Genomic DNA, 144179 nt, shown 5'->3' with positions numbered 1-144179 from the left:
TCAACAAAAATCACATAATACCTGTGTTTTGCTGTCGAAGCTACTGAGAAAGGTCCACACATGTCTGTGTGAATTCTCTCAAGGATCGTCGTGGCGCGACTATCCTTCTCGTGAAAGGTGGCTTTCACAAACTTTCCCAAAGTACACCCCTTGCACTGATCTGACTGTGCAAGAGTGCCTTTAGGAAGCCCTGTAGTGATCTGCTGCAGTATCTTCAAGGCTCCATGGTGAAGGTGACCCAATCTCCTGTGCCACAGCTCGCCATCATCCCGACTCACCAATCCTTCTGCCTTGCTGCCATTACTGTGCAACCGTCTACATGTAATTGATAAAGGTTCCTCACTCGAAGCCCTATCTTCCGGGTTTCTCCAGATGTCTTACTGCGCAGGAAAGCCTTTCCCTCGCTGAAAACAACATCATATCCCTTGTCTTCTAACATCGCCACAAAGATAAGATTCTTCTTCAATCCTGGAACATGCATCACTTCCTTCAATACGAAGGGTTTACTAGACTCCCTCTAAAAGGAAATGGTACCGATACCGGTCGCACTGTATCTACCATCATCGCCCATCTCGATGTGCACTCCAAGATCTTTGTCCTCCAGATCCGAAAAAAAATCTCGATCTCATGTCATGTGAAAAGACGCACCACTATCCAAGAACCACACTGATCCCATCACACTTGAAACCAAGCATGCGATCAATGAAAAATCAAGCTCAAACGACGAGGCTAGAGCCTCTCCTGTTGCAGATCCAGCAGCTTGCTTGTTCTTCTTCTTCTGCGGACAATTAGTGGCATCGTTTCCGTGCTGGTGATAGTGAAAGCACTTCACCTTAGACATGTCCTACTTCTTGCCTTTCGCACCAGACTGAGAAGCTTTCTTGTTCTTCCCCTCCTTTGCTTTGGCAGCCAAAGCACAATTTTCTTCATCAGTTCCCTTTGATGAAGATCCGTCCTTGATATTCTGCCTGATCTCCTCCTGCACAAGATCTGACCAAAGTCTCTCCCATCCTGGCAATTTCTCCCGACCATTGATAGAGTCCTGATAGGAATGCCAACTCTTCAGAAGACCAAGGAGAGCCAAGCTCACCAAGTCCTCATCATCGACAGTCACCCCCACACTTCCCAGCTCATCCCGACACTGAGTGAACTTCGTGAGATACTTGGGCATACTGTCTCCCTTCTCACATTTGATGTTTCTGAGTTTATCCTTGAGCGCCAACTTCCTCTGATCGCTCTTGCTTTGGAATAGATCTGTCAACGCTTTCCACATCAAGTATGGAGAAGCCTTTCCATGCAGGTTGGACACAATGTGATCCTTCACGCCCTCCAACGGAATCCTTCGACACTTTGCTGTCTTCTTTTGCCAAGCATCAACCTGCGCAGTATCAGTAGGCTTTGGGGCCATCGCCTCTGTCCTGTCCTTCCATGCAATATAGTTTGAGCTGCCCTCAAGAGCATACTCCAATCGCAATCCGTTGAAAGACATTGCCACGTAGATACCAAGAAAACACTATTGCAAATTCGAATTCCACCAGCTCCAAACTCAACCGCCTCTGATTTAGAATTCATGAGAACAAAGTATTTCTCGTACAGAGATTGACTGTATGGGCTTTTACCGGATATCTCACCTTCCAAAGGAAGGATGAATCCAGAGGCTACCTGGCCCGATTACAGACTCTGCCTGAAGAAATAGAATGTAAACACTTTCTGAATAATAGATCTGATGATCAATAGCTCTGATACCATGTAGAAATTTTGAATCATATGACACTTATTCACATAGATTATCCTGATTATACACTATTGCGGAATACATGCATAATACATAACCTCCTCTACTTTGATCATCAATTTAGTAGCATCAAAAACAATGAAACATCAATCGCATGCACACATTAACACAGTATGTAACCCGGGCAAAGCTTACAGCTGAAAACCCCACACTATCTGTATATTAATGATTGAGAACATGTAACAATACATAGTACCATACTCCTCACAAGTACTCAGTACTATCTCTACCTGTTACATACAAAACTAGCTCAGATCCGAACAAGTCACAGGTTCAAATCTCCTCTGCTCCTTTGCCTGCCTCCACTGCACAATGCTTCAAGAGAATCACCCACACTGAAAATCATGTGAGCACAGGCTATATTTCCTTGGTATTGGCCCACACTGCGCAGTCCTCATTGGCACAACTCAATCCCTTTGATTGTGCAAGATCTCATGCACAACTATAGTCACAACTGATAGCAATCTCAACCTCTAACACCTGTCTCCACTGAACTGTACATGCACTGACATGCAACTGAGTTAACTGATGTATTCTTTTGTTGCTTTATGAGTTAATAATTAGTGAATTAGTTTAACAGTTAATTCACACAACTCATCACTAGTCTATTTGCAATTAGACTAAGTACAACTAGTTCAACCAAGTCAAATGAACACAACTCCATCAACTCCACATCCAACTCCACCAAACTCAACTGCTTGAGTTCTAACTGAAGTCCTGCATGCAATAGCTCAACTGACCCACAAAGAAATCGTATTTCCTTATGACAGTTGCATGTGCCACATCTGTAGCTCAAACTGAAGTGCTCCAAGAGGATAAGATAATGTTTATAGTCCAAATATTATTATGAGACAATAATATTTGACTGTTCTATTTTTAGCCTGATAGTCTAAAAATAGAAACCTACCTATATGTCTAAAAATAGAAGTCCATCTATTTTTACCAACATGACCAATCATCCACAAATAACATACTGCAACTCATAGACCATGATCCATATGTCTAAAAATAGATTTTGCGCCAAAAATAGCCTGCGGGCCCACTTAGTGAAAGCGACTTCTTTTCACTAAGCTCCATCATCTTGTTGCATTCTCAACATATTCTAAACTTTTAAATTAGTATTAATCATTTTCTATAATATCTTAAATTTCTTTTATCTTATAATTCGTCATCACACCATATATTCTCTTTTAGAAATCTAAACAAATTAGATAGGAAGGAATGCTATGAACAAATAAGATTACATGATTAAAAAATAGAAAACATAAAATATAATAAATTATTTATAACATTGAACTTTTATAATAATTTTTTGAAATTATTTATTCACAAAGGCTTAAATTTGTATTTTTTTTTTTTAAATTTCTAACTTAACTATAATTTTAAAATCAAATTATTATTAATATAAAAATAAATATAATCTTTAACTCAATTCATTATAATGAAATATCAATTATATGCATTTAATCATACTTTTTAAATCTTCTTTTCGATAGCAAATAACCTTATGTAATTGGAAATGATCATGGGTGTTATAAGTATATGATGGAGAGACATTTGGTTCAATATTTTACCACTTAAATAAAGTTTAATCCTTAAGGATTGAAACAATATGTACTCCCCATGGTTGCTACAATGGTGGGCTAGCATTTAGTTGTTAACTTGTACCTTTTTTCTATCTTGAGTTGGTGGAGGGATTGTATTTTGTGATTGATATTTTCCACTTAGACAATGTGGGCTACACATGACTTTGACAAGAGAAATGAGTGGAAGATGCTCTAATTTAACTGTTTTAAAAAGCACAATGGGAGATAGAATAACAACTATTTGTAGGGACCATGATATGACAACTTAGGAACACGGAGGAGAGGTTAAGAATTTGTCAGTGCCCACCAAGATTTAGCGCATTGAAGTATCCAAACAAACAATACAAAACTTCAAAAGAGCATTGAAATGAGTAGGTCCTGATCATATGATAAAACACATTAACATTAATAAATTATCACATTGTATTTTATATTATCTTGATGATAAGTAACATGAGTATCCAAAATTTCAGAACATAGCAACAAAATGAATAGGTCGTCATCCTTGATAATATACATTAATAAATTACCACATTGTATTATCTTCAACAAGATTGACTCGTTGAAGTATTATTCTCATGATTTATTTATAAACAAAGATGTCACGGGGACAAATGATCTACTTTGGTTGTTTTGTTTGTTGTGTATAGAGTAGTCAGAATAATAACGTAAATAGACTTGTAAAATATGCATGGCATGAAAAAGCAAATAATTTTTTTATTATTAAAAAAATCAAATCAATTTTTTAATAAATTTTAATAAATTAAAATTAATAATTATAATTATTTAAAAATATTTATATAATAAAAAATTGTTAACCTATTTTAAAGTTTATCAAAATTATGATTAATATTATAATATTAATGTTTATTATCTTAATCCTTAAATTCAATATAGAGCTTTGCAATCAAAACCCATTAACATATAATGAAAATATAACTTGCATTTTATTAATATGGCCATAAGGCTTCTAACTCTCTAAGTATAATAAATGGAGTAAGGTAAATTGTTTACCCCATTAATTTTATTTTTTTTCATTTTATATATATGTTTATATTTAACGGGTTTAATTAAAAAGTAAGTGATTTTATTCAAAATTCTAATTCTACTTTTAGGGAAATGAAATATGTATATTCATCTAATTAATGACACATTTTTATGGTGTAAGTCATTTCACTGGTTTGAAATACTACCATGTCTAAATCAAGAATATGAAATACTATCTTAAGAGAGGTGGTTTTATGTCAAGAAAAAGGTAAGGAGAATATCAATATATTATTTTCATGTGGAAACTCTATATTATAGGTTCATAGATGTATTGATAATGAAACAGTAATTGTTTCTATTAAACTTTATTTTTAAGCATAATTTTCAATGTTCAATTGGTTAACAAATTACAAGTTCCTACAAAACATATCCACAACACACAAGTTGAGGGTGAGACAAGGATAAGTATGTTTCACATTATGATTTCCATGGTAAAAATACATATGCTACGAATGTTATTCTTAGAAGGTGCCCCATATTAACACCCTAAGTATACTACAAAAACGACTAGAATGGAGCACAAATATACTTCACCACATCATCAAACAAATATCTAATTCCAAACTCATTCTATCTATAATTGCTTCACAATTTAGTAAACTAGATATTTTTCTATAGAGTTCTCTCCAAAAATTTGTTTTGTTTATAGGCAAAATTCATTTGTGAAAATTGCATTGATTTATGAGAAGTTATATTTTCAGATATGTTTGATGGATCACTATTTTCATGTAGGTTCTATGCATATGTTTTTTGAACGAGATTATTGAGTATGCTAAATATATTATTTTCACAACTAGCACCATTCATTGTGCGTTGTATTGGGCACAACGAGGTGTTTGCAAGGTGGTAAAAGCACCCCTTACTTGTGGGGTTCAAGGGAAGCACCCATTTAAAAACAAATGAGCAACTTTTTGTGTTAGGTTTTGGCTATTTTCAATAAATGGATTTCAGCTTTAGCGATTTTGGTGGTGCATGGTGATAAAAATACACAGGAGAATATATTAAAAAATTAGTCTCGTTTTGTGAGTTTTAGGTTTCCAGGATAAAATATCAACATTTTTTGTGTGTGTTTATCATTGCATCTTTTCTAGTTTATTAATAATCTGTTTGCAACAATTAATTGTACATGGCTAAAACATACATTTGGTATCAGAGAAATTTTGGATTTAAGGGTTACTTTTGTGGCTAAGGTGTTTTTCTTATGCCTGTGATAGACCCTGTTAAAATGGGATATTTGTGGCATCAACATTTTTGGTGAAAGGAAATTGTGAACAGTTCAAATATAGAGATGAAGAAATTCAATGGGAAAAGTTTTGAGTTATGGAAGCTCAAAATGGAATATCTTTTGGATTGGACAAAGATTTTTGGATCATCGTGGATCTAAGTACTGCAACGACCTGGATGTGGAGAGAAGGTTGGACCAAATTGGATCAGAAGGAAAAGAGCACAATGCAATGTTGTCTCCTAAATTCAATATTATTGAATTTTTTAGGAGAATCTAGAACAAAGGCATTGTGGGATAAGTTAGGGACTTTATATTTGTCTAACTCATTGGTGAACAAATAGTTCCTATAGAAAAAATTGTATAACTTGAGGATGAAGGATGGAGACTTAGTGAAAAAGCATCTGAACACCTTTAACAATGTGGTAAGCCAACTATTATTTATTGATATTAATATTTCAAATTAGGATAAGTGTTCTTGTTTGTTTTATTCTCTAGTAGACTCATGGGATAGTTTGGTTGTTTCCATAGGTAGTAATGCAACTACTTTAAGTTTTGATGAAACAGGCTCATCCTTGTTGTCAGAGGAGATGAGATGGAGAAACATAGAAAGTAAGAATGGAGATGTCTTGTTTGTAAAAGAATGCTCTCAAAATAGAAATAAAAATAAGTCCTTGAGTGGGAGATCTAAATCTCTTTGAAAGTTCATAAAAGAATGTTGGATATGTGGAAAAGAAAGGCATTATAGAAAGAATGTAGATCCAAAATTGTTGGGAAAGGGAAGGGATCTTATCACGCTCCTTCTACAAAAGAAAAAACCTCCTCAAATGAAGGAGGGGATGTGTATTTAGCTTCTTCAAGTACACATTTAGATCATGAGGCAAGGCTTGTTGACTTAGGAACATCTTTTCATATGACTCCTCATAAGGAGTGGTTCTATGAGTATGAAATATATGATGGTGGTGATTTTTTCTTAGGAGATGACTCAATATCCAGAATTATAGGACATGGAAAAGTCAAGTTCAAGCTCATAGGTGGAAGGATTGTAATACTCCCTAATGTTCTGCAAATCCCAATATTGGCTAGAAATTTGACTTCTATAGGAAAGATGAGTGATTTAAGTGTAAAAACAATGTTTGAAAAGGATACTTGCAAGATGGTTTGAGGAGCACTTGTATTATTGAGGGGAGTTCAGATTAGAACTCTATATAAGCTCATAGGAGGCATTGTTTTTTTTTGTAAGCTTAGGTAGGTCCTCTTTTTCTATTTATATAACAACAAAATGAAACCACATACTGCCAATAGGTGGCCTCAACTTGCCCATTGGGAAACCAAGTCTGTTGGCCACCTATGCACATTATAAGCCATCCAAAAATGGTAGGTTTTCAGTCTTTCTGCCCAAGAAATATATACACAACTATTTAAAAACCAGTCTTTAATCTTAGGTCTCATAAGTATGCATATAAAATAAAACCTATCCGCTAAAAATAGAAACTTGAGGTCACTAAGCTCGAGCTATACTTTGGGGTCTTCCGAATCCGACTCTACGTTCGCTGGATCTTCAGCTAAATCTCCAGGTGCTGGTGTCATTTCAATGATGCATGGAATGTGTCTTTGTATCCGGTCTAATCTTATGTCCTGCTTACAAAGCTGGAATTGGATAGTTTGCAGATCTTTTTTATAGTCTGGCATGTCTTTGATTATCAGAGCCATTCCCATGGACACTTGTTCCATCACTTTTCCCACCAGTCTCTTCATGAGCCAGTACAGATGTAGGGTCTGTTTAAATTGGGAGAGCCTCCCTCTGGTATTTCCTGGATCGGGAATGAGATCTTTCCATTCCTCCATTTCTTCCTCCGAGTCCTCTTCCATAATCCTTTCCTCCATTTCCTCTATAATTTTTCGTATCCCTTCATCCGTGCCTTGCTTATAAGCTTTGGCTGCTTCCCTTACAGTTTCATCCAAGGGTCATCTTCCTGTCCTTTTTCCGGAGGTTCCCATATCTTGATATCAAGGACCATTATTTCCCCTTCCTCTTTGACCTCTTCCTCTGGCTGCCCATGCCATGTCTCCTGTATTTGCTGCCTGTTCACAATGGTCACACTTTAAAGTCAGGATAAAAAATCCATTACCCATCCAAATTCCACTTGTTTCATGGGGTTGCTGTTTGCCGGAACTATCTCCCCTTTGTCTACACTTCACTGATCCTAGGAAATCAGGTAAGCCAGGGATGGTCTACATCTTCTCCCTGCTCCCTTCTTCCTGCCTCTCATTCGGACCCCTAGTTACTGTCTCTCCCCCTTTTTCATAGCCTCCCCCTGGGTTCCCTCAGGCTAACCCCCTCCCTATCCAGCCCCAGTATAGTGAACAAGGGGCACTTCCCACTAGGATTCTCCTCTCCCTCCCTGCCTTGCTTACTGACACAACTCCCTCTCCTCTCAGCACTACCTTTTCTATGGGCACCCCTTCCTTTCTTAGCTTCCTTCCTAACTTCCCCTCCCATACTCGTTTTTCTCTCCTGCCCAAACTCCCCCTATAATTTCTTTCTAAGGAAATTTTCTGGACTCTTAGACCTCCCTGCCATCCGAATACGGTCCTCTCTAGCTTCCCTATCCTTAGCCCTAAGCAAAATATGCCACTCCCTATGGTCTGCTATGCCCATCAACCTTTCTAGTCTCAAAGCAAAGCTACTAGGCCTCTCTCTCTCTCTACTTTTGCACTGTCTACGCAACATAACCTCTCTACGAGGTCTCTCCTTCCCATCCTGGCCTGAGTTCCTTTCCCCTCCCAACATACTGAATTTTCCTTTGCAAATTACAAAGAAAAGATAGTAAACATACCCGAGGTTACTCTTCCTGCTTGCTGGATGCGTGTTTGGCTTGTCCTTCACTCTCCTTCTCCTTCTCCCTTGCAATCTAACCATCCTCCTTTCCTTATGTCCGCTTTCATACTCTGTCTTACCTACCTGCCATCCCATCCTCCTTCCACCGTCGTCCTTACCACCTCTCCTCTTCCCAACATTCCTAACGCCACTTCTCCCTTTTGACATCAATCTTGGCAGGTAGTACTCCTCCACGTCCTGCGATATAATCATGTGAGCTGCAATAGGTAGTCCTTTTACCTCTTGGCATCTGACATTGCCATTACTTTTGATCACCCACTCCGTCACCTCGATCGAGGGTTTGTTATGAACCTTATCACTTCATTTTATTCATGGGAGTCATCATGGGCTAATATTTCTCTTAGCGGGTCCATTCTTGTATCCCTTGGTTGTATAGGCCAAGTTCTCTCCATGTGTCCTTCTTGCTGATTGCATCCCCAGTTGGCCAGGAAATCGACCGCTTTATTCCCTTCTCTTTTTATGTGCTTGATTATCATATAATCAAATCTTTTCATTAGTTCTCCCAACTCTTGAATGAGGCTTGCTGTTCTCCAACTATGGCTGAGCTTGTCCCATGCCTTTCCATTGTAAAGTTTCCTCATCATGTTGATTATCGACAATGAGTCCCCCTCAACTTCCAGTTGTTTGTACCCTAGCCTTACTGCTATTCTCATACCTTGTCGTACTGCCATGAGTTCTGATTCATTGTTGCTCATCATGCCGCCATATGCAGAATACAATAGTCAGACCCTGCCATGGCAGTCTCTAAGGATGCGACCTATTCCTGCAATACCCGGGTTCCCTTTGGAGTCTCCGTCAAAGTTCAATTTAATGAATCCTTCTACTGGTCTGCTAAATTTCTGGCATGATACCTAATAGGAGACATTGTTAATGATTGCTGAAAATTTGTTTTTGTCCTAAGAGTGGATTAGAATAAGGAAAATATCCTATGGCCTCTAGAGAAAAGACTATGTTATAGCATCAATGACTAAGACATATTGGAGAGAAGGGACTTTGTGCGCTACATTGAAATTGTATGGTAGAAGATATTTTGATTGTTCTTTGTATTTTGATTTCTTTGAACATTGTTTATATGGGAAGTCAAATAAAGTAAGATTCTCTTTTGTTTCTACGAGGTTAGAGGGAATATTATATTTGGTTCACAATGATGTGTTTAAACGTGTGTCGGTTACATCATTGGGTAAACTTATGTACTATGTCTCATTTATAGATGAATTCCGAAGGAATACATGGATTTATTTCCTCAAGAAGAAACCTTATGTCTTTGAAATATTCAAAGAGTTTAAGGCTCTTGTGGAAAACCAGATAGAGGAAAAGTAAGGTGATGAGGAAAGATAATGGTGGAGTATTAAGTGGTAATGAATTTGAAGATTTCTATAAGAAGTGTTGTATAGCAATGAAAAATAATATTCCATACACATCTCAATGGAATGGAGTTGCAAAAGGCATGAACAAGACATTGATGGAGAAATATAGGAGCACGCTCAATGGTGTGGGGTTAGGACATGAATTTTAGGCAGAGGTAGTGGAAAATGAATATTATCTAGTAAATAAATCACCCTCACTAGTGTTCGATGACAAGATACCACATGAGGTGTGGATTGGTAAGAAAACCTCTCTTAAACATCTCAGGGTATTTGGTTGTTATGCTTATGTACATGTTCCAAAGGAGAATACAAAAACCCAAGATAAGAGAATTGAAAAAGTTTATCTTTACTGGATATAAAGATGGTTTGAAAGGTTTTAAGCTTTGGAAACAAGAGACTAAGATGGTAATGCATAATAGAGATGTAATATTTAGTTAAATCAAATATGTTGTCAAATAGGAAGTCCTACCAAGGGAGAAAGAACCAGAAAAGTTATAGTTTGAATTGAAGCATGATGAATTAAACTCTACAGAAGAAAAAAATAAGAAGAAGAAGAACCACATACTCCTGTATTGAGGAGATCAGTTTGGGAAAGAATTCAACTAGAAATGTATACTCCACTTGATTTCCACTCAATTTTTTCTTTGTTTGCCACTTATGATGATCTTAGAACTATTAGGGAGGTAGTGGATTGAGAAGATGGAAAACTTTTGGAAAAGGCCATGGTTGAAGAAATAGTAGCCTTGGACAAGAATGAGGCTTGGGATCTAGTGGAGTTGCTAGCTAGAAGAAATCCCATGTTAGAAAAGGGGTGTTTAGGAAGAAGTAAATTGTAAAAGATAGAGTGGAGAAATAAAAAACTCGATTAGTAGAAAATGGTTATTCCCGGGTAGAGGGAATTAAATTTCATGAATTTTCTCCCCTGTTTCCAAGTTAACTTCTATTAGAGTTATTTTATCTATTGATATTTCTTTTAATGAAAGGAAAGAATGAGTTCGTATGTAGGTTGAAAATGTCCACGTATGGGTTAAAGAAATCATCAAGGATGTGGTATAAAAAATTTGATACTTATATATCGGTGCTTGGCTTCACAAGAAAAAAAGTGTATCATTATGTATATTTCAAATTAGTTGGTGATCATCTTATTTATTTGGTCTTACATGTGTATTATATGTTGCAAATTAGGAATGACAAAGAAATCATCAAGGTAATTAAAACTCTTTTTTCCTCTAAATTTTACATGAAGGATCTTGGTGTTTTAAATTTCATCTTGGGCATGGAAATTAGAAGAGATCGAACACACAAGAAACTCTAGTTAGGTCAGGAAATAGTCTGATATAGTATTTTAGAGGTTTAATATGCATGAATGTAAATCGAGAAAGGTGCCTATTCATGTAGGTGTAAAATTATATGTAGATCAGTGTCCCAAGACACAAGAACAGGAAGAGGATGTATCGTGTTCCATATGCCAGTGCAATTGGAAGAGTGATGTATGAAATGATCTATACTAGACCGAACATTGCACTTGAAGTGGGGGTATCAAGTAGGTATATATCAAAACCAAGGAAGGAGAATTAGATAAAATTAAAGAGAATTTTCAAGTACTTGCATGACACTAATACCTATGGATTGTGCTACCTAGGAAGACTAGGATTGTATAGACTGTTGGAGATGCATGACTTTTTCGATTGAAACTAGTATAGATATTTGGATCTTAGAAGATCTAAAAGTGGGTATGTGTTTAACCTATTTGGAGGAGTAATTATTTGGATGAGCAAGAGAGAGTCTATAGTGGTACTCTCAAGTAAAAAAGTTGAATACATGGTAGCCACTCATGCAAGAAGAGAAGTGATATGGTTACAAATACTATGTTTAGGATTTTGATTAATATAAAGAATTTCAAGGATAAATTGTGATAGACCGAGTGCAATCTTCCTAGTGAAGAACCCAACTTATCATTGAAGGGAAATAATATTGGTGTTTAGTGTCACTTCCTAAGAGATATGATTGAAGACAAGAAGTTGCTACAACAAAAGGCGAACACTTTGAAGAATATGGTAGATTCAGTGACAAAATATGTGAGCACTAAGAAGTTCTCTTGGTGTAGAGAAACAATGCACATTATTGCCTTGGATTGTTGATCATGTACTCCTATGACCCATTGCATGCAAAGTAAACAAGTGGGGGAATATTGGATATGTGTTATCTTCTTTGCATGACTAGCCCCACATGTTGTAATTTATGCTAGGTGTTGTGTGGGGGGTCATTGGGAGGCGAAATAACATCCCCATGGGGGTTTTGGGGAAACATCCCTCCAAAAAATTTGGTTAGTTTTTTTGTGTTTGTTTTGGTGATTTTTAGCACACATATTTCCCCTTTAGTGATTTTGTCGTGCATGCTGGTTTTTCCCATGGTTTGTAGTTTCAGTTAAGGAACTACAATTGTATTCTAATCCATGCTAAATGCATTTGTTGTTTTTTTATGTCGTGGTGTACATACATACATACATACATATATACAATGTACAAGATAATATATTGAAAAATTAGTCTAATTTTCCCATTTTTGGGTTTCCAGAATAAAATCTTAGTTTTTATGTGTGTGTTTACCATTTCATATTTTCTAATTTATTTAAAATCCATTTGCAACAATTAATTATACAAGGTTAAAACATAAAGGGATATGATATATATGTATCTATGACACTTTGGCTTTCTGTTATATATGTTTCGTTAGGGTTTTCATGCATGTGTTTGCAACCATATAAAACATGGTCAAGAGAGAAGTGAATAGATGAAAACAAAAAAGTATTCACTTAACACAAATATTACATAACAAATCTTTCAATATCGTGACATATATTTATTTTCCAAAGGAAAAATATGAGATTTCATTGATTTGAAAAATGATTGAACATTATATTATGCAAATACACGCCCTATGTGTATTCAGGCTGGGTTTTTTTTTGGTACAAACTCATAAAACATCTCTTTTAGCAAGATATCCTTCTAATTGACTAGACTAATTAACCAAAATAGAAGTGTTATTAATTACATCAAGGATGGAGTGAAAATTATCCACCCTGTAAGCAAAAAGATAAATTGTTTAGTTGAAAAAATAAAACGGAAAAACCATATAATTTGGATTCTAGAGATTTTATAATATGTTTGTCCCAAATAGATTGTCCTTGTAAGGCATGTGAAAGAACTCGTGAGCATATCCATCTCATTGCCCCATTGTCCCCCATAGTCCTTGATCCATCTCTATACCCACTCTTGAGAGACAATTTTTTGCCCTATTTTGTTCCTTGTAAATACGAGAACATGAGAATAGGTTAAACGAGACATTAAGCGGTGCATAGTTTCCTCCAGAATATGCATCAGTAAGATATTTATGCATACTTGTGTTTTGTTGATCTAGTTGATTATGCACTTTGAGTTCCCATAAAAACGAATCAGAGTGCATCCATTTTCTACAGAAAGGGAAGAATGTTTTTACATGCAAAATGTTTAGCTTGGTTGTTAGTCCCAGGACCAAAACCCAATTATACTTGAAAAGAGTGAGATTCTGAGAGAAAGAGGACGAATCCTCCTCCACTCCACTTCCTATAGTTACTTAAATCACCATCAAAGTAGGCCCATGGCCTATATCGGTTAATAATTTCTTAATTAAGTGCTCTGTGGGGTGGGGGGGTTCCTTTTCTATGTGGGAAGTGGCTTAAATGACCAACACTTCAGTGGCTATGCACTCAAGGACTGAAGGGTAGTCCTGAAAAATGGCTTTGTTCCTAGTCATCCACATTCCCCAACATATGATCATGGGGAGGGATTTGTAGGTGTGACACCTTAAACTTGTGAGCCATGCCTTCCATGTCCCTTCCAAGTGCTCCCATTCCCATGTAACTGTGTGTCCCAAAGAATTTATGCACACATTCCACACCTATTGAAAAAATGGGAATGTCATAAAACCATGTTTTTCTATTTAATAATTGTTCTTGCACAAGGAACACCATCATGACCCAGTCATATATATTCTTTGCAAAACTTCCCAAGTGGGGACCTTTTTCTCCACCAGGCACAACATAAGAAGTTTTGATTTTGTAGGACACCTATATTTCCAAACCACTTTCCACCACCATTTAAAGTATTCTTAAACTCTAACCACCATTAGAGAGATATATCCTAGCTTGGGGGTGCATATGACTGTAGGAGAAATACTCCATATTAGTTCATCTTATCTTTCTAGCATTCTTATATGGCTGTCAGTCAGAGCCTTCAAGTATCCATTCCATACTTCTCTATATTCCTCCTCTAATCCCAACTCTTTTGAAGAGATCCATCCTGCCTCCAAATTGAAGAGTTTGCAAGGCTAGCAATATGAGCAACCTTAGAGAATCCTCTATCTCTTAGATGTTTGATAAGTGGAAGGGGCAGTAAATTCCATTGTCCACTTCTAGGCCATGGGTCAAAGCCTAGTCTCACCCTATCACCTCTGTGAACCCTCCATGCCAACCCATTGCCAATGATATTAAAAGAGTTTAGGATATCCCTCCATATTACTTAAATATCAATCTACCATGTGTCCACACTTCTTATCCAATCTTCCAATGAGATTGAAGCAATGTACAACTGAGGTCCATTGGATTTGTGTACAAAGAAATATCCATCAACACTTGGCTACCAATGCTTTTGAGAATAGCAAAATATTCTTCATGCACCAACCACCCAAGAGATTTGTCATAGCTTTTTTAACCCATTTAAACCAGGGTAGAACACTATGTTCCTGCATCCCAACTCAAGCAAAATTTGAGCATATTCTTCTGGTTTTTTCCAAGAAACACTTAGGGATCCATGTAAGAGACATCCAATATATTGAAATGGCTTCTAATATTGATTTTATTAGAACTAGTCGTCTTATCCTTGATAGGCACCAAAGACACCAAATTTTCATTCTTTCCCCACCTTGGAAATGAACTAATGCCAATCTTCGTTGCTATAGCAGTTAGGTTTGTGGTAAAACCCCAAATACTTCAGGATCACATCCAGTGGCTTAGATTCAAATGGGAGGAGGTGGGTAATGTGACAGATCTCCCCCTCATCTAAATTGTGAAAGGATATAGTATAATTTTTTATTGTTTATGACCATACTTGTGGATTTTCGATAAAGAGAAAGAGTCTTCAACAACATGCTCATTTAGCTTAGATTCCCATTACAGAATATGAAAATATCACTGATGAACAAGATATGTGTGATGGCCTAAGCCCAGATAATGAGAGTTCCTTGAAAATCCCCTTGTATATTCACCTTTTCTAGGAGATGACTTAGCTCATCTGCTACAAGCATGAACAAAAGAGGGGAAGGGGGAATCCCTAACGCAAACCTATTTGGGCATGAAAGAAAGAGGACAATGATCCTTTGATCTACATAGAAAAATGATTTGTCTAAACACAACTCATAACCCACACAATAAAACCTAGGCTAAAACCCACATGAGTCAGAAGAAGCTTGATATAAGTCTAGTTAACTCTGTCGTAGGCTTTTGATAGGTCAATTTTGATGAAAACCCTTTTAAGTTCAGATTTTTAACACCGTGTATTCCATCTTAGGCCACATTCCGTCTTGGGCCACTCTAATTGCTTCATGGATTTGCCTCCCCTCTGAAAAGAAAAATTGTTATTTGGAAATTGATTTAGAAAGCATAGGCTTGAGTATATAAGCTATAATTTTGGATATAACCTTGTATACGACATTGCAAAGTAAGATAGGGTGAAAATATTCGAAGTTTATAGGATGGTCCACCTTAGGGATGAGGGCGATAAAGGTCAAGTTGAAGGCATATGCATTTTCCCTTCCCTCCTCGATTCTTCAATTACTGCTAGGAGGTTGTTCCCCATAATGTCATCTAGTCCCAAAAAGAATTTGATAGCCCATCCATTTGAAACTAGGTTCTTATCTCTCTAAATTTGTGCAAAACCATTTTGAGTTCTTCCTTAGATACTTCTTCTAGGATGGCCCTGCTCTCCTCTTATTCAACCTGTTTAGGAAAGAGTTGTACGATTTTGATTAATTCTACAATTAAGGCTTTCTCCAAGACTCAGAAAATATTTTAAGGTGTTTCTTCCCCACAAAAGCAAGGCCTTCAAAATTTGACACTTCTGTGCCAATAGGATCTTGTAAACCCCACATGGTGTTACACATTTTCCTTCCCTTTGTGTATGCCTAGAAAATCTTAGTATGTTCATCATCGCTTTCCAACCAAATGACCCTAATTTTTAGTCACCATTCTTCCACTCTGATGGTTAGGAGTTAATTTTCCCATTTATCAAAATTTATGATAGCCTCTCTTGTGTTAAGAGTGTTGAATCCTTCCAATTCTTGAATTACAAATTCCTAAAGCTACTTTTCAATCTCCACCAATTCTTAAACTTCAACCAACTTCTTATTCTTTTCTGATTCTTGTGTTTTTAGTTTGATGAAATTTTAAATTTTCTTCAAATTGGGAAGTAACTTAGGATCCTAAGAGGGGATCAAAGGATTTCCAGTGAGATTTTAAAAGGGATAAGAAGTCCTCCTGTTTTATCCATAAGGAGTTCATTTTTAAGGGGATGGTCAGCTTCTGAGGAACCCCTTTAATTTCCAAAAATATAATGGAGTGCTATGTTTCTCCCCCTACACCTGTCCATTATTTGATTAGGGGGAATCTATCCACCAAGGCCTCTGGAAAAGGAATTGAGCAATTCTCTTAGCCACCTTTCCATCCCTTGTTTGTCAGTTCAACCAAGTGGGAGCTATTTTAGCTAGTTCCACATCCACCACAATGTGATAGTGTGGTCACATGTTGTGGCTAATGAAAGTTTGGAGGAAGAATTGGTTGTTTAATTTTATTAATTATAAAGTATGTAAGTAGTTAATTGTTGCCTAATTCTGAACAGAATTGGGAATAAGTGGCAAGTGATCCTCCCAGCGTGGAGATCAAGCCAATTAGTTATATTGATTAGTTAGGGTAGGATATGAATTCTAAGTATATAGTGAATTCCTACATATGTGGAAGGAGATTGTTAGATAGGACATATATGTATTTCCCTGTCTTTTCTAAAACAAGGGGACAGAGAGATAGGACTCACGATGGAATTGTAAGCCTACAGGCAAACTAGGAACAAAGGCCACTAATTTGAAGAACCAGGCCAGAGAGGAAGGACTTAGGAGAGGAAGTGAGTTAGCGAGAGCAAGGATAGTGTGTAGATTGTATTTTGAAATAGAGATCTTTCATGTCTGTAATCGGGCCAAGGCAAGACTCTGTAATTATTTTATTGTGAATGAATGATGCTGTGTGTATGATTGATTATCGAGCTTGCGAAAACCCTTGTATGCTTTTAGATTCTTTGTATTCGGGCAGAGTGATTGTCCCTTTGTTTTGTTATGTTTAACGCCTAAATCATATGATTGATAGAAGTTAGGGCTTTATTTTAAATATCCTTGTTTTATGCCGGGTCAGTGAAGTCTATTACATAGTTTTGGTCCCGCAAGCGGAAAACCCATTTACACTATGAATCAGCGCAAAACACAGTCAGATCTGAAACCCGGACTTGAAAATTTATAGACAAGAACCTATACCCTTATTGGGTCCAAATGACTAATTGGATCAACACATTGGAGTGAAAGGAGCCTGGCAAGTGGACATTGCGATTTGCAATTGTGCGATTAAATCGTGGCTGTTAGATCGTGAATAAATCACAATCGTTGGATCGCGAAAGTGGTTTCGCAACAGTGGAAGTGGTTTTTTGGTGAGTGGTTGTAAGATGTATTGAAGGATAGTCGGTCGATCCCATTAAACCTTCGACACGTAGCAAGGAAGAGAGAGAGAAAACTGTTTATCGAGTGGTTAAACCCCGTGTTAATTGTTCGCCTGAAATAGATGTGGACCGTCGGATCCACTACATGCATATCGATGGTGGAGGATTAATGCGCCAGTTGGATAGTTGGAGTAAATGTGGACCGTTGGATCGGAGGATGTATTGAACGGTGGAGATCAACCGATCGGGGATAGGTGATCGGAGAGCGTAGAGGTAGCTTGGAGTAGGCGGACCCAACAATTTAATAGATGTGGGTGAATAAGTTTTGAAATTTGGCTATAAGTTCGGAGCGGGGTTTTCCCTTTGCCCCTGTTTATTTCGATACAAAGTGTTGCCCGGGGTTTTATAACTAGAGCACATATTAACGCTCCCGACAGTGTTATGGAGTCCCGATAGTTTAAGTGGACCTGGTTATTAAAGAAACATTTGATAACGTGTTGTGGTCCGTCTTTAAAGACTAAAGCCTAAATTAACGCTTCCGACATATATATGTGGCCATGGAGCTTTAAAGGTTTATAAGGGTGAAATAGTCCCGAAAAGTTGTTAGGGTGTGGCAGCCATATCATTTTTGGTATAAAAGCAGGGAAAAGGAAGAAACTTTCTTGCGAGAAGGATGTCTTGCTTATGAAGGTTATGATTACAAAGGTATGAAAATTGCGGCAGTTGAATGAATGGAAACGTTGGGCACAGGACTACAATAGTAAGACTGTACAAGGACTTTTGGAAGTTCTTAGAGATTGTAGCAGGACCTCATTCTAGCTAAGGCTTGGAATAGATAGGGAGAGAGGAGTCCTTAAGAGAAGTGAGTGGAGAAACCAGAGAGAGAGAGCAAGATTGCTCAGTGCCAGTTCTAAAGAAAGAGGACTTGGAGACCAGGCAAAGGAGAAGCTTGGTTGGAAGATCAACTTAGAAGGAAGTTGATTGGTTGCAGGTGTAGAGCTCACACAAAAGAGAAGATGGTTATGGAAAGTCACATGGAAGGTTCAAAAGAAGGTTACAAGATGAATGAGAAGGGTGCTCAAACAATCCATAGGAAATAAATGAGTCAAGCAGAGATTGACAAGGAAATAGTTGAGAAAAGAGAAGAACTCGATGTGTTAGTAATGCTGCTGAAGGAGAACCAAAGACAAGGTTGGGTCTTGAAAAGGAAGCTAGTAAAGTGGCCTAAGTTGCAGAGAAGGCTACAACAAAGACATGTAAAGTGGTTGATGGAAAACCTCAGAGAAGTAGAGGCAGAAATGGAAGTTTCCATTTGTAGACCAGAACAGGGTGAAATGTTGGGTGAAGAGGATAATGAGAGCTTAGCTAAAGATCTCATGAACTATTGGCATAGTTCATAACAATTAGAAGATATGATGACAAAGGAACTAGATGAGGCAATGAAGCCTTGTGATTTTAATTCTTATAGTTTGTGTATGTTTGCAAGATATGCAGAGGATGATGGATAGTCTGGTGAAACTGTCACAAACAGGAATGAAACTCTTGAGGTGAAGTATGATGGAGAATGCCTTTTAGAGGAAGAAGGTGCTGATTTATTGCAGCAGAAAGAGTTCATAGATGAAATTCTGTTTGGTGTAAGACAGTCAGATGAAGTTGATATGGACCAGAATTCTAATGAAAATGCCATAGTGGTATTCCAAGGAGGTAAACAAATGAATTTGTTTAATGAAATTGATGAAAGAAGTTTGCAATATGATAGTGCAAAAAATAGGATAACTCAGGAGGATTTCCAGAAAAAGAATGAAGCTGAGAATGGAAGTTGTGATGAACTGCTGGAGAGATTTCACATGGAAATAGAATTCTTGGAAAGATTTCTCAAGGAACCTGAAGGAGAAATGAAGCTTTCAGAACTTGATAAAGAAAATGAAATGATTACTATGCATGATAAGGATGAAATGTCTCTAACATTTATAGAGTTAAGTAAATGTTTAGACTCTTCAATTAATGATGTGACTGTAGGTATGGAAGACAACATTAATAAATATGATGCTGAAATGAGAGAAATTGAGCAGAGATTATTTGAAGGTGAAATGGAAGATCAAGAAAAACAAGAAAGTTATGTCCTCGGAGACATGATGGAGATAGAAGAATTAATCCATCAAGATAAAGATGGAAGGAACTAGCAATTTAAAAGAGATGATCAGCAACATGAGAACAAATTTGAGGAAGACATTAGATTGCAGAAGTATAGCAACTGGCAGCAGAATGAAGAATAAGAGATTAGTCTGGAAGTACAAAGAAAGACAAATGAAGATCGAAGATACAAATGGAGAATCAAGAAATGGGTCAAGTGGAAGCTATTGCAACAGAGGTGGAATGACAAGCTGGTGAACAAGTTCAGGGAACTTGAACAAATTCATATTGATTTGTTAGAGAAGGAGAGACTCAAAGAAATGGAGTCACAACAAGAAGGATCTACTGAAATCCAAAAAATCTATGATGGAAGATTGGTGCTTGAAGCATCAAAAGAGGATGAAGGATCTTGTATTTTAAAAATTGATAATTGTTGTGTGTTTGCAGGTCATGTAAACTTGAGGGAAGACAAGCAGATATTGGAAACTGTCAAACCAACAGGTGGAAAGATGACTACCCACAGTCATATGAAGAATAAGGAGAAAAGTTACAGTCAAGTGAAGGAAGATGTCCAGTCAGATGACATCCAAAGAATAAGTCAAAAGGAGGATGGCAAAGAAATTATTGAGATCAAAGGAATGTTTGGAAAGGAAGAGATCCATTCATATGAACATAGAACAAAGAGTTTTCTCAAGAAAACTGATGAAGCTAATACAAACCAAGTGGAGAATCTTATGGTGTATTCAGGAAGTGGGAGTCAACTGGAAGAGTTGATGATGAAATTATTTGAGGAGACCTTGGTGTCTCATAGTTTTGAAACTAATATTTTGTGTGTAAATGCAGGATACACTGAAGTAAGGCAATCGTTTAATGTTGTCATAAGGGAAAGGAAACGTAAAGGTATGATTTTTCAGAAGTTAAAGGAAGGAAATTCACATAATCTTGTGATGGAGAGGGAAGAGCAGCTGTTAAACATAGCTGTAGTGAATTATGAAAATATTAGACAACTATTGAGGACTGAAGCCAAAGGAGAACAACTATTGAAGGTTGATATAGAAGACTTTGTAGATATTAAACAATTATTGAAGATTATTGACCTTGAAGAATGACAGAGTAAAGAAGGACTAAAGATAGATGTTGCAGACAATGAAGTTAGTGAAGATCATGCAGAGCTCTTGGCATAAATTCCAAATGAGATGACAGAAGAGGCAAGGAAACCAAAGGATAAGTAATCAGATCATACAACCAGAACTGAATGAGAATGAAGAAGTTGTCATGGATGACAAATATGGAAAAGAAGTTGTCAAAAATGTTGGCATAATGAGGAAACAGGGTAAATCATTTGTGTTTGATGAATTGATTGATTTTGGTGAAGATTTATATGCAGGAACAAGGCAATGTGAAGTCAATTGGAAATAAGGAATTGATTCTGAAGATCAGATCGAAGTAAGGAAGGGTGAGATCAGAATGTCTCAAAAAGATGGAATGATGTTGAATTTATAGTACGGAATTATTGAACTAGAAATGAGCTCAAGAGATGATAGTAATAGGATTACTATTGTACCACAAAAAGTTATTGATGAAGAAGAGGTTGAAGATGACATTTCAGAAGCAGACAAATATGATGCCATGATCCTTAAGGGTGCAGAAATTAAGTTACTAGAAGAAGAGGTATTCCAAGTACCTAAGCAAGCAGGAAGAATTCTTAGTTTTCAAGAAATTTGTGGAGTTGCAGGTATACTGAGAATTGAAGTAAGAAGTGGTGAAGCCATGAATGAGAAACCAGAAGAAGGAACTGGAATTGTTGCAGGGGATCAATGGAGAAGGTATTGGCACATGGATTATGATGTTCTTATGCAAGAACACATCCAGTTGCAGGAGAATAGTATTCATCATCTGAGAAGTGAAGTGGACAAAGAAATTGATGAGTTGTGGAAACTCATACAACAACATTCCAATAAACTAAATAGAGGACAAAATAAGGAAGGAAGATTGGCTGGAAAGAATGGTACAGGTGAAGGTAATGGTAAATTGCAAATTAAAGTGTGGAAGCCTGACATAAATTGTGATGATGAGCAAAAAGCAGTAAGATATATGGAAGAGATAGCAGCAGATAGTGAGAGCATAGCTAGTGGGGCAATACAGCATAAGATATGGAGACTGGGAGAACAACAAACAACAATAGTAACCAAGGACAGACTACTGAAAAAAGTATGGGATTCAGGAGGACACAGATTAGAAGCACATGATCAGGAGATCATGATTATTTTTAACCTTGGGAGTCTGATGCAGGAGCATCTAGGCCTAGCTAGCAATGTGATGGTGTGGTCACATGTTGTGGCTAATGAAATTTTGGAGGAAGAATTGGTTGTTTAATTTTATTAATTGCAAAGTATGTAAGTAGTTAATTGTTGCCTAATTCTGAACAGAATTGGGAATAAGTGGCAAGTGATCCTCCCTACGTGGAGATCAAGCCAATTAGTTATATTGATTAGTTAGGGTAGGATATGATTTCTAAGTATATAGTGAATTCCTTCATATGTGGAAGGAGATTGTTAGATAGGACATATATGTATTTCCCTGTCTTTTCTGAAACAAGGGGACAGAGAGATAGGACTCACGATGGAATTGTAAGCCTACGGGCAGACTAGGAACAGAGGCAACTAATTTGAAGAATCAGGCCAGAGAGGAAGGATTCAAGAGAGGAAGTGAGTTAGCGAGAGCAAGGATAGTGTGTGGATTGTATTTTGAAATAGAGATCTTTCATTTGTGTAATCGGGCCAAGGTGAGAATCTGTATTTATTTTATTGTGAATGAACGATGATGTGCATATGATTGATTATCGAGCCTGCAGAAACCCTTGTATGCTTTTAGATTCTTTGTATTCAGGCAGAGTGATTATCCCTTTGTTTTGTTATGTTTAACACCTAAATCATATGATTGATAGAAGTCAGGGCTTTATTTTAAATATCCTTGTTTGATGCCAGGTCGGCGAAGTCTATTACATAGTTTTGGTCCCACAAGTGGAAAACCCAAATTACACTAAGAATCGGTGCAAAACACAGTCGGATCTTGAATCTGGACATGAAAATTTATAGACAAGAACCTATACCCTTATCGGGTCCAAAAGACTAATCGGATCGGTGCATTGGAGCAGAAGGAGCTTGGCAAGTGGAAATTGCAATTTTCGATCGCGTGATTAAATCGTGGCCATTAGATCATGAACAAATCACAACCGTTGGATTGCGAAAACGATTTTGAAATAGTAGAAGTGTTTTTCGGGTGAGTGAAAAGCCGTAAGCTGTATTGAAGGACAGCCGGCCGATCCCATTAAACCTTCGACACGTGGCAAGGAAGAGAGAGAGAAAATTGTTTATCTGGCAGTTAAACCCTGTGTTGATTGTTTGCTCGAAATAGATGTGGACTGTCGAATCCACTATGTGTAGATCGACAGTGGAGGATTGATGTGCCAGTTGGATAGTCGGAGTAAGTATGGACTGTTGGATCGGAGGATGTATTGAACGGTGGAGATCAGCCGATCCAAGATTGGTGATCGGAGAGCGTGGAGGTAACTTGGAGTAGGCAGACCCGACGATTTAATAGATGTGGGTGAATAAGTTTTTAAGTCCGGCTATATGTTCGGAGTGGGGTTTTCCCTTTGCCCTTGTGTATTTCGATACAAAGTGTTGCCCGAGGTTTTTATAACTAGAGTGCATATTAACGCCCCCGATAGCTTAAGTGGACCCGGTTATTAAAGAAATATCCAATAACGTGTTGTGGTCCGCCTTTAAAGACTAAAGTCTAAATTAACGCTCCCGACATATATATGTGGGCATGGAGCTTTAAAGGTTTATAAGGGTGAAATAGTCCCAATAAGGTGTTAGGGTGTGGCAACCATATGGTTGCATCAGACATTGCCCTAGGACCTTAGGTTTCAAAAGAGCCAAGGGAGAAGTTCAGGTCACCCCCAAGTATCAAGGAGTTAGATCTAATAAAGGTCCAGACCAATAAAATTTCAAGTTGTCTAAGGGGTTAAGCACCTGGAAGTGTTGGTTGCCTCCTGAAGGGTTTTAGCTCCTAAGGAAGGTGTGATTGGTTTAGTTTTGTTGGTTCTACTTCCTTAACTGTACATGGGGAGTTGAATCACATCATAGTATCTTATCATCACATTTTTACCCTAGCAGACCGATTAACTTGCATAAATGCAGGAGGAGGGCATTACGATGTTGCAGAGGGTGCACTTTCTAAAAAAAAAACTCAAATTAAACACCAAAGTTCCTCCTTGTTATATACTACAAGTGGACATTATATCTTTAATAGAGTTGTTAGAAGAATTCTATTTCTACTTTGTCGAATCATTGTTGAACTTGTGTTAAGTGTACTTTTGATCAGTATAATGTTTGTCATTTGATTGAAGCCTAGAAATATTGGATTGTTTAGCAAACAGAAGTGAAATGGGCCACAATCCGATTAATGAGGGGACACAGGTTGTGTTTGAGGTTGCCCAGAACCTCCTCTAGAATTCTTGAATGCTTCTGTTATCCCTTCTCTCACTCCTCATTGAGTCATGATGCTTCCATTGTTCCCACCGGTTTCAAGAAAGGTGCGTCTACTCCACCATAGAAATCATTTCTATCTGACCTTTTTCCCCTGTTTTTTTTACTTATGGGCAAGTGGGGATCTAATGCATAAGAATTAATCTAAGATAAATGATATTGCATTGGGATAGTCATAAATCATTTCTATGTTTGGAAAAATCATCACCTTAATATTCCATAACACAATTTTTGCGATCAGTCAAAACATCCATAAAATTGAAGGAAAAACAAAACTTGTCACTTGAAAGTTAGTTGTTCCTTGCATAATTTCCTCCATTACTAACAATAGGGATATTTATTTGAAGGATATGGTGATTAATACAATGGCATAACTCCGCTAGAGAAAAATTTATGCAATTTCGGGCGAGTGAAGTACCATTCATATCGTTTATTAGAACTGCTTCAAGTGATAAGGTAAGCTAATATTATGTAATTTATTTATTTCATAAGAAAATTTTGATCTCATGTGGATGTGAAGGAATTTGATACAATGATAAGGTTTAAGGATTGTGTTTGAAATGATGTGAAATGATTAGTGAGGGAGGTGACATTCGAGGGTATATCGTGTGGGGGTTTCTGGATGACTTTGAATGGGTGCGTGATTTCTGGATGGCTTTGAAGGAATATTAAGGTGACGCTATATGGCGAAATAAGCTCATTCATAGAGTCTATTTTCCATCTATAATGGGTTTGGGTGAGCTTCTTCTCAATCTCAATATCTAAATCAAGACCTTTGGACAACACTTGGCTTTCACCTTACACTAATTACTAAAACACATCAAATTAAGGCCTATCAAATTGCTCTTGGTTTCCTTATTCTTATTGTGTAGAGGAACTACCAAGTGCTACGAAGAAGATAGAGAGTCTTATTGTGATATTTTCCTAGTAACTACCTAAACCCCGCCTTTCGTAGGTTAGGTGTCTCTGAAAACTTAATACTGAATCCAGACTTGTGTGTTAGGTTGGCTTCTCTTTTCTTTCCATTCAAGGGGAGGGAAAAACTAGTTCTCCAACTGGATCTTTATCTGTAATGGGTGCAACTGTATCTACTCTTGTTTTCTTTGTTTCCCTCTCCTCTCCTCACAGTCGAGTGACTTCACTCTTCTATGCATATTTTTCTCTCTATTTTGCGGTCATCATGGCGTTCCGTAAGTTTTCATTTTTCTAGCTAGTTTTCATTGTTTTGGCTAGTTGTTGTCCTCTATTTGATGCTTGTCATCAACCCAAATGGAATCTGACATGAGAGATCATATTCCGAAGAGGAATAAAAATTGGTTGGAATACGCATTTCAGAGGGAAGACTCAACAACGAGAGAAGAAGACAAATAGAAAAAGGAGCAGTGAAATCCAACCACGTGTCAAACTTGGATAGGTGCAAGGAGGATGGAAATTAAGTTATCTGATTCACTAGAGTGAACAATGCTTGCACACTGAAAGCCCGTAGAGAAAAATTCATTTCAGCGTAATTATTGGTGTTCCAAAATAATTAAAAATGGTATATAATATTTGTTTCAAAATAATATATTTATTTAATTAAGGTTTAAGTTTATTATTTGGTGAATGTATAGTTTTTATATTTGTGTTTTATTTTTATTTTAAGTAAAATAAGAATTACAATTGGCACAACTATTTCATAAATTCTACAAATGATTCAGTTACAATATATTTATGGATAAATCACAAATGAACCACTTACAACATGTCTTTGGAAAAACCTATATTTCTTGATGTGAAATTTTTTTCGTAAGTCATCATAGAAAATTTATATTACTATGTAAACAAAGAGGACAAAAATGGTAGTTGGTTTGTCAAATTGGAAAATAGACCAACTACATAAATATAATATCTTAATCCCACTCTTGTCCAAGAAGACCATCATATTTTTATGTTGGTGATACTTATTAAAAAACTTAAAATACTGACCTTTCTTATCACTATTTTTCATAGGTTTTCCTATCTGAAAATTTTGACACATATAATCTACAGATCTGGACTTAACAAAAAAACTGTTATCTTGCATAATTAAACCTGAAACTATAATGGTTGTAGACCTAGTCACCACCATAATAAACTAAAGAGGGGTATCTCCATTCTCGGACCTTATTTCATAGTGGTTGAATCTTCCACTAGACCTGCATTTGGTACCTCCGATGGAACCACTAGAGATGCCGTAGGCTGAACTCTTGTGCCACTAACCTCCTAAGATTTGTATTTCCTCAAGTGGGTAGGTTCCTCTTTCGAGTCCCCAACATAATATTAACATTATGAATATACTTGAGATATATTGAAAACATGGCGCTCATGTCCCTGATGTGACCAACCTACAATTTTTTGATGTTCATAAGCCCCTTCAAGATTGCCTCAATTCCACTCAGGCGTTGGTTTATTTCCTTACCTGATTTTCAGTCTCCATCTTCCTCTTAGCCCTTTCCTTTGCTATCTCCACTTGCATATTTCCTGCCAATGTCTTGACACGCCATGTGGCCTCTAGGGTTTTATGATACATGGTTGCTTGATTTTTGGTTTCACTAGTATCGATAATTCAATCCACTTCTTCCTCAATTGTTCTATTCAGGAAAATTCTTCACTACCTTCCCACTTCATTCTCCCATAGCTCTATAATATCTTTACCAATCTGCAACACTGTGGCATGATAGTTGTCGTATGTTTCCCTCACTTCCATCTCCATGTGTGATTGCTTGCTGCAACTCGCTCCCTATGTGTCTGCCTCTTGACCTATCCCCTGCACTTCTAACCTTACTAATTCCACTCTCTAAAAACTTGCTTGGCCTAATTTATAATGTTATCAGAACCTCTATATTCCACCACCTCTCAACTTTCTGGCTTAGGTCAAGTATGCCAGTCCCTAAACTCTAATTTAAAGTTTATATCCCTAACTTGCCTCATCTAACTAAATTTTTTGTACTTTCCCTCACCATTTTTGGTTCCTCCGATCTATTAACAATATTATTGTTACTTCCCATGTTCCTGTGGTCACTCTCTCGATCATTCATCCTTATTAGTGGTTTGTACAGGCTAATAATCACCATTAGCTTGCTCCTGTATGCTTACTCTATTGATTTCATACCAACTCACCTCGCGAGCACCTCCTTGTCACTAATGAGTTAATTTGCATGATGAAACATGATGGACGAGAGCCCCACTTCACCACCTTGGACCCACCCTATACATGTAATGGATACACATGGCCAAGTGGGCCTCCACCAGGATTTGGGCCCACCTCTATGCTCTCTGCAACGCTTATTGTCATGGATCTATCTCGCTCTTCCATCTTTCAATAGTCTTCCTTTAGCAAGTCTTCTAGGAGATCCTCCCACACCATTATGTAAGCATTTTTAGACTTTCTACCCCTTCATTTTCCAACCTGTCCGCCAACACATTTATTGACCTTCGAACCAGGGTGAATTCCATGGTTCTCAAGGCCTTCAGGTGGTATTTTATACATTGTATTAACTGCGCCAGGTGTTGGTTCCTTGTTGCCTTACCTATCTGTGCACCACATTGAAGCCTTCATGTTTCTTGGATATCTAATGATGAATCTACTTCAATAGTAGTGTTTACACTTCCCTCCCGAGCCAACAACTCCAACCCTTCCTCCAAGGCATGGAATTTTGCTGCATTGTTTGAGGCATGGCCCAAATTAATGAAAAATACTTTTCGTATTTGGCCCTTCCAGTCCCATATATATCCTCCCTCCCCTTCTTTGCTAGGGTTCCCTTTCGATGTCCAGACAAAATTCAGCTTGAGAAAACCTTTAAAGAGGGGGGGGGGGGACCAAACCGTTGAGCCTAGCTGGATTTAGAGATTTCTAGGTCGATGCATCTACATACTTAGGTATTCGACTTCAAGATACCTTAAAAATCTTGCTTCTTGAGGGGATGGTTGTTCCTTTGAAGGTTTGGGTCCTCTACTAATTATCATTTCCTTTAGTTGACACCTTATTTCTTCCACCAAGAAGTTTGCAGGGAGCTTCTTGTCATGGATATTTTCCTATTTCGTTCCTTCCACACTGAGCAAAGGATGAAGCCCGATACTAGGTTCTAGGTGAGGTTCACCACCTCATTTTTTTTATAATGCAATCTCCATTTTGTTATCGTTTCCTGTATATTATCCTTGATTCGATTTGTTTTAATGAAGATGAAGGTTGTCCAATCCCATTTAGATTCTCCTCTGCATTTCAAATATAAAACAACACAATGCTCCAATATATCCTCTCTTTAGTATTTTATCCTAGGTTATAACTTTCTGGTGCAAAACCAACCACATGAAAATTTTAATTTTTGGCCAATGTGCTGATACCCATAACTTTTTCCAGGCTGAGTCATATGTCCTAGTTGGGCCATTGCTAATATAAAATTTTGCTTCGTGAAGATTGAATTCTCCTCCTCTTTTTTTCCCCCACATTAAATGATCCTGATCCTCATTGAATAAGATTTTTCTCTTGCTTAATTCCTCTGCTAACCCCTGTACCACCTAATCATTTTGGTTTAGCCCCTAAAATATGGTAAAGTTCCACCTTCTCCACTTATTATTTTCTAGTCCATACTCCCATAACTGATGAACTTATCTATAGCCCTTATTCTCTGTAAATAATTGGATTGGGCGCCATTCCTTTTTGTTTAACCTAGGTTTTTGTTGCCAGACATCATCCCAAAACAGGGTTGCCCTTCCATTTCTGATCTCCCAAAAACAATATTGTTGTATTGTTTCTCTATTACTCCAGGCCAAATTCCATATTGCCAACCCTTGAATTGAGCTCGACAAGTGGACCAAGTCCTCCGTGGAGCAGTTAGGAACATATTTTTCTCTCCAAATCTTTTCCCATGGTGTTGAACCCCCTTTTAACCACCTCCACCACAATTTTTCTCCAGTCACTTTGTCGATTAACTCTGGATCCTGAAGACCGAGGTTTCTTGGATATTCCAGTTTAAAATTATGCTCCCCATCAATTCCCATTTCCTTTTATCCTCTGCTATGCCCTAAAAAAAGTTCCTCTGAATTTATCTGATCTTCTACAAAACCCCTTTAGGAGCTGGGAGGATAGATAACATGTAACCCAAAATTTCTTGCAAAACAACCTTGGTCAACACAAGGTGACCAACCAAATTTAGAGCCCTTATGATCCATTGCTTTACCATATCCTCTAGAATTGAGATAACCTTTTCCTAGTTAGATTTATTCCATGCATGAACCGTCAAAGGGATCCCAATATATTTGGACAAGGGAGTTTTCCTTTGGAATCTTAAGGTAGCAGTCAAATGTCTCTGTATAACAATATGTTGGTTAAAGAAAAATATCATGGATTTGGAATGGTTTATCTCCATACCTAAGGATGATGCAAAGGTATCCAGGATGAGCTTAAACTAGTGGGCATCCTTCACTCTGGGGATACCATGCAACATGGTATCATTGAAAAACTGTTGATGCATTGTATCCTGACCTCCATCATATAACTATAGGCTCTGTATCTCCCCCTCCCTATTAGCGACAAATATTTCTCGCCCTAGGCCTTCCATCATTATAACAATCAAGAATGGTGACATAGGATTCCCTTGCCTAATTCCCCTCGAAGGGATTAAAGGATTTTTCAAAGCAACAAGATTGTGAAATTGGGGGATGAGACCAGGGCCATGATCCAAGTGTTACATTGATTGTAAACAACAAACTCCCGAAGCATTTCCTCCATATATTCCTAAATGATCTTATCATACGCCTTTGACATATCTAACTATAATATCATTTCTACCTTCCTCTGGCTCTTGAAGGAGTGGGAAATCTCATGTGCATGTATCACATTGTCCAAGATTTGCTTTCCCTCCACGAACCCAAACTTTTCTTCTGAGATCAAAGATGGAAGAACCATCTTCATCCAATTGGTTGGAACTTTTGATATGATCTTGTACAACACATTACATAGAGTGATCAACCTAAATTTCTCATGGGTACTTGCCTTGTCCTCCATCGGTATAAGAGTGATAAATGTAGAGTTTATGGCCTTCAAGATAGTAGTAGAACTCTGGGAATCCGCTACCACTTCATATACATCGGCCTTGACTATTTCCCAACATGCTTTGAAGAAGTCAATAGTAAAGTCATATGGGCATGGGAATTTACCATTTGGCATCTCATTTACTACCTGGGCCACCTCTTCCATGGAGATGGGATTATTTAAATTCTTGCTATGTTCTTCTGTTATTAAATTTGAAATGTACATGTCTATCTTTTGGATATTCTCCATCTTATCTACCTGAGGCTCCTCTACAATCTTTTGGAAATGTTGAACCAATAACTATTCAATATCTTGATGTGATTCATATGATTATTGTCTATCATCCTTGATCCTAAGGATTCAATTGGAGTTTCGATGTTCAATTGTTGATCGGTGAAAGAATTTTGCATTCTTATCTCCTTCCCTGAGCCATAGGACTCACGATTTCTGCCTCCATAATATTTATTCCTATCAGTACCTTTCCTCCCATAGTTTCTAAATATTTGTCTCCTCTCTTCTCCTTTCCTCTGAATAGCCTTCCTCGATTAGTATTTGTTGCAATGCTTCCATATTCGGCTCTAAGTCTCTCTTTGCTTGAAAGGTGTTTCCAAATTCCAACTTATTACATTGCTTTAATTGATATTTTATATATCTTAATAGAGCCTACAATATATACATCTTAGAGCCCCTAATTGGGGTCAGATCCCCCCACCATTTCTTTATATTTTCCATAATAGAGGGATGATCTATCCAAAATGCCTCAAATCTAAATGACCTATTTTTAGGGGTACCTAACATAGCAATCAATAATATCACCATCCAATGATATGATCCACCACATGGGAGGATAGTGGCTTCCATATCTAACCCTCTCATCAACAAATCCTCTGAAATTAAGAATTTGTCTAACCTTGATGCAACTTGATGTTCCCCTCCACGCTTATTACTCTAGGTGAAGCTGCTATTGACAATTTCCATATCAATTAGAATAGCTTCATCAATGAACTTTTTAAAGGATTCATAATATTTGTTTAAGCTCCTTTGACCTCCCTTCTTTTGTTAGGATATTCTGACACATAGGAAATAATTAAGTATAACTTGGTCTAGTGTATATTTAGGTAAAGTGTGCTTCTTTAGTATGTACTTTTTGTAACTTACAATCCGACAATCACGATATGTTCTAGACATGAATTGATTCGACGGTTCATTCTCTCCTCGGTATTATTGACACTTGATCTATGGCTTAACACCCGATTGGTTCATGATCTCTATTTAAAGAGCATGGAGGGTCATTTATAAGGTGACTGTTCATGAGATAAGCTTATGTAAATTTTCTTTCTTTTACATTAATAAATTTCCTGAAGTGGTCGCGTTGGCTTAGGTCGTGCACTATTTCCCTCTTTGAGGGTTTTAACCACATCAAGAATACTGGTGTACTGATCTGTGATCTTGAGTGATGTACTTTGGTGTTCTATCTGAAGAACTTACCCTATAAATTCCTACATGGTATCAAAGCTATTTTAGGGCCGTGTCCGTTGTTGATCCAAATCCGAAGCCGATACAACTGCATCTGACTTTCGTTTCCTAGATCTACTATTTCTGACCACTTTCAGGCCGAGAGGACTGATCTATTGTGTTAGGAGCATCTGTACTAGTGAGGAACCCCTTTCATTTCACCTGAAAATATTTTTGGTAGGCTTAACTACATCATTTTTAAGATCTAGAGGTATACAGTCTTTATTTGCCGTTTTAGTTATTTATCTCTCTATTTTTTATTATCAGTTCCATACCTTTCATTTATGTGTGTGCTCTTTTGCCTGCGACTCTGTGTGATTTGGGCAAATCAGAAACATAAAGGAAAGATTTTTCTTGTGCCTATGCTCTTTTCTGCCGCGCCTTAGTGTGATCTCGGAAAATCAGAAACATTGAGGAAAATATTTAGTTTGCAACGAAATCTAACTTCAATCCGTAAGATTTGTTTTTCTTGCATGTCTGGTTTGGGTTGTGTTGTTTTTTGTTTTATAGGAAAAAATGGCTTTCTCAAGTAAGCATGTACTCCAAAGATTCAGTGACTAAAAAATAAAAAGAAAAAAAACCCTTCCTCTTTTCCAAAAATTACTGACCTTTTAAACTACCTCACTTCGTCCAAAGTTACTTTATGAGAATAGATGTTTTGGGTTCAAGTCTTTATTTTTGTTGAATTATTTTTTCAAAAAATACATGTAACTTATGTTTTAAAGTTACTTTATGTAAAAGTGTTCTCACCCATTATAAAAAGTGAGTCACTTATAATTCTAAAGTCTCTTTACCTTTTATTTAAGTTACAAGTTAGTGGGTAGCTCATAAAGTACCATTGTAAAAGTGACTTTCACTTATTTATAAAAGTGGGTCACATAATTTTTTTTAAGTGAACTAATTAGATTAAGTATGGAAAGGGGGAGGATTTTTTAAAAAAATATAACATTATCATTCACTTTTGCACATTCACGTACTTCATCGGCATCTTCAACACCTTTTCTTCAAGATGCCATAACTTCATCTAGAAGTTGTTTTTAGAGCCGTTTTTTTTAATCGGCCTATTTTTTTGAGATATTTCCATTGGAACACTTAGTTTCAGCATCTACAACTTCAATTTATGTTAAAATGGAAAGTCCATGCCAAATTATTCTTGACAACACCAACTACTTCCAATGGTTGTCCTACATCAAGGATTTACTTAGAAGTAAAGGTCTTTATAGAATAGCCTCAGGCCTAGAGGCTAAACCTAAAGATGAAGATAAGCAAGCCAAATGGGAAAATATGCAAGATCAAGCACGTGGGTTGATAGGGATGTCTATTTCTCCAGACCTTAGATTCCATATCGCAGAACTTGATACCCCTGATGAAGTAATGAAACAACTCAATAAAGTTTTTGGAATTAAAAATGAAATTAGAGCCCATCAACTCGAAAATGAGTTGCTTACGTTGGACCCCAACAATTTTTCTTCCATTGAAGATTTTTTGTCCAAGTTCAAAACCCTTAGACTTCTCTTGGAAGCTGTTAAGGTTAAGAAAGAAGATGGTAGCCTTATCTATTCCATTCTTACTAAGTTGGGACAATCTTACTCTGTGTTTGTTTCCACCTTCCATTCTACAAGAGAAGCCTTTATTTCTCAAGGACAAGACTACAAGTCCCCCTCTTTTGATGCCTTTTGTGATTCTTTAATAAGGGAACAAGAAAAACTCTTACATTGTAGTCTTCTTAATATTGGAAACTCTTCTAAGAAATCCTTAGCAGCCCAGCAACAACCAAATTCAAAGAATCCTAAGAAGAAACATCCTAAAAAGAATGGTCCTAAGGAATTTCAGTCTCAACATGAAAAATCAATTCAACAAAATGATAAGGCAAATAAAAACAAAGGGAAGAAGATTGATAGACATTGCAAATTTTGTAATTTTGATGGCCACTTAGAATCCAAATGCTTTAAAAAGATGAAAGCCTTGGAAGCAGCAATGAAGAAGCATAACATCCATTTGGAGCACTCTTCAACTTCAAATTCATCTTCAGGAATAACACTTTCTACATGTGGTTGTCAAGCATCTCGTTCTGGTTATGCACTAAATGTATCTTCTTATTCTCATTCTCATGAGTGGCTCATTGATTCTAGAGCTTCTTATGACATGGCAAAAAACAAAGCCATATTTTCTTCTTTAAATGATTGTAACACCAAAAATATATATGATGGTGATGATAGATCTCTTAGTGTTGTAGGGACTGGAACTATTCATCTAGACAATGGCAAATTTAATGATGTATTATGTGTTCATACCTTATCCTGCAACCTTATATCTATATATCAGATAACTCATTCAAGGAAAGGTAAAACAGTTGAATTTTCACCTGATGATGTTGTAATTAAGGACCTAATTGATTCGGATTTTAAACAAGAATGCAACAAATTACGGAGATAATCATAAATACAGAGATACAATAGAAATAATACTTCATTTCATTAATGTAAAGTACTTAAATATGCTTACAAAAAGAAATGGAAACAAACTAGCTCGGGCGATGGTAGCTTATCTCTGAGGAGAGATGTGGCAGCTACATGACTCTGAACTATCTTACAATGAGGCTCGAAGGCCTACTTATTGTTGAGAAACAATGGAAAAACCCTAAAAATCCAAAACCTTAACCCTAGGAGATGAAGCACCAAACTATGGGCCCCGTTTTGGGTAAATTGGTACATCAACTTCCCAAGGTCGTAACTTTGGCATACGATCTCTGTTTGACATGCACAATACCTCTTTAGAAAGATATATCTAAGGAATACAACTTTGGGATGAGGAAAATGAATCCATGGACCCATGTTTCTCCTATTTTCCCCAAAAAAACATCATTTAGGGCCTCAAAACGGCTCCAAAAGTTCAAGACCCAAAAAACTACCAAAAATAGTAAATTGTGCTACAAATAAGGAAACTAAATACTGAAAGAACCAATGGTGGGGGTCCAAGTGGAATTGGCGGGTGGCCACCAATATCCACCTGGATCATTCCTCCCCCATTAGGAAGCAATGGTCCCCATTGCGTTGAGTTCCTCCATGAGATGAGGAAACTTCTGTTGAACTTGGTCTCTAGTGAGCCACTTGCCCTAGTGAAGGAGTTGGCCTGCTTTGACAACTCGATACAGTTGGATCTTCTGCTGGCGAGTGTGCTTGATCTGTGTGTACATGATCCGATAAGTTGCAGCTTGTTCCATGCAATCTGGATTTAACTCTGTTGGTGTGAGTTGTTATGCAATGTCAGATGTGTCTAGTAATGGTGGAAAGTATGGTCGAAGGCGGTCCACATTGAACACTGGGTGTGGGCCAAGGAATGGGGGAATGCTGAGCTCAAATCCATTGTCTCCCACAATCTTGGTAATGGTGTAAGGACCATATTAGAGTGGTCTGAATTTCTGATAGGCTTTGTTAAGGCATTCCTTTTGAAAATGCAACTAGACTTTGTCACCCACCTGAAACTTGTGTGGCACCCGATGTTGATCATGTCGCTGCTTGTACTTGGAATTTGATTTCTCCAAAATGTTGTGTACCTATTGGTGGATATGTTTGATGTGCGCAATGAAGTTGTTTTCCTTATCTTTTTCAAACTATACATGAGCCGAATCTACCTGAGTAGCTACAAATGGCATGGCCACATCAATGGGACATAATGGCTAGAATCCCAAGCCCACCTGAAAAGGGTTGTGGCCAGTTGAGATGTGGAGGGCTTGGTTATAGCTATGCTGAACATAGGGGAGGCTCTTATCCCATGTGCATGGATGCTTTGAGTTATACATGCGTAGAATGTGTATGATCATCTTGTTGACAACCTCTATCTGGCCATCAGTTTGGGGATGGAAGGATGTGGACTTAGTGAGTTTTGTGTCGAGCATCAACCAGAGACTAGACCAAAATGTACTGAGAAACTTGTTGTCCTGATCTGAGATGATAGACTGTGGAATCTGAAAGTGTACCCACACTTGTTTAAAGAAGAGTTTAGCAGTGGCTTCTATTGTGATATTCTTCTTACAGGCCGCCATAATGGCCATATTTGAGAAGCTGTCGACGACCACAAAAGCACAGTTGTTTCCATGCTTAGGAGAAGGAAGGCCTGACATGTAATCCATGGAGATGGATTCCCAAGGTCAACTAGGGGTAGGTAGCGGAGTATAGAGGCCTTGCTTCTTGATGGTCGGTTTGGCAATGGCGTAGGCAGTGCAGGATCTGATGTACTTCCCGACATCTTGTCGAAGATTTGGCCAATATAAATACTTCTGCAATACTGCCACTGTTTTCTTGACCTCGAAATTCCCAACAATTGATTATAGTGTGCTTCCCAAATCATCTTGGCATGCTCACTTGAAGGAACATAAAGGTGACCCAGGTGGCATAATAGGGCATCCTGGAGGTGAAATTCTGGAACATGTTGACCCTTCAAGAGTGTCTAGTATGTGTGATCGAATTATGGGTTGCTTTTGTAGAGAAGTGGCAAATTAGAAGTCTCATGCCCACAAGAGTTGAGCACGGTGATTAACACCATGATCGGTGGTCGACTAAGGCAATCTGCAACATTATTGGTGTTTCCCTTCTTATACTTGATATTCAAATGGAACTGTTGCAGGTATGTGGACCAATTCTGATGGTGATCATTCTGCAACTTCCCTTGTGTCTGTATGAACTGTAGGGGCTGGTGCTTTGTGTGGATGACCGTTTCCTTCCGCAAAATGTAATGCTTCCATTGTTGGCAGGCCTGCGCAATGGAATACATCTCTTTGTCATAAGTGGGATGCTTTCGGACTGTGTCTGAAAGTGTCTCACTGTGATATGCCACTGCATTCCCGTGTTGAGTAAGGACTGCCCCAATAGCATAGTCAGAGGCATCTGTCTCGATCTCAAATGGTTGTTGCAAGTTTGGTAATGTGAGCACTAGTGCTGAGTAAAGGCAATGTTTCAACTTTGTGAATGCCTTATATTGAGATTCATACCAAAATAATTTTTCTTTCGCCCCTCCCTTGGTGACTTGACTCAAGGGCCAAGTGATATGAGAAAATCCCAACACGAACCTACGGTAGAAGTTGGCAAGACCAAGAAAGCTGTGGAGCTCTGTCAGAATGGTTGGAGATGGCCAATCCCGAATGACTTGGATCTTGGATGGATCCACATGCACCCCCTTTTCATCAATAATGTATCCCAGATACTGAACTTGGGTCATGCCAAAAGTGAATTTCTCCAAATTGGCACATAACTTGTGTTGCTGTAGTGTTTGGAGAACTTGTCGGATGTGGTGGAGGTGCTCTTCCCAACTCTGGCTGAAGATCAGGATGTCATCCAAGTATACCACTACAAATGAGTTGGTGAATGGTCGCAAGATGTCATCCATTAGCCTCATGAAGGTTGTAGGAGCATTCATCAACCCGAAAGGCTTAACCAACGATTCGAAAAGGCCCTCCTTAGATTTGAAGGCAGTCTTCCACACATCAGAGGTTCGATTGGTACCTAGTGATATCCTGACTTCAAATTGATATTGCTAAAATATTTTGTCCCCTTCAATTGGTCCAGAAGGTCATCAATCCATGGGATTGGGTACCTATTCCAGACAGTGATCTTGTTCAATGCCCGATATTCAATACAAAGTCTCAAAGTCCCATCTTCCTTTTGTACCAACACGATCGGGCTCCCACAGAGAAATGAACTCGGTCAGATGTGACATTTCTGTAGCAGCTCCTAAATCTGCCTCTTGATTTCATCGTTCTCCAAAACGGAGCACTGATAGATTGGTCCAGTGGGTAGTGACGCACCTGGGGTCAGATTGATGGAGTGCTTGACCTAACAGTGTAGAGGAACCCCTGCGGGGGAGGTGAATATGTCCTCGTACTCCTCCACGACCTTGTCCATTTGTAGTTTTCGTGCTGAGGGGCCGTGTTTGGAGGTCGTGGCCATCGTCTTCTTCTTTCCTTGAGGGCGTATCATTAAGAAAACAAATTTCCCGGTTTTGGAAATGAGCTTACTGCATTGTTTTGCAGTAACTAAAGAGATGGCGGTAGGTGGTGCTACCTCTGGTATCCTATACAACTTATTTCCCAAAGTAACAATAACAGCACATGGCATTGACTCATATATAGTATGTCGCTTCCACAAGTATGGTTGGCCTAATAATACATCACAAACATCAAGGGGAGCAATGTCACACAATACCTCATCCGTGAAGGGCTTGATGTTGTATGGAAGGCGACACTGTTGGCTCACATGAAGATCCCGTCCTTGGTGAAGCCACCCGATGGTGTATGGTTGTAGATGTGATGTGGTTGATAAGCCTAGCTGCTTCACGACGTCCCCCGAAATGAGGATCTTTTGGCTCCCGCTGTCGACAATGAATTGTAGTGGGGAGCCCTTTACCCACATCTAGGAATGGAAGAGGCACTCCTCCTCCTCTGGATCTTCGGGTTCCTCCTTTTGGATCTTCATGGTGGCAACGGTGGCATTGGGCTTTGCATCGATAATCTACTTCCCTTTGTCATTCCCCTTATTGGGTTCTGACTCAGAGTCTGAACATGCATATGATTCTCAAGACTTTAGCTTGGCCACCAGTGACTGCTTGGCCCAACACTCACTTGTGTTGTGAGTGGAGCTCTTATGGAACTCGCACCACTTTCCCATGTCCTTCTTCGGCTTCATGGTGTTGTTCTTTGCTTTCGCTTTGGTGGGTTGTCATGGGCCACCCAGCCTTGGCTCTGTCCTTTGTTTAGCGGTTAAGGGGCACCTTTCCCTTGCTTCAGATTTGCAAATCCAAAGTCTCGCTTCTTCTATTTAAACTTCTGCTTGATCTTGACAACATATCGGTACGTTGTGCTGAGCGAGGAGATGTCTAGGAACTCCATCTCGTCTTGGATGTACTTGTGTAGGCAGCCGTAGTATCTAAGTACCAAATGTAGCTCAGAATCCTTGATATCCAACTTTGTGCGAAGGGTATGAAAAATATTGGTAAACTCCGGCACGTCTTGGTCCCTTCCGTGCCACAATGTGGTCCATTTTATGTATTTATCCTCATAGCTTCTGACAGGGTAGTACTGCTCCTTGATGGCATTCCAAAATGAATTCCAAGTGGGTGCGGCTAAAAATAGTGAGGCCGTACTTTCATCCTTCTACTCATAGTAGGTTTCCCACCAGTCCTTGACGTGGGGGGCGACTTTGAGAAGAGCGAAATTAATCTTTTCCCGACCAAAAAAATCATGAACAGAAAAATACCCTTCTAGCAGATTTAACCATTTATCTACAACGTTTGCATCTATCTGACCCTCAAATATGGGAATGTCAAAGTTAACTTGTACCTTAAAGGGTGTGGTGCTTCCAGAGTAGCTGCTGGAAGTAGATGTGTCGCCCCTAGGTAACCACTGAAGGATCTGGGAAAAGTTGTCCATCATCGCATTCCTTTGTCGCTCGAGGGCCTCTTCGACCAAGATTTTAATAGGATCTCCTGCTCCCTCATATTTCTTTTCATCTGCCATGGGAGGCCATCAGGATTTGTGAGGCTGGTTTTGAAAAGGTTCGACCAGTTCAAGCCCTAACTCCTTATATCCTGACCTCGTTGGGGACATGCAAAGAAAATAGAGAAAGAGCAGACCGCTCTAATACCACTGATCCAGATTTAAATAGGAACGTAACAAATTACACAGATAACCATAAATATAGAGATACAACATAAATAATACTTCATTTCATTAATGTAAAGTATTGAAATATGCTTACAAACAGAAAACGAAACAAACTAGCTCGGGTGAAGGCCTTACAATGAGGCTTGAAGGCCTATTTATTGTTGAAAAACAATGGAAAAACCCTAAACATCCAAAACCCTAACCCTAGGACATGGAGCGCCAAACTATGGGCCTCGTTTTGGGTAAATTAGTACATCAACTTCCTAGGATCGTAGCTTTGGCATACGATATAGCTGAGGCATACAACTTTTGGATGATGAACATCAGTCTATGAGCCCATGTTGCTCCCAGTTTTCCAAAAAAAACGTCATTTAGGGCCTCAAAATGGCTTCGAAAGTTCAGGACCCGAAAAACTGCCAAAAATAGTAAATTGTGCTACAAATAAGGAAACTGAAAAACTGAAACAACTAATGGTGGGGGTCCAAGTGGAATTTGTGGGTGGCCACCAATATCCACCTGGATCACTAAGAGATCCTAGACAAATTTTCGCTACTGGCATTGCTGATGATTCTACAAGGTTGTATAAGTTTAACAACTTTGGGTCATCAACTCTTCCCTCGGTATTTGTTGCTCATAATGATGAAGTGAGCAAACTTTGGCATGAGCGATTTGGTCACTTAAATTATCGCTCCCTTCAAAATGTATGTAAGGAAAATATGCTGACAGGTCTTCCTATGGTATCTTGCAGAGATGGTGTTTGTTTTGGATGTGTACTCGGTGTTAGTGTCGGTCTTGAAAGCCCTCCATCAGTGATAAAAGCTCTTTGCATTTGCATTAGTAGGTGTCTCATCAGTGTCAAATTTTGCATCCCGTTAGGCATGCCATAACCCTGATGGAGGAGCTGGTCTATTTATACCCCTCTTGGTTTTGCTGGATCAGGTCATATCAGTCATTAAGTTCTTTCAAGCTTGTCTTGTTTTGTCTTGAGGTCAAAGGTCCTAGGTCTAGGGTTTTGGTCATTTATCTCTGCAAGGTCATGTCTTTGAAAGTCCTTGAGTGCCCAGCAAGCCAGAGGGAGGATTGTAAACATGTTTCTTTGATATTTTCATCATGTACAGTTCATTTTTAACCTTGGATTTAAAAACTCTGTTTTTAAAGCCAAGGTCATGTTAAATTTTTGTAAAAAGAATGAAATTCCAAAAAGTCTTCAAAAAGGCAGCAATAACCCTGGTCCCCTTGCCAAAGTCCCTCAGATGATCTACCTGCAAAAAGAATCAAGTCAAAGCACTCAAAAAGTCAAATTCAGGATAAAGGAAACCAAAAAATCAGTGTTTTAAAAAGTGTCAAAAATAAACTTTATAAAGTGGGTTTATGGATGAAATTTTTTCAAATGGAGTTTATAAAGGTTCAACTTCCCTCCTTTTACTCTCATTGTGCATCCCAACGCTTGGAAGAGAAGTTTGAGAGAGTGATTGGAGAGAGGAGCAAAATTGCAGTGATTTCGGGCAGCAGAGTGGTGCGCGACCCGTCGAAGGAGGTGCGCGACCCGTCCAGAACTCCTCCGCAGTTCAGAATTACTACGGGCGCGACCCGTTGGGAGGTGCGCGACCCATTGGGAGGCCTGCGCGACCTGTTGAACCGCTTGCCTGCAAACTTCAACAAAATTCCTCAATCTCCCTTCAAATCATCTAAATTGGTCGAGGTAGGCTCTTTACACATGGTTTTTGAGGATGGTGATGAATATAAGGCTTTATGCTATGATTTTAATCTCAAATCATGCAAATGAAAAGACTTATATGGCTGCAATATTCATGTGCAAACTGTGCTAGGGTTTATGATGTTTCAAGCTGTTTTTCCTTTGGTTTGTTTCCCCCCCTCCCCTCTTGCTCACATTCATATGTACATCTCATTTTCCCCCATGTCATTTTGTAAATGAAATGAAAATCTTTCCCCATCCCTAATCACTAAAAATAAAACAAAATCCTACCCCTCTCCCAAAGAATTAAGAAACAAAAATTCAAAACCCTAATTCCCTTTTACCATATGCATGTGCAAAATAACAAAAACTGTTGGTAAATATGTCAGCATATTTTGTGCATGGTTTCCCCTTTTTTTTTTTTTTTTCCCTATTAAACATGTATACATATATTCCCATGTTCACTTTTATGCATGTTTTTCCCATATGCAATAATCTTTGTAAATGATTTCCCTATTACAAATATGTCTTCCAAAATGCATAATGATTTGCAAACTTTCCCTTGAAATTCCCTGTTATTTTTATATATTCCCATTCCTGGTTAAAAAGTTCCCTCCCCTAACATTCCCCTCATGTCTTTTTCCCCTTGAAACAGCATAGAGTTCAGCACTTTTTGCAGGCAGAGACAGCAGTTCAGTTTGTCCACTTTGCTCCAAAACCATGTCAGAAACCGAAACTTATGAGCAAAGTGATGACCATTCATCATCTACAGAGGCTGAGGTACAGAGGAGGCCTCGTAGAGGGGGTAAGGGAGGACATCATAAGCGGGAGGAGCCTACTTCTTTGGCAGAATTACAGGCCTGTCCTATGGCAGTGACTTGCTTTCAGTACATGTCTTGCTATCAGTTTTGTGAGAGGATCTCTCGGATTCAGCATCATAGAGAGTTGGCCCGCTTGTTTGTCTTACACCTCCATGATGGACATGTCACTCTGGCAGGGGTGAACTTCACATTGACACCCGAGGTGATCTCACAGGCTACAGGGATACCGAATGTGGGTGAGGTGTGGCCTAAGTGCAGGTTGCTAGATTTTGTTCACTTTGAGCCCTATGTCCGGCCACCATTTGTGAGACTTTTGACGGGTGTTTTTCCATTCAGATTTCTCCGGAGCGAGTATGCTCCCATCATGAGGCTTATTATGCATTATTTTACCTGTGAGGGCAGATTTTCACAGGTGTACTCATATCACATTCGCCTTTTGATGCATTTCACCCGAGTGAGGATGATGAACATCCCGGTCTTCTTGTTTCATAACATTCAGAGGATGGTGCCCATGTTGCAGAAGAAGACCCCGGCCCAGCAGTACAAGAGCTTGTGTCATTATGGTTTGATTCAGCTCATAGTCTCACATCTGTTGACTCAGCAGGGCATCTCATGGGAGGAGTTCATCTCCCGTGAGTTTTTCACAGTGCCACCTCAGCCACACCATGAGGTCATTCATGAGGAGGGAGGACCATCTCAGCGGCCTGATGCTCCCGTCACCCGACATGTTAGCTCCACTCCTTTGGTCACTTATCATAAAGGCCCAAGGGCCTTATTTGCAGCAGCTAGGCGAGTGTTATCTCCACATCAGGTGGAAGGGGTCTCGCCTTCATCTTCAGCTCAGCGAGTGTTATCTCCACATCAGGTGGAAGGGGCCTCGCTTTCTTCACCAGCACAGGTACTACAGAGGGGCAAAGAGCCCATGATTCATGAGGATCCGGTGATTGATCTTGAGGCCAGTTCTCCTAGCCAAGAGGCGAAGGAGATCATTCAGCATCTTAGGGCTGAAAATGATGTTTTACAGAGGAGACTTGAGGGTGCCCAATGGACTATTACTTACCTGGAGCAGCGGAACACACAGTTAGAGGAGGAGAAGGCACTTGATGAGCTATGGAGGATTCGTAGCGACCGAGTCTTGAACCGTAGAAGACCCGGTGATCCATTGCCTGTTGACCGAGAGTCAATGCTCATTCAGGAGAATGCCCATTTGGAGAGGCTGTTGGCTAAGGCCAACCAAGAGAAAAAGCTGCTGAGAAACATGAAGAATCACTATTGGGCAAGGATGCATGTATGCAAAGCCAAGATGAAAATGTTCCAAAGGAGGTTGTCCGAGGCTCTTAGGCGGAGGAAGAAGACCAATCCACTCCGTATCTTGGCTGAGGCATCCCTCAAAGATCATGGCACTCACTAGCATCAGCCACAGCACAAATCCCAAATTTTTTTGAGAATTTTGGGTAATTTTGGCATTTTTTGGAAATTTACAGGTTTTGGCTCCTCAACGGGTCTCACCCCCGGTGAGACCCTTTGTCATCGTAGCTCCGTTTTGCAAAAACTCAGCATTTCTAGATTTTTCATGCAAAGTTACATATTCCCATGGATGGACTTGAGTTTTTATGGGGTTTTGGGCCTCCAGAAGGTCAAAAAACATGCAAAATTTGACTTTCTGCCCCTTTTTTGAGTTGCAGAAGTAGTCTTGGGAGAATTGACTTTTGACTGGGCAAATGAACTCCAAATTCAAAAATTCCAGTTGGGTTGAAAAGTAGACTCGCAGATCTTTCCAACGAGCTATCCTACACCCAATTCTGACACTGGGAAGTGCCCCAAACAGAGCTCCAAAGTGCGCGACCCGTTGAGAAAATGTGCGCGACCCGTTGAGGAAATTTTGCCAGATTTGACCAGTTCAGGCCAGAAAACGCAGTTTGGATTTAGTTTGACTTTTTGAGGTTGATGGTGATCCTCTTGGATGTAATTGTGACACTTTTTGGATACTTTTACTCTTGTTTAACTCTTCTAGAAGATTCTTTCATGTAAAGGGTAAAAATTGAATGTATGAACTGGTTTCCAAGTTTATAGAGGCAAGTTGTTTTGACTGCCTATTTTGTAGTGCTTAGTTTAGAAGTGGTTCAAACAGCTCCTAGGATAGTGAGCTCGACCCATGGAGGCAGGGAAAGAGGTTAGATCATCTATATTATGTACTTTCTTGCTCATTTTCATGGTTGGACTCTTGAGGGAGAAGCTATCATTGTATTATTCACTTGTATCTCTGCAATTTTTGGCTAAGGAAGACCAGGGTTTTGCAGTCATCTTTGGGATTCTTGTGGACTCATGTGTTGATGATGTGTATCTTAATGTACTTGTAAGTGTGTTTATGTGCTTCATCTCCTTTCTTTACTTCTGCATATTAAACAAATGAAGTGATAAAGTATGAATTCATGCCTGCCATGCTCTGCTTTTAAATTTGTTTAATTTCTATGTTTTCTGCTGTCTAAAGAGAATTCAAAGTCATTGTTTGCTCTCTTTAGCTCCTCCTCTTTCTTTCCTAATCATCCACTTCAACTAAAGGCATCAATACAGGCTCCTACCTCGCCCCAAAGACCCCCCTGCAGAAACTGTGTCAAATCCCCGCACCCTAAATTGCAGCTCCTCAATTTGCAACCAAAAACCCCAAAAAACCCCAAATCAACCTTTTTAATCAGTTTACTAGCCTAATATCAGTATTACCTTGTTGGTCATCTCATCCCATTGAATATCTACCGTGATTGACCGGAGAGAGCCTTCTCCTGCCCCGTAGGGCTAGCTACGAGGCTGAATGGTTTGATGTAGCCTTGAGGTTTACCTTTCTCAGCCTGAGGTGAAATTTCAAGCGCGAACACTCGGAAAACATCATCAGGATAGTTTTGCACAACATGCCTCTTAACAGGCCTAAACCCCTTTACAACTTGTGCACAGTTACTTATGTGGTCCACTTCCAATTGTTTCATTCTCTGGCTACAAGTATTTCTTAACTTTCATTGATGATTTCTTGAGACGCACTTGGATATACTTCTTAAAACTCAAGAGTGAAGTCTTTAACATGTTCTTGGGTTTTAAGGCGTTTGCTGAGAAACAATCTGGACATCAAATTCTTAAGCTAAGATCTGATAATGGCAAAGAATATGTTAACAACAAATTCATCAAATTTTGCACTAAGAATGGAATTCAATTGCAACATACTGTTCCATATACTCCACAACAAAATGGTGTAGCTGAAAGGAAGAATCAAACCTTAAAGGAAATGGACAATTGTATGCTTCAATCTAAAGGGATTAGTCTTAATTTTTGTTGAAATATGGCTACAAGAATATTCCAATTTAATTTGTCCTTGAATTAAATTATGAATTAAAATCGAATTTAGTCTTAAAAGCTACTTAGAAATAATTAATTAATTAATTTTAAATTAATTAGTTGGAGAAATTCAAGTTAGAAGTCTTTCTGAAGTCATGCAAGAGTTATCCCTTAAATTAAGGAGATAAGATTGAGTTATATTTGAGTTGTAATTAGTTAACTCAGTTTACTGAGTTAAGTCCAGTTAAATTAGTTCCAAACTGTTTGAGGAACTAATAGTGAGTTAACAGTCAGTTGATGCATGCATGCACTCAACTAGTGCTACTCCAGTTAACTGAAGATTCCCTCATCAAAAACTCATGCATGTCTATTCTGAGAAAGACAGTTGAGATTAAAGTCAAGGAAAATGTACTATCAGTTGCATGTGTTTTCTCATGGAGAAAACTCATGCATGCAGTCAAGGATTTAATCCTTGAGGATTGCACAGTTTTGGAAGGAGATCATCCACTTGGTAACAGGAGAATCATCCACAAGGAACAACGCAAGGAAATAGGAGCTTGGAGGGAAGAGAGGAAGGCTGGAGAGAAGCCAAGATTGCCTGTGAGCATCTGTGAGGATTGTACTGAGAGTTGGCTAGCTGTGAGAGCTAAGGATTTGTATAATTCCTATGTATTTCCACCATGTATGATAATACAGACAGGGAAAATTTTAAGAACCCCCCCTAAATTTATAAATATAATAAATGGGCGAATCTCCATGGAATATAGGAAAAATGGAAGGCGATTTTATCAATAATATAATATGTATATATAATTTTTTGGTGAATCTCTCACCGGGCATGGCGAATATTTTACTCAATTATAAAATCTTGTAAGATCTTGGCGAGTCTTTCACTAAATAATAAAACTTTGTAAAGTCCTAGTGAATCTTAGCATAGGCTACATGCTGGTTTAATTCCCCCATTTAAATAGGCTACATTCCAGGTGAATACCATGGGTCAATACCATATGCCATTTTGGTGAATACCATGGGTCAATACCATGTGACATTTTTATTTTTATTAATTCTAATATTAGGGTTAATAATGGTTTTTTGCATGGTATTAATAACAATCTAGTCCATGGTATTTGTCGCATAGTATTTTGGCCATAGGTTTCACCTAAATATAACCCATTTTTTGAGTGCTCGTAAATATAAGGTGACTTATGGAGTAAATATAAAAAAATATTTTATTTGTTTACCATACCTCTCGTTTATTTATATTTTTATTAATTTACCATACCTCTTTTACAAATATGGTATTTGGCCCATAGGATTCCCTTAAATAAAATCTCTTTCTTGAGCATTCATAAATAGAACGAGGGTTATGGACTAAATATAAAAAGAGGTTTTATTTATTTACGATACATCTAGTTTATTTATATTTTTATTTATTTACCATATCTTTTGAGTAAGTATAAAAAGACGTTTTATTTATTTACCATGCCTCCACTTTACTTATATTTTTATTTGTTTACACCCTTACATGTATATAAGGTGACTTATGGAGTAAATATAAAAAAATGTTTTATTTATTTACCATACCTCTCATTTATTTATATTTTTATTAATTTACCATACCTCTTTTATAAATATGGTATTTGGCCCATAGGATTCACTTAAATAAAACCTATTCTTGAAAATGGGCGAATGGAAGGTTGTAAGTCCTAATTTCAAGGGCTAAATTTACTTTTTTTATCCTCTCCCTTAAAATAAGGTGGGCTATTTGAGGCGATTTGTAAAAATGTACTATGATACAAAATATTCGCCCATTAAAAATTTAAAACCCCTTAATTTCGCCAAAGGACGAACATTCGCCCCTAAAATTATCCTTGAATACAGATAGTGGGGTTTTTAGTTGAGGCTTTCCCCAAATTATTTTCATGTGTATTGTGCCATTGATTCTTCTTCTTCTAGATATATTGTTCAGCTTGATATTTAAGTTTCCGCAAATTGATAGTAGAAGCATGTTATAGTATTCTACTTTGATTTATATTGCATTATCGGATTAACCTACCATCAGATTTTCCACATGGTATCAGAGCTGGATTTGTAGAAATTTCTACATGGTATCAAAGCTGTGAACAATATACTGAGAAGAGAATTCGAAGTTTGAAGTTCGGGGTTGCAGGTGCAAATCGAATTCATATCATACTTCAAGGCTGGCCAATGGCATTCTATGGATTGAGACTCGAGTATGCCTTGGAAGGTAGCTTGAATTACATAGCATGGAAAGATAGAATGGAGGTTGTATTAGAAGACAATCGCTTGAAGGAATTCATTGATCAAGAAATCCCAAAGCCAGCTTCAACTAATGCACAAGAGTTGGTTGAGTGGAAGAAGTGTGTGGCGAAGGCGAGATGGATCATCCTTGAGGGAGTTCGAGACCATATTGTCTCGTGTCTCCATGGGAAGGATACTCCATTTTCAATGTGGAAGACATTGAAGTACCTCTACCAGAACAGTAGCAACCAGAGGAAATTGGCGCTCAAGGATAAGCTTCGAAGAATCAAGATGGAGAAGGGAAATACCATTTCCACATATCTGAAAAAGCTCACCACCTGCAAAGATGAGCTTGGCAGTGTGGGAATAACTATTGTTGATGATGATATGGTGAGCCTCACTCTCCTTGGCCTTCCAAAGAGTTGGAATAACTACCAGGACCCTGTGAATGGAAGGGAGAAACTACCGGATTGGGAATGACTGTGGTCGGATCTTTTGCATGAGGAGATCAGGAGGAGCACACAAGATGGTTCTTCATCCAAGAATGATGATGAAGAAAATCTGACCTTAGCAAGTAAGGCAAGGAAAGGGAAGGGGAAGGCTTCCCATTCCAAATCAAATTCTTCTCATGGAGGGAAGAAGGGTGACATGTCTAAAGTAAGATGCTTTAATTGTCACAAGATGGGACCTTATGTGACTAATTGCTCATTGAATAAGTCCAAGAAAGGATCCTCAGAAGGATTAGAAGGTGAGGCATTAGCCTCTCAGTTCGAAATGGACTTTACCCTCATCGCATGCATGGTATCATCGATGATGGGTTGTGTCTGGTATCTTGATAGTGGAGCCTCATTCGACATGACCGGTGATAAAAATTTATTCAGTGCCTTGGAGGAGAAAGACCTCAAGATGCACATAGAGATGGGTGATGACGGAAGGTATAGTGTTTTAGGAGTGGGCATGGTTGCTTTTCAGAGGGAGCATGGAGCTCCTCTCACCTTAACAGATGTGAAGTATGCACCTGGACTAAAGAAGAACTCGGTATCGGTCGTGATGTTGGAGGACAAAACGATGTTATCTTCAGTAAAGGAAAGGCATTCCTAAGACACATAGCCATGGGTCAGACCAAGAGGATAGGGATTCGGGTGAAGAATCTCTTTAAACTGGAGGTAGATGATTGTGCAACATTGAGTATGAAAGCAGAATTGGTGCAAAGCCAAGACATTGGTGAGTTGTGGCATAAGCGTTTGGGCCATTTGCATCATGGGGCTTTGAAGATAATGCAACAGATATCTACAGGACTTCCCAAAGGTAAACTTGAGCAAGCTAACACATGCAAAGGTTGTACCTTGGGAAAGTACACTAAATCTTCCTTTCATGGTCGAGATAGTCGAGCAGAGGCTATCTTAGAGCAAGTTCATACCAATTTGTGTGGACCATTCTCAACAGCATCCACATCGAAACAAAGGTATTATGTGAATTTCATTGATGACTATTCTCATATATGCTGGATTTATTTCATGCAGAAGAAGGACCAAAATTTCACAAAGTTTTGTGAGTTCAAAGCTTTGGTCGAGAAGGAGTCAGGGAAGAAGATCAAGGCCTCGAGAAGTGACAACGATGGAGAATATGTCTCTCAAGAGTTTATGGACTTCTATGTAGTGGAAGGAATTAAATGAGAGTTGAGGGAACCTCATAACCCACAGAAGAATGGGGTGGATGAGAGGAAGAACAAAACTATTGTAGGGGTAGCACGGGCAATGCTACAGGACCAAGGCTTACCACTTCACTTGTGGCCTGAGGCATGCAACACAATGGTCTATTTTCATAATAGAAGCCCGCATCACATACTTGGGATGAAGACACTAGAGGAAGCTTTCTCTGGTAAGAGACCAGATGTGGATCACTTTAGGATCTTTGTCTCATTGGTATATTGCCATGTGACAAAGGATGCACGGAAGAAGCTTGAGCCGATAGCAGAGTTGGGGATATTTGTGGGGTACACTGATACACCTCACAACTATTGGGTGTACTTGCCTACCAGTTGGACGACAGTGGTTCGCATTGATCTCAAGTTTGATGAGCAGAAGGCCATGTGAGTTTCCCTTGAGAAGAAGCTCCAACTACAGGCTATGGAGGAACTGTTGGTTCCTAAGGAGGAGGAGCCTCAGACTGATGCGGAGCAGCCGCATGCAGAGGTTCCAGGAGTGGAGACATCCACTCAAGAAGAGTCTTCTAGAGATGGATGGAAGCGCACAAAAGAAGCTGACAGATTTTTGGAGGATGTGATAGAGAATGTGGGAGCACCATCTTCTCAGCCCAAACAGACGAGGTCACTTGAGAGGTACACTGGATACATGGCCCTTGCTGGGGAATGTGTTGAGACTGAGCCATATTCCTTGGAATAAGCAGTGCAACAGCCGATTTGGGTTGATGCTATGGTGGAGGAGTATGACTCCATAGTTCATAACAGTGTTTAGGATGTGGTTCTGAGACCAGAGAACAAGTCAGTTGTGAGTTCCCATTGGCTTTACAAGGTAAAGCAAGCTGCTGATGGTAGTGTGGAGAAGCATAAGGCAAGATTTGTTGCCCGTGGCTTTTCACAGGTCGAGGGGATTGACTATGATGAGACTTTTGCTCCTGTCGCAAGGTACTCATCTATCAGATCTATGTTGGCACTATTAGCACAAATGGGTTGGAAGATCCATCAGATGGATGTGAAGACTACATTCCTCAATGGCTAGATTGAGGAAGAGGTGTACATAGAGCAGCCAGAAGTTTTTGAGACCTTTGATTGTGAGTCGCATGTGCACCAACTCAAGAGAGTTTTGTACAAGCTGAGTAAGCACCTCGTGCTTGGTACACCAGGATAGACAACTACTTCACTGGGTTGGTCTTCACAAAGAGTGAAGCAGATGTGAACCTGTACCACATCGTGGTGAAAGGTAAGTTTTTGATCATCATAATTTATGTTGATGATCCCATATTGACTAGTGATGATCAGTTGATCATATCTTGCAAGGAGGAGCTTGCAAGAGAATTCAAGATGAAAGACATGGGTCTCATGAATTACTTCCTTGGCATGGAAGTGTGGTAGAAGGATGGGGAGTTGTTCGTGTCTCAGGGTAAGTATGCCAACGAGATACTCAGGAGCTTCCACATGGAGAATTGCAAGCCCATGTAGACTCCTCTAGCAGGTAACTGGAGGAAGGAGGATGCTACTTCAAGAGAAGTAGTGGAAGCTACTGTTTATAGGCAGCTTGTGGGTTCACTCATGTATTTGGTGAACAAGCGACCAGATATGTGTTATGTGGTGAACCAATTGAGTAAAGCGATGGTTCAGCCTACCAAGATGTTTTGGAAGGTGGCAACGCATGTATTGAGATACCTAAGAGGCACATCTCAGTATGGATTATGGTATAGACAGATAGAGGGAGTGAAGCTACATGGATTCACTGATGCAGATTGGGCAGGGAGTCCATCAAATCGAAAGAGCACATTAGGAGGGATTTTCAACCTTGGGTTAGCACAATTTCTTGGTACAACAGGAAACAGAGGTCGGTTGCACTCAGCTCGGCAGAGGCAGAATGCATGGCTGCAACTCAGGCAACATGTGAGGCCATCTGGATGCGAAAAATCCTAGTTGGTTTGTTTGATCAGAGGATGGATCCAACTGTGATCTATTGTGATAATCAGAGTTGTATCAAACCCTCTGAGAATTGAGTATTTCATGATAGGTCAAAGCACACCGACATCTGGTATCATCATCTCAGAGACCGTGTAGTGAGGAGGATCATGTTACTACAGTATATTTCGACAAAGGAGCAAGATGTTGACATTTTGACAAAGGCATTGTCAAAGTCTAAATTCGAGTTCCATAGAGACAGGATCGGGGTGTCAGATAATCCCTTTCTTGTTGAGAGGGAGTGTTGAAATATGGAAACAAGAATATTCCAATTTAATTTGTCCTTGAATTAAATTGTGAAGTAAAATTGAATTTAGTGTTAACAGCTACTTAGAAATAATTAATTAATTTATTTTAAATTAATTAGTCGGAGAAATTCAAGTTAGAAGTCTTTCTGAATTCATGCAAGAGTTATCCCTTAAATTAAGGAGATAAGATTGAGTTATATTTGAGTTGTAATTAGTTAACTCAGTTTACTGAGTTAAGTCCAGTTAAATTAGTTCCAAATTGTTTGAGGAACTAATAGTGAGTTAATAGTCAGTTGATGCATGCATGCACTCAACTAGTGCTACTCCAGTTAACTGAAGATTCCCTCATCAGAAACTCATGCATGTCTATTCTGAGAAAGACCCAATTGAGATTAAAGTCAAGGACAATGTACTATCAGTTGCATGTGTTTTCTCATGGAGAAAACTCATGCATGCAGTCAAGGATTTAATCCTTGAGGATTGTGTAGTTTTGGAAGGAGATCATCCACTTGGTAACAGGAGAATCATCCACAAGGAACAATGCAAGGAAATAGGAACTTGGAGGGCAGATAGGAAGGCTAGAGAGAAGCCAAGATTGCCTATGAGCATCTGTGATAATTGTACTGAGAGCTGGCTAGATGTGAGAGCTAAGGCTTTGTATAATTCCTATGTATTTCCACCATGTATGATAATACAGATAGTGTGGTTTTTAGCTGAGACTTTCCCCAAAGTATTTTCAAGTGTATTGTGCCATTGATTCTTCTTCTTCTAGTTATATTGTTCAACTCGATCTTTAAGCTTCCGCAAATTGATAGTAGAAGTAGGTTATAATATTCTGCTTCGATTTATATTGCATTATCGGGTTAACCTACCATCAGATTTTCTACAATTTTTGGGCAGAAGCAATTAGCTGGGCAAATTACATAGTAGATCACACTCCTACTAAGGTTTTAAGGAATATCATTCTCGAAGAAGCATGGAACTCAATTAAACCAATTGTAAGTCACTTTTGTGTTTTTGGAAGTGAAGCATGGGCCCATATTCCCGATGACAAACTTAAAGCCTTAGAACCTAAGAGTGAAAAATGTATTTTTGTTGGATATTCTGAAGATGTCAAAGGATATAAAAATTTTCCACCTAAATCCAAAAATGTTATCATTAGAAGAGATGTAAAGTTTTTTGAAAATATATCGGCCTACGAGCCTAGTTCGATGGATGTGCCACCTCTCTCTATCCCTTCTCCTTTTGAAAATATTATTCTTTAGATGATGACAACGAGGATTCCAATCCTCCCCCACCTTCTCATGATCCTCCTTCAGCTTCTCATCTTCCAAAATGGGTTTGTGCTACTCGGGATGTAGCAGGTGATCCTACAATTCAACGACGTACACGTTCTCAATTCCATTGAGCCTCTTCTTTACTAGCTCAAGCTTCAATGAAATATGATCCTGACACCTTTGCAGAAGCTTCAGGCCATCCAGATTGGGACACAGCTATGAATGAAGAATATCATTCATTATTGGGAAATGATACATGGGATCTTGTTCCTCTCCAAAGGGGCAAAAACCTGTTAGATGCAAATGGGTTTACAGAACCAAGTTTGGACCAAATGGAAAAGTTGATAAACATAAAGCTCGTCTTGTTGCTAAGGGTTTTTCACAAGTTGAAGGCATTCACTATACTGAAACCTTCTCCCCTATTGCCAAAATGAACTCTATCCACCTTGTTCTTTCCCTTGCTGCCTCTTTCAATTGGGAAGTCCATTAGATAGATGTTAAATCTGCCTTCTTGCATGGGTACTTTCATGAAGAATTATATATGGAACAACCTCCTGCCTTTATACAAATATACTGTAGCCTTGTATGTTAGCTTAATAAATCCCTTTATGATCTCAAACAAGCCCCTCGGGCTTGGTATGCCAAAATGGATAACTTTTTTTTAGATACTGGCTTTTCTAGGTTTCATTATGACAATATTGTCTACACCAAGAAAGTAGGTAAGTCTCGTATCATTCTTGTTCTTTATGTTGATGATCTTATCATTACTAGTAGTGATCCCAACCTTATAAACCATGTGAAGTCCAGCCTTAAAAATCAGTTTGAAATGACAGACTTAGGACACTTGCATTATTTTCTTGGTCTTCAAGTCTTGCAATCCAAGGAAGGTATTTCCCTTTCCCAATCCAAGTATGCCTGTGATCTTCTACGACACTTTCACATGGAAGACTGTAAGCCATCCCCTTCTCCCTTTCAGTCTAGAGCCAAACTTTTAGTCGCTTGTACTTCCCCTTAAGTTGATGCTACCTTATACTATCATCTTGTAGGAAAACTTTTGTATCTGACCCATACCCGTCTTGACCTTTCCTTTGTTGTTGACCTTATTGCTCGGTTTATGAAAAACCACATGAAAGTCATTTGAAAGAATCTAAAAGAATACTTCGTTATGTTTGGGGTACAATTCAGTTTGGGATTCATTATAGTGCAGAAGCATCTCCTCTATTGGTTGGTTTCATTAATTCCGATTGGGCTGATGACCTTGATGATCGGAAGTCTACTGCAGGTTATGTCTTCACTCTTGGTTATGGACCTATTACATGGGATTCCAAGAAACAAAGTTTCATTTCTCTTTCTTCAACATAAGAAGAGTATCGTGGCACTGTAGAAGCTAGTAAGGAAGCCCTGTGGCTTCGTCAGATCCTGTCAGAGTTTGGCTTTCAGCAACAACATCCGACTACACTTTGGTGTGATAATCAAAATACCATTCAACTATGCAAAGATCCAGTCCAACATCAGCATAACAAACACATTGAACTTCACATGCACTTCATCAGAAATCTCATTCATGACCATGTTCTTGAAGTACAATATTGTTCAACCAATGATCAAGTTGCAGACATCTTTACAAAGGCTCTCATAGAGGCAAATTTTACTAAACTTTGATTTATGGTTAGAGTTCAGGAAGTTGTCACTAAGGGGGGGTAGGCTCTAACGCCTCCTTCCTTCTCTTATTGTCTCATATTTGTACATCCTTCAATCCTATCCCAAGTTGTTTTTAAGGGGGGTGTTAGGATATTCCGACACATAGGAAATATTTAAGTATAACTTGGTCTAGTGTATAGTTAGGTAAAGTGTGTTTCTTTATTATGTAATTTTTGTAACTTACAATCCGACGGTCATGATATGTTTTAGACATGAAGTGGTTTGAAGGTTCATTCCCTCCTCAATATCACTGACACTCGATCCACGACTTAACACCCGATTGGTCCATGATCTCTATTTAATGACCATGGAGGGTCATTTGTAAGGTGACTGTTCATGAGAGAAGCTTATGTAAATTTTATTTCTTTTACATTAATAAATTTCCTGAAGTGGCCATGTTGGCTTAGGTCATGGACATTTTCCCTCTTTGAGGGTTTTAACCACGTCAAGAATACTAGTGTACTGATATGTGATCTATTTGTGAGCAGTGTCCTTTGGTGTTATATCTGAGGAACTTACTCTGTAAATTCCTACATCTTTTCTGATAGGGAGGTTATCATATTAAAGTCTCCCCCTACAACCCAGGGGAGATGGTATTTTCTACTTCTAAGCTCCTTAAGGTATTGAATAAAACTGAGCTTCTCCTCTATCCTTTGAGGGTCGTAAAAATTTGTGAATACTAGAAACCCTGAGACCCCTATGACATAAATTTCCATTGATAAGTAATGTCTAGTGGCTTCTGCATCGATTAGATTCAGGACTTGAGGGTTCCACCAAGTCACAAAACCACCTGCAAGACCTTTTTCTTCTACCTCCAAGAAAGTAAAACCCCTTCCTAATTTCCTACTTACCTCCCTAATCTTCTCTATGGAACATTTCATTTCTTGAAGAAAAACAAGATCCTATTGTTCCATTTTTATCTTTTTCTTAAGAAATATTTGTTTTCTAAGGCTATTTATGCCCCTTCCATTCCATGTTAGAACTTTCATTTTTAACTATGGAGATTGGGTTGCGAGCTTAGAACTCTCATATTACCTGAATTGATCAACATTACTCCCAGGTTAGACTGGAGAGATATGTTGTTTTACCTCCTTCCTCTTTTCCATTAGATGTGTCGGGGAAGTAATATTGGTTGAGATACTATCTCCTTAACTCCCATCTCCCCTATGTCTGCATGTGGCCATTTATGGCCTCGTAATTTAGCCTCTTCTCTCATCAGGAATAGGTATTGGATTCTATCCATCTACTCTGCTAGGATGGCCTCTAATCCTTGTTTCTGGACTTGTTCCACCATATTTTGAAGGTCAATCCCTTCCCTTTCCACTATTTCTTATAGATCTGGGTCTTTTGTACCTATCTCACTTGGGGTCATCTTAGCATCTCCTTCAAAGTCTTTAGACAGATCCGGTATGTCCAAGTTTTTTCCAAGATCTTCTGGTGGCTATAGGATTTCCTACTCTTTCCCTTCTACCTGCTCCTCAATTTTATCTTCTTCATTCATGTGAGGCTCCAAATTTTATTGTGAAAAGACTTCAAAACTATTCCTCTGTGTCATTCTGCCTCCTTGATTTCTTTGTTGTTGTCTTCGGTTAATGCGCTCCCTTGTGTTTTGTCTCACAAAACCCTCAACATCCATTTGTTCTTTTTCTTTCCCCTATTCCTCAATTTTATTCAAAGGGCGTTCTTGGATTAGGTGGCCATGTTCATGATAACGTCTGCAATTGAATGGAATCTGCTCGTACTCTACCAATTGTAACCATATTTCATCCCTAAATTCCAGTTTGACTGATTCAGGAAGTGTACCTGAAACATCCATTTCCACACAAATTTTTGCATGTGATGTATATCTTCCCTGAAGCGTTGCCTTTGATATCCTAATAAACTTTCCCAACATGTCTCCTATGAGCTTTAGGGTCGAAGGTAGCAAGTAATCAAGGGGTAGTGAGTACAACCTAACCCAAACTAGAACTCTGGTAAAATTATCCTTTTATGGAGTGAAATTTTCCATCCACCGATGCGTATATAAACCTACCGACGTAAAGAAGTAGGGACCGTCATCAAAGATTCAGTCTCTATCCTCCATATTCACAAAGACCACAGTAAATAACCATTTAGACCCTAGTTGCAACTCGATCTCCCTGCACAGTTTCCAGTAGTGTTTGATCCAGTCACATAACACTTTTTCCGTGGGTCAAAGGCTCATAAATTTGCAGATAATAGCATATGATTACATGCGATCCCTAAAGGCCCGTGTCTCAAAATCTGTGATTAATGTCGTTGGGATTACTGTTGATTTTAGCTTACACAACCAATTCCCAATCATCCCTTTTGACTTTTGTTGTTGATCTGCCTAATTCCCTACAATATTTCTATCCTCTTCTCTTCGTTGATGATTCCCATGCTGAGTACCTACTCCAGCCTTTCTTTGTCTATTACGTGATACACTATTAGCTGAAAACTTGAAACCTACCTTGGATCCCTTCCTTCTGTCTGTTACCACATTACGATAGGAGGGAGCCCTGCTCCCTTCTCGTCTGAACACCATTTGTTTCAAACCCTAACTTCACATGCACATAAACCCTCGCTTTAGTTCACCCCCTATCCACCCTGTCTCGCTTTTTTAAAGGTGAGTTGGCTTGCTGAAAATGTTTATATGACAATTATTACAAGTCATTTAGATGTGGTAATCAACAAATTATAAGTCATTTGAATGTGTTAAACAATAATTAAGGTTTCTTCAAACTTATCATAAACACACATAACTATAGATTTATTTTGCAATAATCATGCTTGATTTTTCAGCTAGTGATGTTAAATCCGCAACAAATCGAATTTATGAGATATCTCATGCACAAAGTGTAGGATAATGGGCACTCATATTGTAGCTCCAATTCAATATTCTATAAACATGTGTTATGCACCTAAATGAAAATCAAAAAGTAATTGCTTTTAGAGTTGTGTTGCTTCAATGTTAGGAACCTTGCTCATAAAATTTTGCATCTAGATGTTTTGGTTGATTTTAAGACAATCTGTTGTTAAATTCTTAAAAAATCAAGTGAAAAAGGAACTTTAAATTTGACTTTCCCATATATATATAATGCCTAAAACATGCACATGGAAATACAAAAAGTGCGAGGAAAAGTAAAACAACTACAATAGAATATGTGTATGAATAATAGATTGTAAAAATTATTATTTACTAGTTTAGATCCGTTTTAAGTCTAGATCTATCAAGCGTTTAGAGGGAGTAATTTCCCCCTTTAAATAGGTTATATTTCATATGAATACCATGGGTTCTCATAAACCTAAATCTCAAAAACCATAAGTAATAATTAATAAAAAATAGTAAAAATAATAGTTTTTTTTTTAATTTATTTTGATCCAATTAAAATATTTATAGTACATTACATTACAACATTTCTACCATACTAAATTAGATAATGTCTCTCAACACAATTAATTAAAAATTACTACTTATTGTTTACAAATAAAAATAGAGTCATCACTTTTATTTAGAAAAAACAAACTATCTAAAATAATCAATTAATAAACTATTAAAAATAAACTTTTACCTTTTTACCTAGTATTTTTAAATTTTTTAACATATATGAAAAAAAATTAAAACTTTAACCCATTCAAAATAATTTATAAAAACAAAACAGGTTTAAGATACAATTCATTGAATAAAACATATTCATTTAATTAATTTATAAAAAGAAAACAATTTTAAGATGGGATTCACTGAATAAAACATTTTTATTTAATTAAATGATCACAACGACTACATCTTTGTAAGAAAAGCACTTACAATCGAATCTAATTCTCAACTAATGGATACGCTCACACCGACATATGTGTCCTATACCACAACGCAACTTTTAAGAAATTTGATTTTCCCAACAAATCCTTTTCTATCGGTTTAATTAAAAGAAAAAAAAAAACACTTTTGCCAATTAATAAAAGATGTTTGCCCTAAAATTGCTTCTGCTTGGCTAAAAGCTCGTCTTCCTCGGACGTAAGGAAACAGGTTAACGGCCCAAGACCCAGAGACATCTGGCAGGTGTGAAAGCCTGCTCCCTTACGGACCACCAGCGAGTTATTTCAGGTGGCGTGGTTTTCCTTGATAACAGTGATGTGTCAACTGACATTTGCGGATAGCAGCCAGAGATGGCTATCCTCACTGTTGGTTTGACAAACTGAATTTGATAGGTTTTTCCACCTTTTAAAAAAAAAAGATGTTTAATGGTATCCATGATGGATGTAATCATGCACGTCGGTTTCCATTGTAACATTTTAGGTTGACCGAAGAATCTTTATTTTGTCGTGAATCGTGATAGAACTGACAACTATAACGAAATCGACATAATTTTGGAACATTACAAAGAACTATGATTTTATACAATTATCATGTTTAATACAAACACGCATATATATATATACACACACGGCATTGTTCACACATAAACTTACATTTATAATCAATATCTTGGAAAAAATTATAATCAATATTTATTATTTTATAATAATTGAGACGATTTATATAAAAATATAAATAAATAATATATTATTAAACGACATTTATATTCTAATATAATATTTTGTATTTAATTATATCTTGTTTAAATATTATAATAAATTATTAACTATATTTATTTGACTATTTTTTTTTTAAAGATTATATTTATTTATTTATTTATTTTATTTTTTTATCCCTTTACAATTTATTTAAAAATAGTTTGTTCGAGACGCGTGGACCATATATTTTTGAATGTGATTTTATCGGAAATTTTCTTTGAAATTGTTATATTTTTAAATGGTACTGATTTTTTTTTTTTTCGAAAAAAGTCTGAATTTCATTCATCTGCAACAAAATTACATTTTGTATATACACTTGTAGATTGTATTATTGAGGCTTTGAGAAGCATCCAAAGGGTCAGGAACGGATTTGACAATTTGGAGTCTCATCAAAATGTCTCAAAACCATATAAAAAAATCCATAAACAAATTATGACATAGTCGAGCATCTGGTCACATCCCTTATCCATTTGTTGGCTTAGGGGGTCCTGACCCAGGTTCGGAGCTAGTTGCACCAACCAACAAAACCCTACACTGCTGGCCCTTTCGGCAGCAACTTGCGTAGCGCAGGTTGCAGTCTCACCCAAAGCAGTATTGGGGGATGCAAGAACCAAGTTTCTACATCCAGAGACTATTGTGATGTCTTCTAGTGCCTTAGATATGCTTCCACGTAGATCTAACCTTCGGATAGAGTTAAACTCCTAACTCGGCCCTAAATACCTTCAATTCTTCGTGGGACTAGCCAATTGCATTAATCAGGCCCTAACATGATATGTCTGCTACTTTCGCGCAGTTGAACAGGTCTTCTAGGGCTTTTGAGATCTCGATATGTTGTCGTGCAGACCTATCTTCCTTATCTGAAACTAACCCAGACTAGATTTAGATCATCGCGAATATCATTCAATCATATTGTTAAGCATACACATGTTCAATTAACCCAATTCACGTAGAGAAAACACATTGAATTATAGAAACAATAATGAAAGTGACATAACAATTAAACAGATAAATGCAAGTATTTTCAACCCAAAATCATTCTTTATTAATCATAATCTTTCCAGTACAGACTTCAACTATCCTGCGCACTTAGTTGCAAGGGTCCACACACTCAGTTGTGGACTCTTCCAGGCCTCTGCGCACTCAGTTGCGGAGCCTTTCCTTCGCTTACTTATAGGAAGTGACCTTCATGTCTATCAAACCTTTACAACATCATCCATTCATTCATTCTTCTATTCTTCCTTTTATCATTCACTAAGAATCATCTATTTATAGTCTTTCTAATACAATACCATGGCCCCCAGCTCATGGGTGAGTCTTCAAAACCGCCTATCACTTACCCAAACAAGGGGCTAAGGCCCCTGTGACTCTTGACTAGCTACGTGCTCCACATCCATATTTTGCGGAGACTTTACATTCTTTACAAAATTCTTTACAAAAAATGACTAAATTAATTCAATTCTACCCCTGGGGACCCCATCCCAACAGGGCCCCAACACAAATATCGTGACTCCCTCGAGTCACTCAGCTGGTTGTTCCACTTTCTGGCGGAGTTCGCTTACTGCCTTGGTCAATTCTTGAAGCTTCACGGTACTCTGTTTTGCTACTTGTACCTCTTGGACCAATTTCATTGTGGTTGGCCCTTACATTGCAAGTTGCGTAGTTCGCTAGGTCTGCTGCATGGCCTTCAGCTTCTCATGAATATTTTGTGAATGTTGGTCGACTTATTTTGTCCAAGACTGAAGCCAATCTCTTAGCAGGGACTGCTTTTTCTGCAACTCCTGTATCTGCATTTGAATTGCCTTGGCTTCATGCAAGCACGTGAAGCGCTAGACTAGCGCCAATGTCCACACAGTGATACTGATTTCATCATGTTGTTTCTGTGCTTCCCCAATCTCTATGTGCAACCGTTGCAGCTTAGGATCCTCCTGCAATGTATCCCATAGGCTTATTGCCTGATTGAATAGCTGGTCACAATTGTGAATTGTGACATCTAGTTGACACATTAATTCTTTTATAGCTGCACCTCTTTGTTCCCGAACTTCTGGCGGTATGGTTGGTTGAAGTTTGAGCTAGATTTTGGATATCTTCATCTAGAACTCAAAAGTGACTCGCCCAATGTCATCTTTGGTGTTATGCACTATAGCTACTAATTTCTTGACTTTCGTCTCGACCTGTGCATCATCTAGGATATGCAATTATGGAACAATTTTGCAGGCTTGTTCAATAGTTGACTTTAGATTTGCGCGTCATGATTGCATTTCCTCTTTGTCCTTTAGCGCATGTGTCTTCTCCTCACACATATGTTCATTGTTGACTTTACATCCACTGAGGACCGCAAGGGTGCGTTGCTTCCCGATCCGCAACTCATCTGAGACCCCCTGATGCACTGCATGGAGGGCCTAGAGTGGCAGTGCAGCCACATTGATTCCAATATCCTTGATCTTTTCTAGCATGTCGTGGTCTTCCTGCTTATCTGCTAGCAAGGATCCTTCGGGCAAAGGAATGATCTGTAGGTCCATTGACCGTTCCAACTCTAGGACACTCACACTCACTTGAGTTAGGCTCTCTTGAACCGCACTCACTTGCCCAACGCTCGCCTGGATCATACCGGCCTGGATCTACAGCTCACGCAAATCCTTTTGGACAGTCCCCAATGTCTACATATACTCCTGCTCAAAGTGCAACCATAGCTTTGATGTGGTATCTTGAATCTTGTCACCGATATCATCTAAATCGCTCTTTGTGAGTACAAGAGGGTCCACCAGCGAATGTTTATCCGATTTCTGCTTATGTTGCGGACCTGTCACTGTCTCTTTGGTGTGCTTCTGGAATTTAAACGGGGTGGACACCTCCTCGCCCCCATCGTTGCCCTGTGCAGATATCTCCTTCTTTGTGGTATGCGGGGAAGCCGATGCTTGCTCCTTTTTTGTACATTCCTTATCTGCACGCTTCTTTTCAACGTTCATTGTCTCTGCATCGGTCTTTTCAACAACTTCTTTCTTGTGTTGGGCAGCCTTCTCCCACACGACTTCCTGCTCTTTTTCGTTCCTCTTTTGTGCAACAGAGGTTTGCGCAGAGGATCTTTCTCCTGCTTTGCTTATCCTGACATCCAACTGGGTAGGCTCACGCCACTCAGCTGGTCATCCACCTACAACCTCTTGTACGTATGATTCGGCCACTAAGTAAGGAAGCTTGTGCCATACCTTTTGAGGGTCTCTCCTCGTGCAGATCCATACATTGTGAAAGTCTTCCTTAAATTCTATGAAGGCCCTTAGATGCTCGAACAAGGTGGGAGATAACCTTGGCCTCTGGTTTATAACCAATCGGATGTCCATGTCCATGAATACCCAAAAAACCTTTGATTCTGTAATTCATTCTGCATCTTTTGTTTGCCACAGCGAAGCGAAATTTACTGCCTCTAGGAGGGTCTCATTCAGCGGAGGGAACTGATTGTCCTCCAGAAGCCTCCATGCCACCTAAATGATTAGCAATAAGAGCCAAGCATAGTGGAATGGCTTGCTATCCTCTTGTGCCTCATGACAGTTTGCCAAAAAATTTCTACATAAATACTAGGCCCAATTATACTAGACCCCGTTCACACACTGCGTTGCTAATGAAATTACTAGTGCAAGAACTTCATCCGCACGACACTTCCGCATTATCTTTCTTGCTAGGATCTGCGATGCAAACTGTACCACTTGGTCTTTTATGGAGTGGATAGAATATCCACACTTTTTCTTTACAAGCCCAAATTTGGTTTTCATACTGTCTGCGAGTTGTTTTTCCTGGGTTTTGCCCGCAAACTCCTTTGTTGGGTACTCTCTTTTATATGGTAGCTTAGTAATCCGATGGATTAACATATCCGTGATGGGGATAGACTCACCTAACCATAAACACCCAACATGCACTAATTCCAGCAATTGTCGCACACACACCATATTGATTTTGGAGCGGTGAAAATGGGGTATGAATATCATGTACAATAGTCCCGCCAGTTGAACTCCTCTGACCCATTTCATTGGTTCCAAATTTGTGACCGCTATGTCTTCAAAGTATATGCAGGACATATACTGATTTGTTGCTAAATGCAGGAAATTCTCCTGGTCAGCAAGGTCCTAGTCACCCATCTTTAATGTTGGTATGCGCGCTAAGAGTGCACCCTCAATTGCAACGTCATCTGGGAGTAGTGGCGTAGAAATTGTAAATTTCTTGGAATCAGGGTCTTTGGTCACCTTCTTCTATCCTCTTTGTGGAGGCACATATGCCGGAAGCATAGTGATTGGTTCAGCGTCCTCGGCATCCAACTCCTCAATCCCTCGACGGAGTTCCTCTTCGTCTAGATCTAGGGGAACAAAAGGTTGCTTTTGCTTGTCCATTTTTCCCTTCTACTGCACCTCCTGCAGATTCTTTCTGGGCAAGTGGCGCACTGGTTCTACGACCAATTTCTTTTGCTTTGGATTGGAAGTAGATTTCTTTGGACTAGGCGACCTTAGCGCCGTAGGCATTGCTGGTGTAGCTTCTATGCCTACAGCATCCAGAGCTGGGGCATCACACACCGCGACCTCAAAAGTCATAGGCTTAGATATCCTATCCAGAAAAACTCGACGAAATGTATCAGAATAATGAGCTAACCCTGGGTGCTTGAACAAAACCTCCCACTCTTCTTGGGGCATGCAAGAAATTCATAGATAACAAAGTGTTTCTTTGCACACCAACAGGGCATACTTATAGCGATTTTCGGATTCAAATCCAACCATTCCCTCCATAAATTTGTCATAAATGTACCTTTGGCAGCATATTTTCAAATATTTTTGCCTTAATTGCTACTTACCCGCTCCTCCTAATGGGATTTTCTCAGTCCAATCAGCTACAGTGACTCCAACGACTATTTTTGGGCAAGTTTGCATGACACCTTCCTCCATGGTGCAACGTCTTGAGCGCAACTTCATCTATTACACCCTTGTCAATCTTCGCGTAGCCTGTTTGCTGCCTTGTCCTCATAGCCTGACAGTGTAGTTTATAGTCCCGCACTCCCTTGCAACTGCCTGGAGCACTAAGACTTTCCTGCATTCATATAGTCATTGCATAAGGGCAGGATCCCTCGTATACAACTTCAGTTGGATCCCATTCACTTTTCTTGGAGAAGGTTCACCATTCAACTTTGCGAGCTGAATTGTGCCACCCTCTATAATTTCCTTGACAATATACATTCCTAATCAATGCATCTGGAATTTGCCTGAAAATTTGGTGAACTTGCTATTGTATAACAACACATGATCATTTATCTTGAAAGTGTGAAGTTTCATATGCCGATCATGCCATGATTTTTCATGTTCGTTCTATACTTATTGGTGGAATCCCGCTAGAAATCGATCCTCCTCTAACGCCATTAGTTTCATGAGCCATTCCTCCAAGGCCTCGCGATCTTCCATGTTTGTCAAAGATGTTATACGTAGACTAGGTACAATGTACTCCATAGGCATCACCGCTCCGACCCCATAGACCAATCTGAACGGTGTTTGCCCTCTCATCTTCTTACATGTGGTCCTATAGGCCCAAAGTACTGTAGGTGTGTGAAAATCCCAGTCATTCCACTGCACATTACATACCTTTGTCAACACGTTCTCCAATTTTTTTTTAAAAGCTTCAACTGTCCCATTTTCCTGCGGGTGATATGGTGTGCTTTTCTAATGGTAGACCTGAAATTCATCTGTCATTGCACCAATCGTTTCATTCAGAAAGTATGTTCCCCTATCACTCATTAATACTTTTGGGCATCCAAACCGCATTAGGACATATTAAAATAAAAACTTTTCTGCAGTAACCATTGTACAATCCTTCATTGGTTGTGCTTTTGCCCATCGGGTTAAATACTTCGTGGCAATGATAATGTTGCGCACCCCTGTTTTCTTTCCAGGTAGCTGAATTGGCCCAATAAAATCAATCACCCATTTCTCAAATGTCTGCAAAGATACCTAAGGATGTAGTGGTAGTTCGTCCCACCTCGACAGTCTGCCAGTCCTTTGACATGAATCACACACCTTACAGTACGCTTTGGAATCCTTGTGCAATGTTGGCCACCATAATCTCTCGTGCAAAATATTCTGCGTGGTTTCTTTCCCTGCATAATGGCCTGTTAGGCCCCTATACTACTAGTGTAACCCCTTATTGTTATTAGTACAACCCACTTATTATATTGATGTACCCATGTAGTGCCCATATTGCTACTATTGTGCCACATAGAAGCCCACTATTGTTATTATTGTGCCCTTACATTATTATTGTTATGTCGGCTCTGATTATGTTATGACCCCTTAGACTCCTATATATAGAAAGGAGGTCTTTTAATTTGTATCATCCAAGAATTTTTCATTTATTAATGTAAAGGAGGTTTCCCCCTCGAAGAGGCTAAATTCTAAGGCGTTGATCTATCCTTTCTATCTTTTCTTGAGCTGGTTTCATAACATTTGGTATCAGAGCTTTGGATTCTAGGGTTTCGTTTCTCCAAACAGGTCATCATGGCATTTTCGCTATAACTTTTTTTCTGTGATATTTCAGAAGTTGCAAAAAAACCCATTTGAGAAGAAATAGTGTTGAACCTCGGGTCCAAATTTCAGAGCTTTCCGCACTATATTTGCGGAGATATGATCTGAGGAAGTTGGTATTTTTGCAGACTCCTGAATTACATTCCAAACAGGTGACCTAGGGAAAATCGTCATAACTTTCTCTCTGAGGATTAGATTGAAATTTCGTAAGAAGGTACAGAAAGAGGATGGACTGTAGTTTCTTGTATGCATTTTTCAGATCCAAAGGTTGAAACAGTGACTCGTGGCACGTCGTACAAGTTCGCTCTACTGAACTAGTCTATAATCAAGTCACTGTGGGAGATTTCGCATAACTCTTCCTTGGAGAATCCAATTTGGGTCAGACTTGTGGCATTGGAAAGAGCACACAGAGGGCTACTACAAGTTGCAATTTTAGAACTTAAAGATCCAAAAGTACAGAGTTACAGTCGTTTCAAGATCGAGCTCCTAAAATCAAGAAAAATCAAGATGAGGAAGTTTGATGGCAAGGATCCGGTAAATTGGATACTTCATATGGAGCAATATTTTGACCTACATGGTGTACCACTGTTACAAAAGGTATGTATTGCATCTTCATATTTAGAACCGGATCAATTTTTATGGTATGAAGGGCTTTGTTCTCGTAAAAAACTTGTTACGTGGTCAATTTTCACGGAGGAAATGATAGCACATTATGAGGATACAAAGAGCAACACCTTCTTTAGAGCAACACCACAACAATTGGAAAGAGTAAAAGGGCTTTGTGACATAGTGGAAAGAAAAATTATGGAAACCAAGAAGCATATCCCTCACAACTATAAAGGTGGAAGTGTTGTTTCTCCTAGCCTTCCACAACCTACAAGGGTTACACCACAACAATTGGAAGAAAAGAGAGAAAAAGGGATTTGTTACAATTGTGATAGCAAATGCACTAAAGGTCATAAGTGTGCTGAGAGGAAATTATTTTACTTAGAATATGAAGAGGAGGAAGAAAAGGATCAAGAAACATCAAAAGAAGAAGATATACGCCAGGACCCCACCCCAAAGAAAGAAGAAATGAATCAAACCATATCTTGTAAGGCATTGGCAAGAATTACCAATCCTCAAACTCTCAAGATAGAAGAACATATCAAGAAGAAAAATGTGCAAGAAGTGAAAGGTCACATTGAGAAAGAAGAAATGAACCCAACCATATCTTGTAATTCATTGGTCGAAATTACCACTCCTCAAACTATCAAGATAGAAGGACATATCAAGAAGAAAAAGGTGAAAGAAGTGAAAGATAACATCGATAAAGAAGAAATGAATTCAACCATATCTTGTAATTCATTGGTCGAAATTACCACTCCTCAAACTATCAAGATAAAAGGACATATCAAGAAGAAAAATGTTCAAGAAGTGAAAGATCACATCGAGCATCAAGAAATGAATCCGACCATATCTTGTAAAGGATTGGAAGAAATTACCACTCCTCAAAATCTAGAGATAGAAGGATATATCAAGAAGAAAAAGGTTCAAGCAGAGAAAGATCACATCAAGCATCAACAACAAGTTCTCCAACTTTTAAAGGATAATGCCACTTCAGTGCAAAATCAAACGAAACAACAGGTAGATCAACATCGTAGTGAAAAATGTTTTGATGTAGGTGATTGGGTATTTTACTGCTACATCTCAAGCAAGCTATTTATGAGAAGGAAATGTTGGCAATACTACATGCACTTAAAAAATGGCGACCTTACCGAATGGGAAGACTCTTCAAGGATGAGGATGTGGAAGCATTGTTTTGTGCTATTTCTATTATCCAACCAGATTGGATAAACGAAGCAAGGGATGAATGGAAGAAGGACAAAGAAGTATGGCCATTTATTGAAAAGTTGCAAAAGATCCCAATTCAAACAATATTGCCAGAAATTGAAGAAGAAGGAAAAATCATATTGGAACTTGGAGCAGTCATAGAAACAAGAACCTGACAGCTACGAAATCGATCAATTTCAGAGTATCTCATCAAGTGGAAGAACTTACCCGCTGAAGATTCCACATGGGAGGACAAGAATTTTATACAGAAGCATCAAGAACTACTCAAGCATTGAGGACAACGCTTTTTGAAGGAGAGGGGCATGTTAGGCCCCTATACTACTAGTGTAACCCCTTATTGTTATTAGTACAACCCACTTATTATATTGATGTACCCATGTAGTGCCCATATTGTTACTATTGTGCCACATAGAAGCCCACTATTGTTATTATTATGCCCTTACATTATTATTGTTATGTCGGCTCTAATTATGTTATGACCCCTTAGACTCCAATATATAGAAAGGAGGTCTTTTCATTTGTATCATCCAAGAATTGTTCATTTATGTAATGTAAAGGAGGTTTCCCCCTCGAAGAGGCTGAATTCTAAGGCGTTGATCTATCTTTTCTATCTTTTCTTGAGTTGGTTTCATAACATGGCCTCCCTCAGCTCCCACATGAGCTTCAACGAGAATACTATCATGCTCAAATTCTGGCATATATCTCCGCAATATTTCGTCTACCCCCATTTTGTACAAATGTCCCGTAATGACCGAAAAATTTGATGCGTGAACTACTAGTTCTTTATTCTGCTGAGTTGTATATCCTTCAGGTGCCATCCCTATAGTTAAGTATTGAATAATGTAAGAAAAATGGGCATCTGCTACACGTACCATAAAGAGTTGCATGTCCGACAACCCTTCCTCAAAATTATTGGGTTCTTCGCTTGTTTCAATACTTGACAGATGGTTTGGACCGACGTTCAACCGATCAGGTTCACAATAACTTCAAAATCATATTCCTGAAATAATAACAACCACCTATGAATATTTCTCCCCAACACGGGTTTGTTGACTAGGTACTTTAAGGTAGAATGATTTGTATACATCATGAAATGTCCCCCTAATAGATAATTCCTGAATCCAGCAGCGCGTAGACCATGGCCAACCCTCGCGCTTTGTTGTTGAATAATTTTTTCCACCTTTGATAAATTCCTACTTGCGAAGGCTATCAGATGGTTCAATTCGCCTTCGCCTACCTGTGTTAGTACTGCACCCAATGCAATGCAAGAAGCATCCACATGTACATGAAACTCCTTCTTCCAATTGGGAAATACCAGGATCGTTTCAGTTACCATATTTTCTTTTAACATATCTAAGTTGTGCTGACATTCCTCATCCCAACAGAATGTCTCATCCTTCTTCAACAATTTTTCCATGGATGCGGTAATTTGAGCATAGGCTTTAATGATTTTTCTATAGTATCCAGTGTGTCCCAGTGCCATGTGTAGTTGCTTGATGTTCCTAGGGGCCTCCAAGTTCACAATTACAACGATCTTTGTAGGGTCCACCATCAATCCTTGCTTACATATGACATGACCTAGCAAGATCCCAAAAGTAACACATAATACACATTTTTTAAAATTCAGCGCAATCTGGTATCTTTGACATGTATCCAACATAAGGCGCAGACTTTCTACATGGCATTTTACCAATCCAAACATGATCCAGTCATCAAAGTATACTTCTAGAAACTTATGAATGAATTATTTGAATGCTGCTATGACTACGTGGGAAAATATTGCAGGCGCATTCTTCAATCCAAAAGGCATAACAATGTATTGAAAGCAACCCCACTCTGTCGCGAAGGTGGTTTTTCTTCGATCCTCTGGCGCAATCTTAATTTGATGATAACCGGAAACCCATAAGGAGTAGGCCTCTTACCCTCCAACATTGTCTAATACTTAATCTTTAAACGACGTTGGAAATGGATCATGGACACATGCATCATTTTGCTTCCGCAAATCTACGCAGATCCTTATTTTTCCCTTTTGTTTCTTCTCTTGGACTACCATCAGGCTCACCTAATCAGACTCTTCAACAGGTTCTATAATGCCAGTATCCAACATTTTATCCAGCTCTTGGTGAACCTTCTCCTTATACTTATGATTAAGGTGATAAGGCCTTTGTTTGATAGGCTTCACATCCGTCTTCAATGTGATCCGTATAACACCCAAATTACCGAGTATGCCCTTTAAATCTGAAAACTTAGTGGGGAAGAGATCCTGGTACTCGCGAGGTAATTCAACAACTTTGTCTACTATAGCGTCATCCCAATAATCTCTAATATTCACAAACTTCGGTTCTTCCTCAATGCCAATGTTTACCTGTCTTGTTTTCAAAGGTGCAGAGATGTCTGGGTTCTCTACTTGTGGTCCTTCTATTGTGCGATGTCCTTCGATTTCTGGAATATTAATATTCCTCGGGTCTTCTTCCTCCTCTTCAACTATCACATTATAGCATTCCAATGCATGGCACAACTGGGTGCTCCAATCAATTTGGGTCCATTCCATAGGTTCCTTCAGCATCCCGAAGATAACCGCTTTAATCTCTTGAAGCGCTTCGTCAATGCTTTCAAACCCATCCTCGAAGCTGAAAGTCAATAAGAAACTTTCTCTCAATACATCCCATTCCATAGTGCCGTGGCAGAGCTTTGTCTCGAGGTACATTTCATGGGGATTATATCTAAGGTATGGCAAAATATATGTACCCATTCTGGCTGCAGTTCCATCCTCCACGCCTTAGTCCACTTCGCGAGGTGATCACGCGGATCATCCTTCCCACTATACTTTTCAGTCATTCTTGTATTATCATCCCTAAATTGTAACTTCATCATTCACCTGTAATCCCTCCATACAAAAAAACTCTCCTTATGCGTACCCCACCATCGTGCAGGTGTAGCGCACAGTGCCAAATCCAATGCTTGAAAATAGTGGTCCTCAGGGACTTCACACTCAAATTCATATAAAAACATATGTATGTCAATCAGACCATCATAATAAGGTAGCTTTCTTACCTCTGACAAAACACAGTGCAGTGACTTCGTCATCATATTACATTGCAATGTACATACTTCATGTAAGCGGTTTTTCCAATGCTCTAATTCCTCATCTGAGTCAGAAGTGCATGAACTCTCTTGGTCCCATGCGATTCGTCCATCTGCCGTTGGATTGATCCAATACTGTTCTTGTAGGTTTTAACCCCGTACATAAATTACCTACATATGAATTCTAAAACACAGAAAATAAATAATGCGAGAGCAGAACACATAAAACACATATACACAGAGATTTTCCCCTGGATCCCAAAACCTGGACTACCAGCTTGATTTTTCATTATGTTCCTTTCAATGTTACAATACATATTTATACATGCTGAAGCATCCAATACCGTGGACCGAAAACCATCGCGTCCAAAACCATGGACCGAAAACCATCGCTTCCAAAAACATGTGCAAAAATCATGCACAAAACCATAGGTGGGTCCGCCCAACCTAACATAGGTTCAAAAACCAAAAGTGGGGTTACAGGTACACCTCAAACCCCCTATTAACTACGTGGAAAGAATATAACACAACCTAACATTCTCCCACTTGTTGTTTTCTTTCCACAGGGGGCCACAAGAGAGCTTAGTCATTTTTCAGCCCTGAAACGCCCATTGTCTCTCTACACCAAGAGAACTTCTCAGACCTCACATATTTTTTCAATGCATCTGTAGTATTCTTCAAAGTGTCCACCTTTAGCAGCAACACCTTTTTGTCTTCTATCATATCTCTCACAAAGTGATACTGAACATCAATGTGCTTTGTCTTTGAATGATATGCAGGGTTCTTTCCCAAGAAAATTGCACTTTGGCTGTCACAGTCTATCCTTGTAGCTTCCTATACTAACCCCATACTTGAACACAATCTCTGCAACCAAACTACTTCCTTGCTTGCATGAGTGGTTGCCATGTATTCTGATCTGTAGTTGATAATGCCACTACAGACTATTTCTTACTCATCCAACTGACTGCACCTCCAAATAGGTTAAACACATACCCACTTGTAGATCTTCTCTGATCCAGATCTCCAGCCCAGTCTGCATCAACAAAGCCATGAATATCCAACACTCTATCCAATCCTGGTCTTCCTTGGTAGAACAAACCATAATCACTAGTGCCACGCAAATTCCTGAAAACCCGCTTCACTGATGTCCAATGCTCCTTTCCTGGTTTTGACATAAACCTGCTCAATACTTCCACTACATGTGCAATGTCTGGTTTAGTACAGACCATTGCATACATTAGGCTACTGACTACACTTGCATATGGAACACGGGACATGTCCTCTTCCTCTTCTTGTGTCTTGGGACACAGTTCAACAGATAACCTCACACCTACAATAATAGGAACCTTCACCGGTTTACTATCCTGCATATTAAACCTCTGTAGTATCGTCTCGACATACTTCCTCTGGTTTAACCAGAGCTTCCTCTTTGCCTGATCTCTTTTAATTTCCATCCCCAAAATATAGTTTGCAGGACCAAGATCTTTCATGTCGAATTTGGAGGACAATTGGGTCTTCAAATCCTGGATAATTTCTTTGTCATTTCCAACCAGTAACATATCATCCACATACAAGACCAGATAAATAACACAGTCACCAATTAATTTAAAATACACATAGTGATCTTCTTTGCTTTTGGTGAAGCCAAGTCCCCGTATAAATGTATCAAATTTCTGATACCACATTCTTGGTGACTGTTTTAATCCATACAGAGACTTATTTAACTTGCATACCAATTCTTTCTTACCCTTCACCGCAAAGCCTTCAGGTTGCTTCATGTATATTTCCTCTTCCAGATCCCCGTGAGGAAATGCTGTCTTCACATCCATTTGTTCTACCTCAAAATCAAAAGCAACAACAACAGATAAAAGTAATATAATAGAAGTTACGTTGGAAACAAGAGAAAAAATATCACCAAAATCAATTCCCGGCACTTGGGAATAACCTTTTGCTACCAACCGAGCTTTATATTTCTCCACCTTTCCTTCTGCATTTGTTTTCTTCTTGAGCACCCATTTGCTGCCTATGGGTTTCCTTCCAGTGGGCAACTCCACCAAATCCCAAGCCTCATTTTTGTACAAAGATGCCATTTCATCAACCATAGCCTCTTTCCAGAGTTTTCCATCCTCTGAATCCACTGCTTCTTTCACAGTTCTGGGATCATCATCAGTAATAGACAAAGAAAAATTTGAATAGAAAGCAGATGGACTATACCTTTTTGGCTACCTTCTTTCTCGAACTGATCTTCTCACAGCGGGAGTTTGTGGCTCTTCATCTTTGATTCCTCCTCTGTTGTAGAGTTTGATTCTTCCTCCTTTATCTCAAACTCTATCTTCTTAGGTTCCTTTGGTTGGACTTCATGTTTAATAACATCTTTTACCTCTCTGAACACCACATCTCGACTGTACACAACCTTCCTTGTGACTGGGTTCCAAAGCTTATAACCTTTTAAACCATCCTTATACCCAATAAAGATGCAATTTTCAGATTTACTATCCAACTTGGTTCGTTTCTCCTTTGGAACATGTACATATGCATCACATCCAAATACCCTTAGATGTGAAAGAGAGGGTTGTTTACCAGTCCATACCTCTTGTGGAGTCTTATCCTCCAACGCTGATGAAGGTGACCTATTGACCAAGTAACATGCAGTATCCACCACCTCTGCCCAGAATTCTTTTCATAACCCAGCACCACTGAGCATACTTATTGCCCTTTCCATCAATGTCTTATTCATTCTTTCTGCAACTCCATTTTGCTGAGGTGTATATGGAGTAGTCTTCTGTCGTGATATACCACACTTCTTATAGAATTCTTCAATTTCCTTGCTGCAAAACTCTCCACCATTATCTGTCCTCAACACCTTTATCTTCTTCTCTGTCTGATTTTCCAAAAGAGCCTTAAATTTTTTAAACCTATCAAAGGCTTCAGATTTCTTCTTAAGGAAATATATCCATGTATTCCTTGAGAAGTCATCTGTAAATGATACATAGTACACATACTTACCCAGTGATGGAACCTTCACTGGTCCAAACACATCACTGTACACAAGTTCTAATATTTGTTTCACCCTCTTACTACCAGAGGGGAAACTCACCCGATTCTGCTTCCCATATACAAAATTTTCACATAAATCAAAACCCAGAGAGCTATTACTCATACCTTCTACCATACCTTTACCATGAAGTATTCGAAGGCCCTTCTCTCCAATATGTCCAAGCTTTTGATGCCACAGCATGGTCTTCTCTCTAGAGACCACTAGATGTTCTGCTCCACTTTCAGGAACCACAGAACTATTGCACCCATTAATAACAGTGCTACCTTGCAGCTTGTACAGAGTTCCAATCCGAAATCCCCGCATCAATACTAGTGCTCCCCAAACCATCTTGCAGGTATCCTTCTTGAACACTGTTTTTACACTTGCATCATCCATCTTGCTTACAGAAATCAAATTTCTAGCCAATGCAGGAATATGCAGAACACCTGGAAGTGTTCTAACTCTTCCACCTTGCAATTTCAACTTTACTTTTCTATGACCAACGATTCTAGCCTTCCTATCATCCCCTAAGAAGACATCACCACCATCGTATTTCTCATACTCGCAGAACCACTCTCTATGGGGAGTGAAGTGAAAGGATGCACCTGAGTCAATCAACCATGTCGCATGATCTACGTGTGTACTTGAAGAAGCCAAGTACACATCCCCACCTTCATCTGAGGTGGTTTTCGCCTCTGCAGAAGGAGCATCATCAGATCCCTTTCCTTTGTCAGGAGCTTTAGATTTATAGTCCCTTTTTAAGCGCCCTTCCTTTCTGCATTTCCAGCACACCACCTTTACAGGTTTTCCTGGAGATTTAGATCTCCCTCTAGATTTAGATCTCCCACTCGATGACTTATTTTTGTTTTTGTTCTGGGACCGTCCTCGTACAGACAAGGCATCACCATTCTGGCTCTCCATATTTTTCTGTCTCATCTCCCCCATCAGCAAGGTTGAGACTATTTCATCAAATTGCAAGGCAATTGCATTGCTACCTATTGCAATAACCAGGCTATCCCACGAATTTGGTAGAGAACACAACAAATTGATGCACTTATCTTCATCTGAAATTTTAATATCAACAGACGCTAACTGACTTACCACATTATTAAATGCGTTCAGATGCTCTGTCACCGAGTCTCCATCTTTCATCCTCAGGTTACACAGCTTTTTTCACAGGAACAATTTATTCACCAAAGACTTAGATTGGTACAAAGTCCCTAACTTGTCCTACAAAGCCTTCACCGTAGCTTCCCCGGATACATTCAACAATACTGAATCTGAGACACATAATCATATTGTGCTCTTTGCCTTCCGATCCAACTTTTTCCATTCTTCATCAGATACTCCCAGTGGTTTAGTATCTGGATCTACCGCGATCCACTGATCTTTATCCACCAACAAATCCTCCATCTTGAGTTTCCACAACTCAAAACTCTGACCATTAAATTTCTCGATCTCTATCTTTCCACTGCTCGCCATCTTCTTTCACCACCAAAATCGATCTCACAGATCTCCCATTGAACAGGGTCTACCACAGGCTCGAGCGAAACCCCTCAGCAACAAAGACGTCCCCTTGAAGCCAAAACTACTCTGATACCAAATGTAGGTTTTAACCCCATACAGAAATTACCTGCATATGAATTCTAAAACATAGAAAATAAATAATGTGAGAGTAGAACACATAAAACACATATACACAGAGATTTTCCCCTGGATCCAAAAACGGGGACTACTAGCTTGATTTTTCATTATGTTCCTTTTAATGTTACAATACATATTTATACATGCCGAAGCATCCAATACCATGGACTGAAAACCATCACATCCAAAACCATGGACTGAAAACCATCGCGTCCAAAAACATGTGCGAAAATCATGCACAAAACCATATGTGGGTTCGCCCAACCTAACATAGGGTCCAAAACCAAAATTTTCCGAGGCGCTGCCCTGGACCCCATAAAGTGCGGTTACGGGTACACCTCAAACCCCCTGTTAACTACGTGGAAAGAATATAACACAACCCAACAGATCTTGCACTATTATCTTGTATATTTGATCCATCTCGTCGTCACTTTCTACATATTGTGGATAGGTTCGGTATAGCATGCTCCTTCCACAGGATCCAGTGCTACTACGACCCTAAGTGACTTCTTTTCAAAGGTCATTCTCCTCTTCTTCAAATTAATGACCCCATTAATATGAATAGCCCAGTCGATTCCAAGGAGTGTGGGGTAGGGATTACTTTCATCAATAATTTTTATAACTTCGAAGTCCGCTAATGCATTCGCACCTTCAATATCAATCGTCACTCCATAAAATCGTCCCATGGGGATGATTTTACGCTGATTCACCATTCAAAGCTAAATCAGAGACCACTAAAGTGTAAGTCTCCCCATCCTTTCCCATGTCTATTTCAGAAGAGCATTCGCATCAGACCCCAAATCCAAAATTACCTGGTCCATTTTGTAATCACCTATTTGCGTTGTTAGCCGCATCTCATGTCCTATTCGTGCCTTATTCTTACCAATCTTTCCTACCATATGTCGTTCATTGGGGATATTTTTGTTATTGGTGGATTTATTTATTAATTATTGTAGTCCTTCCACAACCTTTTTGTCGCGTAGTAACTTCATGGAGGTCTTCAAAAAAATAGTGAGTTCGAAAGGATCAACCTCTTGCATTACACTGGTATATAGTGTCTTTTCCTAGCTTCCTAAGGTGGATGCTTCAGCGAAGATCTTCTTTACTTCCATGAATGTTTCCTTAGTGTGATTAAGGTCAAAGGTGACTTCTTAATCACGATCTTTGTAGACCCATCTGTCTTCCTCGGGTTGCTTACCTTTATTTGCGCCAGTTGTCATACCAATTCTTAGTAAAATATTAATGCTCTTATATTCCTCGTGGGATCAGCCCTCATCATTTGTAAATTCTACGTAGGCTACTGAGGATGCGTTTTCTTCTCTTGCATTTTAGATATTAGCACTGGACAATTTTCTATGGCGTGGTTGAATTGTCTACAATATTGACACGAAGGGTGTGTAGGATTTGGGTAATCTCACGCGAAGTGCCCCGACTCTCCGCAGTTGTAGCAAATAACTTGACCATGACCACTGCCAGGTCCTCCTCCTTGTCCCCATCCTTAGCCTTTAAAATCCCCGTGCGCACCTCCTTCGCCTTGATTTGGAGACTAAGTTTCTGCTTGCATACGGTAAGTAGGGGTTCTTTCCATTATTAGCTCATAACTTCAAAAATGGCGCTCATCATGGCCAACAGATTTATAGAAATTGAAAAACAGTTTTTGGTGTGTCTGAACGAACTTCTGAAGTAAGTGGTAGTTATCCATCGCATGTTTCCCAGTAACTTGACAAATGGTGCACCATGGCACAATTCCCATGCTCGGCTCGGCTGGGGCTTTCGGCTTCAGGGGGACTGCCCCCCCATAAGATAATTTGTGTATACTAGACAATGATCTTTATCGTATCTGTGGCCCTTGCATTTCAAGCACCAAACCTTTGCGCGCACTTCTGGCTTAGTCTCCTTCTCTATAATCCTAGGTGTAGGCTCTCTAATTCCAAGTGAATCTATTGTACCCCCATGTTCATATCTTGAATAGATGATGTGTGCAGCCTCATGGCAATCTCCAAGGCTTTTGCTTGCATTGCTATTTTATGCTATGATAGAGGTATTCTTAAGTGCGGAAAAAGTGATGCTATAAACCACTCGCGATGCCGGGTATCTGAGATTTCCATGTTAGCTTGCCTAATCTGGCACTTCAACCTCTGATCAAAGTCCTAGGGTGTCTCATCAACTCTCATTCGGATCTACTTAAATTCAATTACTGACTGCGCCTCATATTTGGGCTTACTAAATTCTTTGTTCAGAGTTGTTTGAGTCTCTGCTAATGATTCCTGAGGATTATCAGTGCAATACTTAATGTACCAAGTTAGTGCGCGATCCTTCAAGGTGGTAACCAACTACACCTTCTTTATATTATCATCGATGACTTGTTGCGCTGTCCATATAATGTTTGCAACAAACTAGAATTGCTTTGGATCTTCACTTCCTATTCCTTTGAAGATCAACATCTTCATTGTGTTTGCCATGATGAATAGTGGATGTGGAGGCGGAGGTGTAGGAAAAGGTGTATGTGGTGGAGGTGGAGGTGGGAGTGGAGTGGATGGATGATGTATCCTTGGAATACCCTGAGTTATTAACTAAACGACACTTCGCGTTGTAGTTAGCATCAACCCTTCGTCATCACTTGAAGGGGGTTTGATCAATGGACTATGCTCTCAACCTGATCCATTACTACTTCTAAAGAATCTTCCACTTTGCGTGGCTCCAAACATTAAGGAAATGGCATTACCCTCTTTTCACATAATAACACTTTAATCCAAGTATTCAATGACCTTAAGTACTTACCTCGCGTTCCTTTGAAGAATCTTTGTTTCGCTTCACTATAGCTAACTGATGTGTCAAATGAAAATTCAGTAACAAATCCTCCTAGAATTTGATCAATCCAATGATTGACAACCCGCGCTATCTTGTTTTCAAATGCCTCTAGTCGTCGCACCATTTTCGGAGTTGTTAGAGGGAAAAGTGTCTACACAGAACTGATTATCCCACTAAGGTGTGATAGCTACCTTAGAAACAAACAAAGTAAAGCTACTTTCATTTTTCCTTTATGAAGTATAGATGAGAGAAGAACAAAGAAGACCAACCTCTGTCTTGTGCTAATCTCCTAGTTCGATTCCTCTCTCTCTTGATACTCTTTCGCTACTTTTTCCCTTGCACACCCAGCTTCACAGAGTACCTGTAAGATCACAGTAGCATAGCACTATACAAGAACATGGATCTATAATCATAAACAATCTAGGATCAGATATAAATTGACCATACAAATGCAGAAAACATAAATGACACAAGAGTATGGAGGAAAACTTGAATAGATTTTATTGATAAACAAGAAAGAGCCAAGGGAGTTACAACCAGTTGTTCTAACCCAGCATCATCCCCTCAGCAAGGAAGCCCCTCTTCACCTCATACAAAGCTTAGATCACCCAACAATCTAATGTTGTCTCAAGAAACCAACAACAATTCCTTACAATATGCAAAATTCCAGCCTCTGGATCTCTGGGATGAGGGATCCATATATAGATATCTGTAAGGGAGATGAGTCAGCTTGTGATTTGATTAGTGTCTTCCCTTTGATAGTTCTTGCTTCCCTTGGAGATTGATGATCTCTTACTCATCCTTGGTCGAATTCAGAGAGGCAAGTGTCACAGGAGAAGTTTCTGGAAGTTTCAATGCCTCTCCACCTCGCGGAATGACACTGCCATTTGTCATTTCTCGCCCATCGCACCCCATAGAAGGGCTTTTTGAAATGCAATGCACCCACACAGTGTGTTTAGGTGAGATGCAATGCACTTTGCCTATGGAGCAGCTGGAATGATCCTGTTTTGACCAGTTCTGAGCAGTTTTTCATGGAGAACTTCTGGGAGAAGTTGTAATCAGTTGACCTTGTTCCTTTAGGGGTTAGAACAACACTTTTAGGGACTTAGGAGCCCTTGGTTTATGGACATTTCATGCTTGGGGTTGTAGTGCCCAAAAATGTCTATAACAGTTGCCCCCTAAAGCATGAGGTCGTTAATCTTTTGATGTCGGGTGAAATGCTTTATTATGAGGATCCGAAGTTCTTTCAAGCTGGGAGGAGACCTATAATAAGATACAATACAATACATTATCTTCATAATATTTTCATGATCTAGCTGAGGCGGGCATTCTCATGCTTAGCTTTATAAATTCATTTTCATGTACATAGGACAGACAATCGTCTGAGTGTAGACTGATGATTCTGGTAGAGCCATCATCCCTTTGATTGGATGATTATCTATGCAGCAATGATGTACATTTGATGTCTTTATTTCCCTGAATATATATCGCAGCCCGGATGGATGAAACTAGATCCGGGGTCTTCAATCTCGTTCGATCTTCACTCGAAGTACAAGTCTATCCACGTGAGAGATGTTCTAGAGTCGAACATGGAAAGAAATCGCCTGATTACCAGCCAATGATGTAAGTTGTTAACAGGCGCGAGAGGAATCACCGATAATGATAACAACCCTCAAGGTACTGTAGTAAAATTCACGTGGTGTGAATAAAGGACTTGGCGTCAAACACCATGCAAAATCTTTCGGTCAAAGGCCATTGATGTAAACCTATCGTTGGAAGTGAGAAACTTGCCATTGAGGCATGCAAGCTTCAAAGTACTGAACGGGGTGTTCCTAGATTGACTTCTTGGATAATGAGCTGATGTCGAAAAGAAGCGATCCATCACAGGAGGACCTTAACGAATCCCACATCAATGACACGGAACGGAGCAAATTATTTTAATGGAGGTGAAAATGATCTGATGACATAAGGTTCAAGGTGGCGGTCATGAAAGAATGGAGTGTAAATGTATTGTAGTGGGTGAGACACAGGTGAATTCTCTGAATGACTTCTCTTGAACATATCGGCGACACTGACGTGATGGACTGGTAGCATTAACCCCAAATGTGGATGGTGTGATGGGACCATGGTGATGTGACCGGTGAATGAAACAACCCAACCCGACTTGGATGCGGAGTGAAAGTGTCATGTTCAAGAGCGACTTGCTACCAACAAAGTTTCTTCAAGTTTTCTTCCCAATTTTTCCCCAGTCATTGCTGACCAGTACCTCTTTATTTTTGTCAAGCTTGAGGAGGATAACATATGCTTGTTCTATAATTTTCCCTTCGGGCAAACCCATCGCTATGTTTTAACGAGCCTAGCGATAGTGAAACTCGTTCTTGTCTGCTATGGACAAGTTTGTCGCTATTAAGTTTTAACAAGTTTAACGACAAAGATAACTCGGCCCTTTTCAATTTTAGAGAGTCTGAAAAGGAACGTAAAGGAAACTCCAAAATTCCTTTTTCGTCATCTAATACCTTGATTCCGAAAAAGTATAAAACAATACAGAAGGGATGAATTTTAGATACTTTTAACGAGCCGAACAAAACAAGCGCTCGATCTTTTTGTGTAATAATCCCTCAAGTCCAAAAAGATTAAAATCTAAAGAAGGGATAGCACTTCCGGTCCCTTTAACGAGCTGGAGAGGCAAATGGCTCGGAAATCTTTTCATATTCTATGAGTCAGTTGAAAAGAGCTTAAAGGAGACTCATCTTTTGAGGAACGAGTGATAAAATTGGGTAGCAGCTGATTCCAGGTAAGGTTTGGAATTTTCCAATCACGACAGTGTTACAAGGATGGCTAGTGAGATCACTCTTCGCAGCTGTTCCTCAAAAGGGGTAAACAATCAAAATGGAGGTGAATGATCGGCCAATACAGAGTGGAGGTGATGAGGAGAACACGACCAAGTCTTTTAAAGGCTAAAGTACTACATTCACGATGGTTATTTACCGGGAAATAGTTCATTTTTTAATGAGCTTAAACACGGGGGGAAACATTTGCTCATGGATTATGTTTATTTTTTAACGAGCTTGAACTGTGCGCTAAAACTGCTCGATGCAGGTTTATTTTTTAGCAAGCTTGAACCCTGCAATAACACTGCTCGTGGCGGGTTTATTTTTTAACGAGCTTGAACCCTGCAGTAACATTGCTCGTGGTAAGTTTGCATGCCCCCAGCATAATAACACAAATCGAGGTGCATGCCCCCCAAGCTTCATTGCATTCAACTCAGTGGTTAGAATAAAGGTTTACCTTTGAGATTTGGAAAGGGGATTTGTTTCATTTTTTAATGAGGTTGACACAGTAAAAGAACTATCCTCATGACTCCTTGTTTCATTTTTTAACGAGGTTGAAATGAGATAAGAACCATCCTCGAAATCCACCATATTTATAGTATTTGATAGAAAATCAAAAACTGAAGGATAATTAAGGTCATTGGAACTATCTTCCTTACAATTCAGAAGATGGGAGCAATGGTGGTAATCATCCCATGGTGCCCCTTCAATTATAATTGATTGAACAATTCCTTTGTCAGTGACATGCACTCGCGACCAAGGATCTGAAGGGGTACCATATTCCTTAGACCTATCTATCCAAACGCTTGATGAGCGTTGATTTGGGTTTGCCTCCCATGCTAGGAACATTGATTGCTACAATATTTCTGTTGGGCTTGGAGGAAAAACCTGTGCATGATCCATGTCGATATCGTTTTTTGAGATCTTTTTAAAAGCTATCATATTGCAGGTTCTTACCGACGCTACTTCCGCCAAATTGATTGGAGGTGGAAGGGTGAAAGTTCCCATTAATATAGGATCTTTTAGTAGGCCTACTCTGATATTTTGAAGCGAATGGGGGCTTCCATGGATCATTGGAATGCTTCCCGTAACTTGAGAACCATTGGGGAGGAAGTTTTGTTGATTGACGATTGTAACCCCTCCTTGAAATGGAAATGCAATCTTCCTAAAATAGGTCGACACAAAAATAGCCATAGCATATATCCATGGTCTTCCCAGTAGGATGTTGTAATCGAGATTTCCGTCGATTACCTCAACATCTATTTCTACTGTTTTCCCTCCTAGTTCAACCTTCAAGTTACTTAGAATACCATACGGGGTATATGTTCGTCCGTCAAATGCTTTTAATTTCGTCGAAGATTGCGACAAGGTTGGAGATCCTAAAGTTTTCCAGCAACTCATCGACATAATACATGTAGATGCCCCCTCATCAATAATTGTTCGATGAACAGTTTTGTTGAGGGATTTCACTTGAACGAGGAAAGCTAGTTGAGCTGGTAACTGAGGATCGTATCCTTTATGATCGAAGGATACAAGATTGGAATCCTTTGGGTCTATCCCACCAATGGCTGATAATAAAGCTTGCTTTTGGGATGGGCAATTTTGTAGTACCTCAAGAGTCGACATAGCGGATGGCGATTGGGCCAAATCTTCCACTATATTATAATGTTGTGCCGCTCTAGCGCGGGGATTAAACGTCGACTTGTGTACTACTCCCTTTGGTGGTTTTATTGTCAACTCGGGAATGATGGGTGGCGCAACTTCTGTCGAAGTTGTTGTCGAACTACTAGGTTGATCTTTATCCTTATTGTTCGACAGCTGTGGATTCCCATAATCTTTGTTTCTTGTCGATATCAAAGCATCATTTTGCTGTTTGGAAACTGACAACATTAGCACTTGAGACGGGGAAGCATTTCCACTGTCAACCAAATTTGTCCCTGGATTTGGAAACGGATCAGTTAATACTGCCGAGGTTTTTGAATTCTTGAAGAATTTTTAAGCTCAGCTCTGTGTGGACAATCTGCGGTCCAATGATCCTCATCGCATATAAAGCATGGATTTTTTGGTTTCCTATTTCCAGGAGGGTTTGCAGAAGATTTTTCAGGTGATGATTCTTCCTGTTTCTTCTTCTTCCCTTTGCCTTTCTTCTTGCCCCCTGGTTTCTTGGTTTCTTTGCCTTTATCTGTCGATACAGCATTTACTTCCGAGGCAAGAAGTTCCTCTTTTGCATTTTGACCGGAAATCTTACGGGCCTTTTTAGATGTAGCCTTTGTCGATTTCATGTCTGTTGCGCCAATCACGCCATCGCCGGCATGAGAGTCATTGTTTGATTTAGGAGGAGGAGGAACTGAGAATTCCGGTCTAGGAGCGTCAGGTATTTTATCGTAGAGCATGCCAGACTGAGTGTAAATCAAGTCCAAATATTGTGCACGAGCGATAACCTGCTCTTCGGTGACGACTCCCCCTTTTGCCACATCTTCCGTGATGGAAGGCAGTAATGACTTGATAAACCATTCAGCTAAGAGCTGATCGGGAACATACGTTTTCACCATTCTACGATGACATCGCCACTCATGTATATGATCGGATATGTGAGTGGTCATTGTTTGTTTGAAATTGGTAAGAACTTCTGTTCCCATTTCGTACCTTATCGGTAACTGAAAATGGACTGAAAAGGTTGTGGCTAGGGTACTGAAGTTGTCAAATGAAGCTCTAGGCAATTCGATATACCATTTTGTTGTCGGACCAGTTAACGTCCTCTAAAAAAGGCAAAGCCTAATCAAATCATCTTTTAGGGTGTTTGATGAACACCACAAATGAAAGGTCATCACATGATTCGACGGATCTTCACCCGGATTTCCATTAAATTTAGGAATATCTGATGGAAGTTTATGTGGAATCGCTAGCCACCAAGGGGTGTAAGCGATTGGATCGTTTGTTAACCGATTTAAATCAAGTAACTCTAAAGTCGCCACGAAGGGTAACTGTTGATTCAGGTTAGGTGAAGCATACCCAGGATAAGATGGGATTGCCTGAGCAGTTGGACTTTGCATACCAGCATAATGCATTTGATGCTGGTAACTTTAGTAAGGTTGGTGGGTATGACCATTGTAAAATGGTTGATTTTGACCGTTTTGAATATACGGTTGCCCACTATTCGCAAAGATTTGTTGTTCAGAACTGCAGTTGTTGGTATTGCACTAGCCATGGTCGTGAAGCCATGTGATGTTTCCCGATACTAACTGTTTGACCAAGATGAGGGGTAATTGTACCCGTTTGAACCTATGTCATTCCACTAGTCGGCGATTGTGGTTGAGTTGCAGGGTCAAGGGGCTGTTGCATTACAACCTGAGAAACCTGAGGTTGGCATACAACAGGCAGCGCTTGAACTTGCGACACCGTCACAATAGCTGGCGTAGTTGGTATACTTGACATAGGTAAGCATTGTTGCATCGAATATACAACTCTTGGTTATTGAGGTAGTATCGGTACCCAACAGCTTGAAGTAATTCCAGCATAACCTGAATTTTGTTGTGAACTCCCGTATGGTTGTCCTCCCGGAGGGGATAATGAAAGGGCATACTACCCCCCATACGGTGGTAATTCGGTACTTAAGGGAATGGTTCGCACTTGAGGGCCGGACTGCCCAAATTGACCTCCAAATGGATCAATTTGTTGAGACTCAACATAAGAGTTTCCGGATATTATTCCGGATGAACAAACAGGAACAGACCATACCGTCGAAATGGCCCCTGAGTGGACTCTTTCTAGCAATTGAGAGCTATTTGGGATAGATGGTATACCGGAAAATATTGTTGGAGTGATAGCTGGGAGTTCTGCCATCGTTGTGTCAGACGACACAGTCCTAGATGTTGACAGTTGTTCAGACATTTCCAGTCTATCCAAAAGATTACCTAGCGTTTCTACAGGAGCTTCTGCTAGCGGTAGACTAACTTCTGATGAAGAAGGATACAGAGTGATCCCGACTCCAAATTTCGATGGAGTACTAGATGGAGGATCTTACACAATCTCTTCTATAGCAATCAGACCAAGTGGAAGGGGCAGACCGTTAGGTCCGTAGAATATTTCTGGTGCCGAAGAAGGTATGGAATCTGCAGCGACAGGTGTTTAGGGAGCAACACTCTCCGAACCGATTGTAGATGGAACTGGTTCAGTGATACAAGTGTTTACCCTCAGACTAGGATCAGTACCACTGTCCTTCTATGGCCGCTGAACTTCTTCTGTAAAGGCAGGGATACCAGAAATGTTTGGATTAACCTGAATCTCTGATGTTGTTGGAACACTTGTTCTAACTTTAACAGGAGATATGGAACCAGTTAAACGAGTTCGCTTTGTCCGTACTAGTTTCGATTCTAGAGACAAAGACGGTTGACTCGTAAGCCTCCGCGAACGACGGGGTTTCAATTGACTTTCTTCCATGATTGCGGATTACTAAAAGCACAGCGTCGACTAGTGAAAGTGAAGCCCCAGGACAGAAAGGAAAATATAGATTTCCTTAAAGCTGTGCGAAGGCGACCATGTCGTCCACCGTTGTCCCTTCTTAGATGAGGTTAAAAGAGTTTTGGACGATCATCCGGTTTTACCGTTACGACTTCCTCCTGGATATAAAAAACTCTTGCCGAGTCCGTCACTAGTTGAAAATCTGACTGACCTGCCCAGGTGGTCGGCTGAAGCATCTATCATTGAAGACAAACCATCTGAACCCATACCAGACGAAAGTCAAAAGGTTGAGGCGGCGGTTGACCCGGTCTTGCCTTCAGAGGTTCCATCTTCAGATGATACAGTCACAGAAGAGAATAAGGATGACACCGTCCAAATTCTTTTCGTAAGCACAGACTCCGATGAACATGGGGGCAATTTACCCATTCCTTTACCGCAGGAAGGAAGTTCGTCAGAGTCGTACCCGACTGTCTATTCGGTCCCACCTCCAAGCAACCTAGTTATCTCTTTCGACTGGAATCAACTAGGCAGACCCCATTTACCAGCTAGTATACCATTCCGAATTATTGCTCAAATATATAGAATGGTTATGGCCGGTACCATCATAGATGAAGGGGCTTCTGTGAGTATCCTTTCCTCGACTACTTGGAAAGTGCTTGGTTCGCCATCGCTTTTTCCGGAGATGAGAAATCTAACAGGCTTTGACAAAGGAACCAGTCGACCATTAGGGATGCTTCCCAATGTGCCCATAACATTGAGAAGGAAAACCGTTCACATGAACGTAATGGTAGTTCAAGGACCCCTGGATTGTAATCTACTCCTTGGACGAGACTATATTTATTGCATGGGAGCGATCATTTCAGCTGCTCCATAGGCAAAGTGCGTTGCATCTCACCTAAATACACTGTGTGGGTGTGTTGCATTTCAAAAATCCCTTCTATGGGGTGCGATGAGCGAGAAATGACAAATGGCAATGTCATTCCGCGAGGTGGAGAGGCATGGAAACTTCCAGAAACTTCTCTTGTGACACTTGCCTCTCTGAATTCGACCAAGGATGAGTAAGAGATTATCAATCTCCAAGTGGAAGCAAGAACTATCAAAGGGAAGACACTAATCAAATCACAAGCTGACTCATCTCCCTTACATATATCTATATATGGATCCCTCATCCCAGAGATCCAGAGGCTGGAATTTTGCATATTGTAAGGAATTGTTGTTGGTTTCTTGAGACAACATCAGATTGTTGGGTGATCTAAGATTTGTACGAGGTGAAGAGGGGCTTCCTTGCTAAGGGGATGATGCTGGGTCAGACCAACTGGTTGTAACTCCCTTGGCTCTTTCTTGTTTATCAATAAAAGCTATTCAAGTTTTCCTCCATACTCTTGTGTCATTTATGTTTTCCGCATTTGTATGGTCAATTTACATCTAATCCTAGATTGTTTATGATTATAGATCCATGTTCTTGTATAGTGCTATGCTACTGTGATCTTACAGGTACTCTGTGAAGTTGGGCGTGCAAGGGAACAAGTAGCGAAAGACTATCAAGAGAGAGAGGAATCGAACTAGGAGATTAGCACAAGACAGAGGGTGGTCTTCTTGGTTCTTCTCTCATCTATACTTCATAAAGGAAAAACGAAAGTAGCTTTACTTTGTTTGTTTCCAAGGTAGCTATCACACCTTAGTGGGATAAGCAGTTTTGTGTAGACAATTTTCCCTGTAACAAAATGGAGACTCCATTGGGGACTGCTTATCCCACTAAGGTGTGATAGCTACCTTAGAAACAAACAAAGTAAAGCTACTTTCGTTTTTCCTTTATGAAGTATAGATGAGAGAAGAACAAAGAAGACCAACCTCTGTCTTGCGCTAATCTCCTAGTTCGATTCCTCTCTCTCTTGATAGTATTTCGCTACTTGTTCCCTTGCACGCCCAGCTTCACAGAGTACCTGTAAGATCACAGTAGCATAGCACTATACAAGAACATGGATCTATAATCATAAAAAATCTAGGATCAGATATAAATTGACCATACAAATGCAGAAAACATAAATGACACAAGAGTATGGAGGAAAACTTGAATAGCTTTTATTGATAAACAAGAAAGAGCCAAGGGATTTACAACCAGTTGTTCTGACCCAGCATCATCCCCTCAGCAAGGAAGCCCCTCTTCACCTCATACGAATCTTAGATCACCCAACAATCTGATGTTGTCTCAAGAAACCAACAACAATTCCTTACAATATGCAAAATTCCAGCCTCTGGATCTCTGGGATGAGGGATCCATATATAGATATATGTAAGGGAGATGAGTCAGCTTGTGATTTGATTAGTGTCTTCCCTCTGATAGTTCTGGCTTCCACTTGGAGATTGATGATCTCTTACTCATCCTTGGTCGAATTCAGAGAGGCAAGTGTCACAGGAGAAGTTTCTGGAAGTTTCCATGCCTCTCCACCTCGCGGAATGACACTGCCATTTGTCATTTCTCACCCATCGCACCCCATAGAAGGGATTTTTGAAATTCAACGCACCTACACAGTGTGTTTAGGTGAGATGCAACGCACTTTGCCTATGGAGTAGCTGAAATGATCCTGTTTTGACCAGTTCTGAGTAGTTTTTCATGGCGAACTTTTGGGAGAAGCTGTAATCAGTTGACCTTGTTCCTTTAGGGGTTATAACAGCACTTTTAGGGACTTAGGAGACCTTGGTTTATGGACATTTCATGCTTGGGGTTGTAGTGCCCAAAAATGTCTATAACAGGAGTCCACACTATAGGACTATCAAGCTTTCACCTCCCTTGACTATCGGCCAATTTAGCTAACACTCATATAATTCACATGGAAAAGTGCAAAAGAAAACTTTGTGTATCTCTGTATACAGATATATGTTCAACCAATCTTCCTTCGATAGGTGTGGATTCCTATTTTCTTGAGCTGAAAACTCATGAATCTTCCTATATAACCATGTTTCAAGCTCTTTCTTAGTCAGATTCCAATGATGCGACATCACACATCTCTTAAGAAGATCCTGGTCCTGACAACTGAACCATTTGTTAGGTGAGGGGGTCTTAACCCAGGTTCGGAGTTAGCCATGCCAACCAACAAAATGATACATTGCTGACCCTTTCAGTAGTAACTTGCGTAGCGCAGATCACAGTCTCACCTGAAGAAGTATTGGGGGATGCAAGAACCAATATTCTGCATCCAGAGAGTAGTGTGATGTCTTCCAGTGCCTTAAATCTTCTTCTGCACAAATCCAACCTCCCAATAGAGTTAAACTCCTAACTCGGCCCTAAATACTTTCAATTCTTGGTGGGACCAACCAATTGCATTAATGAGGCCCTAACAGGATATGTCTGCTACTTTCGCAACTGAACATGTCTTCTAGGGCTTCTGAGATCTAGATCTGTTGTCGTGCATACCTATCTTCCATATCCAAAACTAACCCAAACTAGATTTAGATCTTCATGAATATCATTCAATCATATTGTTAAGCATAAACATGTTCAATTAACCCAATTTGCACGGAGAAAACAAATGACTTACATAAACAAGAGTGAAAGTGATATAACAATTAAACAGATAAATGCAATTATTTTCAACCCAAAACCAGTCTTTATTAATCAGAATCTTTCTAGTACAAACTTCAACTATCCTGTGCACTTATCTATAGGGGTCCATGCACTCAGCTGTGGAATCTTCCAGACCTCTATGCACTTAGCTGCAGAGCCTTTCCTTCACTTACTTATAGGAAGAGACCTTCCTTTCTATCAAACCTTTACAACATCATTCATTCATTCATTCTTCTATTCTTCCTTTTATCATTCGCTAAGAATAATCTATTTATAGCCTTTCTAATACAATACCATGGCCCTCGACTCATGGGTGAGTCTTCAAAAATGCCTATCACTTACCCAAACAAAGGGCTAAGGCCCCTATGACTCTTGACTAGCTATGCGCTTAACATCCATATTTTGCGGAGACTTTACATTCTTTACAAAAAAAGACTAAATTAATTCAATTCTACCCCTAGGAACCCCATCCCAACTCTAGTGCAAAAACCAAGAGGGCTTTGAGAGCTAGAAGTTATGCAGAGTTGTTTGTGCCCCCTCCCATAACCCATTATGACATGGAAATTATGTTCCTCGAATATGTATAAGACATACCCCCGCCCGCCCCCCCCCCCCCCCCCCCCCCCCCCCCCCCCACTGTGCAAGTTATCCTGCTGGGACTCTCCATCAAATAAGCCCTAGGGCATGGATGTATTCGGGTTCTCAGTTCGGATGATGCACTAGGTAGACCAAACTGAGGGTTGAGGAAAGTGAGAGAGTAGTGCCTCTCCTTCAAAAACTATTATCTCAGACGGGGGTCAGGAGTCCTGAAAAATACACTAGTTGCGAGCTGACCAAATGCCCGAGGAAGATATAAGAGGAAGAGCTTTGAAGGAGTCATTAGTCGGGTTTAAAAACTAGTCTCTCGAGCATGTTGTAATGTTCTAACACTCCCAAAGACACCTAGAGACATATGAATATTTGAGAACAACCCAAACTACCTTGGAGTAAGAATAGAAAATAAATAAGTGGTTGATAGTCTCTTCGACCAACCTATAGAGGCAACACCACCCGAGTCCTACCTTAGACCACTTTTGCATGACATCCCACATAAGAGCTTTCCCTGTAAGAAGGTACCACATAAAATTTCATGAATTCAATGGGCACGTTATATGGTAGATAATTTTCCACCACCATTCCTTTTCGATTTTTTGATCACCTGAGCTGATATGCATGTAACCAAGCTTAGGGGTGTAGTGCCCTGAGGGAGAGAAGGATTAGATGATATCATCAGCCTGATCAATAATTTTGACATTTGAATTTTGAAACGGTGACACATATTCCCTCCATTCCTCCTAAAGGTGACCTACCAGTCCTAAGGAGATTACCAACCTCCACCCTTGTTGCCACAAAGTAGTATAGTTTGGGTCCTCAATCTGAGCTAGACTCGATATTCCCTTGTCTTTGAGTTGTTGGACCACTTGATGTGAGAGCCTAAAATTTTACCCACTGCCTATCCAAGGGTGAATTCCTATATGAATACTTCTCCCATTTCCCACCTTCCACACTAGGCCATTGTTGATAGTATCAAAGGAATTCAAGACAACTCTTCAAACAATTGAAATATCTGTTCTCGGTTTGAGAATAATTCACAACCATTCTTCCACAGATAGGGGGAAACATAATTTCCTATGACCAATTGAGTCCATATATTGTTGCTAATGCTAATCTCCATCCACACTTTGTTGCTAATGTTTTTGAAAAAAGGAAAATATTCTCTAGGCCCCAACCCTCTAACTCTTTTGGAAGAGCTATCTTCTGCCATTTAACCCAAGGACCTACTTAATGGTCTTTGTGGCCTGTCCATAGGAAATAGAAGCACACTCTTCTGGATTTCTCCAGTACACATTTTGGGATCTAGACTAGGGACATCAAATAGATTGGAATGACCTCTAATATTGAATTGATCAAAATTGACCTGCCTACCCTTGATATCCAATCGTAGCTCCAACATTTGAGTCTTCTTTATAGCTTTGCTAATAACCAACTCCAATCTTCTTTAGAGTAACTAATGGGTTTCAACTAAAATCCCATGTATTTTAATTCGTCATCAAACTCCTAGGCTTCAAAATTGAAGTTCCTCCATAGGTACCTTCTTTCTTGATCTTCTAGATTTAAACAGGAAATTGATGATTTGTTAGCATTAATTTGCATGCATGTTGCTTTTCCAAAAAGGTTCAACACTTCAAGCAGTTTGTCATCTTCTCGCTTAGTACCATTGAAAAAACTTAAAATATCATCTACAAAAAATAGATGTGAGATAGTCATACTCGGGGAAATATTCAGACCATGGAAATCACCTCTACTTTAAATGGTACTGATTACTTTGTGTCTGGGTTATATTTTTGAATATTATCAATTACCTTGTGTCATTCATTGAAGTGTTTAAAATGCATTTTCTTAACTTTTTGGTTTATTCCTTAATTTTCTTAAGTGGAGTGTTTTATGACCCATGAAGCAACTAAAAAATTCTCATGGATTATGGGCCATAGTACTGCAAAGTGGAGTAAGGGTCCACTATGCTTCTTGTTCACTAGTTTTATTGCTCCATCCGATTTTTGAGATAATGGATCTCCTCACATGACATGTCATGATTTGACATATATGGATCTTGGGAATCTGTATAATCTAAAATAGGGAAAAGACAATCATTAAGGCATATTCCTATTATAGTACCAACCATCAATGGATGGTCCTTTGTTAAAAAATATTCTCCCTATTATGATGTTTTGACTTTGAACCTATAGCAAACCTCTTCTCGAACAATGCCGACTATGTCATTCTGATGATTTTTTAGTGTTTTATGTATCAACACTTTTTTTGGAGGATTTAACATAGAAAGCTCACATATTGAAAATCTTAATTTGAATTTTAACCATAATTCGGATCGTGCAACTCTTATTTGCTCATTCTAAATATTTAGAATAAATTAAGCTCCCTTACGATTCCATTCTTCTCTTGGCATAAACTTTTAAATAAAAATTTATGTCCATTTTGTCCATGGCTTTCAAACTAGGGTCTTGGTATCTGCACGAATGACTACCTCTCTCTTTTGTCTTACTATTTGTAATATGAAAGAATAATGTTCCCATGTGCTTGGTCATAAAATAATTTCACAATATCACATTCATGTGTTTCCATTATAATCTTCCTACATATACTTGGAATGCCTGCCAATTTATACTTCGACTTTTGTTGAACCAAGTGTAGTGCTCGCTTGTTGCTCCCATTTTTCTAAAATCCATATATAGAGTAGCGATGCTTTGATTTATTGAATAAGGTTCGTGCAAAGTTGATTCTCATCTCTTTCCTTACTGAAAAATTCTAATACCTCTTGTTTTAATTATGGTATACTAATGAATTGAATCCATTTCATCTTTCCTTCTTCGACCTTGCATCTGACATCCTTTTCTACTTCTAAAGATACCTCTCCCCATTCCATTAGTCTTTTCCCTTTATCCATGTATTCACTGGAGAAGATAGCCAAATATTCACATTTTCCTTCTCTAATTAGCATATCAGCTAAACAATTTAATCTTCCAGGCTTATATTCTAGGTTTAAATCAAAGCTATCAAGCCAGAGGGTCCATTTTTGAATTCTTGAATGGCTCTTCATGATTAATTTGCTAGATTTTAACATTCTAGGTAAGTCTTTTAAGTAAGACCTAACAAGAAAATGAACATGCTTTAAATACAACCTAAAATGGTGGACAATATTTTTTACAACTAATAGTTCTTTGTGAGTCGAAGGATAATTTTGTTCTCCTCCATGGCAAGATCCAGATGCATATGAATAGGAAATTGTGTATCTCAATTTATTCAAGAAAAACTCTTTCCCATGTAGTGTTTGAAGCATCTGTTTCTATGATGTATTTCCATTTTTTTGTAGGCAAGGATAATGGGGGCCATTCTATAACTTGTTCTTTTATTCTTCTTACACACTTGTCATAGTTGGAGAACATGCAAGGATTGAGTTCCTTTTCAACCTTTGCTAGATTTACCAATATCTCTTCGACTTGCCTTTTATAAAATGGTTTGATGTAGTTCAAACTTCCTAGAAATATTTGGAGCTTAGCTTTTCAATTAGTTAATATGGAAACTTACTGAAAGTCTTCATAATATGGTTTTGCAACTGGATTTGTCCCTTTGCAATCTTGAGACATGTTGGCCCTCAGTTTTGGTCTATTTTTGCTTAGGGAAACCTACTTAATATTTATATTTTCCATCCATTTTCCATCACATCTATCTCATTTTGATGTATTTTATGCATATTCAGGTGTTTAATTTTAATTTTTCAATTTCTAGAAGTTTTTATGAAAATTGAATTTCAAGTGCAATTTTGCACTGAATCAGAAATTCCCGTAATAGCTATGTGGATGACAAGTTTGCAGGACACTTGGGCTCGATTTTGATGCATGGATGGACAGCTTGGGAACTAAGACTAAGCTAACTCCACTTGGTTCGGCCAGAACAAGCTTTATTAGGCCCAGTCAAGGCTGGTCAAACATGACTAGTCACCAGAAAATCCCTAGGAAATAGGGCAGTTTTGAGATTTTATGGGATTGACCATATTTCTTGGGATGGATTGGATGAGTTCGACTTAGATAGGTGGATATGAGTAGATATGAGTGTTAGAGATAATATAGATCAGTTTGTTTCATTAAACCTCTATTTAAAAGCCAAGACTTTGATGGCTTTTGGAATGGAATTTGTATGTAACTGTTGTATAATTTGAGTTGGGAGCTAATTTGAAGAACTTTTTTCATTCCAATTTGTTGTTCATGCTTGGTTGATTTACTAAAGTTGTTGTAGCTGAGATTTCTTCAAGTGTGCAAGGCAAGGGTGGAGGGCCCCCACACCAAGCTAAGTACACTTCTTGGTTCAATTTTCGTAGTTTTCATAGATTAGTTTTTGTTTCAAATGTATTTAGATGTGTGATGATTTCTGAATGAATATTGATTTAATTCTAATCTACATATGAAGGGACACATAAGAATTTAAGTTAACTTCTCCTTCTGTTTGATCTTGAACTAAAACTGAATTTCATTCTCCATTTCTTATTTGAAGTTATTTATGCATTTTTGGTTTGAGGCAATGGTGATTGTGATATAGTAGGATTGTGAAGAAGGAAAATTTGGACCTCCTTAGTTAGGAGCGTCTTCTTTTACATCTTTTGCATCATAAGCCATTGTTAATTAGTGCTCTTAGATTTATCTTCATGAAAGTAGTATTGTAGGGAAAGACAACCTGGTTCTCCTAAGTTAGGAGCCTCTTCCCTCATATATTACATAAGTGAATTAGAAATTGTTAAAATAGGTTTATATTTGTAACATGTACTTCTTTAAATCTTCAAATTTTATCTTCTAAACTTGATTATATTTGATGTCCATATACAGTGGATTTGCCTCCAAGTTTTACAAACCCGGATTGATAATTAAATACTTGTGTTAATTTAGTCAATAAATTAGCCCAACATTTTGGTGTCGTTGCCGGGGAGGCAATTATCAGCATATTTAAATAAAAGATAAACAAAAACACTAAAAATTTAGTTAAGATACATTTCTCTTAGTTATGTTTTTTTATGCCTAGAAATAGAGATCCTAAAATTAGGTTTCCAAAACAAAACCCCTCAACAAAAACATAAAATCAAAAAAAAAAAAAAGCAAAACTACAAAATCCATTTACACAACAAGATCTAAAAATGATGTTAAAGAATAGGTTACAACACTACTCCATTCTTCAACATTCTTTCTCATCAAGTCCCTATGATCAAATAAATTTTCATGTCCAAAATTTCATTAAAGTATATTTTTCAAATTTGGATATGAGTTTACTTATGATCTTGTTACGAAAATGGATGCACTGGAAATTCTCTTATACTTGAGAGAATGAATTATTTTTCTAAAATAGAATAGGATAGCATAGAATAAATAAACAAGTCAAATGAATTCGCAATAAGACTTCCATAATAAATTTGTTTCAAACAATTTCTTCAAATCATTGATCAATATTCATTTGAAAGGACTACATGGCAAAATGCAGTAAGAGAAAGCCTATTTTGGGTAACCATATAGGATCATTATGAAATCATTTTTTTTTACATATCACTTGAAATCTAGTTTTGGAATCCATTTTGAAATTCTCAATTTATATCACAAATAAAAATGTGATCAAAATCAAAACTAGGTCTCAAGTGAAATGTTGAGGACAGAGTTAGAACAGCCTATATTTGAAGTGTCTAATGGAAACATTTTTTATCTGAAATTCATAGGAAAGATATCCCTTGGAATCTAGTTTCCAAATCAATTTGAATCACTTCAATCAGGTATCATATGAAAAAGTTATTCTTGAAATACTAACTTCTTGTTGAAAAATATGCATGGTGACAATTCTAGGTCTTGACTGTTCATTGGCATATTTGACATACTAAATCATCTTCTTTTCAAAACTTGTTTATATGGGAGATATATATTCAATTCTAGTTTAAGACACAATTTGAATCATCCCATTTGGAGGTGAAATGAAAACGTTATGCCACATTTAGTGACTGCATGTCTTCAAAACAATATAGTAAAACTCTGCCTCCTAGGCCTGTTCATCACCAATTTTGTGATATCAAGCCTAAGAATTTTTAAAACTTGTTTCTACTAGAAATAAAAAAATGAATCTACTTTAATATCCAAGTGGAATCACATTGATCTGATCTTTATCGAAGAAGTTACACTTCAAATAGTGACTGTTGGTCTAGTTAAAAATTAACAAGCAGCTCTATCAAACATGGCACTCCTTATAATTTTTACCATATCATTTTAAACCATTTTGAAAACCTATTTATACTGGAGGTAGCCATATGAATTCACTTCAACTTGGCTTTGGAATCACTCTAATAGGATATTAAACGAAAATTTCGTAAACAAAATACCGCTAGGAGGTCTAGGCTGGCCACCATTCCTCAAAGGGGTAAATAAATGCATTATGTTTGTCTATCATATTTGGACTTGTTTTCTAAGCAATGCTTGTAATGATTTACATGTTTATTGGAAGAAGAGAGACTGTACACCTCTCTTTCTCCATCATCTAATGTTGTATTGCATGCAAGTGCTATGTTTTTTGCAAGTCACAGGAAAAATGAAGGAGTGAAGTCCATGGATGAAGTAATTTTCAAAGTCAAATTCATATTCCAGAATATGAATAAAAATTTTCAAGTCAAATCAAAGTGAAAATTCACCCGACTCATTGAAGCTTTCTCTTCAATGTTGACCAACAACATCAACAAACCCTACAACATGATCGAGATCAAGGCAAAAAGACATGAAGACAATCATTAGAAGAAGCAGTCAAGTTCAGTACTATGTCAAGTCACATCAATCTTCAAAGAAGCCTTTCATATTGAATTCATATTGTTCATGATTTGAATTCATATTGTTCATCATCCATACCGTATGTTAAGCTCCACGACCATGCATGTTGAAGTCCAGATTTACTACTATATCATGACTTCGATATAACCTATTTCCATAAGCTTTTCATACTTCCCAACTCCATTACACCCCACCTCCATCTAGAAAATAAAAAATAGAAAAAGATCAAAAATAATAAAGGAGTTTGGTTGTGAAAATCCACGAAAGTGGCACAATACAAACTCGAATTCATATTGGAAAACCAACCAGCTTGGCCAATATGAATTCTCTATTTTGTTTTACCATTTCTTCAGTTTGAGTTTGCAGGAATCATCCTCCAGAATAAAGAAGACTTGAGGACAAGTCTTCCCATCAGCAAGGGGGAAGGTTCACAAAAAGAAACTTAGTTATGCAACTGCATTGACGACGGAACTTGTATTGTTGGCAGTTGGGACCTGAAATATGTTTGAAATCAATTGCAGAGGGACCTGAAATGTTAGCAAAAACATGTATATATTGCATAAAAATGTACATGACAAAAGGGACCTGAGTTATCATGAATCAATTGCAGAGGGACCTGAACGACATCAACAATCAATGGACCAGAATCAATGAAGGATGCTAGAACAGAAGGCATAAATAAGCTCTATCTATCTATGATATTTGATCAAGACAACTTCATCCAATATTGTTCAAGAACATCAACATTCATCCAATACTACATGGAAGTACAAGTATTGTGAGCACAATTTTGTTCTTGCAAATTTAATTTCTGTAGAAATTTTTAGACGTTGTGAAAATTGAGTTAATACCCGAATGCATATTTTATATTCATTACATTTTCCTCATCCTATACCCATCATCCTATATTCTACATTTACATTTACCCTATACCTAATCCAATGTACATATTTTTCATTCCATAACCCTAATATGCCATTATCCTTATATTCTACATTCCCTTCATATATTCTATATTCATTTCATAACCCTAACCCTAAGTAGTTTTCCATAAAGCAAAATGGATCAAAGTGAGGATTTAAAAAAAAGAGAGTTGAAACCTGCACATACAATTCAAATATTAGATATGGAAATAATTTTAAATATGACCGAAATGGTCATTTTAAAATTATAAGTATTTCAAAAGACCATACATGTGAATCTAAATGTGCATATAAATTTATATCTAATGCAATATGGAAATACTTGCATATAACTTTATATGATGCGCAATATGGAAATACTTTTAATACATATGCAAAATGGAAAGTGCAATATGGAAAGACATAAGGGAGGCATACGAAACTATATGCACAAGGATTCAATATGGTATGCAAACGTTTCAAAGGTTTTATCCAATCATTGCGCACTAATACCATTTGCATAGATGCGCTATAATCAACGAAGGCACATCATTCAAAATGGATTTGCATAATGGACCGCGGAAGCAGAAGGTAGGATGATGGAACGAAGAGGTAAAGGCAGGTGGGTTTGTAGTTATGTAGACTTTGAACTTTCAGAATTGGGAGAGTTGAACAGTAGAAAAATAGAAGCAAAAGATTCTACAAATTCATTTCCAGAAATCAAATTCGATTTTTGAGGGACAAAGAGGAGTGTTTCATTCAAACTCAAAATTCGAAATTGTTAAGAAACTACTATTTTTCATTACTTTTTCTGGGCAAATGAAAATGAAATTTGAAAAACGAAAACATGGGTTTTTTCAGAACGAGCCTAATTAGGCTCCATGGAGGCAGTTTTCTCAAATTGATTTCTATTCGGGACATTTTTATGGTTCTTTCAACCCCTATTTTGCAGATTACATGGGTAAACGAGTGGCTAAATTAAAAGTGAAGGCCTAGACATAAAACAATTTTGCTTCACTTAGGGAAATGTAAGAGCAACTGGACATTGGATCCTTTGAGTAAAATTATTGATTTGAGAGGGACATGAATCCTGTGTCAGAATGTATTCAAGTTTTATGGAGAGTGTAAGGCAATGCACTTATAAGGAGAGGGAGTTAGGGATCCACAGAAGGGGGAAGAAGGTCCACATCTTAAAGGGAAGATCCCTAAAGGTAGGATCAAGGACTCAAAATGGGAGAACTTGACCATATCCTTACTCAAGAATAACCATCTCGTCGTTCTTTAGGTTTCTAGTAAGAGAAGCTTCTCCTCCATCTTTGGAGAAACTGCCTGAAGAGGGTTAGTGCAAATTTTCCTATCCAATTTCATGCTACCAATGCTAGTCACTAGTTAGACCAAAGGGTATTAGCATAGGTTTTCCTGCTAAAAGTAGCGTTGGGCTTGCAAATAGGGTTTTTTTACAATAGCTTTCAGAATTACTTCAAGGCATTTATTCTTCTTTTCTTCAAGGATGCTCTTATCAATGTTTTTCATGGTGAATTCATTAAAAAAATTTGTCACTTTTTGACATTTTGGGAAAGGTTTGACAACTCAGAGTATGAGACAGGGAATGTGACAAATTTCTGTATAAAAGATGCCCCCTAAAGCATGAAGTCAAAATAGGAAGTGATAGTTGAAGTGCTTTACAAGTTAAGGAAATGACTTTGAAGAATTATCATAAAGAGACTTTCAAATCAAACATAATACAACATATATGACATCTCTGAGTAGGAATGTATCAATACACGAATCCACGACATGGGAGCAACCATCCGACTAGAAAGGATCATGTGTATGGATCCACGACATGGACACAACCTTCTGACTAGAAAGGATCATGTATACAATCATGAATACTAAATAACTCCACGCAGCCTGTATTTATTAGATGAAATCCAAGGTCTTCATCTCTGTCTCGATCTAGCCAAAGTACAAATCTAACCATGTGAATAAATGTGCCGGAGTCGAACATGGTAGAAACCACCTGATTACCGGTCAATGATGTAAGCCGTTAACATGTACAAGAGAAACCACTAATAGTGACAATGAATATGAAGGTACAACAACACAATCCACGAGTGTGAACAAGGAAGCTAAATTCGAACGCTCGCAAAATCATTTTATTGAAGGCCAATCATGTGAACCTATCATCGAATACAAAGAACCCGCCATTGAGGCATGCAAGCTCCAAGGTATTGAAAAGGAGTTTCTAGATCATCTTCCTAGATAGTGAGCTGAAGTCGACAGGAAGTGATACATCGAAGGAGGGCCATAATGTTTCCCACATGATCGACATGAAAGAAAGGACTTTGTAATTTGGTGAGAGTGATTCAGGATTGTAGCAAAGAATTCAAACATGGTATAAGCAATTTTATTGTAGAGGGGACTTCTCTTGAACATATCGGCGACACGACTCAAGAATTTGGCAGCATTTGACTCAACATAGGATCAAAGTTCATGGTGACAATAGGATTTAATCAGATGAGAGGCAAATGGATTCCCAAAACCCAGTAAGGCAAGTGACGAAGTGAGGATAACCCAAACCCGAAAAGAAATTTAGACGAGTGTCATGTTCAAGGGCGACATGCTTCTCTTCATACGGAATACAAGACACATTTACTTCCATTTGGCCCCCACTATTTATAATGAGTACCTCTTTATTTTTAATCACAAGCTTGAAGAGGATACCATATGCTTGGCATATAAGTTCATCCTTTAGATGAATCCATCATAGTATTTATAACGAGCCCTAGAAAGGAGTAGCTCAATCTCGTCATGGTGACAAGTCCTATGTCGTTTAATTTTTACGAGTCCGATGGAGGGATAAATCGACATATTTTTCATGTTTAGAGAGATTGGAAAAGAGGTGGAAAATAAAAATCCAAAGGTCCCTTTTTGTAGATAGTCTCTCAAATCCAAAAAGGTAGAAAGCAATATTCAAAGGAACTTCTTAGCCATGTGTGACTAAGGTATTCCTTTTTCGTAGCTAGTCTATCTCAGTCCAGAAAAGGGTTATACTTATACTGAGTAGTTGTCTTTTCATTTACTTTTACGAGTTCGAAAAGAGAAGTTTTCAATAATTTTCTCATATTTTTGGAGTCTAAAAAGAGTTGAAAGAGGACTCCACCTGGAGGAACGAGTGGTATAAAAGGATAGCAACTGGTTCCGATCATGATGGAACTGTTCAAAACATGTAAATGTCAAGAGGTTGGCTAATAAGACCACTCATCACAGATTTTCTATAGGTTTTTACCCCGTACAGAAATTACCTGCATACAAAATTTCTAAAACATAGAAAATAAACAATGCGGGAGCATAACACATAAAACACATATACACGGATATTTTCCCTTGGATCCCAAAACTGGGACTACCAGCTTGATTTTTCATTATGTTCCTTTCAATGTTACAATACATATTTATACATGCCGAAGCATCCAATACCATGGACCGAAAACCATAGGTAGGTTCACCCAACCTAATATAGGGTCCAAAAAAAATTCTTTGCCAAGAAAATTGCACTTTAGCTGTCATAGTCTATCCTTATAGCTCCCTGTACTAACCCCATACTTGAACACAATCTCTACAACCAAAATTCTTCCTTGCTTGCATGAGTGGCTGCCATATATTTTGCCTCTGTAGTTGATAGTGCCACTACAGATTGTTTCTTACTCATCCAACTGATTGCACCTCCAAATAGGTTAAACACATACCCACTTGTAGATCTTCTCTGATCCAAATCTCCAGCCCAATCTGCATCAACAAAGCCATGAATATCCAACATTATGTCCAATCCTAATCCTCCTTGGTAGCACAAACCATAATCAATAGTGCCATGCAAATACCTGAAAACCCACTTCACTGTTGTCCAGTGCTCCTTCCTTGGTTTTGACATAAACCTGCTCAATACTCCCACTGCCTATGCAATGTCTGGTCAAGTACAGACCATTACGTACATCAGGCTACTTACTGCACTTACATATGGAACATGGGACATGTCCTCCTTCTCTTCTTGTGTCTTGGGACACTATTCAGCAGATAACTTTACACCTACAGGAATAGGAACCTTCACTGGTTTACTATCTTGCATATTAAATCTCTCCAATATTGTCTTGACATACTTCCTCTGGTTTAACTAGAGCTTCCTCTTTGCCCAATATCTTTTAATTTCCATGCCCAAAATATAGTTTGCAGCACCAATATCTTTCATGTCGAATTTAGAGCACAATTGGGTCTTAAAATCCTGGATAATTTCTTTGTCATTTCCAACCAGCAACATAGCATCTACATACAAGACCAAATAAATAACACGGTCACCAATTAATTTAAAATACACACAGTGACCTGCTTTTTACTTTTGGTGAAGCCAAGTCCCCGTATAAATGTATCAAGTTTCTGATACCACATCCTTGGTGACTGTTTTAACCCATACAAAGACTTCTTTAACTTGCATACCAGTTCTTTCTTACCCTTCACTGCAAAGCCTTCAGGTTGCTTCATGTATATTTCCTCTTCCAGATCCCCATGAAGAAATGATGTCTTCACATCCATCTGTTCTATCTCAAAATCAAAAAAAGCAGCAACAGATAAAATTAATCTAATATAAGTTACCTTGGCAACAGGAGAAACAATATCACCAAAATCAATTCCCATCACCTGGGAATAACCTTTTGCTACCAATCGAGCTTTGTATTTCTCCACCTTTCCTTCTGTATTTGTCTTCTTTTTGAACACCCATTTTCTACCAATGGGTTTCTTCCCAGCCGGTAACTCCACCAGATCCCAAGCCTCATTTTTGTGCAAATATGCCATTTCATCAACCATGGCCTCTTTCCAGAGTTTTCCATCCTCTAAATCTACTGCTTCCTTCACAATTCTGGGATCATCATCAGTAATAGGTAAAATAAAATTTGAACAAAAAGCAGACGGACTATACCTTTCTGGCTGCCTTCTTTCTCGAGTTTATCTTCTTACACCTGGAGTTTGTGGCTCTTCATCTTTTGATTCCTCCTCTGTTGTAGAGTCTGATTCTTACTCCTTTAGCTCAAACTCTATCTTCTCAGGTTCCTTTGGTTGGACTTCATGTTTAATAACATATTTCACCTCTCTGAACACCACATCTCGGCTGTACACAACCTTCCTTGTTACTGGGTTCCAAAGCTTATAACCCTTTAAACCATCCTTATACCCAATAAAGATGCACTTTTCAGATTTACTATCCAACTTGGTTTGTTTTTCCTTTCGAAAATGTACATATGCATCACATCCAAATACCCTCAGATGTGAAAGAGAGGGTTTCTTACCAGTCCATACCTCTTGTGGAGTCTTATCCTCCAATGCTAATGAAGATGATCTGTTGACCAGGTAACATGCTGTCTCCATCACCTCTGGCCAGAGATCCTGTCCTAACCCGGCACCACTGAGCATGCTTCTTGCCCTTTCCATCAACGTCTTGTTCATTCTTTCTGCAAATCCATTTTGCTGAGGTGTATATGGAGTAGTATTTTTCCGTGCTATACCACACTTCTTACAAAATTCTTCAAATTCCTTACTGCAAAACTCTCCATCGTTATCTATCCTCAGCACCTTTATCTTCTTCTCTATCTGGTTTTCCACCAGACCCTTAAATTATTTAAACTTGTCAAAGACTTCAGGTTTCTTCTTAAGGAAATATATCCATGTATTCCTTGAGAAGTCATCTATAAATGATACATAGTACACAGACTTACTCAGTGATGGAACCTTCACAAGTCCAAACACATCACTATGCACAAGCTTTAATATCTATTTCGCCCTCTTACCACCAGAGGGGGAACTCACCCGATTCTGCTTCCCATATACACAATTTTCATAGAAATCAAAATCCAGAGAGCTATTACTCATACCTTCTACCATACCTTTACCATGAAGTATTTGAAGACCATTCTCTCCAATGTCCAAGCCTTTGATGCCACAGCATGGTCTTCTCTCCAAAGACCACTAGATTTTCTGCTCCACTTTCAGGAACCACAGAAATATTGCACCCATCAACAACATTGCTACCTTGCAGCTTGTACAGAGTTCCATTCCAAACTCCCCGCATCAATACCAGCGCTCCCCGAACCTTCTTGCAGGTATCCTTCTCTAACAATGTTTTTACACCTACATCATCCAAATTGCTTACAGAAATCATATTTCTGGCTAATGCAAGAATATGCAAAACACCCGGAAGTGTTCTAACCCTTCCACCTTGCAGCTTCAACTTTACTTTTCCGTGACCAATGATTCTAGCCTTCCTATCATCCCCTAAGAAGACATCACCACCATTGTGTTTATCATACTCGAAGAACCACTCTCTATGGGGAGTGAAGTGAAAGGATGCACCTGAGTCAATCAACCATGCCTCATGATCTACATGTGTACTTGAAGAAGTCAAGTACACATCCCCACCTTCATCTGAGGTGGTTTTCACCTCTGTAGAAGGAGCATCATCAGATCCCTTTCCTTTATTTGGAGCTTTAGATTTACACTCCCTTTTGTAGTGCCCTTCCTTTCCGCATTTCCAACACACCACCTTTACAGATTTTCCTGGAGATTTAGATCTCCCACTCGATGACTTATTTTCCTCGTACAGACAAGGCATCACCATTCTAACTCTCCATATTTTTCCGTCTCATCTCCTCCGTCAGCAAGGATGAGACTATTTCATCAAACTGCAAGGCAGTTGAATTGCTACCTATTACAATAACTAGACTATCCCACAAATCTAGTAGAGAACACAACAAACTGATGCACTTATCTTCATCTGAAATTTTAGTATCAATAGATGCTAACTGACTTACCACAGTATTAAATGCGTTTAGATGCTCTGTCACTGTGTATCCATCTTTCATCCTCGGGTTATACAGCTTTTTCCGCAGGAACAATTTATTCACCAGAGACTTAGATTGGTACAAAGTCCCTAACTTGTCCCATAAAGCCTTCGTCGTAGCTTCCCCTAATACATTCAACAATACTGAATTTGAGACACACAATCATATTGTGCTCTTTGCCTTCCGATCCAACTTCTTTCATTCTTCATCGGACACTCCCATTGGTTTAGTACCCAGATCTACCGTGATCCACTGATCTTTATCCACCAACAGATCCTCCATCTTGAGTTTCCACAACTCAAAACTCTGACCATTAAATTTCTCAATCTCTATCTTTCCACTACTCGCCATCTTCTTTCACCACCAGAATCGATCTTGCAGATCTCCCACTGAACAGGGTCTACCACAGGCCCGAGTGAAACCCCTCAGCAACAAAGGCGTCCCCTTGAAGCCAAAACAGCTCTGATACCAAATATAGGTTTTAACCTCGTACAGAAATTACCTGCATACGAATTCTAAAACGCAGAAAATAAACAATGCAAGAGCGTAACACATAAAACACATATACACAGATATTTTCCCCTGGATCCCAAAACCGGGACTACCAGCTTGATTTTTCATTATGTTCCTTTCAATGTTACAATACATATTTATACATGCTGAAGCATCCAATACCATGGACTGAAAACCATTGCGTCCAAAACCATGGACTGAAAACCATAGGTAGGTTTGCCCAACCTAATATAGCGTCCAAAAAAAATTTCCAGGGGCACTGCCCCGGACCTCGTAGAGGGGGGATACCCACCCTCCTCTAACCCCCAGTTCACTATGTATGTTATTCGTGGAAATAATATGACACAACCCAACATTTTCCTCAGGAAAGGGTAAAACTACCAAGTGAAAACATATGATCGACCAAAGATATGGTGACAATGGAAAGGAAAAGACCAAGGTTCATCTACCAAAACACAGGCTGATAAAATGACAATCGTGAAAGGCAAAAAGGGAAATGGTTTCATTTTTACACAAGCTTGAAACATGGGAAACTATGCTTTAGGATGCATGAAAATGGTTTCATTTTTTCACAAGCTTGAAACATGAGAAAAAACTATTCTTGGATTTGGTTTCATTTTTACACAAGCTCAAAATGGAGACAAACCATGCTTCGATTTGGTTTCATTTTTACACAATCTTGAAACAAAGATAAAATATGCTTGACATGAGTTTGCATGCCCCAAACAGATTGACTCAATTCAAGGTACATGCCCCCAAGCTTCATTTCATTCACCTAAGTAAACTACTAGTTACTAATAGGTGGATGGAATGAAGGTTCACTCATGAGATCAAGAGAAAGATTAGACTAGGATTTTACGAGATCTAATCAAAGACTCGAATTGGAAGGGGGTTTGTTTCATTTTTTAATGAGGTTGAAACATGAAAAGAACCATGCTTATGACACCTTGTTTCATTATTTAATGAGCTCAACACAAGTAAAGGAACTTTTCTCTGACACCTTGTTTCATTTTTAATGAGTTTGACATATAGTAAAAGAATTATCCTCATTGGGACCTATTTCATTTTTTAACGAGGTTGGCATAGTAAAAGAATTATCCTCATGGGTACCTATTTCATTTTTTAGTGAGGTTGACATAGTAAAAGGACTATCATCATGGGGACCTATTTCATTTTTTAATGAGGTTGACATAGTAAAAGAATTATCCTCATGGGGACCTATTTCATTTTTTATTGAGGTTGACATAGTAAAAGAACTATCCTCATGGGTACCTATTTCATTTTTTAATGAGGTTGACATAGTAAAAGAACTATCTCTATGGAGAACTATTTCATTTTTTAATGAGGTTGACATAATAAAAGAACTATCCTCATGGGGATCTATTTCATTTTTTAATGAGGTTGACATAGTAAAAGAACTATCCTCATGGGGACCTATTTCATTTTTTAATGAGGTTGAAATAGTAGAAGAACTATCCTCATGGGGACCTATTTCATTTTTTAATGAGGTTGACATAGTAAAATAACTATCCTCATGACACCTATTTCATTTTTTAACTAGGTTTATGTAGTAAAAAACTATCCTCATGGGGAACTATTTCATTTTTAACGAGGTTGAAATAGTAAAAGAATTATCCTCATGAAACCTATTTCATTTTTGAACAAGGTTGACATAGTAAAAGAACCATCCCTGCCACAGGTTAATTATGTGGCCACCTGTTCCATGCATGTGTCTAATGATAATCTAGTCAGTGATATAATACATCATGTACTAGGGGCATTGGAACTTGATCTTTCTAGTAGATCCCTTGACATGTATCCCTTCTAGAGTGTTTTTATCCCATTTGATGAGAACCTCTTGGAATATATGACCTCTTATAGGCCATAATCAAGCAAAGAAAATCAAAACCAAGGATCATTGAAAGGTGGCCAAACTAATAGAAAAGGCCAAATGAAAAAGGAGGGTTGAAATGGATATAGGCTTCCCAGTAGAGTCACAAATTTGTTATCTAGGAAATACCTTCTACGGATATAAGTGATCCCTTTAGTTCAGTGAGTGGATCTAGTAACAACCGAAACAAATACATGCAAAACTCTCCTAGTTTAAATCAGAATGACCTGAGAGAGGAAAGATGGCTTACCTCACTCTATGCAATCGCTTTTCGATGTTGAGCTCAATATCCTCACTTCCAAGTCCGATCCTCACTATTCTGTTGCGAACGAATACCTACAAGATAGATCAAACAAAGAAAACAAAGGAAAAACATAGCATATGCATTCTAATGTAAACCATATGACAAATCAAGGAGCATCATACTAAGTAAGTAATTATTTACATGCTTATGGAAAGTAAGCATGCATTGTATTAATAATAAACACAAGAGAGAAGCATACAACCATTGCCTTGATGTTGAAAGCCTCCTACGGGATGGGTTTCCAAGTCCAAGCCAAGACTTCACAAGCTCTCCTTTCTCATTCACAAATTGGCAGTAAGTAGGCACAATTTAGCAACAACATGACCAATCTAGTCTGACCAACCATTTGAGAGTGTAAGGGAATGAATTTATAGGGAAGGAGAGGGAGTTAAGGATCCACAAAAGGGGGAAGAAAGTCCACATCTTAAGGGGAATATCCCTAAAGGTAGGATCAAGGACTCAAAATGGGAGAACTTGATCATATCCTTACTTAACAATAGCCAACTAGTCATTCTCGAGGCTTCTAGTAAGAGAAGCTTCTGCTCCATTTTTGGAGAAACTGCATGAAGAGGATCAACGCGGATTTTCATATTTGAAGTTTTGCTGCCAACGCTAGTCACTAGTTAAACCAAAGGGCACCAGTACAGATTTTCTTGTTAAAAGTAGCGGTGGTCTTGTAAATATGGGTTTTTGACAAGATCTTCCAGAATTACTTCAAGGAATTTCTTCTTCTTTTCTTAAGAGATTCTCTGATTAATGTTTTTCATGGTGAATTCATTGACAGGTTTTGTCGCTTTGCGACATTTTGGGCAAAGTTCGATAGCTCGGAGTATGAGACAGGAAGTGTGGAAAATTACTATATAACACCAGCATACTAATACACCTGCCACCTTGGTACCTCTCTAAGTGGTCCATTCCACAACTTGATGACTCCATGTGCCACTACACTATAGGTTTTAACCCTGTACAGAAATTACCTGCATACGAATTCTTAAACAAAGAAAATAAACAATGCGAGAGCATAACCCATAAAACACATATGCACAGAGATTTTTCCCTGGATCCCAAAACCGGGACTACCAGCTTGATTTTTCATTATGTTCCTTTCAATGTTACAATACATATTTATACATGCCGAAGCATCCAATACCATGGACCGAAAACCATCACGTCCAATACCATGGACCGAAAACCATCGCGTCCAAAAAACATGTGCGAAAATCATGCACAAAACCATAGGTGGGTCTGCCCAACCTAACATATGGTCCAAAACCAAAATTTTTCGGGGCGCTGCCCCAAACCCCATAAAGTGGGGTTACAGGTACCCTTCAAACCCCCTATTAACTACGTGGAAAGAATATAACACAACCCAACAATCTCCCACTTGTTGTTTTCTTTCCCATTGCTTCTCTGCACCAAGAGAACTTCTTAGAGCTCACAGATTTTGTCAATGCATCTACAGTATTCTTCAAAGTGTCCACCTTTACCAGCAACACCTTTATGTCTTCTATCATATCCCTCACAAAGTGATACTGAACATCAATGTGCTTTGTCTTTGAATGATAAGCAGGGTTCTTTGCCAAGAAAATTGCACTTTGGCTGTCACAGTCTATTCTTATAGCTCCCTGTACTAACCCCATACTTGAACACAATCTATGCAACCAAACTGCTTCCTTGCTTGCATGAGTGGCTGCCATGTATTCTGCCTCTGTAGTTGATAGTGCCACTACAGATTGTTTCTTACTCATCCAACTGACTGCACCTCCAAATAGGTTAAACACATACCCACTTGTAGATCTTCTCTGATCCAGATCTCCAGCCCAGTCTGCATCAACAAAGCCATGAATATCCAACACTCTATCTAATCCTGGTCTTCCTTGGTAGCACAAACCATAATCACTAGTGCCACGCAAATACCTGAAAACCCGCTTCACTGCTGTCCAGTGCTCCTTCCCAGGTTTTGACATAAACCTGCTCAATACTCCCACTGCATGTGCAATGTCTGGTCTAGTACAAACCATTGCATACATCAGGCTACCCACTGCACTTGCATATGGAACACGGGACATGTCCTCTTCCTCTTCTTGTGTCTTCGAACACTGTTCAGCAGATAACCTCACAGAACCACACTGGTTGGTTCGAAACGCGTCGACAAGTGACATTCCATGTGATTTTCGCCGAAATCTTTCTCTAACTTAATATGGATCACAGAAGCCTAAACTCTATTAGATAACCTCACACCTACAGGAATAGGAACCTTCACCGGTTTACTATCCTGCATATTAAACCTCTGGAGTATTGTCTCAACATACTTCCTCTGGTTTAACCAGAGCTTCCTCTTTGACTGATCTCTTTTAATTTCCATGCCCAAAATATAGTTTGCAGCACCAAGATCTTTCATGTCGAATTTGGAGGACAATTGGGTCTTCAAATCCTGGATAATTTCTTTGTCATTTCCAACCAGCAACATATCATCCACATACAAGACCAGATAAATAATACGGTCACCAATTAATTTAAAATACACACAATGATCTGCTTTGCTTTTGGTGAAGCCAAGTCCCCAAGTCCCCATATAAATGTATCAAATTTCTGATACCACATCCTTGGTGACTATTTTAACCCATACAAAGACTTCTTTAACTTGCATACCAGTTCTTTCTTATCCTTCACCGCAAAGCCTTCAGGTTGCTTCATGTAGATTTCCTCTTCCAAATCCCCGTGAAGAAATGTTGTCTTCACATCCATCTGTTCTACCTCAAAATCAAAAGCAGCAGCAACAGATAAAAGTAATCTGATAGAAGTTACCTTGGCAACAGGAGAAAAATATCACCAAAATCAATTCCCGGCACCTGGGAATAACCTTTTGCTACCAACCGAGCTTTGTATTTCTCCACCTTTCCTTCTGCATTTGTCTTCTTCTTGAAAACCCATTTGCTGCCAATGGGTTTCCTTCCAGCCGGCAACTCCACCAGATCCTAAGCCTCATTTTTGTGCAAAGATGCCATTTCATCGACCATGGCCTCTTTCCAGAGTTTTCCATCCTCTGAATCCACTGCTTCCTTCACAGTTCTGGGATCATTATCAGTAACATACAAAGCAAAATTTGAATTGAAAGCAGATGGACTATACCTTTCTGGCTGCCTTCTTTCTCGAATTGATCTTCTCACAGCCGGAGTTTGTGGCTCTTCATCTTCTGATTCCTCCTCTGCTGCAGAGTCTGATTCTTCCTCCTTTGGCTCAAACTCTATCTTCTCAGGTTCCTTTGGTTGGACTTCATGTTGAATAACATCTTTTACCTCTCTGAACAACACATTTCGGTTGTACACAACCTTCCGTGTGACTGGGTTCCAAAGCTTATAACCCTTTAAACCATCCTTATATCCAATAAAGATGCACTTTTCAGATTTACTATCCAACTTGGTTCGTTTCTCCTTTGGAACATGTACATATGCATCACATCCAAATACCCTTAGATGTGAAAGAGAGGGTTTCTTACCAGTCCATACTTCTTTTGGAGTCTTATCCTCCAATGCTGATGAAGGTGATCTGTTGATCAGGTAACATGCAGTATCCACCGCCTCTGCCCAGAATTCCTGTCCTAACCCGGCACCACTGAGCATGCTTCTTGCCCTTTCCATCAAAGTCTTGTTCATTCTTTCTGCGACTCCATTTTGCTGAGGTGTATATGGAGTAGTCTTCTGTCGTGCTAGACCACACTTCTTACAAAATTCTTCAAATTCCTTGCTGCAAAATTCTCCACCATTATCTGTCCTCAGCACCTTTATCTTCTTCTCTGTCTGTTTTTCCACCAGAGCCTTAAATTCTTTAAACCTGTCAAAGACTTCAGATTTCTTCTTAAGAAAATATATCCATGTATTCCTTGAGAAGTCATCTATGAATGATACATAGTACACAGACTTACCCAGTGATGGAACCTTCACAGGTCCAAACACATCACTGTGCACAAGCTCTAATATCTGTTTCATCCTCTTACCACCAGAGGGGAAACTCACCCGATTCTGCTTCCCATATACACAATTTTCACAGAAATCAAAATCCAGAGAGCTATTATTCATACCTTCTACCATACCTTTACCATGAAGTATTCGAAGGCCCTTCTATCCAATATGTCCAAGCCTTTGATGCCACAACATGGTCTTCTCTCCAGAGACCACTGGATTCTCTACTCCATTTTCAGGAACCATAGAACTATTGCATCCATCAACAACAGTGCTACCTTGCAGCTTGTACAGAGTTCCAATCCGAACTCCCCGCATTAATATCAGTGCTCTTCAAACCATCTTGCAGGTATCTTTCTCGAACACCGTCTTTACACCTGCATCATCCAACTTGCTTACAGAAATCATATTTCTAGCCAATGCAGGAATATGTAGAACACCCGGAAGTGTTCTAACCCTTCCACCTTGCAACTTCAACTTTACCTTTCCCCGACCAATGATTCTAGCCTTCCTATCATCTCCTAAGAAGACATCGCCACCATCGTATTTCTCATACTCGCAGAACCACTCTCTATGGGGAGTGAAGTGAAAGGATGCACCTGAGTCAATCAACCATGCCTCATGATCTACATGTGTACTTGAAGAAGCCAAGTACACATCCCCACCTTCATCTGAGGTGGTTTTCGCCTCTGCAGAAGGAGCATCATCAGATCCCTTTCCTTTATCAGGAGCTTTAGATTTACAATCCCTTCTGAAGTGCCCTTCCTTTCTGCATTTCCAGCACACCACCTTTGTAGGTTTTCCTGGAGATTTAGATCTCCCTCTAGATTTAGATCTCCCACTCGATGACTTATTTTTGTTTCTATTCTAGGACCGTCCTCGTATAGACAAGGCATCACCATTCTGGTTTTCCATATTTTTCCGTCTCATCTCCTCCGTCAGCAAGGCTGAGACTATTTCATCAAACTACAAAGCAGTTGCATTGCTACCTATTGCAATAAACAGACTATCCCACGAATCTGGTAGAGAACACAAAAGACTGATGCACTTATCTTCATCTGAAATTTTAATATCAACAGATAATAACTGACTTACCATAGTATTAAACACATTCAGATGCTCTGTCACCGAGTCTCCATCTTTCATCCTCAGGTTATACAACTTTTTCCGTAGGAACAGTTTATTCACCAGAGACTTAGATTGGTACAAAGTCCCTAACTTGACCCACAAAGCCTTTGTTGTAGCTTCCCCTGATACATTCAGCAATACTGAATCCGAGACACACAATCGTATTGTGCTCTTTGCCTTCCGATCCAACTTCTTCCATTCTTCATCAGTCACTCCCGATGGTTTAGTACCCGGATCTACCGTGATCCACTGATCTTTATCCACCAACAGATCCTCCATCTTGAGTTTCCACAACTCAAAATTCTAACCATTGAACTTCTCAATCTCTATCTTTCCACTGCTCGCCATCTTCTTTCACCACCAGAATCGATCTTGCAGATCTCCCACTGAACAGGGTCTACCACAGGCCCGAGTGAAACCCCTCAGCAACAAAGGTGTCCCCTTGAAGCCAAAACAGCTCTGATACCAAATGTAGGTTTTAACCTTGTACAGAAATTACCTGCATACGAATTCTTAAACAAAGAAAATAAACAATGCGAGAGCATAACCCATAAAACACATATGCACAGAGATTTTTCCCTGGATCCCAAAACCGAGACTACCAGCTTGATTTTTCATTATGTTCCTTTCAATGTTACAATACATATTTATACATGCCGAAGCATCCAATACCATGGACTGAAAACCATCGTGTCCAATACCATGGACCGAAAACCATCGCGTCCAAAAAACATGTGCGAAAATCATGCACAAAACCATAGGTGGGTCCACCCAACCTAACATATGGTCCAAAACCAAAATTTTCCGGGGCGCTGCCCCGGACCCGATAAAGTGGGGTTACGGGTGCCCTTCAAACCCCCTATAAACTACGTGGAAAGAATATAACACAACCCAACATACACTGCATGTATGCATGAGAAAGCTCTTAATTCCTTACAACTATGGGTGCTCCTATGGAAAATTTCTACCTAAACTTCATAGGGAAATGTCTGCCTTGGTCCAAAATACTTAGGGTATTCATACATCACACATTGGATCCTTCATAAGACCATCACTTTTGTCTCCATCTCCATTATTTCCATCCATAATACCACTCTCTCGACTTCTTTACCTTTCTTGATCCATATCTTGACCTAGGATTTTCACACTACTTGACCATTATCCTTATATCTCATTAGATCCATACCAGCTCTCATAAATGCATCCTCTAAATCACACGACTCCACATTTTTTTTTTAAATCATCATGCTACTTTTTCACATCTCTATCATCATTCATCTAATAAACCCCATAACAAAACTATTTATCATATTTTAACACAACAATATAATGCATGCAATACTAAAGCAACATAAAGAGCAGAGTATGAAAACCATTGTAACACACTTGGTAGGATGTTTAAAATGCAGTTGCTACAACTTACACCATCGTCGATTATTTAGTTGGTGGGGTGTTGATCACGTTCAAAATCCATCCCAACTATTTCATTGTTAGAGATATGCACACTTTGGGACCCCATTCCAGTTGCTCCATTAATCATTGTCTCTTCCACCAACATTTTCTTTATTGATTTATTTAATTTGGTTGTTCATGCTCTAGAATCTTCCTTACACATACTTTACCAGGTCATTCTAGCTCTGATATTCACTAGAGTTTGATATCTACCACTCTAGATCTGATACTAGATGTTGAGATCACATAGCACCGAGAGAGATGGAAATGTATAAATAAACAATTGTTTGTTCCCAGTGGCCACTGATACAATTTACAATTGATTTTTTAGCCCTTAAATATGCTTCATTGGATATGAATACCACGGGAAAAACCATGGGTAACTTGACTAAGTCAAGTTTACTAGATCCACCCTAACACCAAATGGGATAACCTTCCTTTGGTAGTGTCCATGATGAAGTACAAATGCAATTTTGTGCCTTTCTTCTGGAATTATGCCAATTTTATAAAATCCAAATTTAGGTCAAACTTACTGAAGATTGTTTTCCCTTTTATTTTTTGCAACAAGGAAATTTTATTTGGAATAAGATATCTAATATCCTATAGAACTTTATTCAGAGGCTTATAATTCACAACTAGCCTTGGTTTCCCTTGTTTTTGTTCAAAGTGCTTAACATAAAATCCTATGCATGCTTATGCACTCTTAGAGGGTTCTATGAGACATTTTTCTTAGTAAGTCATTTATTTCTTCCTAGCAAGTTTTAATTTCTAATGGGCTCATTAGGATGTTGAAGCCTTATATGGGCACACCTTAACCAAGGGATTGTAAGGAAGAGATATGAACAAGTTTTCCCTATGCCAAAATGAATTGGGAGTCTTTGAAGTGCAATCCTTCATGATCCTGACACAAATGGGGTTTAATACTTCTATATGAGTCTAAGAATATAGTATACATATTTCATTTTTTTTCAGATCACTAGATGTAATTTGTTTCTCAAGCTTCATGGCTTCTGCCTTCTAAAATTAAAGGGGCCTTTACTTTTATTCCATTAATGTGAAATTCAAAAAATATTTCTTTCTTATTTATAGTGAAAGGATTAGCTAGCTTGAGAGAGGAGGAGAGAAACCATACATATTTGACATGAAACTAATCACAAGAACATTGATGAAAATACAAGAACTGAAATACATCATAAAAATATGAAGAGAGAGCGAGAGCTAGAATTGGAGAAGAAGAAAAATTCCATTAAGAAGAATCATTACATGCAACAAGGCCAATTTCAGGACCTCTCCTTCTCCACCTTCACTTTCTTCCTATTGCCTTCTTATAATATGTCTTGTTGATGGATCCAACTTTAGTTAGGGTTGAACCCATCAATTACATGTCTATTAAGTTCCCTTTTACATAAAAATATGACGTTATGATTTATATATCTAAACTTAGATTATAAGCCCCATAGGATTCAGATCATAAAATGCAATCATATTCCATTTGATAAACATAATGGAAGAAAAGCTTAAAGTGATGATTGCTTACCTTCAATGTGAGATATTTTGTTTGGCTCTATATTTCCACACTTACACCATCTACTACTCTTCCTATGATAGTATAATTTTCCCAATAGAATTCTAGAATTACTCTTGTTCCTAACAAATTCAACTACATCCAAAATCAACTAAACAATCAATTTCATATTGCTTTACCTCTAGAGGGAAAAATATTAGCTTGATGTAGAATTTAGATCCTCCAAAGGCCAACAAGGTAGGTTCTAGTTGGTGTTGTTCTTATAGCTAGTCAGAGACAGATTCAATGGATTCATCATATTTCCCAAACTCTTCAAATTCCTCCATCTTTTCTTTGCCTGAATATTTATTTATGTAACCAGTTGATATATGTTTCTTTAATTTTTCTAAACAATTCATCACATAATGGTTTTTTATTTATGATTTGACTTCTTCGAGCTCGATCTTTAATTCTATGATGATGTTAATTTCTTTCTTTAAAATGTATTGTTGTTATTTGATCTGTAGCTTCAGATACCTTTCTATTGGGTGCGTGTTATATTCTTTCTACGACTAGCCCCAGTATTGAAGTCAGGAGTTTAGAGGGGGGTAGCAAGCCCCCCCTTCATTGCGTTGGGTGCAATGGGGGGGTCACAAAGGGGGCGATAGCCCCCCATGTTGGGGGGTTAGAGGGTGGCAGTAGCCCCTGTCTACAGGGTCTGAAGTATCTCCCCTGGGAAATTTTTTTGGACCCTATATTAGGTGGGTGGACCTACCTATGGTTTTGTGCATGGTTTTCGACATGATGGTTTTCTATCCATGGCATTTCGTAGATTTGGTCAAGGGAACTATGGCAATGTTCTAATCCAAGGTTAACGGATTGGGGTTTATGGATGCTTTGACATGTATATATATGTATTGTAACATTGAAAGAAACATAATGAAAAATCAATCTTGTAGTCTCGGTTTTGGGATCCAGGGGAAAATATCTGTGTATATATGTTCTATGTTTTATGCTCTTGCCATTATTTGCTTTATGTTTTTAGAATTCGTATGAAGCTACTTTCTATATGGGGTTAAAAAATACATTTGGTATCAGAGTTGTTTTGGCTTCAAGGGGACGCCTTTGTTGCTGAGGGGTTTTTCTCAGGCTTGTGGTAGACCCTGTTTAGTGGGAGATCTGTGGGATCGATTCTTATGGTGAAAGAATATGGAAAGCAGTGGAAAGATATAGATCAATAAATTTAATGGTTATATTTTTGAGTTGTGGAAACTCAAGATGGAGGATTTGCTAGTGGATAAAGATCAGTGGATCGTAGTAGATCTGAGTACTAAACCAATGACAATGTCAATTGAAGACTGGGTGAAGTTGGATCAGGAGGCAGAGAGCAAAATACTGTTGTGTATCTCAGATTCAATATTGTTGAATGTATTAGGGGAAGCTTCGATGAAGGCTTTGTGGGACAATTTAGGGAATTTGTACCAATCTAAGTTTCTCGTGAATAAATTGTTCCTACATAAAAATATGTATAACCTCAGGAAGAAGGATGGAGACTTGGTGAAAAAGCATCTGACTGACTTTAATACTATGATAAACCAGTCGTTATCTATTGATATAAAAATTTTAGATGAAGATAAGTGCATTATTTTGTTGTTTTCTATACCAGATTCGTGGGATAATTTGGTTGTTGCAACAGGTAGCAATGCAACTACCTTGTAGTTTGATGAAATAATCTCATCCTTGCTGTCAAAGGAGATGAGACGGAAAAATATGGAGGGCTAGAATGGTGATGCCTTGTTTGTACGAGGATCGTCTACAAGTGGGTATGTGTTTAACCTATTTGGAGGTGCAGTTAGTTGGATGAGTAAGAGACAGTCTGTAGTGGCACTTTCAACTACAGAGGCAAAATACATGGCAACCACCCATGTAAGCAAGGAAGCAGTTTGGTTGCATAGGTTGTGTTCAAGTATGGGGTTAGTAAAACGAGCTATAAGGATAAATTGTGACAACCAGAGTGAAATTTTATTGTCAAAGAACCCTACTTATCATTCAAAGACAAAGCACATTGATGTTCAGTATCACTTTGTAGAGGATATGGTTGAGGAAAAAAAGTTGTTGTTGGTAAAGGTGGACACTTTGAAGAATACTGCAAATGCATTGAAAAAGTCTGTGAGCACTGAGAAGTTCTCTTGGTGTAGATAAACAATGGGTGTTGTAGGGCTAGACCAATGATTAAGCTCTCCTATGGCTCCTTGTGGAAAGAAAACAATAAGTGGGAGAATTTTGGGTGTGTGTTATATTCTTTCTACGACTAGACCTAGTAGCCAAGACAAGGGGTTAGAGGGGGGGCGACGAGCTCCCCCTTCGTTGCGCCAGGCGCAGCGGGGGCGGAAACCCCCCCTGTCGAGGGTTTAGAAGGGGGTGGCTGCCCCCCTCACAAAGGTTTGGGACAACACCCCAAGGAATTTTTTTTTGGACCCTATATTACATGGGTGGACCTAACTATGGTTTTGTGCATGGTTTTCGCACATGGTTTTGGGAATGATGGTTTTCTACTCATAGCATTTTGTAGATCTAGTCAAGGGAACTACGGTTATATTCTAATCCAAGGTTAGTGGATTGGGGTTTATGGATGCTTCAGCGTGTATATATATTCATTGTAACATTTAAAGGAACATAATGGAAAATCAATCTGGTAGTCCCGGTTTTGGGATCCAGGGGAAAATATTTTTGTATATATGTTTTATGATTTATGCTCTCGCCATTTTTTATTTTATTTTTTTAGAATTCGTATGTAGGTAATTTCTGTACGAGGTTTAAACCAACACTTTCTCTATCTTTCCTAAAGTGCTAAAGTGTTTTTTGTCTTCATGGCTTGCATTATGTTCCACATATAATTTTACAAGAGCATATCTATCGTTGGTTCTTTTATGGAACTTATCCTTGGTAATCTGTGAAGAATATGGAGATGCCAGTTTCCTTAATATTTCATCTTTTTCTTTTCTTATATTTTCTCTTTCTACATATTTCATGTAGGAATTTATTCCATTTTTTCATCAACCTATTTGATCCTTGATTTAGGATCTTTTTGTTGTTGCACATTGAACGTGAAAAAATCAAATTCTTGTAGAAATAACTCAAAATTTGCAACCGCTAATGAAACAAGACTGAGATCAATTAACACAAAATTCTTCTACTCAATCTGCGGAAAGGAAAACATACAATAGAAACACGTGCAATCATTCAATGACAATGAGCAAAGTATTTTTACTAGGGAACCCAACTGGGGAAAACCCCTCCTCTGTTTTTATTATATCAGATGAGAGAATGATCAATTAAAATGACTACTTTAATCCTTGAAGCTCAATCTGCACTACAATATTGATCTCCTCATGAGTATGCTCTGGCTAATACTTAGCCAAAATAGGCCTCCTGCTTCCTCCTATTTCCTTGTGGTGTTCTTGCTCCTAAACAATAGGAAAATATCATATTTTCTTACACAATCCCAAGAGAATTATTCACCTTCTACATGAACACTATGTATACTCAACAATTTACAATAATAAATACATTAATGCATTTTTCCTCCACTCAACTAGGTAATTCGAATTGCATGCATGACTAGGGCTATTTTTTAGTAATTTTTCTAGTTAACTGAGAGATCAGTGAGTTAACAACAGTTATAGTTACTCAACTAACTAGAGCTTAGATAAATGAGTTTCACTAACTATAACTCCACTAGATTTCTAGATCTTATAAATGAACTCATGCACAACTATACTTCTTGCCCACAAACTTGAATTGAATGACTTAACTAAGTGACTTGGCCACATCACTCCTGCTAATTGCAACTCAAGTCATCCTGCTGACATGCAAATGAAAATTTCTCCATTTGACTAAGGTACAAGTCAAACGAAACCTTTTCTTGCTACAATTTAACACTCCATCTTAGCAATAAAAGGGTTTTGCACAACCCTAATCTTGCTATTATGGAGGTGTTGACAGTGCTGGACCTGCCAACATGTCAAGGGGATCTACCCGGTAAGAAGTCCCAATTAGACCTCAGAACGTTTGGTGTAGGAATCCCAACAGTGGGTCGTAAGGTAATGCCTTGACCACAATGTCGTATAGAGGCAAGTATGATAATTCTGTCAGTAGCAAGGATGTGGTTGCTGCAGTGAGTCAAGGAAGGTGTATGAGAGGTTCTAACACATAAGGGGGGAGATAAGGGTGAATGTGAGTTCCAGGTTGAAAGGGATCAATCCCAACTCCACTAGGAACACGCAACACAAAAAGGACATACACAACTTCCGTCGGAGCAGTCCACTGGGATGCGGTAGTCATAACATACAAGGTAACCTAACACGTACAACACTCACGGATCAGTCCGAACGAGTGCAACGGTTGTTACAACAAGGTTCATGTGAAAGGTCCGTCTGGTGTTTAATGTACCACATATTTCCGAGAAGAACATGGCACAGGAGATGTGGGAGGCCTGACCAAGTTGTATTAGCATACTTCCATGCAGACAAATAGGCTACTAGAAAATCAACTGTGATCATACCAGATGAAGAAGGGAAAATATATCGATCTATTCCTCTGTCGATTGAAGGAGATACGGGATCAGCTAAATTCCATAGGGGAAATTTCGAATCCAAAATTGATGGTGAGAACAACCTTAAACACAGTTTTAGAAGACTGGGAGGTGTTTGTCCATAACATACTAGGCAGGGTGACCCTTCCAGATTGGGAGGAAATGTGGGTTGCTCTTCGCCAAGAAGAGATCAACAGGTTGAGCAAGGCAGGAAGCAGTAGCAAGGGGATCAGAATCAAGGAGGAGGAGGAGGAATATGTTTCCCTAGCATCTGAGGGAAACCACAAGAAACAGAAGAAGAAGGACCTCTCCAAGGTCAAATGCTTCCATTGTGGGGAGCTGGGTCATTATGCGGCCTAATGTCCAAGGAAGAAAAGTAAGGGATCGAGACCAAGGCAGTTCCAGCAAGGGCAGAGAAAGAAGTGGAGACAGATGATGATTGTGCCATGAGTTCTCATGTGCCACTTCAGAAGAAGTGGGGAGACATCGAGCTATAGGAAAGTGGACTACAGGCAATGAGGGGCAGGATCCTCGAGGTACCTAGGCTCTTGGATTAGACCTTGCTACAGGAGCCCCAAAGAGGAGTAGCAGTACTGGTGGATGTTAGTAGAAACGGATGCAGATCGAGCAACAGAGGGAGCTATAGTGCAGGATTCCCAGGACAACGCGAGGCTAGCAGGCTACAATAATGCAAGAGGCACAAGAGCGTTGCACCAATAAAGGATGGCACAAAGAGGTGTGTAACGGTGCGAGATGCAGGGAGTTGTTGCAACAACGCAGAAGTCAGAGAGGGAGAACTTGTTAGTGACAGAGGGAGATTCAACACCAGGAGCGTTTCTAGCCTGACGGAGATGTCAAAGTTGGGAGATCAGTTACTTCTCAGTAACTGAGTTGCAGTGCAACAATTAGCAATGGTATTACTATGGGCAGCACGATGCAACATGATGAGAGGGGTTGCAGTGTAGATGCAGCAGTGGCAATGGCAGGGCCATGGGCAGCAGCATAGATGCAAAGGGAGTTGCAGTACCGATGTAGCAGTGGAAATGGCAGGGCCATGGGTAGTAGTACAAGATGCAACAGTGTAGAGGATGTTGGGCAACAGGCCTAGCATCAGAGGGACCGATGTCGGATGATCAGAGTGATGCTCAGTGAGGAGTATTACTAGAGCATAGTCCTTGCTAAGAGGGAGTGTTAATTTGGGGTAGCATAGGATGTTCTCTAGCCACGAAAATTGGTGGAGAGGCTAAGGAACATGAGATCTCCAATACCCAGAAAGGTTTTGGGCAGATTCTAAACAGTTTTAGAGATATTAAAATAATTAATATTTTTAATGGAGTCCCTAAGTCTAACTTAGGGAAAATAAAATATTAATGTGAATTAATATAAAACTGTGTTAGAATGGTCCAAAAGTCATGGATCAAGACAGATCTAATCTTAGCCATTGATCAGGGACTTAATCTCGGTCGTTGGTTTTTCAACGAGAAAAATATAAGAGGAGGCTTGAGGGTCACTTGGAGAACACACCAAGAGATCAAGATTTTGACTTTCTAGGGCTGGGTTTGCTGAGACATTTGAGAGAGTGATCAGAGTTGCAGCTGAAGGGCAGTGAATACAGAAGCATAGAGGCAAAGATAGTGTCAAGAGGATCAACGGAACAGCCGGGAGCAGTCGGAAATGTTAGGAACGGCCAGGAAAGCTGACGCAGAGGGTAGAAAACAGAACTACTGGAACATCCGGGAGCAACCGAAACTGCTGGAATCGCTGGGAAAGCTAACATAGAGGGTAGAAGCAGGAACAACTGAGAAATTTGACGTAAAGGGTAGAAGTTGAAACTGCCAGAACAACCGGGAAATATGACGAAGAGGGCAGAAACCGGAACTATCGGGAACATCCGGAACTACTGGGAACTGCTAGTATTGCTAGGAAGTTGACGTAGAGAGAAGAAGTTGGAATTTTCGGGAACAGCCGAAACTGCCAGGAGCTGTCGAAACTGTTGGGAAAGCTGACAAAGAGGGCAGAAGATGCTAACGCAGTCCCTAGAGGCTGATGCTGGGGTTTTTCGTTGGGCAGATTAGAGCTGAGGAGCTGCCAGAGTGTTTATCCGGGGCTTCAGCCGGAGCATCTGTCTTCGAAGGAGAGGTATTACTGCCAAGATTTTTCTCTATTGGGTATGTCAGATTTGGAACATAGATTGTATTCTGAAACTGCTTAATAAGTCAAACCCTAAGATAGCTACATCAGTTTTCCCGCATTGGGTTTTTGCGAGGACATTAGTCCAAAAACAACGGTGTCACTTGTGTGTCTGTTTCTATTTCTTTCATTTGATGATCTGTAATGTGTTGAGCATGTACTTGTATTTATTTCCAGTATTTACATGGTAAATAACTTGTTAATTAACAGAGCAAGTAGGTAGGAATAAATCAGTAAAGTGCATGAAGGGTTTCTAATGTGTCAGACTTAGAAATTCCAACATCTGATAGTAGCAGTGGACATGGATGGGACAACATTAACAACATATACAACACATTTGCAACATGATTCATATAATTTCATACGAATTAGTTCATACACAAATACGCAAGTTAAACAACATATATCATTAAGGCAACCGGAGTAGTCTAACTACAATAACAACATATGCATGAAAATGTGTTGGCTCTTATTATATAAAAGTGTAAGTTCCAATCATAAAATACATCCATGTAAACTTGCTAGCCTCATCAATGAAACATTATAGCCACATATGCCTGCTCCTCCAAAGAGATGTACTAGCTCTGTGCAGTGGAGAAGCCAAGGCGTGTTACAATACTCTCCAAGATTTCTCCAAGATAGTCTTAATAGAAGCTTGGATGACCAAAATCCCTTACAATGAGCTATGATGGACTATTTATAGCAAAGGGTGTTGAAAATAGCAATAAGAAATGCTAAAAATAGCACTGTTATAAGTAGCAGTTCAGCCAGTGTTGATCTTAGCAACAATGGATGGAAAAATGGAAGTGCTAAAAATAGAATTCTATAAATAGCATTTCGGGATACCTTCCTATTTTAGTTAGTCCCTAAACTAAAATAGTGAAGTAAAATTCAAATTTGATCTTAACAACAGTTTTTAAAATAATTAGTTAATTCATCTTGAGTTAATTAGTTAAGGAAAATGAAACTTGAAGTCTATGTGGGGACATGCAATAGTTTCTCCATTAATTGAGGATTTCATCCATCAGTTAAAGGATAAGGATGAGTTGTAATTAGTTAGCTCAGCTAACTGAGTCAAGTCCAGTTAGATTAATTCAAACAGTTTGTTGAATTAATGTAAGTACAGTTAGTTAATGCTTGCATGCATGTAACTACCGCACTTCAAATAATTCAGTATTCTCTCATAAATAACTCATGCATGTCAGTTCAGATAGAGACCTAGTTGAGATCAGATGGAGGGGTAATGTACCATCAGTTGTTAGAATATTCCATTGTGAATATTCCTTGCATGCAAAAGGAATTCTTTCCTTGAGGAATGCGTAGTTACTTCTTCAGGTTTAGTGAGTGTGATGAGGCCAATTCACACATGTGGCTTCACTGGACCCCAAGAAAAAATGTGCAAGGAAATAGGAGGCTTGGAGGGCTTGAGGAGGACATATACTATGTCTATTCAGTCTGTGAGATGTATTATTTGATTGCAGAGAGAGCAGGATAACTTGAGAGTTGATTCTTTTTGTAACTTGAACAAGATTTCCACTTGTATGATAACTTGAGAGCTCATTCTTTTTGTAACTTGAACAAGATTTCCACTTGTATGATAATACAGAATTTGGGTTTTAAGAAGAGGCTTTCCCTGAGATATTTCTTCTGTGTTATGTGTGATTGATTTCTCATTCTCAGTTATATGTGTTCTATTGATCTTTCTCAGTTTGATTAAGCTTCCGCAAAGTGTTGTAGAAGTAGATCTTGTATTGTGTTTTAGTATATTGAATAATTTGTTGATCTACAGTGGGGATTTATACATGGTATCAGAGCAAAGGTGATCAAGGTGAAGAACAATATACAAGAAGGAGAAGTTCGAAGTTTGGTTCCTGAATATAGAAATCGAGTTCTTATCACATCTCTATTTCACCTATGGCGTTCAGTGGTTTAAGACTCGACTATGCCCTTGATGGCAGCTCGAATTATATAGCCTGGAAGGATAGCATGGAGGTAGTGTTAGAGGATAACGGTCTAAAATACTGCATTGATCAAGAAGTCCCCAAGCCGACTGATGCTACTCAACTGGCGGAATGGAAGAAATGTGTGGCTAGAGTAAGGAGAATCCTCCTGGAGGGGGTTCGATATCACATTGTCTTGAGCCTTTATGGGAAGGAGACTCTATTTTTGATGTGAAAAACATTGAAATATTTATATCAGAACAACAGCGATCAGAGGAAGCTGGCACTGAAAGACAAGCTTCGTAAGATCAAGTGTGAAAAGGGCGACACGATCTCTACATATCTGAACAAGCTCACGAACTGCAGAGACAAGCTTGGAAGTGTAGGGATCACGACTGATGATAATGACATGGTGAGTCTTACACTCCTCGGTCTCCCTAAGAGTTGGCATAGCTACCAAGACTCAGTTAATGGGAGAGAAAAACTGCCAGATTGGGAATGACTTTGGTCGGATCGGATGCAGGAGGTAATAAGAAGAAGCACCATAGATGGATCCTCATTGAAGCAAGATGATGAGGAAAATCTAGCCTCAGCAAGTAAGGCGAGGAAAGGGAAAGGGAAGGCGTCCCATCCCAAATCCGGTTCTTCCCATGGTGGGAAGAAGATTGACAAATCGAAAGTGTGATGCTTTCATTGTCATGAAGTGGGCCATTATGCTACAAATTGTCCACAGAAGAAATCCAAGAAGGGTTCCTCAAAGGGATCTGATGGTGAGGCATTGGCCTCACAGTTTGAGCTGGATTTCTTGCTTATTGCATGCATGGTTTCATCCATGGTGGGATGTGTGTGGTACTTGGACAATGGAGCTTCATTCCACATGTCAGGTGACAAGAATATTTTCAGTACCTTGGAGGAGAAGGATCTCCAAATGTGGATCGAGATGGGCGATTATGGAAAGTATCGTGTTTCATGTGAAGGTACTTTTGTGTTTCAGAGGGAGCATGGAGCTCCCCTCACCCTGACTGATGTAAAGTATGTACCAGTTCTAAAGAAGAATCTTATGTCTGTCACTATGCTAGAAGATAAAGGCTATGATGTAGTCTTTAGTCAAGGAAGCGTATTCTTGAGGCATATCAGTACTGGACAGACAAAGCGAATAGGGATTCGAGTCAAGAATCTCTACAAGCTGGAGGTAGACGATTGTGTTGCTTTGAGTTCCAAAGTTGAGGTTGTGCAGATCCAAGATATTGATGAGCTATGGCATAGAAGACTAGGCCACTTGTACCATGAAGCCCTGAAGATCATGCAGCAGATTTCTACCGGATTACCCAAGGGAAAACTTGAGCAGACGACTACATGCAAAGGTTGTACCTTGGGTAAGTATGCAAAATCTTCCTTTCCGGATCGAGATAGTAGAGCTGGAGCAATCTTGGAGTGAGTTCACTCAGATGTTTGTGGGCCCTTCTCTACAGCCGCCACCGCTAAACAAACGTACTATGTTCTTTTTATTGATGATTTTTCTCGTAGATGTTGGATTTACTTTATGCAAAAGAAGGATCAGACCTTCTTGAGGTTTTGTGAGTTTAAAGCCTTGGAAGAGAAAGAATCTGGAAAGAAAATAAAAGCCTTGCGTAGCGACAATGGTGGAGAGTGTGTCTCCCAACAATTTAAAGAATTTTGTGCTGCAGAAGGTATTAAACGGGAATTGATGGCACCCCATAACCCATAGCAGAATGGGGTGGCCGAAAGGAAGAACAGATCGATTGTGGGAGTAGCTCGAGCAATGTTGCATGACCAAAGCCTACCACTGCATTTGTGGGCTGAGGCATGCAATACAATAGTATACTTGCAGAACAGAAGCCCGCACTGTATACTGGGAATGAAGACACCTATGGAGGCCTATTCCGGGAAGCGACCTGATGTAAGTCACTTCTGAATCTTTGGATCATCAGTTTACTGTCATGTGACCAAAGATGCCAAGAAGAAGCTAGACCCAACAGCTGAGTTGGGAATACTTGTGGGGTACACGGATACACCCCACAACTATCAGGTGTACCTGCCTTCCACTCAGAGGACTATGGTATGCAGGGATCTGAAGTTCGATGAGAAGAAAGACATGCGCTTATCACTTGAGAGGGAGCTCGATTTGCATGTAGATGATGGACTTTCAATTCCTAAGGATGAGGAGCCTAAAATTGATGTGGAGTAGCTGCATTCAGAGGATCCGGGAGTGGAGACATCCACTCATGCTGATACTTCCAGAGATGGGCGGAAATGCTCAAGGGAAGCTGACAGGTTGATGCTGGATGCATGGGAGAATGTGGGACAACCATCTTCTCAGCGCAGACAAAGGAGGTCACCCGAGCAGTACATTGGGTACATGGCCCTGGTTGGGGAGAGTGTAGATACCGAAACTTCTTCATTCGAGGAGGCAGTGTAGCAACCAGTCTAGGTTGATGCAATGGTAGAGGAGTACGACTCTATCATTCGGAACAGTGCCTGGGATGTGGTCCCAAGCCCTCAGGGCAAGTCAATAGATGCCTTTACAAGGTAAAGCAGGTAGTTGATGGCAGTGTTGAGAAACATAAGGCAAGGTTTGTTGCCTAGGGTTTCTGACAGGTCGAGGGGATCGACTACGATGAGACTTTTTCTCCCATAGCAAGATACTCATTGATTAGATTGATGTTGGCACTATCAGCTCAGATGGGGTGGAAGATCCACCAGATGGATGTGAAGACAGCATTCCTCAATGGGAAGATTGAGGAGGAGGTGTACATTAAGCAGCCAGAAGGTTTCGAAACCTTTGATCGTGAGTCGCATGTGTGCAAACTAAAGAGGGCTCTGTATGGGATGAAGCAAGCACCTCGTGCTTGGTACACCAGGATCGACAGCTATTTCACTGGTTTGGGCTTCACCAAGAGTGAATCAGATGTGAACCTTTACCACATCATGGTAGAAGGTAAACCATTGATCATTATTCTTTATGTCGATGATCTGATTTTGACAGGTGATGATCAGCTGATACAATCTTGCAAGGAGGACCTTGCAAGAGAGTTCGAGATGAAGGACATGGGCCTTATGGACTACTTTCTAGGCATGGAGGTGTGGTAGAAAGATGGGGAAGTATTTGTGTCTCAAGGCAAGTATGCCATTGAGATACTGAGGTGCTTTCACATGGAGAAGTGCAAGCCCATGCAGACTCCTCTAGATGGGAACTAGAGGAAGGAGGATGCTACTTCAGGTGACGTAGTAGCTGCTACTATTTATCAACAGCTGGTGGGTTCACTTATGTATCTAGTGAAAACACCACCCGACTTATGCTTTGCGGTGAACCAACTGAGTCAAGCTATGGTTCAACCTACCAAGCTATTTTGGTAGGCAGTGAAGCATGTGCTAAGATACCTCAAAGGCACATCTCAGTTCGGATTGTGGTATAGACGAACAAAGGGAGCGAAGCTTCAGGGCTTCACAAATGTGGATTGGGCAGGGAGTCCATCAGACTGGAAGAGCACTTCTGGAGGAATATTCAACCTTGGTTCAACTACAGTTTCCTGGTACAGCAGGAAACAGAGATCAATTGCACTTAGCTCAGCAGAGGCCGAATACATGGCTGCTAGTTACGCCGCATGTGAGGCCATTTGGATGCGGAAGATTCTAGTGGGATTGCTTGGTCAGATGATGTATCCTACAGTGATCTACTGCGATAACTAGAGTTGTATCAAACTCTTGAATAATCTAGTTTTTCATGACAGATCTAAGCACATTGATATCGGTATCACCATCTTCAAGACTGTGTGGTCAAGAGGATCATGTTGTTGTTGTATGTTTCGACCGAGAAACAGGATGTAGATATCTTGACTAAGGCATTGTGAAGATGCAAGTTCAATTTCCACAGAGACAGGATTGGGGTTATTGATAATCCCTTTCTTGTTGAGAGGGAGTGTTGAAAATAGCAACAAGAAATGCTAAAAATAACACTGTTATAAATAACAATTCAGCCAGTGTTGATCTTAGCAACAATGGATGGAAAAATGGAAGTGCTAAAAATAACATTCTATAAATAGAATTTCGGGATACCTTCCTATTTTAATCAGTCCCTAAACTAAAATAGTGAAGTAAAATTCGAATTTGATCTTAACAGTAATTTGTAAAATAATTAATTAATTCATCTTGAGTTAATTAGTTAAGGAAAATCAAACTTGAAGTCTATGTGGGGACATGCAATAGTTTCTCCATTAATTGAGGATTTTATCCATCAGTTAAAGGATAAGGATGAGTTTTATTAGTTGGCTCGGTTAACTAAGTCAAGTCCAGTTAGATTAATTCAAACAGTTTGTTGAATTAATGTAAGTTCAGTTAGTTAATGCTTGCATGCATGTAACTATTGCACTTCAGATAACTGAGTATTCTCTCATAAATAACTCATGCATGTCAGTTCAGACAGAGACCCATTTGATATCAGATGGAGGGGCAGTGTACTATCAGTTGCTAGAATATTCCATTGTGAATATTCCTTACATGCAAAAGGAATTCTCTCCTTGAGGATTGCGCAGTTACTTCTTTAGGTTTAGTGAGTGTGATGAGGCCAATTCACACATGTGGCTTCACTGGACCCCAAGAAAAACTGTGCAAGGAAATAGGAGTCTTGGAGGGCTTGAGGGGGACATATACTATGTCTATTCAGTCTATGAGCTGTATTGTTTGATTGCAGAGAGAGTAGGATAGCTTAAGAGCTGATTCTTTTTGTAACTTGAACAAGATTTCCACTTGTATGATAATTCAGAGTTGGGGTCTTAGGCTGAGGCTTTCCCCGGGATATTTCTTCTGTGTTATGTGTGATTGATTTCTCATTCTCTGTTATATCTATTCTATTGATCTTTCTCAATTCGATTAAGCTTCCGCAAAGTGTTGTAGAAGTAGATCTTGTGTTGTGTTTTACTATATTGCATAATCTGTTGATCTACAGTGGGAATTTGTACAAAGGGTGGGGTGACCCTTGACATTCCCCTTTGTGACAGTTCAACTACCCTCATGACTCTTCACCTAGTCTATGATTGTTACATCCAACTATTGACACTTGACATGACTCAACATGACATGTACTCATGTGAGACAAAATGGCTTGAGCAAGCCATGCAAGACATCATTGACACTCAAACTGTTGTGATGAGACCAACTCTTTGACATGCTTGTGATGGTTAAGGTGGCAAGCTGATGCCAAGCTTGGTCATCTGTGATGGTGTGCATACACCCCATGGTGACATCTTGTTGAAGCGAACTCTTGCCTCTGTTGTATTCGATGCATTGGTTTGGTTCCTTCATCCAACATGTGCATCATCTTCTTGGGTGCAATTGAACCAGCACATACTGATGCATAATTTCTATGCTGATCTTTAAGTGTGTATTGGTGTTCATGCGCATCAACTTGTCGAAGTACATGTTTAGCTCCAGTTGGACTTGCTTCTTTTCTTCGCCTTGGTGAGTGTCCTGAATGGGTTGGATTGAATGCGTGCACACAACGAAATGCACGTTGTTGAATCCCTTGCATGCGATCAAGAACATTGCTCACCATGTCTACTCCGTGCCAGCTGCTGGGATGGATCTTTAACTTGTACGGGCACAGTTTCATTTGTGAGTGCATGTTGCGCCCACTTTTGTTCCTATTCCTGCTGTAACTCATTTGTCAGTCTGTGCAGCTCCATTTTCTTCCTCAAGTTGCTACTTCAGCACATGCAACTCCTTCTTTGTTCCATTCTCTATCTTCATGTGATCTGCATGTCACGTTGTCACCTCATAACCTGAGTCTCCCAAGTTTATTTCATCATCAGTGGATATGCTTGATCTTGAAACTTTGTTCTGCCTCTATGTTGTTGACAACCTTCCTCTTGCATTCATTTCATTCATTGTGTTCCTTGCATTCGTTGTGCTGCATTTTTTGTGCTCACTGCATTCGGTATGCTGCCTTCAACTGTTGTTCATGATGCTGCTTGCTGTGATATCTTGATGTTCTTGTGTACGAACAACTTGATGTATTCCTAAGAAGGCAAGCTCATAGACATTTGATCGATTGCATCCCCAGGTGTACTCTAAGCAATGTCTTCAACTCTGCCCTCTTGGAAACCATTGCACCTGCACTGCTGAGAGGCAGATGAACACTTGCAATACCTAGAGACATGGCAACACTCATGGCAATAAATTTGTCAGTTGAAAACCAAAATGAACTTAAGAATTGACTTGCAACATACTTGTGTGACTGATCATGAAGGTTGTGCAATTTCGGCTAGGAGGTCAGGAGACTGACTACCAACACTGTGCAAGGCACAGTCTGGGCTGCTGGGGGACTGATTGACTTCTAGAACTGCGCAATGCACAATCTATTCTGGCTGCTGACGGCTAGATTTGCACAATGCACAATCTCAGCTAGAAATGGCTGCAGGCTCAGTGACTGCATTGTGAAAATTTCTTAGCCAATAGTCATTGTCCCTTAGGATTGCACAAAGCAGGCCTCGGGAATAGCTGTTGGGAAGAAATGAGCATTTATGGAGAGGAGGGAAAAGCCTTCCCTCTCAGGATTGCATAATGTTGTCTAGTGAGGCAGAGTCCTGCCCAAGGTTGGGCAGACTCGCCGACGGGCAACTGAACGTGAATGTTAATGCGAATGCATGATGATACTGAGTGTAATCCTAAGAGAATGATCATGCATGCAAATGGTGAATGACAGATTCAGAAAATGGAACAGGCATGTGGGTGAGGGGAGTCACCAAATTGGCGATCGTTTGTGAAAAGCAGTTTCATGCATTCGACAACATTGAGATAGCAACAAAAATTGAAACAGTGGTAGGACAAGCTAATATACATGTAAACGACATCAAGCTCTCACTGAAATCAAGAAAACAATACTCACACAAGCGAAAACACAAAAAGCAACAAAAATGAAACACAAGGCATGGGAAGCAAGCTTACTCCAAAATAGCTAAGCTGAATGTGCCAACAACTCCTAGATGTGATGTGGAATGTCAGAGATGCAAGGTTGATGTTAGGAATGAGCTCTGTAGCTTCCGGTTGATGAGTTTTGATAACATGGAGATTGTGACGCACATGCCACAAATCTAGGGAAAGCGACACTTGGTGGGAGGCTTCTAAAATGATCCTTACATGTAACATCCCACTGCTAAAAATAGATCCTTGAAACAACGAATTCCTTTGCATGCTACCTTGGGAGAAGCATCACATGCATGCAAGTCTATTTTGCTCAGTCCAGGAGGAAACCGGTCAACTCAGCTACACATGCAAGAGGTTGTTTGACTGCTTGAAGGAAATGCGCATTTATGGCTGGGAGCTGGGATGATTGCCCAGGAGATTTGTGTAATATATGGGCAGATTAGCTAACCGCTTCCCAGATTTGCGCAAATTCTGGGTTAAGTAGCCCTATTGTGGAAAATTGTGCAATTCCTGATGTGAGTGTTAACTGGCAGAATTGCGCAATCTTGGAGCCCAACAGGCTGCCAGACAAGATTGTGAAATTTCTGGAGGGAAGGATGGTTGCCCTCCAGAAATGAGAAATTTTCTTGGGGAAGCTTCTTATCTTGCAACTGGACCAAGTCAGGGTGAACAGCCCGTGAGGGGAATGCATCAAGTTGTGATTTACAGGTTGCCTTTGTGCAAGAAAAACATTGAAGTTTGTGAACTTGATGGAGCAAGACAAGCTGTTGTGAAGGTTGGAAAGGAGGCTCCAAAACAAAGCTAAGGCAAAATTTTGGAGGGTCGTTGTAGCCACTATAACACTTGGTGACACACTAGTAGAAATCCAGCTCTCTGAATGGATCTTGTTCGTGAAAAGAAAGTCTAAGATCTCCAGAAGTATTATTCAGTTCTCAGCTCATCTTGGTTTCACACTAACTTGATTGTAAGATACAATATCTACTAAACTCTAGGTCAATTAACACACATTCCAAGCCAAGGCAACACATTTGTTTGGATTGGGGTTGACGGGTATACAAGTGCAAAAGTAATATAGTTGTCAGAGTCTTAGGTTTGTCTATGGTGTTGCTCCACTACTAACGGGCCTGGACAATACCCCAGTGGAGTCACATAGGAACACAAGCATGGCTCCGCTGCCAATGAGCCTAGTCAGTACCCCGATGGAGTTACTAGAATCACCTCTCTACACAGGAAGCCTTTCTCTTCTTTCGCCTTATTCATTTTTAATTTTTCATTTTCACTGTGCATAACACTTATTCATTTCAGAGGTGGAAGAGGGATCCCGACTTATTGAGAGCGGAAGAGGTTGTTCCAGTAGAGAAGTAATTTATTGTAAATCTGACGTGCATGTTAAGGTTTTCCCCCTCAGCTTGCTCTACTTGACTGAGATGACAAGGGTTAACCCAAAAACAACTAACTAGAGAAGGTGACACTAGTTAGCACGCAAGAATTGTGTTATCACCAAGGTTCACTTTGAATAGTACATATTTTCCTTCAACGTATCATGGGCTAAAAGTAACAAGCTCATCATATAGAGGCAAGATGATAGATAACCAAGTAGTGATAGTTGTACAAGCCCTCTTGTACTTTACCCAGCTCGTTTCAAAAGTCATACACGTTTTCATGCAAAACTAACCTATGACGAAACAAGAGAACTAATAAACAAAAAAGCAAAGCAAGGGCAGAAGCAAAAGTGAAAGCAAAGCAAGTAAGAAAAAAAGCAAGCAAACAAACCAGTAAACAAAGCATGTAAGTAAACAAGCATGCAAGAAAACAACCAAAAGCAAACACTACTCCTACTCCTACACTAACGATGCATGGGCTTGATCACGTGAAGTGATACTTCCAATGTAGCCACTTGCACATTGGTAAACCCATGTTGATGAAGGATTGGTCTGCGAGAAACCCGATTGTGTGAACTAGCAAACAAGAAAGATATAACAAAGAAGACAACCACATTTCGTGTTTCAAAGTGCCCACGAGACATAAGTGAGTGCATGTGCATGACGGTAAGTCTGTGGACTTATCATGGTGCTTGGTGACACTACGTGCAAATTTGAAACACAAGCACATTCTTGACTATAACATGCAAGCAAATGAAAGAAACAAAGATAACTTGTGTCGTGAACGAGTGCTTTCAATGTAAGACTCCTCCAATGCATGAGCAATGGGATCGTGCAGTTCGAGTGGAGGAAGTGTGATATGTGAGTGAGATGGGTATTCAATGCATACATGTGAGTAATGAGGAGCCTTGGGACATTGAACAATTTCATGATCGCAAGTGAGACTAACCCCAAGAGAGCGAGGACCTGACATAACCATCAGCATGGGTTGAAGTGCCTCGACAGTCTTGGCTGTCTCAACTTCATCATCAAGTAGATCATCATAAACAGGTGGCTTCGAAACATCAACTGTGATAGAGTCATGATCGTGATAAAAAATGGAAGTGAACAGATCACGACCACCACGATCAGAAAAATAAATGAATTCTTCGACATCCTCGTGATCAGATGAATCAAACAAAGGGGTATATGAAAAGCGAACAAACTCATCCTTTGTGTTTCTGGAAAATAAAAATGAAGGGTCAAGTGGATTTTCAACGAGTAAATTATCTTCTCTGTTGTCGAATGATGAACAAAAATCTAGTGAGTCCTGCGAGTGATCAACAATGGGTGCATCCATGGATGAAGACACACATGCAAAATCATGGATGGCAGGCTCACCAAAGAGGTCAGGAAAGAATGGAGGGGGCTCGGACGGAAGGGAGTCATCTGTCACCGAGTGTTGATGTTCAAGCTCCCACTGGTACTCTTCATGAATGACAACGCATGTTGGTTGTGCAACACCAACTTCGTCAATGGGTTGTTCCTCGCTCACAACAAGTGAAGAGCCCAGAATGGACGAACACAAGATAGCATCATTCGGAGGAACACCTGCGTGCGAAGACGTAGGTCATAGGAAAGAGTGCATATGAGAACTCAAAGGACTCACAACCAAATCTACGTGAAAATTGAGTGAAGTGATGTTGGGACAATGTGAAGGATGGACAGGTGTGTGAGGATGATCTTCAACATCACTTGGCAGTGGTGGAGTTGTTGAATGAGAGGGAGGAAGATAGTCAGTTGAGGAGGTGTCCACATCCACATGAGATTGCGCAGCTCCATCAATGAAGAATGTTGAGCGAGGATTGATTTCAAGATTTCTCTCGGGACGTGCAGATTTATTAAGGAAATGCTCGAACTGGTGCCAAATAAAGGAAAATTTCATCTGGTTTCTTAGAGCTTGAAACTGCAAGTCACGGAAGTGTTGCAAAAAACCAATAACCGATTCATGCAGAGCCCTCCGTTGTTGTAACAATTTCCAGTCAAGATGGTCTGGATCAAAGTGATAGAACTTGTCTTCAATGAGATCATAGAAGTACTCAAATGAGTGCACGGTGTCTGTTGGTATGTTGAGCACCCAACGAAATGGAGATTCGTGAAGTGTGTATGCAAGCAGCGAACTGACCTGTTCATTAGAAAACTCATCTTCCTCATGAAGCATGGAAAGAAAGATATGTAAGTGCTCAGGCCAGGCCACTTCGCCTTCACCATCATACATGTGAGTGGACAAGAGATTGAAAATATTCCCCGTGATGGAGACATCTTCATGATTCGAGAAACACCGGGCGAAAAGAAGAGTGCAAGACTCCATGAAAGATGTGCAAAGGTTCAAAACTGGATGAGAGAACACAGCTTGTCATCAAGCCCTCCTTCTAGCACCAGAAATGTTGACGATGCTGGACTCGCCAACATGTCAAGGGGATCTCCCTAGTAAGAAGTCCCAATTATACCTCATACCTTTTGGTGTAGGAGTCCTAGCAGTGGGTCCTATGTAATGCCTTGACTGCGATGTCGCACAGAGGCAAGTAAGATAATTCTATCAGTAGCAAGGGTGTGACTGTTGCAGTGAATCAAGGAAGGTGTATGAGAGGTTCTAACACATAAGGGTGGAGATAAGGGTGAAGGTGAGTTCCAGGTTGAAAGGGATCAGTCCCAACTCGGTTAGGAACACACAACACAAAAAGGACATACACAGCTTCCGGCGGAGCAGTCCACTCAGATGCGATAGTCACAACATACAAGGTAAGATAACACATACAACACTCATAGATCAGTCCGAACGAGTGCAACAGTTGTTACAACAAGGTTCATGTGAAAAGTCTGTCTAGTTTCCGACAGAGAAGTCGACACAGATGGGACAACATTAACATCATATACAACACATTTGCAACAAGATTCATATAATTGGATACAAATCATTTCATACACAAATACGTAAGTTAAACAACATATATCATTAAGGCAACCAGAGCAGTCCAACTACAATAATAACATATGCATGAAAATGTGTTGGCTCTTATTATATAAAAGTGTAAGTTCCAATCATACAATACATCCATGTAAACCTGCTAGCCCCATCAGTGAAATGTTACAGCCACATCCGCCTACTCCTCCAAAGAGATGTACTAGCTCCGTGCAGTGGAGAAGCCAAGGCACGTTACAATACTGTCCAAGCTTTCTTCAAGATAGTCTTAATAGAAGCTTGGCTGACCAAAATCCCTTACAATGAGTTATGAGGGACTATTTATAGCAAAGGGTGGGGTGACCCTTGACATTCCCCTTTGTGACAGTTCAACTACCCTCATGACTCTTCACCTACTCTATGACTGCTACATCCAACTATTTACACTTGACTTACACTTAACATGACTCAACATTACAATGCACATGTACTCATGTGAGACAAAATGGCTTGAGGAAGCCATGCAAGACATCACTTACACTCGATCCATTGTGATGATACCAAATCTTTGACATGCTTGTGATGGTGAAGGTGGCAAGTTGATGCCAAGCTTGTTCGTCCGTGATGGTTTGCATACACCCCATGGTGACATCTTGCTGAAGCGAACTCTTGCCTCTGTTGTATCCAGTGAATTGGTTTGGTTCCTTTATCCAACTCGTCTACTAACATGCGCATCATCTTCTTGGGTGCGGTTGAACCAACACACACTGATGCATAGTGTCTGTGCTGATCTTCAAGTGTGTGCTGGTGGTCATTAGCATCAACTTGTCGAAGTACATGTTTAGCTCCAGTTGGACTTGCTTCTTGTATTTTCCTTGGTGAGTGTATTGAATGGATTGGATTGCATGCATGCGCATAATGACATGCATGCTGCTGAATCCTTTACATGAGATCAACAACACTTCTCACCATGTCTTCTCTGTGCCAGCTACTGGGATGGATTTTTAACTTGTACGGGCACAGTTTCATCCGTGAGTGCATGTTGCGCCCACTATTGTTCCTATTCCTGTTGCAACTCATTCGTTTGCCTGTGCAGCTTCATGTTCTTCCTTGAGTTGTTGCTTCAGCACATGTAACTCCTCCTTTGTTCCATTCTCTGTCTTCACACGATCTTCATGTCGTGCTCTCACCTCATAGCCCAAGTCTCCCAAGTTTCTTTCATCATCAATGGATCTGCTTGATCTTGCAACTTTGTTCTACCCTTGTGTCGTCAAAAACCTTCCTCTTGCATTCACTGCATTTCTTACATTCGTTGCATTCGTTGCGTTCGTTGCATTCGTTGCGCTCGCTGCATTCAGTATCCTACATTCAGTTATTGTTCATGATGCTGCTCGATGTGATATCTTGATGTTCTTATCTACGAACAACTTGATGTCTTCGTGAGTAGGCAAGCTCATAGACATTTGATCGACTGCATCCCTAGGTGTGCTCTAAGCGGTGTCTTCAACTTTTCCCTCTTGGAAACCATTGCACTTGCACTTCTAAGAGGTAGATGAATACCTGCAATACCTGGAGACATAGCAACACCCATGGCAAGTAATCTGTCAGTCGAAAACCAAAATGAACTTGAGAACTAACTTGCAACATACTTGTGTGATTGATCATGAAGGTTTCACAATTTCGGCCGAGAGGTCGGGAGACTGACTGCCAAGACCACGCAAGGCATAGTCTGGGCTACTAGGAGACTGACTAGCTACTAGAATTGCGCAATGCATAGTCCAGTCTGGCTGCTGACTGCTGGAATTACACAATGTGCAATCTCAACTAGCAGTGGCTGCAAGCTCAGTGACTGCATTGTGAAATTTTCTTGGCCAGCAGTCACTACCCCTCAGGATTGCACAAATTAGGCCTGGGGAACAGTTTCTGGGTAGAAATGCACATTTATGGATAGGAAGGAAGAGCCTTCCCTCTCATGATTATGCAATGTTGTCTGATGAGGCAGAGTCCAGACCAAGGTTGGGCAGACTCGCCGATGGGTAACTAGATGATAATGCATGATGATACTAAGTGTAATCTTAAGAGAATGATAATGCATGCAAATGGTGAATGACATATTCAGAAAATGGAACAACATGCATGTGGGTGAGGCGAGTCATTGAATCGAGGACCGTTTGTGAAAAAAAGTTTCATGCATGCGACAATAGTGAGATAGAAACGAAGACTAAAACAGTGCTAGGATAAGCTAATATACATGTAAACGATAGCAAGCGCTCATTGAAATCAAGCAAACAATGCTCACACAAGCGAAAACACAAAAAGTGACAGAAATGCAACACAAGGCATGGGAAGCAAGCTTACCCCAAAACAACTGATCTGAATGTGTCGATATCTCCTAGATGTGATGTGGCACGTCACATCTACAAGGTTGATGTTAGGAATGAGCTCTGCAGCATTCGGTTGATGAATTTTGATAACATGGAGGTTGTGACACGCATGCCACAAATATAGGGAAAGCGACACTTGGTGGGAGGCTTCTAAAATGATTCTTGCATGTAACCTCCCACTGCCAAAAGTAGATCCTTGAAACAAGGGATGCCTTTGCATGCTGCCTTCGGAGAAGCATACCATGCATGCAAGTCTATTTTTCTCGGTCTCGGAGGGAACCGGTTAACTCAGCTGCACATGCAAGAGGTTGTTCGACTGTTTGAAGGAAATGTGCATTTTTGGCTGGGAGCTAGGCTGTCTGCCCAGGAGATTTGCGCAATTTCTAGGCAGAGCAACTGACTACTACCCAAATTTGTACAAATTCTAGGCTGAGCAGCCTTGCTCAGAGTGTTGACTGGAAGAATTGTGCAATCTTGGAGCCGAGTCGGCTGCCAAACAGGATTGCGTAATTTCTTGAGGGAAGGCTGGTTTCCCTCCAGAATTCCACAATTTTCATGGGTAAGCTGCTCAGCTTGCGGCTGGACCAAGTCCGGGTGAACAACCTGTGAGGGGAATGCATCAAGATGTGATCGACAGGCTTCCTTTGTGCAAGAAAAACACTAAAGCTTGTGAACCTGATGAAGGAAGACAAGTTGTTGTGAAGGTTGGAAGAGAGGATCGAAAGTGAAGCTAAGGAAAAATTTTGGAGGGTGGTTGTACCCGCTACAACAAGAGGAATGTATTGTAACATAATTAACACTCCCTCTCACTATTTTTGTTTCTACTACAACAACTGCAACTTAGAAGCATCCAAAATATTGAATCAATTGTGTCTTTGTGCTACAACTATCTCCCGAGTCTTTGACTACTACTAGCTTCTGCACTGTCGCTCAAGGTCTGACTGCATCAATTGATATTGATCCTTCTACTACTGAATATTGTGGGGCCATGTATAAAGGGTAATGATCCATGAGAAGAGGATACTAAGGTTCTAAATCGCCCTACCTCACTCCTAGAGGTATGACTACATGCATGGAAAAATATACCTCTAGCTTGTAGGTATTTTTTACTTGAACACCAATTTTCTCTACCAATCCAGAAGAAACATACTTCAGATATGCCTTCCCTCTACTGAACACCACATTATATCCTTTGTCTTTGAGTACAACTAAAAAAGCTAGATTTTTCTTCTGGTCGGGCACATACATTACATTCTCTAAGTGAAGATAGGAGTCTGACTCCCTCTTAAAGGTGGCAATGCCAATCCATTTGGTATTATATATCCCATCATATCCAAACTCTATGGGTAATTGTAGGTCCTTCTCCTCTAGGATGTTGAAGAACTCCTTATTTCTTTTCATATGATATGAAGCACCAGAGTCTAGATACCACTCACTCCCTCATAGTATGCTTTTCATGCAAGAAATGAGGGTGAAATCCAACTCAAATTGTGATGTGAAATCATCTCCTGTTGTTGCTACTGCAAGTTCCTTACTGGATTTCTTATGTGGACACTTGGTTGCATAGTGTCCATACTCATGGCAGTGAAAGAATTTAATTTTAGTGAGGTATTTTTTCTTGCCACGGTTATAGCTGGATTCTGCCTCACCTTGGGATTTCTTTCCTTTCGCATTCTTTCCTTTGCCAATTAGAGCACATTCTTCTTTCTCATCAAATCTAGATGAGACTTCATCTCTAGTATTTCTTCTAATCTCCTCCTTCCAAGTCAAAGCAAAGTCTCTTCTAGTTTGGGAGCTTGTCTCTTCCATTAATCAAATCTCGATAGTTGTGCCAGGACTTCAGAATGCCAAGGAGTGTTAAGCTCACAAAATCAGATGGTGGCACAAGCTCTCCTACCCCTACAAGTCCATCTTTGACCCGAGTGAATCTGAATAGGTATTAAACAATGGTTTCATTTTTATACATTTGAATGTTCCTGAACTTATCTTTTAATGCTAATTTCCTCGCTTCACTACTACTTTAGAATAACTCTGTGAGGGTTTTCCATATTACTAAGAAATATTTTTTCTATGCAAACTTGAAACTACATGGTCTCTGACTCCCTTCAGGATAATCCTCCTATATTTTGTTATATCTTTCTTCTACTGAGCGATCTGTTGTGTATTTGATGCTGCTGGTTTTGGAAATCAATTTGTGTGTACTCCAATACTCCATTGTCATCCAACACAACTTCCATTTTGTCTTTCCAAGATATGGAAATAAAATTCCCCCCCAATGCATACTTAAGCCTCAATCCATAGAAAGACATTGTTCCTGCATTGAATAAAATACCCACACCACAAATATACTATTCGAAATTTATTTGAGATATGATCAAGAATTTGGTTTCTATGTAGTTTTAAATAGCTCTGATACCATGCAGAAATAACTCAAAATTTACAGCTTCCAATGAAATCAAATTGATATCAATGGAAACATTTTTCTTCTACTTAATCCACGAAAAGGAAAACATACAATAGAACCACATGCAATCATTCAATCACAATGAACAAAGTATTTTTACTGGGGAACCTAACTAGGAAAAACCCCTCCTCTTTTTGTAATTTATCAGATGAGACAATGATCAATTAAAATGATTGCTTCAATCCTTGAAGCTCAATCTACACTGCAATATTGATCTCAACTTGAGTCTTCTTTGGCCAATACTTAGCCAAAATAGGACACCTTCTTCCTCCTATTTGCTTGCACAATTCTTTCACCTAAAGAATAGGAAAATCTCCTATTTTCTTGTGCAATCCCAAGAAAATTCCTCACTTGCTACATGCAAACTTTGTACACTCAACAATATACAATAATAAATACATCGATGCCTTTTTCCTCCACTCAACTAGTCAATTCGAAATGCATACATGACTAGGGATATTTTTCATAAATTGACTAGTTAACTTAGAGATCAATGAGTTAACAACAATTACAACTACTCAACTGAAGTTCTATTGACTCTATTCATGACTAGAGCTTAGATAACTAAGTTTCACTAACTATAAGTCCACTATATTGCTATATCTTAGCAATCAACTCATGCACAACTCTACTTCTTGCCCACAAACTCGAATTGAATGACTTAACTAAGTGACTTGGCCATGTCACTCCTGCTAACTACAACTCATCTCATCCTGACTATGTGGAAATTCGAATTTCTCCATTTGACTAAGTCACAAGTCAAATGAAGCATTTTCTTGCTACAATTTAACAATTCCTGTTTAGACAAGCATTCATGTTCACCTTCACCCTCCCAAATTAGTGGCACTAGGTCACTAAATTCATTTGTAGAAGATTCATAATATTGGTAAGTTTCTTTAGAAAATTTAGCAGGATTAGGGAAAATAATATTTCCACGAGGATTGCAAGTGGGTGAACAATAATTTATATTATACCATTCTAGTTCAAGATACTCAACAAATAATGCAACTAATTTTGGATTAGATTTCTTCTTAGGGAATTAGTGTGCCCAACGACTTTGTCTTTTACAGTTATAACATACAAAAATACTTTGATAAGTTTTCCTTTTCTTCAAGTAATGGATCCTTCTAGGATTCCTTTTATGCTTGCTATATTTTCTCTCAGGTTTATCAAGAAGGAATTTGGACCTAAAAGTGTAATAGTTGTTTTTTCTCTTACAATGGAATTTTTTTTGTTGGCCTGATGGCCATAATTATATGAACGACATCCCCATTCAGGCATATCACCTACATTTTTGCACAGAGAAGAGGTAAAAATATTGCCAAACCTGTTGAAATATTTATTTACTCTTTTGGCTAGACAATGCTCTTGGTTATAATCCTAATGCGTTGATCAACCATCGCTAAGGAGAAGACAAACACACTAAAACAATTGGGTTTATATTGTATTTTTTTTTTAATTTTAATTATGAAGGATGCTTTTAGATGTCGAAATATCATCCATATGGGGAGTTTTTGAATGGTCAATTTGATTATAAAAACATTTATTTAAATCCACATAAACATGCTTTTGGGCTTGAGTGTTAGAAACTAGGTGTTGGTTTTTGAAGGCAAGGTAATAAGTCTACCGGCAATATTGTAGATGACTTATAATGAAACATCATTTTACTTTTTCTAAGAAGATTTGATTCAATATAGGCAAATACTTATGTTTTTTTTTTGTAAAACAAAGGTTTCTATTAATTTAGAGAAGGATTACATCGTGATGAGCATACAAGAAAAATTCTTCCAATCTCACTGCTACCAAATTTGTTGGCAAGAAGATAATAGCATAACCAACAAATAAAAGCTAGAAAAACACATATTGATATCCAAATATAACCAAAATGTCCCAAGGATCTTAATTCTTCCAAAGATCATCCTAGATCAAAAGAGTTTATCTGATCTAGATGGTCTGGCCTAGTACCCAGCAGCAGAGGAGGAATAAAATCACAATGTATGTGCTTCTCATGTGAGCTAGTTGTCCTTCCAATCGATCCAACTTCTCATATAAATGCCACTATCCCTTATTCATATTAGGCAACCAATCCTGCATGTACCACTAATTTCATTACAAGTCATTCATGAAACCGATGACTGCATTCCTATCATCGTGCTAGTCACGCCCCAACTATTCCATGAGTAAGGTTACATGTTGAAGACGATTATCAAGAATATCAACGGGAGGAGGTAGATTGATTCTTTTAGGCGGATGAGATGGACCTAGATCCAACTAAGTCCCCAAATCATGATTTTCTGGCATGTGATCTTCCTACTGGCCCCATGGCCCAACTACTCGAAGAGTCTTTCCTCGTTTTTGGTGCATATGAGTGATGTAACGATTAGCATAACAATGTACGATACTCCAAGATGATAGCCTAAACATGACAAAAACCCAGCTTCCCCGAGACTTAGACACATTCCACCCTTGCACCTTATTAGACTAGTAAACCGACGAGGCCTCCAAACAATGGTAAAGACTCCAAAACTAGGCTAGTCAACCACCACCTAGCCACCAAAATTCATTGACAAATTGAAGCTAAGGTACATAGAATTCAACGCTCCCCTCCACCACCTAGACTCAACAAAGTGTGCAAGGTCCCAACCAACAAACCCCCAACCAAAGTCCTCAAACCCAAATGTCAAAGGATGAAATAAAAGTGGCCCCCAACCCTTCTAAAAGCCCCAAGTACCAACATTGCCTACAGTTAACGACACTAATTGCATACATTTGCATCTAATGGAGAAATAAACCACCTCACAATTAAGAAAGATATAGAGAGACTAAGAAGTTAAGCCAAACAAGTATACCAGATAATCTGGACCAAAATCTCTTCCCCACCAATTCGCCTATGTCAACAACCCCATCTATGCTGGCCTAACGTTGGAAATCATAATCCTATAAAGGATGGCCTGGAGGAGAAACCTCTTCCCTAGGTCCCAATCACATGCAACCAATAGCCATAGTGACAAGTGAACACCACCACTGGGGTCTAGCCAAAAATACAATGGAGCCTTCCCAAATAGTGGAACAAGGGTTGGCTCAAACACAGGGCCACCATGTGCTGCAATCTGTACAAAAACTCTGATTCCCCACACGCCCATCCTAGAACTGAACAAACACTACATGGAGCTCCGGAGCGAAACATATAATTCTCGTCCCCGCTCTAGAATGTTCGTCGTGCACAAGAAATACATTGCATGTATGTCATGCATATCCTATATGTGATGCCAAGTGGGGGCTTGTGGCATAGCCCCCTCCACACTTCTTCCTCAGTGGATATGCACCCCCATCGGGGAATAGGCAAACACTTACAATAATATTTAAAAAATAATAATAATAATAAAATATAAAATAAATGAAATAACACACACGCACACATAGATATTATGTTTTTGCATAGATCTTTAAGAAAAAAATTATTTATTTTGAAAATATCCTTACAATTTCACATCCATTATCCTTATAATCCCTACATATGGATTTTTTTTATAAATCCTCCCTAAAATTGCATGGAGATAAAATTTTCAATGGTTTTAATAATCTCCTTACAAACTCACATTTTCCATTATCATTATAATCCCTACATATGGAGTTTTTAATAAATCCTCCATACAATCTCATAGATATAAAATTGTGCATGTTTTTAATAATATCCTTATAACCCTATAAATGTAAAATTCCATGTTTTCCATAATCCCTTATACACATAATTTTCCATAAATCACCTTCCAACTCATACATAGACACAATATTTATAGAATGTCTCTAGCTCACACCCTTTAATACATTTGTTTACAAAATAAGGATGACAACAATCAACAAGGGTGAGTCCTACCTTTAAATAATGCTCCACCTCACACCCTTTAATATATTTATTTTACACAATAAGGATGACACAATATTAGTATTATTGGTATTACTTGTAATATTGGTTATGATATCATTATTATTAACTATAACATTAATGTTACTTATATTATTAACTCTATAGTATTAACATTAATACTAATATTTTCAAATATTATAATATTATTATTACTAATATACTAATTATTTTATACATTGTCTTTGCTCCTTTTTATTTTTCTAAGATAGTAGACCTCTCCCTCTCATTCTCTATATCCTTATCCTCCTCTTATCCCTCACATATTAATAATGAACCTCCGTTTTCCTTACTCAACACTTGGTCCTAAAGATGACTCTAGTTTAAGATTTGAAATGTCGACAATTTTTGAAGATGAGTACTATGGTAAATTTTCTAGAAAACCTATAACCAAATAATCCATCCCACAAGAATTTTAAATTTGCCATAAATAATTATAAAAAACAATA

Source organism: Pinus tabuliformis, chromosome 1_1, assembly GCF_031772625.1.
Source record: "Pinus tabuliformis cultivar Carrire ecotype Pingquan chromosome 1_1, CPIR1, whole genome shotgun sequence".
NCBI lineage: Eukaryota > Viridiplantae > Streptophyta > Pinopsida > Pinales > Pinaceae > Pinus > Pinus tabuliformis.
This window is presented reverse-complemented; position numbering follows the sequence as displayed.